Genomic DNA, 144179 nt, shown 5'->3' with positions numbered 1-144179 from the left:
AATACAAAGAGATGTCACAAGGCAGTATAAGTGCCAAGTGAATGATACAGACAATAAAGTCTATGACTTCAGAGAACAGAAAAGATCACTGCTGGGTTAATATCACCCTATGGCATTTGGGAGATCACTCTAGATCTTGATGAAGTACAAGACTCTAGTCAGCAGCTTGAGGATTCTTTAATATTTGATGCTGCTTCCCTGGCATTTCTGAAACAGCAATAAGACAATTTATATCCTTCCTGGGTTACCTTCTTGTGTTAAATTTTCCAATTACTGGCCAACTTCGTTCTTCAGTCATTTTAGTTCTGTCCAACTCTTTGTGATGCCATTTGGGGTTTTCTGACAAAGATACTGAAGTGGTTTGCCATTTCCTTCTTTATCTCATTTTACAGAGGAAGAAAGTGAGGGGCACGTACCCAGTAAAACAGTCTCAACAGATGGGCTAAACCAGGCGTCCAACTCTGTCAGTGAGTTGGGGTTGTGTACCCCAAGCATATGGGGTAGACATGTGCCAGCAAAATGGGCAGATGAGAATGATTTATCCCAGTAGTCAGGAGGCAGCTAAAGCAAGGGCTAAGGAGCCCTTAGAGCATCACCAATAGTCTTGATTTTTGTCCTTCCACTGGATTTCAGTGACTCAGAAAAAGAAGATGACTTTAATTCATGAGGAAATCATGACATCATCCTCTGATGTCACAGGTCCTCTTCAAAAAACAAAAACCCCAAGGGTGAACAACTGGCACCCTGAGCTGTCCACATTGTCAGTCAATAAAGTATTAACACTGTTCTAATTATTGTTGGAAGATCTGATGTGCATAGATGACTCAGCCAGAACTATTAGTAGAAAGGGAGAGTGACTTGCTCCAATTCTCTCCCCCTTTTTTATATTGATATGGAATGACTGTAGAAAGGCTCAAATTGGATGGTCAAAAAAATTGTCATGGATGAGATGGAACTTAAGGAAGAATAAGACAGGGAAAGACAAAGGGGACCAGGTATTCCTAGATTGAAGAGAAAAAGATTCAGAGACTGAGTCTACATATTGGGATATTGGAAACAGTACATCAGACTTCCTTTTAGAAAAGCATAAGTAAAGGTGAAAGAGTGGGTTGGGAATTGGGCTTTTCTAAGCCAGGTTTTTTGGATTTCATCCTTTTGATAATGGAATTGGGGGGGGGGAGAAAGAGATCTGATTAAGATTGTGTTTTAAGATTGATCCAGTATCAGGATATAGAACGGGTTGGAAGGGGAAGAGACTGAAAGACAGCCTAATCAAAAATGATTATTGTAAATGAGATATGAGGTGATAAGGAATATGTCGGTGGAAATGGTAAGGAAGAAAAAAATGTAATAAACTGTGGAGATTAAATAAATAGGGCCTAGTGATTAGTTGGATGATGGGTATAAAGGATGGGGGAAGAATACTCTTGGGAGTTTCTGTACCTGGGGAACTATAACAAATAGTTTTATATTGTGGTCCCTGAAAACAACCAGGTAGCAAAGTGAATTCATTTGATAAAGTAAAAGGATTGAGAAAAGATTCGATAAATTTCAAAGACAAGAGAAAATCTCCATAGCAGGAGATTAAGGAAAGTTAAAGATTTGAGGAAAATATAATCATTAATTCTAAGAATACCCTTGAAAAGAAAAACTACCACACCATCCCACACAATAATGCTGGGTGTTCTTGTCAGAAAGAAATGTTAGGTTGATCCTGTCTGGCTTTTCTTATGCTTTATTCCATTGGCCAATAATGGGGTTAATTAGCTGTGTGGCCCTGCCAATCATGCTAAGAAGGATAAGGCTTTTAGCCAAAGGCTGATGCCAATTCAAACCAGCTCCTGTTTTTTCTAGAAATCAAAAAGCGACTAGGAGATGGCAGCAATAGAAGTTATAGACCTTTCATTGACAGTTTCAAGGAGAGCCAGCCTCATAATGGAGATTAACTTAGGTAAACGCTGGCAAAGAAGGGGATAGAAAGACCTATACCATTACTCAAGAGGCATAAGTCATTTTGCCCTGTTATAGTAAAATCAGGAGGGGCCTCTACAGTATTTAATTCCCAGTCTGGGGAATGAGTGGTTCAGCACCCTTTGTGAGAACTAGTCTTACTTATGTCTTTAAGACAGGGGTACAGAATGTTCACCCCTTGAAATCATTTGTTAAGGTAATTGTGGGTAATAATGAGCTGAAAGGTAGGTACAACAACCTCCCACTACTTCAGTTCTATAAGTTGATAATTTTGTGTGGTCCATAAATGATGTAATAAATATACAAATGACACTTGGCAGAAAAGAGGTTCCTCATCCCTGCTTTAAGACAATCAAAACAATGTTTTGTAAATAAAAAGTTGTAATTAAAAAAAAAAAAACTTCCATGAGCTGATGTAAAGTGAAATGTACTATGTACAAATTTGACAGCAATATTGTAGCATAATCAACTATGAATGATTTACTTATTCTCAGCATTACAATGTTCCAAGACAATTCTAAAAGATTTATGATGAAAAATGCTATTCATTCCTAAAATTCCTAAATCCTAAATTCCTAAAATCCTAAAATTCATTCCTAAATTCCTAAATCCTAAATTCCTAAAATCCTAAAATTCATTCCTAAAAATAACTGATAGTCTTTAAATACAATTTGAAACCATTTTTTTCTTTAAAAAAAAAAAACAGACATACTCATCTCTCTAGTCCAAGAAAGATGATGAGTACCTAAAACTAATCACTATACAACATACACCATAAATGTCTTCCAAATGTGATGTGTCCTTAGGCGTGTCTTTTAAATTCGTGATTGCCAAACCCAGAAGGAAGGGAAAGGAAGGAAGGGAGGAAAAGAGGGAAGAAGGAAAGAAGAATTCTGCCTGACAGAATCTCTCTGGGAGATCATTGGATCATCTATAGATTTCTGGCAAGAAGGAACTTTGGAGATCATCTGAAACTCTACCGAGGTGAAACAAATGGCAAGTAGACAGTAGAGGCAGGATTTGAATTCAGCTCTTCTTAACTAGCACTCAGTTTACTATATGATGCAGCTTCCCCTATGAAACATAGAATCTATTGCAGAATCCTCCTCAGAAAGGAAACTCTATCAATCATAGCATCTTATCTGGAAGAGATCTTAAAAGATTATGTCATCTACACACAGACAACTCCATCTTCCCAAATTTTAGGGGATGAGGAAATAATTGCAGGGACATTGAAAACTCACTGTGGCAAGAGACACTATCCCTCACCCAGCCATCCAAATGTCTGACAAGACAGGTTACAAAGTCTATGTGTGAACAGTGCATTGACCAAACAAACGGCCACAAGCCAAGAAGGGGTTAACAGCAGGGCTTGGTTCACTGAAGAATAAGGGGCCTTGTGGGGAGGCAGGATGTAGGGACTCCCACACTAGCCCTGAACCTTTGCTGTGGCTCAGAACATGAAGTACTACAAAAGCCACCTTTACCTTCCCCATTTACCTCCTGCTCACATCCTGTTTCCACCACTCTGAAACCTCTCACCCGTAGACAGACCTATAATGGCTTAATATCACCTCATTTTGGTTAGTTTGGGGGCATTGTGCTATTTATTTTTATCTTGGGGGGAAGGGGAACAGAACTGTAGAAATGTATACTTCCATTCAGGAGAGTTTGGGCATTAGAAACTTTCAAAATGTAGCTCTAGAGGCTGTGAGGTTTTTCTGCTGGACTAAAGGTTCCCTGGTCACTTTAGACAGGAATGAAATTAAGACCCAAAGAACTAGGGTACAAAGGGGAATCAGGAAACAAGCAGTGAATTGTGACTTTCAGAAGGCATCCCATTTCCATGGTGCCCCTTTCTCCTTCAAAGCTACTGCCCCACCTCAGTTACAACAGCATTTACAGGATTTATAGGATTACATAGCCATATTGGCATTTCTTTCTGAGGTGTAAATTTTCTTCCTTTTTTGATTAGTAGCATCTTAAGAGATGTCAACTCATTGGGGACAGTGGTATTAATTTTTTTTTAAATTGTCCATCCCATTAATTCTATTTCCAAGGTAGGTCCCCTGAACCTGCCATGGGAAGTCCCTAATACTAGGTGACTTCCACTGTCTTTGATCCCAGCAAGCACACTATAAGAAGCAGAGTTGGGGTGATAATACAAATTCATGTTATCAATTTCATTTCTTTTATTTATTTTTTTCTCCACTACTAGATTAACTCCACATGGCTATTTTAGATCTCCTTAAATCAACCCTTTACTAGAAAGTGTCTTCTGGTTCATTTTTCTGCCTCATCTCCCTTCCTTCAAAGCAATCTACACACAAAGTTAATCCTACTGAAAGACTGGTTTCATCACAATGAAAACCTACAATACCTCATCATCAAGCTGGCCTCCTTTGCCTTACTTTCAAGGCCCTCAGTCATTTAGCTTCAGACTTATTTTCTACTAAATTTCACAGTAACAACAAAAATCTCTCTATATATAGACTATCTCAAGCCTGCCACCCTCTTGCTGGCCTCTACATCATATCATTCAGCCTGATTTCTCCTTCCCTATCTCAGTACTCAGTTTATTCAAATGCTTTGTAAGCTTCAATACCCAGCTCAGATTCCAAATCTTCCTATCAAGTGTCTTTGATACTGCTCTTTTCTCTATGAGAACAAGTTATAGAAATTAGAACTGGGACCACAGATAACTCACATAGTCTAAATCTCTTTATTTTATGGTTTCCCAGTGAGCTAAAAATAAAAACCCACAGTGCCTAGTGATTTGCCCAAGATCACCCAGGAGTGAGTCAGTAAGAGAGTTAGGTTTCAAACTCAACTCCTCTAAACCAAACTGATAGCTTGCTTCAATGAGGATATTATATATGACTACAAAATAAGAAGAGTTAACAAACCACACCTGTACTTACATTGTTCTTCATAACAGTTACCTGGGAGAGCTCAAAAAGAGGACTCTCAATTTGGAGTTTCTCTATACTGTCTCCAATATTCACTGGTTCTCCTATATAATACAGGGCAAAGAGGGATAGATTGAGAGAGGAATTAATCCTAATTCTATTATTTTATTGCCTGGATCAAACAATTATTATTCAGAGATGGAGATGGATCTGAAAGAGGAAAGGAAGAAAGAAAAAGATACAAGATTGATGGAAACACTTGCAACAATCTCTTAAGTTCTTGGGTTTTTCAAAGGAGACAAGGGTAGCCCTAACTAAGGGAATGGTAGTTAGGGATAAGTGGCAAAAATAAAGTGATTCCTGGTTTATATGTTTTTTTCTAATATGTCAAAAAGTTTAATTTCAAAATGCACAAAATTACTCAGTGGTAACTAGAAATTAAAGAGGGATTATCCTGTATCCTTAAATTATCCATCCTGAAAAAACTTAATATAGTATACCATCAGGAAAGAAGACACCATAAAATAGAGTTCATTCTTTCTGAGAAATTCATAGCAGGGCAAGGGTCTTGGCAAGATGCTTCAAAATTTAACAATCAACGAAACTTAATGCATGTAAGAAGAGAATAAGAGAATATTCTGTAAGCAATTTAAAGGCATGGATTATCTTTTTGCTCTGTTTGTATCCCTAGAACTTAGCAGTGTCCTGGCTCATATATATGAATCTTTACTTGATACCCTTCCCCTCTCCTTGAAAAAAATTCCTTCCCTTCAGCTCTAAATACTTGAAAGTATGCCTTAACATCTACTTTTCAATATTCTCCTAGTCTTATTAATCAATAAGTACAAAGAGGCACAAACACTACTCCTTTTCCCCACCAAAGCCACCTAATCTAGCACCCACTCATGCTGTGGTTGTCTGGTCCACTTCCTTTGCTTGTCGCCCTTATGCATTTGGCAAGTTTAACTTTTTAAGAGTGTGATAAGAGCTCAAATCTACCCCCTACAGGGAAAATTATGCAGAGTCAGGGCAATTAATTTTATACAAAATTCTTCCTCCAAAGGGGAATAAGGTAAAGGGCTATTAAGTGGGTAATACAACTCCGCCACCTGCTGTACTTAAACTGTAATTACACAGAGAATTTAGGAAGGAGTTTTGGCAGCCTAATGGATTCATTAAAGACCCAGGCAGGGGTCCTCAAACTTTTTAAATAGGAGGCCAGTTCATTGTCCCTCAGACTGTTGGAGGACCTGACTAGAGTAAAAACAAAACCTTTGTTTTGTGGGCCTTTAAATAAACTTCATAGCCCTGGGTGAGGGGGATACACGTCCATGGGCCGTAGTTTGAGGACCCTGATTGAAATAATTTTTTCCAAAGAGGGTGAGGAAGTGGGAAATGGGAAGAGGATGAAGGGATGAAAGCCTTTAGAAGAGCTCAGTGTAAGTTCTTAGTAGCTTCTAAACTACTCAAGTTAAATCCTGTTAATTCATTATAGCCCTATCTATAAAATCACAAATATCATGAGAGTACAAAAACAAGTCAGGCTACACAGAAAGTTCTCTGACTTGGAGTTTAAAAGAACAATCTTGAAAGCCTTCAAGAATTCTGGTCAATGCAACAATCCAACCATAAATCACAGATTTTTGGCCAATACAGAAATTTATGTTATGAGATTTTTTTTCTTTTCCAGTGGTAAAGGGGGAGGTAAGAGGGGGAAAAAAGAAATTTTTGATAAGCAAAATGTTTAAGAGGCCTAAGTACAGAATGTTTAAAGCAGCATGAATTTTTAGTCAGGGGGAAGTTTTTTCCTAAAAGAGTGAATGGGAAATATGGTATATTTCCTAGAAAAAGACATATTTAAAATGTTATTGTTCCATGTTAGGAAATAATTCAGGATGGGAAAGTTCTGTACTATAGTAGTTTTTTTCCCTAATAGAGAATGTGTGGGAACTGTGGTATGTTTCCTAGAAGAGGACATTTGAAAAATGTCAGTGTTCTCTACTAGGAGTTAGTTCAGAATGAGAAGATTTCTGGGCCACTGTATTCAGAATTATAAGTGGTTTTATTAAAAATCAAATCAATGAGATTCAAGGAAATGCAATATATTTTAATGTGAGAAAAAAGATCTATGATGGAAATGAAGGCTCAGAAGTAAAAAACAAGAACACATACAAAAGATTGATGGATATATAACCAACAACAAATCTTAAAAGAATGGAAAGAACTAAGAATCGCTTCAAAATGAAGTTCCAAAAAGCTCTAAGTAACCTGAGGCTTACAAAATACATGTAAATATTAAAAGACAATTACAAGTTTTTGAAAAAAGTTGTGCAATTATAATGACTATATTTAGCCCCAAGTAGAGTTGAGAAAATGTACCTCCTTTTCTTTGCAAGGATGATAGTTTATGGGTGTGATAGTTTATGTATACTAGTAGATATAGTTGAAGTTTTTGGATTGTTTTGGTTGGTTTTGTTGAACTCAGTTTCTTAGGCTATTAGCCAACATGGCTATTTCAGACTTTCTTCTCCAGGCCCTAATTCTACTTAGCATTTGTCTCTTAGGTATAATGAAGAGAAAATGGATGTAAGTAAATGGGATATAATGTAAAAATAAAAAGCATCAATAAAAAGTTTTAAAAGTTATGTTCACCATTAAGAACAAGCAGGGGGAAAGTTCCTATTTAGGGAAAGAGTATGTTAATCGAGAATACAGAATAACTATTGCTTTCATCTTTATCAAAGAGAACACTCAAATTGTAAAAAGCAGATTTTCAAAAAAAAAAATCACACTGTTAAGGAGTTGCACATACAAGACCAAAAACCATTTCCTGAAAAATAAGGTTATAAGCAAATAGTTCTTTAAAAAGACTGTACCCTATTAATAATCAGATGAATGTTACAAATCACTAATTAAGAGAAATAAATGCAAATCAAACAATTCTGGGATTTCACTTTCTACATAACAAATTGGTAAAGATAGCAAAAGCTGGGAATAGGAGATGTTAGGAAGAGTTGTAGAATCACTGACATAATAGTACTCTTGGTAGAGCTATGAATTGATATAACCATTCTGGAAAAAAATTATAGATTTATGCAGATTGAGTGACCATATCATTTGATCCAGAAATTCCATTGTTAGGCATATACCCCAAGAAAGGTCAATGACAAAAATGTTCCATATAAAATAAAAAATAGTTTTAGCTGTCCTTTTTACAGCAACAAAGAATTTGAAACAAAGTAGATGAGCATTGAATAGGGAATGGCTCTACAAGTTTGTGATAAATGAATGTTAAGAGAATGATTGTGTTGTCAGAAATGCTAAAAATTTATAAAGATTATGAAGACATATATAAGAACCAATACAAAGTAAACAGAACTTAGAAAATAGTAAAAATGACAATATAAAATTTAAAGTTCAACCACAAAATAAATGAAACAGAATAAATGAAACAGGATCAAAATATAATAATGCCCAATCTTGGTACCAAAGAGATAAAAAGGTACCTCTCCCTTCTCCTCTCCCCAATTTTTGCAGAGGTAAGGGACCAAGGGAATGGAACATTGCATCTGATATCACTTTCTCAATATTTTGGTTTTGCTGAACTTTTTTTTTTTAATTCTTTGTCATAAAGTGTTGCTGTCTGCCAAGACAAATTGGGAAATATGGGTGATATTAAAATGTGAAATAAATCAATAAAATGTAATACACACATACACAAAATGAAGGCCAAGAAATTAAAAAAGGGCACCTAAAATGTTAAATTATTTCAAATCCCTAAGACTAGAGAAATTATATCCAAGGAACTGAAAATATTTCAAAATCATCTCCAAATTTTTTCAATAGTCTTTGAGAAATCATGGTAAACAGGTGATGTGTCTGAAAACAAGACAGAGAAACAACCTAATTTTAAAATAAAAGAAAAACATGTATTTCATAAAGAACTGCAGATTGGTGAATGATGTTAATCTGTGGCAAAAATTGTAGAAAAGATTATTCAACAGAATGTTTGTAAGCACAAAAAAGAGAGATGCTAAGAAACCAACATGGATTCACTAAAACGAATTATGTCAAATTTCATTTTAAAAAATATAATTATTAATTTGGTGTAGAAAATATATTTTAACTTTAATAAAGCAAACAGAGAAATGCAGGCTAGAGACAACAGTGTGGTAGTTTAGTTAGGTGAATTAAGCTCTGGTTTGAATAATTTAGCATTCAAAAAATGTTGACTGATAGATTAAAAGAAACTTGGTGGGATGCCCTAGAACACTTTGTCCTTGCTCTGTTTTACATTTTTAATCATTGACTTCAAAAATTTAATCCTTCTTATTAACTTTATAGATGACACAAAGCTAATAACAGTAGGTTAACCAGTATCTCAAAAAAAAAAAAAAAAAAAAAACAGGTTAGAATGAAATATTGTGGGTACAGTAGAAAAAGCTTCAATAGTCAGAGAATCTGGATTCCAATCCCATCACTGATGATTACTGTTTTTCTGACCCTAGAATAATGGAGTCAAATTTTAAAAATTCAATTTGAGATAAATGTAAGGTTCTGAATTCAGAATTAAGAATCAACCACCACCACCAATTATATGAAATACAATTTATAGAAGAATCTTCTTAAATTCATGTGAAGAAACTGAAGTTTTAGCTGACCTAAGCATGGTACACTACTAAAAACCAAAGTAAAGCAATCTAACACCATCCTTATAGAAGCTCAGTTTCCACATCAAGGAAAATAAGAGTCACATGGTTCACATGGATTATTTGTGCCTGACCTGTGGTAGTCTTCTGAGCATGAGCTCTTATTAGTCTGATTAGCCAGACACTCCAATACCAAGATGTCATTTTGATCCTCTTTGAGAATGAAGACCAACCAACCAACCCTTCACTGGGCTAAGAACATAGATACATGGAATTCTGTGTTCAAGTAAAGAAACATATCCAGGAAATTGATTATACTTAAGATTAGAAAATAAAAGGGGCTTCCTGACAGCAACCTTAGAATATCTCATAGCTACCATAGAGGAAAGAATATTTTTTTCTGTGCTATTCCAGATAAGAATCAAAATAACTTACTGATCATTACAAAGAACAGATATCGACTCAATAAGAACCATAGAACAACCAGTTCTTCTCAAGGTCTTTAAGGAATAGCTTGTAATAAGGGTCCCAATTAAAAAACTAAGGGCAATGGATATGGGGAGAAAAGGGGTGAAGCAGCAGAAGGGATGCTTGGCTCTGAAGTCAGATCTGGTTTCAAATATTATCTTTGCTATTTATTACTTATGACCTCAGGATTGTCTCTTAAGCCTTATCTATAAAGAGATTAGACTATCCAATAATCATCGAGATCCCTTTTGACTCTATGAACACGAATAATTTCTGTGCCTACCTGAGTTCTTCCCTTTGCCATTTACATCTCTGATCTTCTAAGGCAATGTGGAGACTTTCATGAAGGCCCTTTCATATATTATGCTTACTTTATTAAAACCCAAAGATATTCTTAATGCTAAATTCATTAAAAAAAAAAAATAAACATTGAGACACAGAGAAAGTATTTAATGGTGGTTGATATTTTTTAAAAAAATAAACATCAAGATTAATGAGATGAAGAGAAGATCCAAAATCCCAACTAAAATATTAGGAACTAAAATTCCTACTAGAACTACCCCAATCTACAATGTCGTTGGGAGAAAAAAAGGACAAAATATCTGCAACTTAATTTGGTATTCTTTCAATTCTCACATCCTATGGCAAAATTCATTATTTCCCTTCGGCATGGGAAAAGATTTTCCAATCAAGCTTGCCCCAATCTATTTCTAAAATTCCTTAAAACTCTGTTTTTCAACAATCTTTAATCTCCCACTACTTTTGCTCTGAGAACAGTATCTTTGTCATTTATATAAATCCAGCATCACTTCTTCCACAATGACATTTTTAACAAAAAAGGTTCAGGTTCACAGCAATTATCAAAACAAGAAAATAGAAATGAATAATTTATTTTTGGTTGCCAAACTGGGTGACCAAAGTGGAGAGATTATTAATCATGAAAACTCTGCTCTGAATGTAAGCCAATAAATATTGAAAAAGAATGAGCTATTTTTGTCCCCACACCCAAACTCAGAAATTTTGGGGCTGTGGCCAAATATTCCTCTTTTCAGTAATATTACTAAGAAAGAAAAGATAGTTCCAACAATGAAAAGTTTCCCCACCACCGCTCTTCCAAAGACAAACACTCTTTCATACCAATCTGTATATTTATTCATACTTTTGATAAAAATGCCAGTCATTAGTAAAATTATTACAATCCCAAAAGACTACACTGACAACCAGTGCCACAAACCAGAACACAGAATCACAAAGAGCAGCCTAAGTACCCTAAGCACCTTTATAATTGCTCTTTATACACAATAACTCCTGTAGGTAATGAATATTAATGGAACTCATTGACTGTTCCCTGATTTCATCACATTTTGAAATAAGAAAAGAAGGGTCAATGAAAAGGAGCTTGAGCTCGTATATAGTGTACCTGTGTCGTATCATCTGAACAGACAACCAAAAAAAGTGTTGGTGGGATCACTACCTTGGCACAAAACTGAATAGACAGTAAGGATAATATAGGGTGATTGAAGTTACTTTAGGATTAGATCCCTTCTTCCATGATAGAAATAGAGAGTAGGGAATGGCAAACAGAAGTTTCCCACCTAAATTTTGGTGATAAGGGAGATTTCAAAGTTCCTACCACCTTTCAGATTGAAGTTTTATCATTGTAACTGAGCCCAGATGAGAATACCCATACTATCCTATACCATTTAAATCAGAATATATCTAAGTCTGGAGATAGCACACTTGCCTTCAGGTAGGATTCTTCCAAAGCCATTATAGCCAATGTATCCAATCCAGAGCAAGGTACTCTAGTCACAATCAAAACCTAATAAGCCCAGTTAGGATCATTCATCCCACTCTGCAAATACTATTAGCCTTCAACTTGGACCTTTCTCTGGCCAGATCGATTAATATACCTGGCCAGAGTTAAAACCTTCCAGCAAAATTCAAGTCAATCATATGTAAGAGGTAACAGTATTTCAATGCAATAAATAGAAAGAGAGGTAATGGAAGAGATTTTGCAGTGATTGAGGAAAAGTAAAGGAATGGGTTTTCTCTTTTGTTTTACACAGCTCAGCCAGCATTTCTTACGATGGCAATTATGGTTATGGCTAAGTTTTTCATTCTAAAAATCTTACCTTGGCTTATGGTTCTGAAACCTTTATGAGAAGAAAATTATCATCCCTTCCCTTTGTGTTCTCTTCCCAATTGGGAGCAGAGGACAGATCCCTGGGGAGTCTCCATGGTGACTTTATGCCGGAGCTTCATCATAAGGAACTAATACAAACCTTATGAACCTCCAGAAATAAGACTGACTTAAGTCAAACCAAGAGGGCTGACAAGTTTGGCATTTTCTTTGCAGTGAGGTTAAGGAAGAATCTTCTGTAGCTAGGCAAAGGAGGACTCCTCAAAGCTAGTAATAACTATGTGATTCCCTATTCTATTTTCTTGATCAAAAATTAACACAAAATAAAAATTAAAGTTTAATTCAATATTTTTAGTAAGTTGCCTTACCAACATCTTGACTGATCGTATCTGAATATTATTAATGTATTATTATCTTAAAGGGCTTTCTTTACTGATGACCCTATGTTGGGGAGGATGGGAAGGAGACGATGGGTAAGACAACATAATCCAAACCAGAAAGGGCAGTAAAGGTATTAAGCAGATTTAAAGTGGAATCTCACAGGAAAAAATGACACTTTCTGAATGAAGGAAGGGCATTTCTTGGCACAGCTTTCATGTTGTTCCTAAACAAAGATCAAGAGAAGGCACTTGGGCCACATAGGACTGTTTCATTTATAGTCAGCACATACAAAGACCTACTGCCAAGAGATTTCTCAATACCCATTTCCCCTACAAATTGATGAAAAACCCAAACAGTTTTATTAGTTGAAGTCTTCTGGAAGTGAATGAAAGCCAAGTCATTGAAAAATTGATGGCACAAAGTAAAATCCAGGTGTGAGGAAAATGCTCCAAGAGGACATATGGAAGTATTCTCATCCTTACAGAGGTATAAGAAATCTGTCCCATAGTACCTCAGTGAAACACTGAATTTAAAATTCTTGGGTCAGAAATACAACAGCTTCCCAAGAGAGATGCCATCTTCTCAAATGTTCTGAAAAAAGGACGGCAAAAGGACTGAAAGGAGCCAGGCCAAGTGAATTAGATTCAGTTGTCAAGTGATCTTGTCTTTGCGAGTAAAGCAGACCTCTTCCACTGTCCCTGGCTTTTCCCTGTCCTGCAGCAGGGGGTAAGGTCCACGGCAGTATGAACAACTTCTCCCCCCAAACTGAACCCCCTTAAGCGTACTCGATGCGAGCAGGACCACAGCTGCCCTCGCTCTTCCGGTCTGAGCTCTGAGTGGCTGCCTTGGCCTCACTGCCGACATCTAAGGGCTTGGCCGAGATGTAGTCCTTCACTTTGATCTCCATGTTCTTGGCTTTCAGCGTGGCCATGTGCAGCTTCTCCAGGAAATCGGGCATGCCTGCGGGAGGAAGCGGAGGGTCAGAGCCACACCGAGCTGGCAGCCGCTCACTCACCGAGAACCGCAAGTCCCCCCTCTCCCAAGGCCCCGGCTCTGACCGCTAACTCGAGGCACCCTGTGAGGGGGAAGCTGTGTCACAGCGTTGCCCACAGGAGGGATGGCAGGGAAGAGGGAAAGGGCAAGGATTTCTGCACAGAGCAATAACTGCCTTCCCTGAGCAGGCCCCAAAGCACAGGCCTAGCTTTTCTTCTGGTCCTGAAAGCTCTCCTTAAGGTGGGGATGTCCCTCTCAGCCCCCATCTGTCCTTAGAAACTCACAAACTGGGGAAGTTTCATCTCTACCTATGTTTCTTTCCATCTCTTTTCCTAACTGAGAAGTTAGAAAATCTACTAGTTCATATCAGAAAAGAAGAAAGATGCCATGAGAACAATCCTGAATAAAAGAAATTATGAAGACAAACCAGACGAAGGCTACGACATGAAACTTTGGCTTCTTTGTCTCTTTGACAAGCGTATATTCCCCACCATATCTTACTTCCTTCAATACTGTTTAAAAAATATAAATGGACACAGCTATGTGGTGCCACTGGTAGAGCACCAGTCTTGGAGTCGGGCCTTAGACATTCACTAGCTGTGATCTTGGCAAAAGTCACTTAATCCTACTGCTCCCCCTCCTCCAGATGCATGTGTGGATCCATATATACAGATCTGTGGGCTACCTCTGGGTGAGATGTGGATATGTAAGTGTATCTATAGTGAAATATATGTATGTATGTATATGTGAGTAAATACATATAATAGGGTCCACATTCAAAGACCCTTAGTAGATGGCAATGATTTTTCTTAAAACATTTCCCACAAAAAGTTAAGACTTTTAAGTTTTTTTTCAATCATAATCTCTTCATGATTCAACGAAGTATCACTGGTCTTTCAAGAGTCTCAATATTATTCAAGTTCATTTTTAAGTCATTAAAGTTTTAATTCTCAAAACATTGCTCTTGATGTACTAACAAATAACAAGTTCCTGGTGTTTAGGGACACAATCTACAACATGCCCAACACAGGTTACATTCCCAGCATTGAATACTCACCACTGGAGACCATCCAGCTGACGCAATAACGAGGAAACACAGTTTGGGGATTATCACTGTATGTTAGCAAATAGTCGAAGCCATTCTGGAAAAAGACAATGGGATAGGATGAAGGATTTTTTATCCACTCATTACAACTTCCCCAATCAACTCCAAAAAGTAACCAGGTCCTATTTCTGGAGAGTATCATCAGCTATAGATACTTATTTCCAGTAATCAATGCTGGCAGCTTAGACGAAGGTCTAAGTCTTATGATGGTAATCAATGAAGTGAGTATGTGCTGGGCAACTAAAAGAGGAACACTTCTGCTAGGCAAGGTGATAACAATGCATAAAGGAATAAAAATAAAGATTTATTATTTAGAATCATGATTCCCAGAGTGCCCAGATTTGCTGTTTTAAGAAAAAGCTTCTTTTAAAAAATTCCTTGACACATTGCTAGCAATATATCTCAAGGACGTCAAAGACAAAGATCACATGCACACTAAAATAAGAATTATGGTATTTTTTTAATGGTAGCAAAGAACAACAAACATAGTTAGGGAATGGAAAGTAACAGTACTTATATGTAATAGAATGTTACTGTACATAAGAAACAGCAAATATGAAGAATTTAGAGAAATATGGGGAAGCTTTTATTACCTTCAGTATGAAGGAAAAAGAACTAAGAAAAAAAATGATTGTTTTAGAAAAAGTATTAGAACAGGAAAATTGTTTGTGTGATGATTCTTCACCCTAATCCTTTGCAGAAGTGGAAAACCAGCTGAGTGGGATCCTGAATATAAAATCAGGCTTTTAAAAATTTAACTGTTTAGTTTTGTAGAATTTTCCTTTTTTTTCTTTCTTCATTCCTTATTACAAGGAATAGCTTTTTTAGGAGAGATGGAGAAGGGAAAACAATGGGAAATGTGATATAAAAACAGGAAATATCAATAAAAATTCCTTTTTAAAAAGGGAAACTTATGATCTCATGTTTAATGAAACAAATTAAAACCTTTGTTATTATTTGTGTGAAAGGGTAGAGATCTGACTTCAAAGTCAGGAAGATGAGGAAGAGTTCAAGTGTCACTTTTGGCCCAAGTGTGACCCTGAGCAAGACAGTTACCCTCTCTCAGTGTTCTAGACTATTCTAAGTTGCAGAGAAGGTACCAATGTACATTTGGTAAGGGACTATTTGGAAGTTAAGAAGATGTAAAAACTAAATATTAATTACAGTTTAAATCATCCCTAGCATTTTATTTTCTCCCCTTCCAGAGATGTTTTCACACATGTTCAAGCCTCTTAAAACAAAGCCACAAGAAATTCTACCTCTATTCCTCTTTCTAGGGACCATTCATTTTCATTTCCTTTTCCTACTGAAATTCTTGAAGGTGTCTATTGTTTGTACTTCTTTACCAAGCATTAGCTCCTTAATTCTCTTCAATCTTGCCTCTATAACCAACGTTCTACTAAAAAAAAAAACTTTTCTCCTAGTTATCAATGATTTCCTTCTCACTAAAGGCAATGGATTTCTCAGTTCTCTTTCACTTCAACTTCTAGGTCATTTGACAACTGATTATTATTTATTCATTTTTGAAATTCCTCCCACAAGTTTCTGTATATAATTATGCTTTTCAGGTTCTCTTTTTGCCTATTTTGCTAGCCCTTTTCCTTCTTTCCACAACCATTTGTGGATAGTCCTTAAGCTCACGCCTTAGCTATTTGCTTATTCTCAATACCTATTTCCTCAGAAAAGTGATCTACTCTCAAGATTTCAGCTATCCTTTTTATACTGTTCACTCTCATTTTCTGAATGACTACCTCTAATCCAAGATTATGCTGTCCACACTCTACTTGGTTATCTACTTGGAATGTCCTGTTACCTCAAGTTCAACATGTCCACAACTAAGAGTCAGTTAATACCACTATTCTAATCTTGCAGACTAGAAACTTTTAGTTATCTCTATCTTTTTTTCATTCCTAACATGTAACCCATCAACACAGCTTATCAAAATTATTTCTGTGAAATGTCTGTTATTTATTTCTTCAACTACTGCCTACCTAATTCCTGCTACCACAATCCAGTCCCTGATCACAATACTGCTACAACAATTACCTACTTTTTCTCTCTTCCCAACTAATTAATCCTGCTACCAAGCTTAGGCCATTCTTCTTATGTCACTCCCTTGCTTAAGAGCGTAAAATGGCTTCTTACTGCATCATATCCAAATTTCTCTGCTTGATTTTCAAGCAATCACAACTTGGCTGTACTAATTTAATTTTATTTCCTTTTATTATCCTCTACACCAAAAACATCATCTTTTTCTATCTTCCCCTTCCATAAATTCATTCTTACTTTTTTCTGTGTCATGCTGTATCCTTTACCCAAAATACTCTTTCTCTTCTCTATTTACCCAAAACAATACCCATCCTTTCAGGCTCAGTTTTTCCTCTATGAAACTTTTCCCTACTTTAATAGAGCATATTTGTGTATGCTCTGTTGCTCTTCAAATTAAAAAAAAAAATCAGGCACTTAATTGTTTTATATATACACACTAGTCTTATCTTTACAAACAGAATGTATTATCTTGAAAGCAAGGACTATGACTTCTAGTTCTTTTATATCCACACAATAATGCTGTGTGTGTGTGTGTGTGTGTGTGTGTGTGTGTGTGTGTTTTTAAATAGATTTTCAATACTTGGTTTAACTCAAGATTGTAACTCATCAATTCTGCAAATAGCACATTATACTAACTCCATTTGCTATATTTTACAGGAAAGAATCAAGTCTTAAGATTCTTAAAATGAATTTTTAAACTTTCCCATGAAATTTAAAACTTCATTCCAAGGTAAGAATTACTAAGAAGTATATTTCAAATATACAACTAAAGGTTCAACTTAATAGTTTCCATTCAAGGGATAGAATGATGACACCCAGATATACTCCCCTTGAAGATAAACATAATACAATGAAGTAATATACCCAAGTTCTTCATACAATTTTAAAACCAAGTAGCAAATGGGAGAAATTAGAATCAGACCAAAGATAAATAAAATTCAAGATGCTCAGCTAAGTAGATAAAGATGTCCAAAAGCAAGTAAAGATGGTTATATTATATTTGTAAAGAAGAATAGCAAAGCTGTATTTGAGAAAGTATTCCAAGGTGTGACCAAAGAAAGGATGCTACCTGGTCGTTAGTATGAGACCATCTATTTGGCCATAGTATGAGAATGCCTCACTATTACCTAACGAGTTGGCCCCAGTGAAATGTAGCTACTAATCACCACCTTATTCTGGGTCCTCTTCCACCAATGCTATCTGTTATGCAACAGCACTTCATCTACATCCCAAGGTCAAAACCACACAGACTTTCTTGGCTAAAAGAAAGCTCACCTCATCAAATGATTTGTGGGGGCGGATAACCATCTGGGATTCATATGACCGGACACGAACAAATTCAGGAGATTCTGGTACATTAGGATGTTCCACTGCTCTGTGAGAGAGAAGATAAGATGAATGAGAACTCTAAAGATAAAAGAATATGACTTGTCTTGGCAACATCTACATTAAAACAATATTAAGTTTTACAAGACTAATTATTAGAAGGGAGGGAGAGTAAAACTTTTCTTAGTTAAAAACAAACTAACAAAAATAGCAGATTAAAGAAAATTTTGTACTAGTCCTGTGATTTCATTGCTCTAGGGAGCTCCCAGCAAGGCAATCTCCCCATTAATGTAGATCTGTACCTACTCAGCAAATTCAGTCTTTAATGAGTTTGCCCAAAACACTGAAAGATTAAGTGACTTGATGTCTTCTTGACTTCAAAGTCAATCCTCTATCCAGAATATCATGCAGGCTTTTTGTGAAAAATAAATTAGTTAATTATACTAAAATGTCTGATGATTCCCCAACTGCACTTTGTCTTTTGGTGACCAATCAGAAGATGTCATTCTAAAGAAATTTACTTGTCTTTCTGGAATAATTATCATAGGGTACATTCTTTCCCTTTAAATCATTCTTGACAAAGACAGGGCATTTGCTGCATAAGACCCATTAAAGAAGTGTTAAGTAATCCAAGGATATTTAAATGGTTCTATCATCAAAAGTAAACATCTTGTCCCAAATCATTATTTTTCCCACTGCCAACTGTACGCACCGTGACACCAACACCATCACATTATTTTCCTGATCCACACTGTACCTTCGTACGTATACATAATCCCGTGAATACATTGGATACTAAAGAAAAAGGAAATTAATTAATTGTCTACATCATATATGTCTGATTTAAAAAAAAAATCAAAGAAAAGAGAAGTACTTACAGGAAAATGAGTTACCCAATGAAGAACTTCAGAACCACTTATCACATCCCTTTCAATCACTTCCAGTTTGATGACTAGAGCATCCCACTTCTTTCTATATTCTGTATCTAGCTGTAAAGAAAGAACACATGAAGATTAAGAAATCCCAAGTAAAGTTTTGGAAAATTCTATTAAAAATCCCCTAAATCTTAGCAATTATAAAATGGGACACTGAGCACTGATTCTATTTATATTTGCTAAGCGAATGGCAAGTTAAAAAAAAAAAAGTTAAGAGAATGTTACAAAGGGGAAGTTACAATGTACTCCAAAACTAATAAAACAAGGAAGAAAAATTGGAAGCAATTTATTTCTGTCATATATACAATATGAAATATTTTTGTGGAAAATTATCAGATCTGTTCAACCTAACCCAATTAAAACTCTCACAGACTACTACACTCTACAAACAGTTTTGCTCTGTTTAAGGTTACCTTCGTCATTGTTTTGGTCCAGGTTTATGAGTTCATTAGTAAGAACTCCCCATTTAGAAATTTCCTCTGCTAATGCAGACTGACGACTGGCATACAATGTCTCCAGATGCCTGAGGAGCACTGAGAAATTAGATGACTTGCCCAGGTCACTCAACTCAATGTCAAAATCAGATCTTACTACCAGACAGGTTCTTCATTATATCATACTGCCTCTCATAACTATAAAAAAGTAAAGTGGGACTTAGGGGGCAAGTCACAAGCTCTGAATGATATGGTTAACATTAATCAGATTCCACTAAAGAGTATGTATTTCATCATATATTTCACATGATACCCAGCCCATCTACCAATATTTAGTGAAAATAAATTGTGATGTTTTGAGAATGGCTTAAGCTAACTACCTGTTATACAAGAAAAAGTCTCAGTCCATCTAACTTGCCAGGCAGCAAAATAAAATAAATTAAAAATCTTTCTAGTACAAGTTAACTTTCAGTTTGGGGTAAAAAGAGTTGACCCACCTGAACATTGAAGAACTGTCTAGGTGTCACATCGGTATATGTTCCAAAAACTAAAAAGAAAATAAAAGCTGTGTTACAGGTTATTACTTGACTTGTATTTCGATTGTGATTAGGGTACAAATTTAACACTAAGTATTTATTTAAAGAAGCATGCAGAAACTAGTAATCACAGTGGATAAAGAAACATTTTTCTAATCTTAAGACTGATAATTAAGTTTGGAGAAAATGGGGTAGGCAGATCTAAATGGAAGTCAATAAGAATATAGCAGTGTGGGAGGAGCAAATAAAAGAAAAGCAAATGGCAATGTTTTCCTAGCCAACAATGGCATGTGAGCCATGTTAAATCAGAAAAAACTTTGGGACTCACCTCTGTATTGGTACAGGTGAGTACCACTGATCAGACGCCTCCAGAGTTTGAAGTGTTTCTTGTCCATTACCATTTCCCATGGCTGCTCTTTAGTGGCTTTATCACTTGTTTCTTCGGTTTGGGGTTTCAGTTCAGGGGCGTGGCACTCTACTCCACTCCTTCGGAACACACTAGACATTTCCTCCATTCTTTTCATCTCATCAATAGATCTGAGAAAAAAGAAAAGGTGAGAAAGACTGTGTGGAACCTATCTTATGATTACAGTTCTTTATCCAAAAGAAATTTCAGTAAAAACAAAAACCAAAACCCAAGGAGAACACAAGAGGGGAAAAAATCCTTTAAAATCTGAGAAATGTAAATTCAAATATCAGAAAAGGTCAGAGCTTAAACTGAGATTGATAGCTATTTAAATCTGTGAGGAGGAGAAATAGCACTTTCAATGAGCTTGAAAGTTGTCACTAAAAAATTGAATAACTAGAAAGAAACCAACAAAGAAGTGGGCATGAAACAAAAAATGATGTTAAATGAAGCAAATAATTTAATCAAATGATGAATCACTACAAATTATAACAAGTTACTAAAATCCCAAGTTCAAACTATTTTTTTTCCTCCTTTTTTTTTTCTGGCACATGAATGACACCAAAAGATGTCATTTAAAACAAAGTCACCCCCCCCCCAAAAAAAAAACAACTAGCAAATACTATTCAGAAATTAAAACTGTAATTTTAGAGTCACTGAAATAAAATAAAAATCAAAATATCAAAAAGCTCTGATATGAAATTAGGTAAATTTGAATCCTTAAATATAAAACATATCTAGTATCTTAAAAATTGAAGAAAACAAAAGCACTCTAAAATATTCACCCTGATAAAACAATGGAATTACCAAAAATGTATTCATAAACCCCAAAGACTGGAATGGAGTCAAGATGTCAGAGACTAGATAGGACTTTGCCTGAGCTCTTCCCAGTTTCCCTCAGAATTAACACTAGATCAAATCTCTGAACAGATTATGGAGTGACAGAACCCACAAACATTAAGAGTGTAATAATTTTTCAGCATAAGATATCTTGGAAGGACTTCAGGAAAATTTTGTCTCAATTGGGCAGAGAGGAACACAGAACAGCACAGGCCTGGTTCGGGGACAAGGAATCTAGTGGGATGCTCTAAGCCAAAATAAAGCAGCATTGGCTACTCTGTTCAGAAGGCAAGTGAATCAGCAGACCAGCTGTGAAATCTCCAATGCAACTACAGAAGACAAATAGTGAGTCCATGAATCACAGCACAACAGGTGGGAGTTGACCAGGCCTACCCAGTACAATGGGGAAGCCTGCAACAACGCCCCGCCACCCCGCCACCACCCTCCCAGCACAGTCAGTGAGAAATTCCTGTAAACTTGCAGAGAAGGAAGCTCAGGATAATTTCCTCTGTGCCCTAAGTTCAGACCTCAACCTTTAAAAAGTGAGCAAAAAAGCAAAAAGAGCTCTGACCATAGAAACTACTATGGAGAAAAAGAACAGAACACAAACCCAGAAGAGGGCAGTAAAGGCAAAACACCTCAGGGGCAGCCTCAAAGGCGGATATAAACTGTCTCCAGCTCAAAAGACTCTCTTGGAAGAATTAAAAAGGATCTTATAGACAGAAGAAAAATGGGGGGGAAATGAGGGCTTCGCAGGAGAATCTGGAACAGGAAACATAGAAATTGACTGAACAAACAACTCATTAAAAGATAAATTTAGTGAAATGGAAAAAAATGTATATATATACATACATACCCAAAAAAAAACCCAACCTCTTAAAAAATAGATTTGGTGAAATAGAAAAAAAAATTCAATGAATAAACATCAAGCATCTATTTAATTTATCTAATGATAATAATACCTAACATTTATTTAGTTTACTTTTATTTTTATACTTTTACCTCTTTTACTTTTTTTAATTAAAAATTTTACAAAGCACTTTGCATATGCTATCTCATTAGATCCTTTCATCAATCCTTTGAGATACAAACTACTATCATCTTCATTTTACAGTGACTTGGCCAGGAATACACATCTAATATGCACCTGAGATAGCATTTAAATTCAGATTTTCTTGACTCCAAGTCACAGGCATTCTAACCACTATGCCACTTAGCTGTTTAACTTAGCCAGTCTACACTGGTGTTCAAAAGATTAACACCTTACTAAGATTAAAAAAAAAAAAAAAAAAACTGAAAATTTTAGGAGTTATCTATAACACAAAGAAGTTCAGAAATACCATGTTAACACTAAAGCTAATTTCATACAAATACTTATTTCCAAAGCTAAAAGGAATAGGATCATAAACCATCAAATCTTGACAAAGCCTCATCTGTAGTGCTAAAGTATTCTTAAGTGGGCTGCTGACATAAGGACATAGCCGGATTTCCAATTAGTCTGGCTGTAATGGTAATAAATAGCTTCCCTTCTTTACTTACAAAAAGCTCCAAATGCTACAAGTTAATCTTTTCCTCCAATTTCTACAAAAGAATTTTGATGAAAAGTTTTTAGGTCAACCTTTCTTCTTCCACAAATTACATAAGGCTCTAGAAAGTGGCCTATGTAATCATGCTTCAAGTTATTTAATTGAACTAAAAAAAAGACATCCAACTTAGTATGTCAAAGATTCAGTGCTACTATCTCCCTTGCAAAATAAAAGGGAGGAGATACTTTTTTCCTATTCTGCCCACTCAATTCTTAGCCAGGGCTTTGAATTAGTCAACTGCAATACCATAAAAACAGGTTCCAAAACACAGTAATAAAAAACAATTTAATTTGTTATTCAATGCATCTCACTGCTCAGTCCAAGATGAAATCAAGTACAGATTGAGAGTTTACAATATGGACACTGAATCTGAATACCCATATCAGAACAAAGGATTATAATTCATATCCATACCCTTATCCTTATCCTTCAAGCAGAAAGGATAACAATGATTAAATGTAGTATGGAACCAGGATACTAGAGATAACACACCCCCTCCTCCAAGAGACTTGCTAACAGATATAATCAGATGGCTTTTAAGCAAAATATGTTCTCAGGGATATGGTTTCAACCATGATACAATATCCACAAGCTTCAATTCGACTGAATCAAACATTTTCTGGGAAACATTTAAAGGGCATGAGAGTGTTCTTTCATGGGATAAATTTAAAGTAATTCTATATTTGACTTAAACCATTAGAAAATTTCCATTTAAATCACTAGTTAAGAATATTTTAATAATATTTCTTATTAAAGGTACATTTTTTATTATTTTATATCAATCTACTATATAGATGTAGATTTCATTTTTTAGAAAGTATCATCCAAAAAATCCCCAACAATCAAAACCTACTTCATTGTTTAACATTTTTCAGTGTTTCATTTTTTGTCCTAAAAGATATTTTACTTGGTACAGAGTAAATCAACCAACAAGCATTTATTAAAGTTACTATGTAATAAGCAGAGTTACTAGTGGGAATATAAATATCAAAGCAAAATAGCTCCTTCCTCAAGGCAATTATATTTTAATGGAATAAGCATAAACAAAAAGTGTATGTGTGTATATAAAAATATAAAATGATATGAAAGAAGACTAACAACTGGAGGAATCAGGAAAAGCCTTATGAAGGAAACAGTACTCAAGCTCATTGGTGAACACTCATATCAAAATTAAGGATAAAGATTGGTAAAAAATATTGAAAAGTGCTGAAGGTCAATCACAAGAAGTCAGACACCACTCACAAAACTTTTCTAATAGGAAGGTATTATGAGTTGTCTTAAGAAAAAATAAATCTGAAAAAAGGGGCAGATCTAAAAGTTCTGGAGACTGAGAGTGGGGAGATGGGGAAAGGAACAGCTATCAAAACAGAATAAATAGTACAGGTTGTCAACATCCCTATCATGCTCCTAACCTTGTGCACTCCTTTTTGAGTCAACCTGAGATTGATATAAGTCACCAGTAACAACTGTGACAAGTGAGCTTGACTTTTAATTCCTTTCAAAATTCTAAAGCAAACTGGTCAAGAGATGGAACATCTTTAAGAAAAATTTGATATATTGGATTACTTGCCATCTAGGGAACGGAGTAGGGGGAAGGGGAAATTTTGGAATACAAGGTTTTCCTTGGGTCAGTGTTGAAAAATTATCCATGCATACGTTTTGAAAACAAAAAGTTTTAATAATAAAAAAAATGTGAACAAAGAAATGCAAGGTGGTGTAAAGGGTAAAATATTAAATTTACTTAAAAATTAAAAATGGATAGACACATGGTTGCATCCTGCCTTTTGGTTTTAGAAGCTATGAGACCATGGACAACTCATTTAGCATCTCTAGATTTTGGTTTCTTCATCTGGAAAATGGGGTTAGAATCTAGATCATCCCTAACTCAGAGGTTGCTTTAAGATTCAAATCAGATTGTGCTATACACGCTCTGAAAATCTTAAAATGCTAAGCATTATAATGTGCTACCATGGCTTCATCAAGAACAAGTTAACATCAGATTATCTTCATTTCCTCTGTTGGCAGTGCCAGTCAGTCAACAAGCACATGCTAAGTCCTGGAATTAGACTCAAAGAGAGACAATACAGCCTGTGCCAAGGAGGAGCAAACAATATGAGGGGGGACACAAGAAACATCTACCAAGTTCTCTGACATGCTCAATGGGCGAAATTTCCCCTAAAAGGCAAGGAAACTGTCCCTAAGACTCAAGTGGTCCAAGGAACTATGCATAGCTCAAGGCATTGAAGAGATTTTCTGGTAACTTAGGGCAGTGATGTCAAACAAAGAATTTGGGAATCTCTATAGGCCTTATAGAAACTTAGAAAGCCACCAATTAACTTGTCTATGTTGCACTGTATTTTACTTTGTTAAAAATCTCCCAATTACCTTTTAATATGGATTGTACTCAGGGAGTTTTGCCAGCCTGTTTGTGCCATCTTGCCAACCTCCACTAAAAAAAGTCAGCCCCTCAAATCTGACAGATATCCCATTGCCAAGCAAGTTAACACTGGCACCTCTGAACAGATTTGTTTCCTTATAGAGGAAAGGAGATTTCATCTGGCTGAAGTAATGCTATATCCTTACTGAATATAGTTTCTATGGTCCTGTTAAGTAAATGTCTTTTTAAAATGGACAGTCTACCAATGTCTCATTTCATTTCAATCCTGAGTCTGAACTTATGGAATTGTCCAAAATAGGGTTAATACACTAGTAAATCAAAGGAATATTATCATGGACCAGAACTTGAAACAAGGTGTTAACTCACTGGAATTGATAGAAACAATGCTTATGTACTTAAGTTCACACTTTTTACACTTTTAAGAGTTCACACATTAGTTCACACATTAGTGTTCGAGATTCACAAGTTCGGGAGATTCACAAGTCAGGAACCCACAATCCCACTCTCTTAGAGGAGAAGTCAACCTTTGAGTTCACACCTTTAAGAAATCATATATAAGAAGCTCTTGGACTTACATGAACTGATGCTAAGTGAACTGAGCAGAACCAGGAGATCATTATACACTTCGACAACGATACTGTATGAGGATGTATTCTGATGGAAGTGGATTTCTTTGGACAAGGGACCTAACTCCATTTCAATTGATAAATGATGGACAGAAGCAGCTACAGCCAAAGAAAGAACACTGGGAAATGAATGTAAACTATTTGCATTTTTGTTTTTCTTCCCAGGTTATTTTTACCTTCTGAATCCAATTCTTCCTGTGCAACAAGAGAACTGTTCGGTTCTGCACACATATATTGTATCTAGGATATACTGTAACCTATTTAACATGTAAAGAACTGCTTGCCATCTAGGGAAGGGAGTAGAGGGAAGGAGGGGAAAAATCGGAACAAAAGCAAGTGCAAGGGATAATGTCGTAAAAAAAAAAATTACCCTGGCATGGATTCTGTCAATAAAAAGTTATTATAATAAATAAATAAATAAAATAGAAGAAGGAAGAAGAAGAAGAAGAAGGAAGAAGAAGGAAGAAGAAGAAGAAGGAAGAAGGAAAAAGAAGAAGAAGAAGAAGAAGAAAAAGAAGAAGAAGAAGAAGAAGAAGAAGAAGAAAAAGAAGAAGAAGAAGAAGAAGAAGAAGAAGAAGAAAAAGAAGAAGAAGAAAAAGAAGAAGAAGAAAAAGAAGAAGAAGAAGAAAAAGAAGAAGAAGAAGAAGAAGAAGAAGAAGAAGAAGAAGAAAGAAGAAGAAGAAAGAAGAAGAAAGAAGAAGAAGCAGCAGCTGCTGCTGCTCTTGGAACTTCAGCCAGGAAATAGTTGGGGAGATTGAGAAGCCAGGATTTGGAAGAAGAGAGGCTGAAGCTGGAAGAGGCAAAGGACTAGCAACAGGAGCTCTTGGAAGCAAGGAGCCTCTAAGAAAACTAACCGGCTATTTTGGAAGAGACAATAAAGGACTGGACTTTAATCCCTGGCTGCATTTGAGGTGATTATTACTTGGAACTGAAACTAAGCCTGCCTCCAGAAGCCCCCCAAGAAACCTGCTCTCAGAGAACGATTATATATTTTAAAGAAGAAAACACTACAGAATGTCATGGAAACAGTTTGCCTAGATGCTAATGAAGCATCTGACCAAAATGTTCATGCTATTCTTATGGAAAAGGTAGAAATACTGGCAGAGACCATAATTTATCTCAGTGGATTAGGAGTTAAATATTTAGCAAATCTTTAAGAGTAGTAGTAATGCTTCAAAATCAACTTGAAAGAAGGTCTTTATTATAGTGCCCCAAAAATCTGTGCTTGGCCTTATGCTTAATTAACATTTTTATTAGTGACACAGATGGTATAATTATCACTTAGGTTCAAAACAGCAATTTTATAAATATAACACAAGGTTTGGAAACACAGGTAGACAATAGTGCATTTTGAAAATCATCTGGGGTGTATCTGTTAGCCTTCATTGGAGTGGAAGGCTAAGTGAGATGTAGAATACTGTTAATACTCAGCTGATATGTTTATTAGTTACTAAACTTTTCCCTTTAGTTGTTATGTTGTTGTTATTTTTGTTGCAAAGGATGGCTCCCTGAATAGGAGAGAGGTAATGAATATATTTAGAATGAAAGCAATATGTAACCAAAGATACACATTTTAAAATGACCTAGGGTTTTTGAAAGCTCAATTATCATCTAAAGTATAGAACTATAGCTAAGAAAGTTAATATGATTTTAGGTTTCAATCAAATGTCATAGTATTCAGAACTAGGAAGATAACAATCCTGATGCATTTCCTGCCAATCAGACCACAATCTGGAGTACTGAGTTTAATTTGGGGTACCATATTAAAAAACAAACATACTAATAAGATATAACACAGCAGTTCTCCAAATATAATCTAGTTCTCAAAGTATGAGGGTCGCAAGACCTTTTTAGAGGATCTATGGGATCAAAAATATGTTCATAACAATACTATTATTTGCTTATTAAACTGTCCCTCCTTTTTTGAACTACACATCCAAAGGTAGATTTTCTTTATATACTTAAGACAAAACAACACAACCGATTAAATGAAAAAAGCACATAAGAGAATCTAAAGTCTTCCATTAAGGAGCTAGCCAGTGCAGTGCAGTGCAGAATGCTGGAGCTGAGGCCAGGAAGACCTGAGTTCAAATCCAGCTTCAGACACGTAAGTAAATTGTATGACTGTTGGCAAGTCACTTAAATGTCTTGATTTCTTCATTTGTAAAATGGCAAATTTAAATGTAAAAACTACCTTTCTATATTACTGTAAGAATCAAATGAGATAACATATATGCTATGTTATTTTATTAAGCCAGATATTAAAGAAATTTTCAACAATATGTGAAATAATGAAAAAATTCTTGTTAAATTTGTTTTTAGCAAAGTTATTACTCATAGAAATATTATCTCAACATGAAATGGATTTGTTATTTTAAATGAAGCTAATTTTAACTTCTAGATGATAAATATTGATATAACCTATAATACAAACGATCTTTGAAGGTCCTCAAGAATTTTTAAGAGTGCACAAACTAAAGCCAAAAAGTTTGAGAATCACTGTACTGTATCAAGGAGATGGTGACCAGGCAAGAAGTATGACAATTAATTCTTTAACATGTGAAGATTACAGGTGGCCCTAGAGCATATTAATACTACTAGGAGAAATAGATGGAGGTTATGGAGAGACAAATTTAAGTAGATGTAAGTAAAAATTTCCTAACAGTCAGAACTACCTAAGAATAAAATGGACTGCCTTGTGGAATATAATTGCTATAAAAAATGTAACCTGACAAGAGCTTCTGTGGGTCTTGGAACTCCTGCCTTCTGAGCAACCAGATACTGAAGACTTGAAAAATTAAATTCTAGCCACCAAAGTCCTTAGCACTTCAAATAGTTCAACATCACAAATGGATGGGGTTATCAATAAAAATAGCATTAAAGAAAATTCCCTGACATTTGTTTGGCCAGTGACCCATAAGGATGAGGTCTTTCCATCTGAATTGTAGCTGAAACTTCTCTATTGTCATCCCCCAGTAGAATGTGAGATCCTTGAGAGCAGAAACCATTTTCCTTTTTTAGCTGTATCCCCAGCATTTTGCTTACAGGAAACACTAAATACTTTTTCATTCCTTTACAATAATTCCTCCTCTTAAGAGCCTTTAACTGAAGACTGGAAGCATATTTCTAAAATGCTGCTTTTATAAGCAGTTTAGACAAGATGATCTTTTAAATTCTCTACAACTCTGAGATTGTGACTTTGTATGGTTTTACCATAATTTCCATCTCAGCTTATCAAACAAGCTGGTAATTTTTCAGGTAGTAACCCAAAACTACCAAAAACGTATACTATTAAGGGTCAATTAATTTAGTTGCTCTATAGCAGAATGGAGAAAAAAGCTCAAAAATTTCAGGTCAACTTTTACCTAGTTTTGATAATATGGAACAAAGCCATCAAGAAAGATAATCTGAATTGATAGTCACAACGATTACAGAAGCCTCTTATACAAAAGAAGCTTTAATCTCAATGACAGAAGAAAGTCACTTTCTTCCTTACCAGTAAGCCAAGAGGATTTTAATTAATGGCACTCTAATAAATATCATACTGAAAAATGCAAGTACTCAATTTTCTAGGTTGGGTTTGGAAATGGATTAAAAAACCATATACTCTACTATACTGCCAATTTGGTAAATACATTTGTTTCTGATATGAATTAAAGCAAGAGCCTAATGAAGCACAGTTTCTTCCTATGTCAGAGTTCAGTACATTGTGTATATTTCTTAATTTCCTTCCTCTCCTACTGCTGGGTTTTTGTTTCTTTTTTCAAAGTTACAAGGAGATAAAGAAAAATGTTTTGTTTTTTCTTAAGAAAGGGCTCTAGATTCACAGATTACTATTCTGAAAACCTAGACAAAAACAAAAATAATCAAAATTTGTAAAAAATATAGACAAAGAGGCTTAGTGGTTAAAAACTCCAGGCTAGGAGTTAAGAAACATGAGCTATAAACTTTTGGCCCCAGCAATGTGACCAAAGTGACCTTCTACAAGTTCCTTCCTCTCTCAGGTTCTCTTGATGCTGCTAAAATTAATGAGATAGTGTTAGTACAGGCCTTTAAACTCTCTGGAGGTAAGTACTTAGAATAGAAAGTGTCAATGTTGTTCTATTACAGGGATAAGGGGCCTTCATTCTAAGTATTAAAACAAAGAACAGTGATGCAACATAGGACAGTTAAGCATGTAAATTCAATTTAAAATGTCTGCTGGGTCATTACTGTGATTTAGGAACCCGTAAAAATAATTTTTTTTATTCCATTAACATCAAGTATATTTCCCTCTAAGAATAAAAATTCTATAGTTAATATAGTTGCATGTGCAGCAGCAGTTTGCTACTGAATGAGTACTTCCTTATTTAAGTTAACCCCAAAACATTCTGCTAAATAAAAATCCCTAATAAGATGGTTATGATAATCCCTGTATTTACTTCAAAGCAGATGGAATCAATCAAGAACTATTTATTAAGTGGGAATAATATTCAAAACCTCAAAAGCAAAGAGATAACCTGTCTCCAGAGTATTTTACTTAATATCAAAACTAAGTTATCAATTAGAGATACACTATACCATTGTACTACTAAATTTTTCATGAAAAAAATCTCATTGACATTTATTATCTTATAACAATTAACTTTTTTTCTCTTTTGTTCTTAAATCTAAAGGGCTGTAGCATGAAGACCAAATTTTAACTGTGTGAAATCTAACATGATTTTATAAGAACATTCATTAAAAAAAAAAAACCCTCAGAGCAATTCTTTCAGATTTTAATTTAGGCATTTTTTAAAAGTCCTCCAAATAGGCCTTTGTTATGAGAAATAAATCCCAAAGCTGATAAAATGGATTGAAGCCCAAAGTGTATCCAAAACATGGTTTCACATAGTCCAGGAGTTGATAAATTGCCCTATCTCCTCCAAAATGAACAATGGTTGTCACTTCATATACATATATGTATAATTAATTACTTCCAGAAGAAGTATTTGCATTTTAAACTTTATCTCTAATTGTAGAATTTCAAATTACAGGAATTTCAAGAATCAGCAAACAAATGAAGGAAACTCTGGGGAGACTGGAACATTTTTTGTATCTCTAGAATCATAAACACATCTCAGAACAAAGTGAAAAGACCCTAACAAGGACACCTTCAAAACTCTTAGGATGCAGTACCAGGAGTCTAACACTGATGGTCTTCAACAAACTTAAAACCCTGGTTTATTTAGCACAAGTGTGAGCTGATTTCAGGGCTTAAAAGTCAAAGGAAATTCGCATTCTGATTCAATTTTTCCCCATAAAAATAGAAAGTTACAATCCAGCTTTCTGACAAACTCCTGAAATTTAATTTAGTTTTGTTTTTCCTTCACAGCAGGATATCCCTCAGACTGGAGGATTTAATTGTGCCTGTTTTGAAGTACAGAATGTATTTAAGACTTAACAGCACGAATGTTTCCAGGACCAAAACTTTATTTAGTGAAAAAAAATTATTTCACTAATCTTTGCATCCCAGTTTCCCACAAAAATTCTCCCTAGAAGATAAACATGCCTCCTATTCCTACAAAAATGAACTTAAACATATGGGGGTGGGGAGAGAGAACTTTTTGCCAGATGTCTTTTTTGCTACAGAGCAAAGATTAGCACATTGATGAAGTACCCACTTTAAAACGACACAATTCATGAACCCCCATCCCTTGTTGGTATTTCACTAAATCCCACCACCAATGTTTCACTCAACCAGAACCGACAAGTAAAATTTCAAATGCGAAACCAGGGCCCTCACCTCTGTAATTCCTCTTCTTTGATCCTCTCCTCTTCCCACACAAAGATTCCGGTGAGAGCAGCCATCAGTTTACAAGCATTCCCGTGGTGGCTGTGAAACTTGCGCCAAAGTCTGCTGAAGAGGCTCCAGCGCGTCCTCTCCGAGTAGATGTTGCTGTAGAGCTGACCGATCTGCTGGGCACGGCGGACCCTCAGACTGGTGACATAGCTACACTGGTTAGCTAAAAGCGAGAGGAGGCTCTTATTCTGCCTAGTGCCTCTCTCGGTCTCCTTCTGGAACCAACGGAGAACCTGCTGCACCCTGCCCTTCAGGGAGCTCACCTGATGCCCCCAGCCCAGACTCCCATCCGCAAGGCTGGCAAACCGTGCAGAGCTCACACAGTAGGAATAAACACTGGAGGGCGACCTCCTCTGCAGTGAGTGGAACATTCCTGCTAAGTCGGTCCGACCAGTCTGGCCCACTCGACTCCCTCCCACGCACGCAAAGGATTAGTCAAAGCGAGTCACTTACAAAACGGGGACTCACCAGGAGCCGGTTCCCCTTCAGTTTCAGCATTGGATTTACAAATATAGTGATTGGAATTTTAGCTTCTGGGGAGGAAAACCCTATTTTTTTTTTCTACACAATCGGGCCCAAAACAACCCACCCAAATCTCTAGGATGAGCTCCCAGGAACAACCAAGTAACTTGGCGGGCTGTTTCAGCGATTAGGGAGATCAAAATGGCAGGGCAACTCTCTATTAGAGAAGTGGTGAACGAACTTCTCAGCAGGGCTGAAAGATCCCCTGGGTGAGTGGAAGCGTCCTGGGAACGGAGGAAATCAACCTAAGAGTAGCCGAGAAGACCCTAGGATCGCTGCGGAGAAGACCCGCGAGGGAGCAGGACAGGAAGAGATGGAAGAAGGAAAGGAGGAAGGCGGGCCCCGAGGGAGGCAGTGAGCAAGAGCGAGAGGGCGCGCACAGGTGGGGGTCTGGGAAGCTTCATGCGGCCCAGGCCTGAGGGACAAACGTGACTTCCCGCCCCTGGAGGCCGCCTTGGCAGACTGGCCCAGCGACCTCGGATTGGGACTGGTCAGGCCGGTGTTGGAGGGGGTGTCCCAAAGAGGAGAGGGCTGCTCGGGTGGACGCTGGACCCGCGAAACGGGTCAGACTGGGCCCTGAGTAACCAGTCCGTTAGGGCCCGTAGGCCTGGGCTCCCCTCGCTGGGCCCCCGCGGTCTCGGCGTCTCGGTCCCCGGCGCCACAGGCCCGATTCGGCCCCGCCCCCGCGCACACAGGCCTCCGGCCTCCCTCTCTGCCACAGCCGCAGGAGCCAGGACCAACAGCTGCGGGCCGCCGTGCACAGCGGGCCAGAAGGGGCCTAGATGGAGTCGGGCACTGGCAGGTTCTGCTGGGGGGTCTGGCCCAGCCGCTGAAGAGATCCTGACCCCTCCTCAGCAGCCACCACACGCTCTTGTCCCTACAACCTACCACCCCACCCCCCTCCCCCCGACTGCAGCTACCTCTCTTCTGATTGGCCGTAACCTTTGCCCTCCCTCCACTCAGTGGCGCCGAGGAGTGCTTGTCACGCAGCCCGGAGCCAATTCGTCTAGCCTCGGCATCCGCTAGCAAGGTAGGTGGAGCCCGCGCGCTGCCGGAACCAGTCAAGGGCGTCTTAGAGACGACCCAGGACCCCGGGGGCTGCCATGTTCTCACTCCTCTCACGCCCCGCCCCCCTCACGCAGTTGTCTTTGGAGGTGCCTGCAAGAATGACTGTTTTGTTTTCCAGAGCTCGTAAAAGATTATTCCCGAGCCATGGTAGGTTAGGAAAGAGACCTTTACTCCTAGATAAATTCCTGTTTCCCCTGTTCTCTACAATTATTCTGGTACAATTACTCCAGAACTGGGGTGCAGTGATGTTATCACTTGAAGGCGCACAGGCAGAAGGAAGATCTGAAGGGTCCTAAAACTCCAGTTCCTGGGTGCAAATCCTGACTTTTGATGATCTCATCAACTTAGGGATTCCGCCATCTTCTCTATGCAAATGATCTTCACATTCACTAATGCAGCCCCCATCTCACTACTGAGCTCCAGTCTCACCACCTCTAACGAGAGGCCCATAGACATCTCTAACTTAATGTGCAACATTTGATCTCATTATCTTTACCCCTAAACTCATTCCTCTTCCATTCATCCAACAGGCGTGTATTAAACACCAAAAGCGCAGCGCGTGGGAGATTGGCAGAACAGAGAGCCAGTAGCCCGCCCACCCAGCACTGAACTGGGAAAAGGATTCTCTGTTCACTGCTGCTGGTTTTGCTCATCTGCTCTCAGCTATCTGATTCCAGCTTCTCCAAAGCAAGATGTACAGGGTTAGGATACTCAAATGGAAGTCAGAATGATGGGTGAATAGACCCCAGAAAAACATCACGTCCCTAACTTCAACCCGGTATCTAAGTAGGTCTCAGGGAGAACGGCATCTCCTAACTCCTTTTGATACAGGAACAAGCTGATCCTGCAGAATTTCTTGTTTTGACAAAATTATCTTGTACAGACCCAGCTACCCTGTAGCGATAACATAGTTACTGTACGCATTCGGGAGGTCAAGCTATACGCGTCCGTTTCAAAGGCTCTCTCCCATAAACCTGAAGTGAACTGTGATAATCGGTAACTTTGCCCACGCACACCGTAGCTGGCTAGCGTACCTTATTGGGATAAAAAGGTCCCCCCTTCCCCTTTGTTAATTTCGAGTTCAATAGGAAACTTGCCTTCTTGCTAAGGGTGACTCCTAAACTCTGCCTCTTGACTTGATAGTGTGAGTCTATATATTCATTCCATAGGACTCTGCAATATTCTGAGTTGTACATCATCAATTTTGGTGTCCCTTGGGAGGAGGAATCTGTTGATTTAAGCCCTTTCTTAATGAAGGTTAGCCTCTAGTCACCCTCCCTTCCTTCCCCCTGTACTTGGATGGTTCCTTAAAGCCCCTAGGAAGGCTTGTTGGGTTTTTGAGTGGAGCCCATCATGGGCTCTCACAGAATTCCTTCTCTAAAGGGAGCACCTTGCCACTCTGGAACACGGGGAGAGGTGAGTGACAACGGGAGCTTTTGGTTTCCTCCTCGCTAGTGGGATGAATATTGGCTTTACCATTTAAGAAGAAAAATAGCAAACATTTATAAGGTGCTTGGATTTGCTAAGCTAAGCATTTTGCAAATATCTATTTTGACTGGGGAGGGGGGGGAGGTACTATTATTTGTTATTTTATTGAGTTATTTTCAGTCATATCTGATTCTATGGGACTCCATTTGGTGTTTTCTTCATCATTTCCTTCTCCAGCTCATTTTACAAATGAGGAAACTAGGCAAACAGAGCTAGGTGACTTGCCCAGGATCCTACAGCTACTGTGTTTGAGGCTAGATTTAAACTCTTAAAGATGAGTCTCCCTGACTCTATCTATTGAGCCATTTAGCAGCCTGGGGATTATTATTATCTCCATTTTATAGATGAGAAAACTGTGGCAGTGCCCGGGGTCACATGGCTAGCAAGTTTCTGAGACCACTCTGTCTACTGTACCACCTAGCCTTTATAGATTTGTGAGAGTGTGGTTCAGTGGGTTACTGCCTATGTGACATTGTATAACTGAGACCTATTGACCCCAGCCTCAGTTTCTTTCTCTGCAAAATTAAAGTGAGTAGGGAGTCAAATTAGATGACTTTCACAGTTACTTTCCAGGTTTAACTCTATGATCCTATTCTTAAGGACTGTGCCAGATCACTCTGGCTGTCCTTAAAGGTCCTAGACCAAGTTCCCTCTGGCTCATTGTGTGGGCCCTGATTGGCTCAGAGTAAATATAAATAGCAGTTGTTTCTGTTTGGCCACAACTCAAGAAGATCTTCCCTTCCCAGATTGCTTTTTTTTTTTTTTTTTTTTGGGGGGGGGGGGGTGACTAAGTAAATGATGTCATTTTTTGCTTCAGTTCTTACCTGGCCTCAATCAATGAATGGGCATTACCTCCGTCAAACTGAAACCTGCTAAACTCCTTAGTTCACAAAAACCAAGGTCTCTACTACATCCAGGGCCATCTCCATTCCTATTCTATATCATGCTACTGGACCTAGATAGCCCTGGGGAAGAGAGAAAGGCTGGAGACTTCCCTCCCTCACTTAAATTCATTTGCACATCATGGTCACCTCCTTGAAGCCACATCATCTTTGAGGATGAAGGACAAACAATAATTTATGTGCCAGATAGCCATCTAGGTGGTGCAGGAGAGTGCCGGCCTGGCACTCAGGAAGACTAATCTTTAATTCAAATCTGGCCTAGTTGTGTGACCCTGTGTCCTCCTCTGTCAAATGAACTGGAGAAGGAAATGCCAAACTATTCCAGTATCTTTGCCAAAGAACCTCCATGTAGGGTCACAAGAGCTGGAAATGACTAAACAACAAATGTATCAGACACTTCCCTTCTGTGGACAGCACAATTATTGTTTTAGATTCCTGGAAGAAGCTTCTTCCACTCTTATTTCTCAAATCCAAGTCAGTTGCCAAGTCTTTTAAGCTCTACCTCCTCAACATACCTCACATCTCTCCCCTTCTCTCCATTCACACCCAAACTGCAACCAGGAAGCAGGTGTCATCATCGCTCCAATGGACTATCTAAACTGGGCTCTAATACCCTGTTGTAACATTCACTGTCTCCTCTGATGGGCGTGGCTCTTTTCAATACTGAGGTGATTCAGGCCAATTTCAATAGATTTGTGATGGAGAGAGCCATCTGTACCCAGAGAGAGGACTATATCACAACATAGCATTTTCACCCTTTTTGTTGTTGTTTGCTTGCTTTTTTTTCTTTCTTTCTTTCTTTTTCTTATTTTTCTTGTGCAGCATGAGATTTGTGGAAATATGTATAGAAGAATTGCACATGTTTAACATATATTGGATTACTTGCTGTCTAGAGGGGAGGATGGAGGAAAGAGAGAAAGAAAAATTTGAAACACAAGGGTGTTGTTGCAAGGGTGAATGTTGAAAACTATCTTTGCATGTATTTTGAAAATAAAAAGCTATTATTAATAAAAAAAATAAAAACATTCACTCTTGGAATTCCCAATTGGAATAACCGGAATCAGAGGAGGCTACTGCCACCCAGGGAATGCAAGCCCCATGTTAGGCAAACTGGACATGCAGAAAAAGACCCTTCAAGGATGTCCCCAGTCTCCATGTTACTTGACATGGACATTCACAGACTAACCCAGGTTACATAAGCAAGGTGGAAACATGATATCCTTTTTCAGGATTTACTCCTTTTTCAGCTTTAGGAAGTTTGTTTTAAATTAAATAAGTACATTGTTTTTTAGTTGTAACAATCACTGCAAGCCCCCATTAAGAAAATTCCTGACATGTAGTGTTTCTCCCTAACCTAATATTTATAGAATGACTCCAAAATATCTAATGTTAATATTACATTTACATGTATCCCCTGACTTTTGTGTTTGAAACGAAAATTCAATTTATTAAAAACATCTCTGTTAATAAAACAGCAGATTATATCAAAATGTCTTTGAAGAGATAGGTAGAAGGAAGAAGAAAAGGGACAAGACTGACTTTTTCTAGGAATATCTCTTATCCTGGGAAATACATTCTAAAATGCCCGTAAAGCAAATGATTTGATTAGCAGGAAAAGGACATTGAGCTTCCTTCCCCTTCCATAAAACTGAGATGGTCCTGAATGGTGTAAAGAGGACCAAGAGAAACTAAAGAATTGATCCCTGAGGCAAACAGGTAGAAGGCACTGATTGAGATCAATTTAGTTCCACGGTCCCACCCTCTGTAGAAATCTCAAGCAGTCTCAGCTTGCCTTGCCCTGTCAAAAATTCCAGTCATGTCCCAGATATTTTTCTATAATGACTGCTGCCCTCCTTTGGGTCAGTCCACTATGTACTCTGCCTCATGGTATCTTTCTCCTTTCCTCTCCTCCCTCATGCCTTGTGGTATCTCCCCTAACTCGACTATGGTTTCCAACCCCTTCTTTTCCTCATAGCTAACTCTTTTAGGGTGCTAAGTCCCTGTCAGGATTTAGCCTGCCAGCTAAGGGCGTGCCCCAACCTCATGGGGTGTTCCTTTTCTATGGGTAATTGTGAGTTCCACTGAGGAACTTGTCTTTCTTATGCTCTTCCATTTTATTTCATATTTACCATTCCGGGTGTCTATTGTATCCCTTCATTTTGTCTGTAACCTATTTCCCTAAATAAATCTACCTTTTGCCAAAGCAGATAGCCATTATAAATTCTTCACGTGACTGAATCCCATCAAAACTATTCCAGAAAGATCTAAAAACAAAAACAAAAAAAAGTCCACTAGGTCAATTCCTGTTTGAAAAATTCAAGAAAAAATTACAATAAATCATTTTTCTGGCTCAGGTGAGAGACAAAAGTCTGCGAACAGTGGGAATAGAAAGCTCTCTGTGGAACATAGAACACAGGGAAAGTCTGTGTACCAAAAAAATAAAATAAAATAAAATAAGGGCTAAAATCCAGCATGGAGAGACCTTAACTTGTATAGGATTCACAAACAGGTGCCAACAGGCAACTCTGTTGATCATTGCAGTCTGAGATCATAGATCCAGAGTAGACTAAAGCCAGAAACCACCTGGGGTTGAACCCATAGAGGCTGGAGCATTTGCTGATTCTGGCCTATGTACATAGGCAAGAACAAGCAGCCACGGGGTGATTTGGACCTTAGCTACACAGTGGAGGCTCTGCTCCGGCTCAGTCTGAAGCCTACAGAGGAATAACCCAGGCAGGAATCGCCAGAATCACCGGAATCTCAGACCGTAAGAAACCTGCAGATCTCTTACTCTCAACCATCACAGCTTTCCAGCTGACTGATAGGGGCAGAGCCCAACAGGAGTCTGCTAAAACTCCAAAGGAGGTAAGTTCATAGGCCTGTTGGTCACATCAGGAACTTGCAGAGCTGAATGGGGATGGGGGTGGGTGGAAGAGCACTGCAGAGTAGTGCTCAAATTTTGTCCTAATCAGACTGCTTTGGCACTAAAAGTTTGTTAGTCCCCAGGCTGGGGGGGGAGAAGGGGGGGGAGACAAAAAACAAGAAAGCAAATAGTAAGACCAGTCTAAAAATTCATTCTGGAAATGCCCAGAGTCTGACTTTGTCATAAAATGTAAAATCAGGAAGTAGGCTGGAAGGACAAGAAACATTTAAAAAAAAAAAAAAAGTTGTTAAGATTAACAAGATACTCAAGGCACAAACAGAAAAAAATTTATAAGTAAACCCTCAAAGAAAACACTATTCGAAGACAAATTTTGTTATTATGTTTTTTGCTCTGTAAAATAATTCTTTGATAGCTTGATTGGTGTGATACTGAATGAGTAAGTTAATTTAGGTAGAGTTGTCACTTTTTATATTTATCTAGTTATTTAGATCTGTTTTATTTGTCTGAAAAAATAATCCAATTCCTAAGTTTGTCTTGATAGGCAGACTCAAATATTTTGTGTTGTCTGCAATTAGCTTAAATGGAATTTCTTTTTCTATCTCTTCCTGCTAGATTTTTTTGGGTACTATATGATGTGAGTGGTGTAGACACCAGTTTGATGGCAGGCACCAATTGTTGGGGTTCAGTCATGTGAAGAATTCACATTCTCTCTGACAAAAGGTAGATTCATTTAGGGAAATAGATTACAGACAAAATGAAGAGATACAATAGACACCCAGAATGGTATATATGAAATAGAGTGGGAGAGCATGTGAAAGACAAATTCCTCAGTAGAACTCATAATTAATCAATAGAAAGAGCGCACCCCATGAGGCAGGCTAAATCCTGACAGTGTCTTAGCACCCTAAAAGAGTTAATAGTTATAACAAGAAGTGGGGTTAGGAAGCCTAATGGAATTAGGGTAAATAGCCAGCTGGCATGGAAGAAGGGGAAGGGGAAAGACACCATTAGGCCCTGGTGGACTGACCCAAAGGAAAAACAACAGCCATGGGGTGGCCCATAAGTAGATTTTATAGGGAACATTTTATTTTAGAGACATAACTGGGATTTCTGATAGGGCATTACAAAGTGAGACTTCTAAAGACTCTGCAGAAGGTAGGCCCCAGAGGTTCGAAATAACTTGGATTTCTGACTGAATGACCTCCTCAAAGGGCAAGACCTTCAGCTAATCTGATCTCTATCAGTGTCTTTCCCTGCGTACTCCAGGAATCACTTATTTAGTTTCTCTCTGTCCAGTACACCATTCAGGATCTCATCACTACAAAGAAATGGCAATAATTTATGTGAGTTTATTTTATATCCTGCTATCTTATGAAAATTGTTAATTGTTTCAACTAATTTTTATTTGATTCTCTGAGGTTTTCTAAGTATACCATCATATCATCTGCAAAGGGTGATAGTTTTACTTTCTCATTATTCTTATTCTTTAATTTCTTTTTCTTATCTTATTGCTATAACTAACATTTCTAATACAATATTGAATAATAGTGCAGATAGCAGACATTTTTGCCTTGCTTCTGATCTTATTGGGAAGGCTTCTAGTTTATTCCCATTATATATCATATTTCCCATTGATTTTAAAGAAATACTTCTTATCATTTTAAGAAAGTTGTCATTTATTCCTTTGCTTTTTAGTGTATTTAATAGGAATGGGTTTTCTTTTTTGTCAAAATTTTTTTCTGCTTTTTTCTCCCTGCTATAATCATATATTTCAAAAAATCTTAAAAGAAAATTGTCCCAACTTCTTAGAACCAAAAGACAAAGTGGAAATAGAAATAGCTTCTTCTTGAAAGAAACATCAAAACAAAAACTCCCAGAAACATTAGCTTGCAGGTCAAAGAATGGCTAGCTATGGGAAAAAATAGACATTTAATGAAAGTCTTTCAAGATTTCCTGATGAAAATATCAGAATTTTGTGAAAAGTTTGAAATGTTAACACTGTACTAAAAAGAAACAAAAAAGTAAGATGAATGAATAACCATAAAGAAATAAACAAGGAAAATTACTTTTTTTTTTTTTTTTTTTTTGCTGAGGCAATTGGGGTCTTGCCCAGGGTCACACAGGTAGGAATTGTTAAGTGTCCGAAACTAGATTTGAGCTCAGGTCCTCCTGACTTCAGGGCTGGTGCTCTATCCACTGCACCATCCAGTTGCTTTGAAAATTATGTTTTAATATGAGAATGATGAGGGTGGAGGAAAAGATACTTAGATCCTTGATCTGGGCAAGTCCTTGTTAGAAGGGAATAGCATTACTGAGAGAAAGTCATCATAATCCCATAGTTACTATATCCAATCAGAAAATCAAGTTATGATATCAACCCCAAAGTTATATTTCCCCATAAAAGAAACTACCATACCTCACTAACTTGCTAGGGTTAGTCTGCTTGCTAAGTGTCACAATAGCTAACTCTTTTTAGGGTGCTAAACTTCTTTAAGAATTTAGCCTGCCAAGGCAACTAGGTGGAGCAGTGGATAGAGCACCAGCCCTGAAGTCCCAGGCTAGGAGTACCTTAGTTCAAATCGGGGCTCAGACACTAAACACTTCCTGGCTGTGTGACCCTGGGCAAGTCACTTAACCCCAACTGCCTCAAAAAAAAAAAAAAATTTAGCCTGTCCATCAATGGCATAATCTCTTGCTAACCTCCTTTTCTAGGAATGTAGCTCCCCTAGGGTTCATTAGGACCTTGCCAAGCCTTAATGGTATCTTCCTCCTTAATGGCATCTTCCCCCTGTTTTACTGAGAGTCCCTCTAGGGAACTAAGCTTTTGTCTTTCCCCTTGTTAACTTCTAAAAACTTCTTTTTCTTTACTAAAAACTCCATACAGATTTAGGTCAGTGTATAATAATACTAAAGAATAATAAAACCTTTGCTTCTTTGATTTGGAGAAGGTCTAAGGTCTTTTGAGATACTTTGTGATACCTGTCCATAATCCCAGTATATGGGGTTAAACTTCCTCTCCCCAACATTTTGTAGGAAACCCCAACAGGAGATCATATATGTATGTATACCTATTATCATTGGGATTAATAAGGGTTAGACAGAAGGCCTGGGAGTGATTGTGTTTTAACTTATTATCTTTAAAAGACTGGAAAGGGAGGAGAAGAGGAATACATTAGGAGGTGAAAAGAGAGGAAGAGTGGGGAAAAGTATCTCAGAATCAGAATGCAAAAATCTATTAAAATAAGAAGGAAGAGATTGGAAAGCAGGAGACATTTGGACATCATTCTAATCTGAAGTGGTCAAAGGAAGGAAGAATATACACACAGAGAACTAGGTACAGATATGTTTTTTACTAAAGTGAAAAATAAAAGGAAAAGTGTAAAAGGGAGAAAGGGGACTTAGAAGAAAGGTAGATTACGAGAAGAATTAGTACAAAGCAAAACAAATCAGCTGTGTCCAACTCTTCATGATCCCCTTTGGAGTTTTATTGGCAAAGACCCTACAGTGGTTTGCCATCTCCTTCTCTAGCTCATTTTACAGATAAGGAAACTCAAGCAGAGTTAAATGACTTGCCCAGTAGCTATGTACTAAGTGTCTAAGGCCAGATTTGAACTCAGGTATTCTTGACTCTAAACCCAGGACACCATCCAGGACACCACCTAATCATCTAATAAGCACAGCTTAAACTTAGAAATGGAAGTGGTGTCCATTCATTGGGGAATGACTGAACAAGTTATGGCTTGAAAATGTGATGGAATACTATTATATTTTAAGAAATGACAAAGGGGGAGTTTTCAGAGAGATCTGGGAAGTCTTGTATGAACTAATGAGCAATGAGAACCATTTATGCCAAGACAACAATATTTTTGAAAGACTGAGGAACATTGATCACTGTAATAACCACCCCTGATTTCAGAGGGTAAATGATACAACATCCTACTCACCTCTTGATAGAAAAGAGAAAGACTAAAAATACAAAATGAGACTTTTTTTTTAAAAAAATGTGACCTGTAATGGGCTAAGGCTCGAGTTAATGCACTGAGGTCACAAGCACTGGAGGCTAAATAGTCATTGGCCCATACTCTATTAATATATATGTTTGGAGAAAGAATGGCCCCGCCCACTCTTTGTGCAAGTCCTGATGTATTGTAAGGAAATGACGATTTTGGTGAGTGGAGGCAGGGGAGTGAAAAGGGAAGCAAAAAGAGAGACTGCTGGCTAGTTTCTTGACACAACTGCTCACATTGCTATCGCAGCCCCCCTTCACCTCCAATGCTCCTTTCACCTGCAATGCCCCTTCACCTCTGCTGGCTGGCTTCCTGTCGCAACTGCCCATATTGCTATCGCAATCCCCCTTCACTTCAAAAAGAATAAAGATTGAAGATTTTTCCCGTAACCTGAATTCCTGACTCCGGCTGATTTTAAATACATGGTCATCACAGTGACCAAAGTAGAAATTTGTTTTGCTTAACTAAATTTATAATGGATTTTGTATTTCTTTTTTTTTCAATTAGGAATGAGGACCTAATGGGAAGGAAACTTCTACTAGGTCTTGTTGGTCCTAGAAAGACTAATGATTTATATGGATTTATTTTATATCCTGCAACTTTGCTAAATTTATTCATTGTTAACCATGGTGCTTTTAAACAATGTAATTTCTCTCATTGTGTTTTTATGATGGCTATATTTACTATTGCTTCATCTGATAATCTGATTGTTACCTCCACTTTTTTGAATTTAGCCAAAAAATAATAGATTTATTTCCAGTTCTCAGTTTAACTCTGTGCACATTTTTGTTGCATGTGTGTTTTTTAAAAGAAATAAATTGTTTGATACTATTTTCTAATGCATTCTTCTATCTTCTTTCATTCTGTGAAACACAATTTTTCCCATTCAAATTCATCATTACTTTACCCAACTGTTAATTGGGTATTTCCCTGGATTTTCTCTTCTTATAGTTTTTTCTCACATTATTCTTACTTCTTCCATCTTCCCTTCTTAAAATTTTTCTCTATCCTTCCATTCCTCCCTTTATAAATAAGGTGACAAAAAATGGAGATTTTGCTTGACTCTTGTGATTTAAAAGTAAGTCTGTTTCCATTCTATTGCAGCTCTTCTCTTTTCCTTGCCTTAATCCCAAACATAGGTTTTCTTTTTTCTTTCTTCCCTTCTTTTTGATCTCTCCTTGTTTTTTTCCTGACATTTGAATCTATTTTATGTGTTTTTTTTCTTTTCTTATTTTGTCCTATTTTAAAATTCCTTTATTTCCCTTTCATTATGCCTGACTGTCCTTTTTTTTTTTTTTTTTAAATCTTCTGGTTTAATTTATTTCTATTCTGAAATCTCTAAGTGTATGGGTATATGTAGTTGTTTGGATTTTTGTTCAAATGAAAGAAGTTCATAATATGCCATCTCCCCATTTCATACTTTTCTCCATGATTCATCTTCTGTATCTGTTTTATGTGATAGTGATTTCTGTATTTTTTCTCCTCCTTTCTTCCAGTATATAGTGCCCTGTATCTGCATTTTTGTCTTTTCCTGAGACCATTAAAATAGAATAAAACCACTCACCTTTCTCTATTACTCTTAAAGATATTAGGTTTCTGAAAAAAACATTTTTTCTTATTCCCTATTAGCATATAAACAATCCATTCCCTCACATTTCCTTCAAATTAAACAAATTACATAATTTTCTATTTCTTTTATTTCCTTCATTTCCATTTCAAAATATTTACAATGCTTGGAAATTCTATATTTCATTAAAAGTACATATTTCCCACTGTAGGATGATATTTGCCTTTTCTGGATAGATTATTCTTGATTGTAAACCTTTATCTTTTGTCATTTGGAATATTAGATTCCAAGCTCTTCTCTACTTTATATAATTGTAGCTGCCAAATCTTTTGGAAAGGAAGTGTGACTGTCAAGAAACATAATTTGTGGATAATTATTCTACTTTTACTATGTAGATATTTAATATGTGATCTTTTTTTGACTATTTTTAGTTGTTTTTTTTTTTCTTCTTTGATCTGGAAGGTCTGGATTTTTGCTATGATGTTCCTGGAAATTTTCATTTATGGATTTCTTTTAAGAAATTAAGAAGTGACCAGTTTGTGTTAATATCCTCCACAATCCACATGTAACATGTGATCATCAGATTTACTAGTTATGCAGTGTGGGTGTATTAACATCGCTATGGGAATATTAGTTTTATTTTGTAATCTTATATTAAAGACCATAAGACCATAACCCTGTGGATTCAGTGTCATTCAGGGCACATCTCACATTCTTTAGAAAGAAAAAAGAAGGCAGAAACAATATTGAGAAAACAATAAAGAGGGAGGAAGAAGATCTTCCTTGGTTTACGATGGTTGATTTTTTTTAAAAAAGGAAACAGTTATTTCTGTTTTCTAGGTCAGTTTTTAAAATATGTTTTTATATTTTTATGATTTTTTTATTTGCTTTTATGTTACCTGAGTCATTGTTTTATGTTTAGCTAGTTCTGATTTTCAGGATATTTGATTGTTGGGTGAGGTTTTGCATCATCTTTTCTAAGGTATCAGTTTTCCTCCTTAGCTCTTTTGCATTTTGGATCTATTTCAGTTTTTCTACGTACTCTTTAAATCTTTGTGGCCAGGTCAGTTTTGTTTTCTGAAATTTTAATTGTACTTGTAAGGTTGTTCTCTTCCTGAGGATTTATCCCCTGAGTGTTTCTCCTTGAGTATAAACTCTCATTTATCCTGCACCTATCTTAGACTTATATGATTGTTCTATATATTGTTTCCCTCATTAAAATGTGAGCTCCCTGAAAATAGGGACCATGTTTTTGCTTCTCTTTATAGTCTCAGTATTTAGTGTAGTGCTTGGCATATATCATGTTCCGTTCAATTAAATAAATATTTATTAAGCATCTACTATGTGCCAGGTACTGTGGCACATAGTAGGTGCTTAATACATATTTATTTAATTGTGCTAAATGCAAGGGATACAAAAAGAGGCAAGAGAAAGTCCCTGCTCTCAAGGGGCTTACAATTTTAATAAATCTTTGTTGACAGAATGTTAGATAAGGAAGAAAGTATTGTTAGCCCCACTGTTCTTGACTGAAAAAGAATGGCATACTGAGGGATTTGTTCAGAGTAATAAGCCTAAAGCACAATGACAATTCAGAATCCCTGATTTCCAGCCTGATGCTCAAGTCACTCTACCTATTCATTTGGTGATCCCAAGACATAAGGTTCTAATTAAAGTCATATATTCATCTTTCAAGGCCCAGGTCAAAACACCTCCTACATGGAGTCTGATTTTATTAAGCTCGATAACCTCTGAGTACTGAATAATATTTATAATATATACCACAACTTGCCATTTTCATAAATTTATCTTTCATTGTTTTCCATTGGTACGTGGGCTTTTCCTTACTCCAAGCTCTTAAAGATAAAGGTTATATCTTCATACTTTTATGGATTTAGATCTCAGAAGTCACCTAAGAGGGGAAAAGCATTTATATTGCACTTACCATGTGCCAAACACTATGCTAAGTGCTTTACAAATATATTTTAATTTATTCCTTACAACAACCCTGTGAGGTAGGTGTTACATCCCATTTCACAGATGAAGAAATTGAGGTGGAAGAAGGTTATGTAATCTGCCCATGGTTACACAATCTTCCATCAGAGAAGCTTATAGCTAACAAATATATGTGGATTTGAACTCAGATCTTCCTGATTCTAGGCCCAATACTCAATCCATTGCACCACTTAGCTGTCACTCAGAGACAGAGAAAGGAGCATTGGATTTGGAAGTGGTTCAAATTCTGTTTCCATTACTTTCTATCTTTGCAGATTATCTCACCTTCCTTGGCCTCAGGTTCCATATCTTAATATTAAGGGGTCTGCACTAGATAAATTTTAAGGCCCCTCCAGGCATTGGATAATGCAGTCATCTTGGTCTCACTTCTTCCAATCCATTTTAATATAATCCAACAAGCATTTATTAAATGCCTACTTTGTTGCATCTCAGCTTCAAAGACTGCATTGAGTGCAAACAAAAAATCACGCACCAACACTCCTTCTACTTTAGTTTTGCCTTGTAACTTTTTCAAATTGAAGAATTTACCATCAATGCAGTAGTTGACTTTGATGCCATGTTCATTCTCATCAAAGGCATTTGACAACATGACTAAAAACATCATGCTAAATAGCATGGGAGCAAGCACCCAGCCTTGTTGCACTCCACTGGGGACTGGGAAAGCTCAAGAGCATTGTCCATTGCCTAGAACCTGGGCAAGCATGCCATCTCGAAAGGACCACTATACTGATGAACTTCTCTAGGCAAAAAATTTTGACATAATTTCCCATAAGCCCTTGCAATTGACAGTGTCAGAGGCCTTGGTCCTATAATGTATACAAACCCCTGTCCTGCTTCTGGTATTTCTCCTGGAGTTGTCAGGCAGTAAACACCATATCAGCTGTTCCTCAGCCCCTTCGTAGTTATACCAGCTGTCAGGTAGATACTGTTTTCCTTTAGCTTGTGCTAATTTTGGCCTAACAATTAACACCAACAAAACACAGGTCTTCCATCAGCCAGTACCCCATCATCCATATGTGGAACCACTGGCTATGCCAAATGGTGAAGTTTTGGATTCTGTGGATAAGTTTGCTTTCCTTGGTAGTGTATTTTTCAGGGATGTACATAATAATAATGAGGTTGACACACACATTGCTAGAGCTAGCTCAGTGTTTGGGGGACTCCTAAGGAAAGTGTGGGAGAGAAAAGGCATTAGACTGACCACCAGACTGAAGGTCTACAGAGCCACTGTGCTGACCTCATTGTTGTATGCTTGTGGAACCTGGACAGCCTACCACATCCTGCCAGGAAATGGAATGGCTTCCATTTGAATTGTCTTAGGAAGATTCTGCAGATCACCTGGCAGAATAAAGTGCCTACTATTTGTAAGGCACTCTCCTTGGTGCTAGAAACCCAAAGACAATAATGTTAAACAGTCTATATGCTTTATCAAGGAGCTTATCTCCTTGTAGAGAATACAAATATAAAAATAGGCAAATACAAGATAATTTGAGGAAGAAGAAACACATACCATTAGAGGGAGTGAAGGCAGGCTTGCCCTGTGAATTGACTCCCAAGTTACATCAATATGTAGAGATGAGGAAGGGGTGCGTTCTTAGGTAGTGGAAGCAATTTGTGGGAGACATGGCAGCAGGAGATGTAATATAAAATTCATAGCAAAGTAAATTGGTTGATTTGGCTAGAATACTGAATGTAAATAGTAACAACAAAAGATAAATCTTAAAAAGTAAACTAGAGACAGATTAAGAAGGGGCTTTAAATGTGAGGCAATAGGGAGCCCATGAAAAATCTTGAACAGCAAAGCATAACTAACATTTTCAGCACATGGGGCCAACAGCATAAATTAGGAGAAGCAGAATTAAAGGAATGCTCAAATCAACTTTGTATTTTTTGAATACAAGTTATTAAGACAAAATCAGTTGAATGGGCTGAAGAATTACTCTAGTAACTTAAGATGACTCTACAAGTTGAAAGGGATCTCGGAAGGCATCTAATCAAGTCCTTGGCTTTTAGATCCCATGGGCTTTCATTATGTTCCTTTAAAAATCAATTTTACTCACATCTTTTGGTTTTTACATCACAGTCACTTTAGAATATATCATGTAAAGGCCTCATTTCCAAAATATATAGAGAATTGACTCTAATTTATAAGAAATTAAACCATTCTCCAATTGATAAATGGTCAAAGGATATGAACAGACAAATCTCAGATGAAGAAATTGAAACTATTTATAGACATATGAAAATATGCTCCAAATCATTATTAATCAGAGAAATGCAAATTAAGACAACTCTGAGATACCACTACACACCTGTCAGATTGGCTAGAGTGACAGGGAAAGATAATGTGGAATGTTGGAGGGGATGTGGGAAAACAGGGACACTGATACATTGTTGGTGGAATTGTGAACACATCCAGACATTCTGGAGAGCAATTTGGAACTATGCTCAAAAAGTTATCAAACTGTGCATACCCTTTGATCCAGCAGTGTTTCTACTGGGCTTATACCCCAAAGAGATACTAAAGAAGGAAAAGGGACCTGTATGTGCCAAAATGTTTGTGGCAGCCCTGTTTGTAGTGGCTAGAAGCTGGAAAATGAATGGATGCCCATCAATTGGAGAATGGTTGAGTAAATTGTGGTATGTGAACATTATGGAATATTATTGTTCTGTAAGGAATGACCAGCAGGATGAATACAGAGAGGACTGGCGAGACTTACATGAACTGATGCTAAGTGAAATGAGCAGAACCAGGAGATCATTATATACCTCAACAATGATACTGTTTGAGGATTTATTCTGATGGAAGTGTATCTCTTCGATAAAGAGAGCTAATTCAGTTTCAATTGATCAAAGATGGGCAGAAGCAGCTACACCCAAAGAAAGAACACAAATATATTTCTCATATATTGGAACTTTCTATTGTTGCTGTTGTTTTCTTGTTGTTTTTTAAATTTAAACTTTTTTGTATCATATAAGCAGTAGTCCTCTGGACTCACTTCATTTAGGGGACATGAACATTTCATTATAAAAAATAGAACAAAATGAGGTTTGCATATGAAGTTGTGAATCTCTATTAATAACTTATTTTAAAAACTTATATTACATTTAAGATGATAATAACAAAACTGCACTGTTTGTGTGCCCTTCTGAATTTCTTTCTACTTTGTTCTAGGTGGTTTTTAAGTGAATGTTTCATGGATGTTTCTTTCTTTGCTGTTTTACTTCACTAGAGAGAGCATGGCTAGAGTTTCTAAAATATAGCACTTAGGAGGGAAGATAACACTGACACCCAGAACTCTAAATTTGTCTAGCCTGTTCCTCAGTTATCATATGAACTTACACTCCCCTTATCGTCTACTCTGCTGGAGGAGTGCATATGATAAATTTCTGGACTCTCAAGTTTTATGTCATTAAATTTTCTAGGGCAAAACCCCAGTTATCTGCACTAGTTAAATCTCTGTTGACTAGGAGAGTGATGTGTGCTTTCAGAAGATCATTTTGGCAGCTGTATGGAGGATGGACAAGAGAAGGGAGAAACTGGAAGACAATTTAGGAGGCTATTATTGCAGCAATTCAAGCAAGAGGTGTTGAAACCTTAGGATGGAATGATTGTAATGTTGTTAAAGAGGATATAGCTGTGAGATGTTATGAAAGAAGAAATGAAAAGACATTACAACTGACTGGATTGGCAGAAGTGAAAGAGAATGCAGAATCTAGGATCAACAAGTCAGTCAACAAGCATTTATGCATTATAAAGCTAGTCATTCCCAGGTTGTAAACTTGGGTGAATGGAAGAATGGTGGTACTCTTAACAGAAATGTGAAAGGGCAGAAGAGAAGTAGGTTAGGGGAGGGGAAGATAATGAATTCACTTTTGGATATGTTGAATATAAAATGTCTATAAGCTAGTCATTGGCATTCCAGTAGAAAGCAGGGTGTCAGTAGAAAGCTGGTGACTGGAACTGATCATTGAATTGAGGGAACTGAGATTATTTTATCAAGAGGGATTGTGTAGAGAGAATAGAGGAGCCTAAATAGGTCCTGGGGTACACCCACAGTTAGAGAGTAAGATGTGAGTGAAGATCAGTCAAAAGAAGCTAAGGAGTGCTCAGATCAGGAGAGCAGCAGCATGAAAACTCAGTAATGAAAGGCTTTGCAGAGGAAAGGATAGTCATAGTCAGAAGCTTCAAAAGTACAGCAAAGTAAAGTTCTATCTTTTTAATAATTTAATAATTAAAATATTATGGAGAGAGCAATTTCCATTGAATAGTGAAATGAGAAACCAGATTATAAGGGCTAGAGAAGTAAATAAGAGGTGACAAAATGGAGACAACAAATATAAATGACTTTTTCTATGACTTTGATGAGGAAAGGGAAGTAGAAGAAGATATCAGAGTCAAGCTTGTTTTTAAATCTAGAATGATCCTAGACTTGCTTATAGGCGGCAAGGAAGCAACCAGATAGGAAGAAAATTTTGTCATTTTGGTTCCTTATGATACACATATAATGAAAAGTGTCTGTCTTTCCTGAGTAACAGCACATCCCTCTACTCAATTGGGTTATCATGTAAACACAAGTGTGTCTGAAAGTTGGCAACAGTAGAGTCCATAAGCTCCTACTTAAAGCACATCCAATAAAAGAAAAACAAAGAAGAAAAGCTAGATGTTAATCTGTCAAATATATAGAAAACTCAAAGGAAAAAGGCTATACATAATAGTTTGAATGCTATTCTTAAAATGAGTTGATGCTCTTTTTAAGATTATATCATAATCTTAAAGTTCTATATAATAAGAATAACAATTATCATTAATCCTTGGTAGTGGAATTGCAAACTTAAAGAATCTCAGAGATCAATTGATAGTACATAATAAAACATTGTGTTAGAAAAAGTGAACACACCATTTGACCCAATAATTTTATTGTTGGAAATGTTAGTGTTATGTGTTAATGAGGGAAAGATAGCGGAAGGGAGAAAGAAGAGAGATTTGCACAAAGATTTTTTTTAACAGTATTATGGATAATTGCAATAAACTAGAAACAAATTCCCAAAGTAGGAAATAGTTAAATAGATTTTGGTACTTTAATGTAATGGAATACTACAATGTAATCAATTCTGACAGGTAGAAGGACCAGAAAGAAATTATCAAAGTGCCATGTGAAATAAAGGAAAGTGAAAAGGCAGAACTAGACAAATGGTGTATGCATTAATTAAGACACTAACCTAAGAAAAGGGAATGAAAATAAATAGACAAAAAAATTTTATGAGGACTTAGAGACAATGACTTGAAACATAGTTATAATACTTTATTATGTTGAAATTAATTTAAACATAATTGTTTAGCAAGTTTAGTTGGTGGTACTAATGTTCAAAGTAAATATGTTAAGAAAGAATTTTTAAAAGGTCAAGGGTTTTGTGAATATTTTCAGCAATAGGTGCTTGACAGATATGCTTACCAAATATAAAAATAACTATTGTTTGTGTAATGTTTTGCAACACACACCCATTTCATTTGAGCCTGACAATAATTGAGGTATTATTTCCAATGAGAAAACTTCTGAAAGGGTTACACAAGCTCACATACCCTGTTAAATGTTTGAGACATTTAGTATATCCAGATCATAAATCCGCACTCTATCCACAGAGCAGAAACAACCCCAATGCTATTCTTATGAATAGAGCTATGGTGGGAGGCTTGGAGTATATCATAGATATCATAAAGTATCATTGCATATCATGGATAGGAATAATTATAGATAACATTTTATAGTTTTAGAAGCATTTAAAAATATCTCATTTTCTGTTTGCACCAATCCTAGGAGGTAGGTGCTATTATTATCATATTTATTTTATGAATGAAGAAACTGAGGCATAAATTTGAACTTGGATCTTTCTGACTCCAAATCTACTATTCTACTCTAGCTGGGAAAAAAAAAAGTTCAGAACATTAAATAATTGCCCCTTTGTTACAACATAATGTTATCAATAAATTGTCATCTTTAAGTATATGAAAGACTGTCATTTTCTATAGGGACAGATAGGTGGTGCAGTGGATGTCTGCAGTCAAGAAGGCCTGAGTTCAAATGAAGCCTCAGACACTAGCTGTGTGACCCTGGCTAAGTAACTAATGCACTATAGGGTGCTTCAGTTTTTTCATCTGTAAAGTGAGCAAGAGTAAGAAATGGCAAATCTTTTTAGTATCTTTGCCAGGAAAACCCCAAGAGGGATCATAAAGAGTCGAACACAACTGAAAACAACTAACCAACAAAAACATATTCTAAGGGATATAAAGGTGAGAAGTTATTAAATTATTAGATTTATTTTAAAATCTAACTTCTAGGCTTAACTGTAGAAGTATTGGGTGAAACTGTAGGAGTAGATTTCAATTCAATATAAAGAAAAATATTTTAATTAGAGTTGTCAAAAAAAAAAAAAAAAACCCAGAAGAGGCTGCTTCAGAAAATACTAAGTTTTGTATCACTAGAGATCTTTAAGTGGAAGGTGAAAGACTATTAGGCGTGTTGGAGTGAGAATTCTTATTGAGGTAAAAATTAGTGTGGACTTGATTTTGAAATATTTAAGTATCTACTTTATGCAAGATACAGTGTTGGAACTATGTAGTCAGGCTTCATGCTCTTGAAGAATTTACAATTCATTTGGGGATTCAAGTTGCCTGTATTTGAAAAGATTTTCAACAATATAAGGAGGCATATGACTGACCAAATAAAGGATATAGGAATTCAGATGAAGGCGAAACTTGCTTTGACCTGGGAAGTTTTGGGGAAGGTGAAGCTTGAGCTTGGCTTTAAAGAATGGGTGGGATTTGGACAGGGCAAGAGGAGAGGGCAGCTGGTGAGAGATGAGAGATGGGAGGAAGCGAGGTACATAAGAACTTTAGTCCAGTTTGGCTGGAGTGGGAGAAAAAAGGATGGGAAAATAGGAAAAGGTCAGGTAGTGCAGGAATCTGAATGTCAGGCTAAAGGGTTTGGACCACATGATGCAGTGGAAAGAACCCTGGAGATGCATCAGATGGCCTGGGTTTCACATCAGCTCTCTGTGTGATCATAGGTGAGTCACTTTCCACTTGTCTAAATTCCTCATTTACAGAACAAGAGGTTTAGACTAGATGCATGCAGAGAGCCATTCCAACTCTAAATTTGTGATCCTATGAGATTTGAGAAAAATTAAGTATCTTATTCAACATCACTTACTTCCCAGTTTCAAATCCAGCCTGATCTTCTCAACCATAGTCCAGAGAAGCAAACCTTGTAGAAAAGCTGCTCATTACCCCTTCCACTACCCTTCACCAACTACCATTACCAAGGCAGGCATAGCAGAAGCACCAGGGTACCCTGAAGGAAAAATAGGAGGCAATATGTTCCAAGTGAGTCAAACTGCCTTGACCACCATATCTTCTCAGATCTTGCTGGGGATGGCTTGAGTCCAAGAATCCCAGGAAAAGAAATGACTCCATCTTCCACTTGTTCTGCTTCCAACCTGACCCTTGCAGCTATCCTCATGGGGAATAGACCTTGCAGAAAAGGGTCCAATACCAACCACTGACCAACTTCCACTAATGGACAAATAAATCCAAGAGCTAGATTCCTGAGACCAGCAGACCTGTTTCCAGGGTGGACCTTTCCTACACCCAACATACATAGACCCATAGGCCATTGAAGAGTACCTTGCAGAGTCACCACCTGGTGAATGTTTCTACAGGTATTGTGGGCCCCATCTCAGCAGCCATGTCTGCTTAAGTCTGAGAAACAAAACTTTTCATCACTCAAATCCTTAACACTGTCAAATTGTTCAATATCAGAAATCATATGATTTTATTAATGGAAATGATGTTAAAGATGGATTATCATTCATTTTGCTGCTGTATTCTCAGAACCATAGGGTCATTCCATGTGATTTTTCAGAGGTGAATGAACAAAATTCCTCTATGTGTTCTGCTACTAAAATGTGATTTCCATGAGATCCAAGTCTGTCTTGCTTCTCTATTTGTATTCCCAGTGCTTTGCACTTTATAATTTTTTTTTTATTCACACACATATTCATTCTGTTGCCAAATTCAGTGTAGTGGAAAGTGGAAAGAACATTGTCTCTCATGACAAAGTTGACTAACCTGAGTAAGAACCAGAACCATAATTCGTCAGAGTCAACAGAGGACTATAATAAGCACTTGAAAATATTCATACCTAATTTAATTACATGCTATATCTATATATCTTACCTATACCCAGGCTAATCATGTAGCAAGAACTATTAACTGATACCTGATGGATAGCACACATAGGCTACCAGTATGTACATAAACATTAAGAGAACTATAAGAAGGCCCTGAGCTCACTGTATAGTGACTTTCATGGTGGTTTCATGAGTGGATATGAATAAATGTCATATAGGATGGGCATCTTGGGAGGCAGTACCTGCATTAAAGAGATAACAGGTTCAATGACATCTTAGTAATAAATACCTAAATATCATGTCAAACAGAACCGACACATTTTTCATTTCAGGGATTTAGAAGTGAGACATTAGAAGTCAGTCTAACTTCCTCATTTTACATGTGAGAAAACTGAGGCCCACAGACTTATGGGATGGCTAGATCAGAATTGGAAGCCAGGTCCTTCAGCAACAAATCTAGTATTTGTTCCATTGCAGTTTGGGTGTGAGACAAAGATCTTTTCAAAAAAGCCAACTTCAGTTTTTCCTATGACATCAACTGTTTGTAATGACTAAGGCTTTTTTGTGTTGCTTTTTTTCTCTGTATACATTTGCTTAAAGCACAATATATGTAAAAAGCTATATGCAGTTCTAGGATCCAGGTTGCTGACCTTTGGTATATGATGTGAAATAAATACCCCTTAAATTATAACTACTACTACTATTACTTAATGAGTTTCCTATTCTTACTCAAACTCATAATTCATTCAACAAAAATTTGTTGAATACTCAATCCATGTTTACCTCTTATGTTAAAAAGTCTTCCTAAATTCCTATTTTTTTCTCTTGTAATGAAAGTCTAAAAGCTCATTGACTCTTCTTATTGCTCCGCACCAGCATGAGGGGTAAGGCAGTTTAGAGTAGGTGAGAATGGGAGAGAGCAGCCCTTCAGTCTCTTTCCTCCAGCACTTCTGGTTTCCTTGGGGAGAGAAATACCCAATCCCAATTGTGGTTGCTCAAGGATAAGACTCTGGAAGAAATTTTCCTTCAGCAATTTGAAGTGGGGTTTGGCATCAAGTATCTGCTTTTGTACCAAGAAAACCTTTCAACCCATGATTCACTCTAGTCCCATCCCCTGGTCTCATCCATCTTTTAGAGATAAACCAATTTATGCTCCTGCCTCCAGCCAAGACTATGTTCTAATCTTGCCTCCAAAAGATATTTATTTTATAATCACCAGATATAATAGCAAATCTTCCTTGTAATTTGTCTCGAATTGTCTAGTGCTCTGAACACCAACATGAATAAATGATTGTTGAATTGTTTCAAACATTTCCCTGTCCTGTCCTTAGTGGAAATTGAGATGAGAATTATGATCATAGGATCATAGTCTGTTTGAGCAGGATGGAACCATAAGAGATCTTCTAGTTCAACTTCTTTTACAGTTGAAGACACAGCGTTCCAGAGAAGTTGTGATTTTCTCAGGGGCACATGGCTAAATAATGCTAATTCTGTTCATTCTCCCTTTGTACACTGAAGGACTTCCATTCCATTTTCATACCAATCTTCTCTAAGCAAGTACTTCAAGTAGTTCTGACCTGCCCAATCTTTTCATCTTTTTCTGATGCTCTTTTCTATGCCTTAAATTCTCTCCATATATCTAAAGTTGTGGACTACTACAGTGATCTATTTTTAGGTAAGTTAAATAAAGTTTCTGAAGCAGAAAAATTACAAATTTCATGGGTGACATTAAATGGTGTTGAATTTCAATAGATCCAACTATCTCAGATTATATGTACGATGGAGTAGTTGGAGTTTTTAAATAAATGAAAGCCATTTATTTCCCTGTCTTTGGCCTCTAGAAGCTCAGTGGCTTTGGTTGACCAAAGATATGGATTGGAATTCCTGTTCTACTAATTACTAACTTTATGACTGAGCTAGTCATTTAACACCTCTGGGCTACCTTTCCTCCCTGAAATGGGGTAAACTTCACTTGCCCACCTCAAAGAACTGTTTTAAGGATCAGGTGAGATAAATTATTATTATTGGCCTTATCAATTTCCATTAAAATGCAAAGATGTAGGCTGGGAACAATCTCCAAATCTCTATTTTCAGGACCTTCTCCTCTAGATCTACAGGTGCCTTTGGATCATCTCTACCTGGATGTTCCACTAGTATCTCAAACGTCCCCAACAGCTTATTTCCCACTAAAATTGCTTTTTTTTTCTAACTATAATTATCTCTTACTACGGCACCACCAGTCACCCAAACTCTCCCATTTCCAAAATTTTTGATTATTCCTTCTTACCACTGATATCTAAATGACTATCAAGGCCAACTTGCAGGTTCTTCCACATTCATCTACATATCTATTCCCACTGCCAACTCCTTAGGGCAGGCCTTCATTGTACTACTAACCTAGACTTTAATTAAAAGCCCTAGTTTCCTTCACTCTCTCTATAATCTATATATATATGATTATGCCATTTCCTTTGTTAAAAAATGATTTGTTTCTTCACAAATTACTATTTAACATCACAAATTACTATTTAACTGAGGAGTTTGCATTCATGTGGCAGACAGTAGGTTAAAGAGGAAGTGAATGTGTGTCTGGATTTACTGTGGTTGCATATACTAGCAGCTGATAGCTAAAGTGTGAAGTCTATCCCAGGGGAGGAAGAAGCAGACATGATGAATGACTTTTAAGTTTTAAAAAAACTAGAAGTATTATTTGCTCCTATCAAGTTCCAAATGTTCAGTTCATTTGTTTATTTTTGGTGATAAGACTCCTATCTAACAGCAATGGGCCAATTGTAAACATTGTTCCATTGTTTAAAGAATTTAATTTTTCAGAGGCCTCATCATATATAATTACCATATTATGCCAAAATGAGACTAGGACAGTAAACTTGCCTTCACCAAGTTATTAGTGAAGAGACCAAATCAAGGAGCTGCAAAATGGCTTGGGAAGGCTGCATTTGGAGTCAGAAACCTGACTTTTACCTCTGTCTCAGCAAGTCACCTAACTTCTTAGCTTACTGTCTTCTGCAAATTGCATATAGTAACAGCACATGCCTCATAGGGATGTGTCAAGATCAAATGAGACAAAATGTAGCGATTAGTAAATCTTAAAATAAATGCAATTGCTAGCTATTGCTATATATGTAGGAAAACAAAATGCATCATTTAGAATTCAAAATGTTGGTATGAGAAAACTGATTTGAGTGCTAAGATTCTGGTGTCCATTTCCAAATTTATTCTTGCCAAGTTTTTCTTCCTAATTGTAGGTATGTATGCAGTAAGTAGTCATCCCTATGCTCTTGTTCCTTTCTTACTGCCAGTTCCCACACCCCAAACCCTAATCTAAAGCATACAAAGAATGGGAGGTTGGGGCCATGCAGTGTGCTAAACATCAAATTCTTAATACTGCATTTCAAAAACTTCTAAAATTCTCTATACCCACTTCAAGAGTTCATAAATATGCACGCATATAGGCATGATCCTAGAGACAATCTGTGGGGGGTACTAACTGAAAACATTATTACCCCGCAGTTAATTACCTTAAGAAAACTGGCCTACATAGGACTGCATATCACAGATTTTGAATCTCTGGGCTGTGGCGACACAGTAGTGCCACTTGGGGTCAGAGGACCTGGGTTTGAATACTAACTCTGTTTACTACTAGTCTAATTTTGGCCATGTCACAAGCTCTCTAGAACCAAGTTTTCTCATCTATAAACCATGGAGCTTTTATGTCCGGGGTTCTCAGAAGAAAAATTGCGTTGAATGGGGTGCTTCAACAACTCCAGAATGGGTTTTCTGGCCTAATGACAAGCATCAAATCTTAGCACTCTCTCCCAGCTAAGGACTGCCAGGTTAGGCCTGACCACTGAGATTAGTTAGCTGACATACATTCAATACCTCTGCCTCTCCTAGTGGGCATTTCACTTTGTGGTTTCAAAAGAAAATCAGACTTCTCTAAAAAAGTTCAAGGAACATGTGTCTCTATCCCGTAAACATAAATCTCCTTCATATCGAGTTTCATATGGGACTCTCTTGACTCCTATCAGTAACTTAAAGATTCTTCAGAAATGGGAAACAAATAGACCAAATTTGGGAAACAAATCATGAAAATATGGGGGTTCCTTTTAACATTCCTGTTTGATTTTTTTTATTTTTCTTTAGAAAAAAAAACACAGGGGGAATTTACATGGCAAACCATCAGTATTAGGTATCAGAGTAAGAAGAATGAGAATGCATGGAATATTAATAAAAAGTGGACCACAGAGAAGAGTCTATGAGGTTCATGCCCAAGATCCTTAGGCATACTGATGCTACCTACACCAGATTTCCCAGGCTTCCTTCTCTAAAATGGTCATAGAAAGTTGGCCACACTCCAGAAATGTGCCAACAACAATGAAAGTATTTGACAAAAATACAACACTTAATACAGTTCCTCTGTTTTATGCACAGGCTATTTATATTTAACTTTTTCTTTCATAAGAAAAAAAGTCCAATGGAGTGTGAGTCACCACTGCAATTACAATTGAACACCAGAGTAAGAAACTCTAGGCAGCTGGAAAGCCTGGATGTAGGACATGATCTTCATCATCAAAACAAGTTCTGATTAGCCTGCCCTCAGTTCATTCCAGGCTGAGGGGACGCCCAATGCTGGAACAGGCTGGCATTCCTTTTGCAACCAAACACCCAGTAGAGCTGGACGTTCCCAAAATCCTTTGCTCTGAACTACCCCAAGCCTTAGGCAAGGAAGAGGCAGGCAGGCAGACAATCTGAATGTTTTCCTTTTAGGACAATATCTAGACACTGATTCCAGAGGTGCCAATATATTAAAGAAAATAGCTTGGTAATCCACTCTGAAAGCTGCTTTCATTATCCTCCTGACAAGCTGGGCTGTAAGGAAGAAACACTTGGGTTTTCCCCATTTCATGCTTTGACTTTCTGGATATTAAATTCAGCCAGAGCCAAAGACATGTGTGTGTGACCAGTAGTGGCCAAAAGTAAGGGGCAGGGCAAGAAAACCAGTTGTACAATGCAAAACTAGTGGTACATTCAAGAAGGGGTGAAGAGTGGGCATGCAGCAAGCTGTAGTGCCTCCACCCCAAGTTGTAGTTCTGGTAGCCATGTCTGACCCTGAAGGATTTTAGCTATCAGCTCCTTCATTGGCCTGGTCTTCCATAAGGTGGTTCTGCAATTTTATGCTCTCCCACTGGTTTCAGTTCCTATGTGTAACGTGGTGATGGTGGGGGAGGGGGGGGTCTGGTGGCCTTCTGATGTCATTGTTCCTGATGTGAGGCTGAGTTAAACCTCACGGAGTCACGAGGAGCACCATGATGGCCAGGTCCCTGCAGCTGCTTAGTCCTTGGCAACCCGCAAGGAAGGCAGAGTATCTTATGTCACCTAGAAATAACCCAACCTCCTCAAAATAGGTGAAACAATAAACAGAGAGGGTGGAAGGGTAGGTGTTGATGTGAAAGATTACAGGAAAAAAGGAAGGTGGACTTACAAGGGGAATCAGGCCTGAAACACTGTTGAGGCCAAAGGGACCTAGCTAAAAATCTGAAAAATTTCAACTTTCTTGTCCCTACTTAAAAAGATAATTTCCCCACTCCCAGCTTAAAAATCACCACATTTTAAAAGGTAGGAGAGACTTGGTCCAACTGGCTCTTATTCTCATAAGAGGCAGACTCCCATCAGTCTCATCACTGATTCTGCTCTCATCTGCTCAGCTCCTGCACCTCTGTACCAAAAGATACTCTTATATTTCCTGCTACTGTCTCACCTTCCTCACCAAATGCAGTCAAAAAGGAGGAGGGAATCCAAAGCCTAAAGTGCAAAGATCTCCATCATAGTGTGCATCATAGATTGGGGTAGGTCAAAGGAAGGAAGAGGTTTGGGTGGGTTGACAGAGTTGATCCCAAAGCTACAGCTGTGGGATGGGGAAAAATATTTGTAGAGAGCAATTCTATTGAATGCATTCATCTTTGCTCAGGGGTTACTGAGCACGTTCTCTCTTTTCATAGAGAATCGCAGGGGCAAATGCTGTGAGCCACATGAGGAATATGTCAGTCCTGCAAATGTGACCCAAAAGGGGAGAAAACTGGCACAATCACACCAGTGTAGTGGCTGTAGTCAGTAGAGGCGACCTGGATTTGGAAGGGGAAGGGAGAGAAAGAGGACAAGATTTCAAATGAATGAGTTTCTGTTTTCAAGAGAAGAGACTGATGAAAAGTCTTAGATGTGGTATCTCTCATTAAGAGGAGATGGTGAAGACTCTCAGGACATCAGAACTAAGTGCTATAAGAAGGGAGTTCCTCTGTTTATAGGGGGAGTAAAGATATGGGATCAGAGAAATAGGGTGCTGGAGAGAAAACTCCAGCCAACTGCATTATGGCGTGTAGGCAGGGGGTGGTTGGAACTGATTGATGACTTCATACTCGGCCGGATATGGCTCATTCTCTTCCATCTCTGAGAGTAGCTCCAGCGCCTGCTCCTCTTCTTCAGTGGGATAATGGCGCAGAAGGTTGGCAGCAGTGGCCAGGATGGAGGCCCCTCCAGCTCCTGCCACCAGATAGAAGCTGACAGCAAAGGTAACATAGACCTGGGAGCCATGGTACTTCTTGTGCTGCTGCTGCTGAGCCAGGATGAGCTCTGAAGCCCAATAGCAGAAGCCAATCACTGTGGCACACTGAAGGACTAGACAGGAAGAGAAAAGAAAATGTGAACGTTAATGCCCATCCTGGAGTTGGTAACACCTGAGATCTGAGCTGCTGACTAACAATAATACCCTGTGAGAAGACAGTATAGTATGTGACTTGGTGACCAGCACTGGCATTCACTCATTAAGAGATGCAGTAGGCATGGAAAGCTCTTGATCTCTGCCATTCAGGCACTCCAGGCCTCATTCAGTGTTCAGAAACATTTATTTGTTTATCTTCTGATTCTTCCCCTTCCCTCCCCCGCCCCGGCCAAGGGGATTGGGGTTAAGTGACTTGCCCAGAATCACACAGCCAGGAAATGTTAAGTGTCAGAGTCTAAATTTGAACTCAGGTCCTCCTGACTTCAGGGCTGATGTTCTATCCATTGCGCCACCTGGCTGCTTTACTTTGTTCATCTTTTGTTAGCTATTTGGTCCCTTCTCCTGTCAAGCAATAGGGTTACCTGTGAGGATGTGGGCAAAGGCATAGCGGCGAGTGATTTTCAGAGCAGGGTGCTTGGGTCCAAAGACATCAAGAAGAAAGGCAGAGAGGCTGCACAGGATCCCCAAGAAGCAAAAGGCAGCAATGACACGGAGTAGTAGCACCGTTTGGGGATTCATGCAGAAATCTGTTTGGGGAAAAAAGCAATTTGAGAATCAGACCCTTACCTCTAGGTTCCCTCTTCAACCTCCCTATAAAGATTTTCATAGTTGTTTTTCTTTATGATCTGATTATTGTATTTTCTCTGGCTGGCATGCTCCCCATCCTTTTCTTCACCTCTCCATCTTACCTTCTACAGGAATTCTTTTCTGATCTTTCTTAATTTTAGCACCTTCCCTGTGTTGATAATTCCCAATTTATCTGGTCCATAGCTTGTCTGTACAGGACTGTTTGCATGCTGTCTCTCCCATTAGACTGTAAGTTCCTTGAGGGCAGGTATGTCCTTTGCCTTTCTTTGTATTCCCAATACTTAATGTGCTTGGCACACAGTGTATGCTTAATACATGGTTACTGACTCACTGAATCTAAATCATTTTCCTGGTTCTGCTTACATCATCTGTGGTCAATTCATGCATGTCTTCCCAGGTTTCTCTAGAACTATCCCTTCCATTATTTCTTACATCATGATAATCTGATAGATGTGCAGTAGCTCAGATTTCTTCCTCAGAAGACTTCCTGTTCATTCTTTGCCCATCAACTCCATCTTTTACCCATTTAAAACACTGAGGCCCAGATGCACATAGGTAGCAAGCGGGAGAGCTAATAAACAAGTACAAGTATATAATTGTAATGTATACAAAGTTAACTTCAAGAGAAAGAGAACGAAAAGATGGGAAGCTCCCTTCACCCTGTCTCTGAGCCTATGCTCTCCTCTGAGAACCTCCGCCTGGCCCAGGCTGTCCTTTCTACTAATAATTTGTATTCTCACTGCTTAGTCCTGTGCCTGGCACATAGTAAGCACTTAATAAATTCTTGTTGACTTAACCTGAGCTGGGCTTTGAGCCATGTATTCTATCAGGAAGAGGTACCAAGTATATAACTTGTTATATACTTGTAAACAAGGTATAATGGTATAACAGATATAACAAGAGGGACTCCCTATGCAAAGATAAAGGTTGGAGATGGAACATCATTAACAATGTACATCTAGGTGATGGTTTGGATGAAATGGAGAATACAGTAAGGAAAATAAAACAAAGACAGGACTGAAAAGGTAGATAAAAGCCTGACTGTAGAAATCTTGAAATGTCATACTGAAGGCTTTAATTTTATGCTTCACAAAACAATCAGATTAGTTTAGGAATATCAATTTGAATTGTCCTAATGGTCTCTAATCTCTCATCTTTCATCCATGTGATAACCCTGCAGAAGCTTGGAGTTAGCATTGTATTCCTTCAAAATCTTCTTTTCTCTAGGCTAAACAGAGAGAACTCCGCTCAAGAGATAGGGAGGACAAAGGTCAGTTTCTAATAACCACTGGCCTTGCTAATAATCCTGATCTAAATCTTCCAGCAAAGAATCTTTAAAATAATAAGCAGTCCAGGTCTCTACAATCTGAAATATATGTGGTCTTTTCAAATAAGGGGACTCTACTACAAGTGAATACTACCCAGCAAACACAGCAATTCAATATGTAAACAAACCAGCAAATCCTTTAACGCAACTGATACATTTTTGAAAAGTGGTGTGAAATTATACAATTACTATTTGTTAATTTAATCCATTTTTCCATCAAACTTACTTTACAACTACAGAAATGGATTTTTAAAAGTGGCTATACTCTTTACTTATCAGTGCTTTATCATGCTTTGGTCAAGTTTTATTGTCCTTTCTCTTTCAAATAATTAATAATTAGATTCAAATTTGGATTAATTTTCCTTGAAGCAGAATACTCCCACAGACCAAATGTGAGTTGGCCAGCTTCCTCTGAGCTAAGAATAGTTTTTGCATTTTAAATAAAGTTTTATTGTAATTAAAAACTAAAAAACAAACCCAAACCCAACATTTTGTTTTAGCTGTGCAAAAATAGGCAGCAGGCCAAACTTGATCGTCCAGGTGAAATTTGCTGACCCCAATTTTATATATTTTTCCATATTGTAGGCCAGTTCTAAGAGGCTGAATTAACCTGGAGTGGCTATACTTTAACTCAATTGGAAGTCTCAAGGTGGTGTAATAGCTCAAAATGCTAAGTCTAGAGACAGCGAGACTTGAGTTTAAATCCAGCCTCAGATATTTACTACCTGTATGACTCTGGCACAAGTTACTTAACCCTGTTTGCCTATCTTCCGCAGTTGCTGTGAAGATCAAATAATATAGTATCTCTCACATAGGAAGGGGTATATAAATATTAGCTATTATTAATATCATCATCATTAGTATTATCATCCAAGATGGTTGCATGCAATTTATTCTGTTCAGGTTAACATGACCTGTCATAGTGACATTTCAAATTCAAAAAAAAAAGAATGAACTTATGTATATAAGGTGATAGGAATATATCATGTAGAGCAGACTTCCTTCCTTTAATGAAGTGTCCTCAACTGAGTAAGTTTGCCAATTGGGTAGCTGAAGGGAAAATTTTTAAGAATATAGAATGACAAAGATTTGTTTCTAAGAGGGTTAGGGTTAGGAGGGCAAATAGATGTAACTTCTGTTGCTGCTGAAGAGGAAAAATTAATTTCCTAGACCAAATATTTTTAACAAGACTTCAGAAGATTTTGGTTATGTCAGTCAGCAATCTAGCTAGCATTAAATGCTTACTATGGGCTTAGTGCTGGGGATATAAAGAATGTCAAAAAAAAAAAAAATACCATCTTCCCTCCCCCCCCTACAAAACAAAACAGTCTCTGTTCTCAAGGAGCAAACAATCTAATGGAGGAAACAAAAGCAAACAACTCTGTACCAACCAGCTCTAAACAGTGATCTAGAATGTTCTCAAAAGGAAGACACTAAAATTAAGGAAGCCTGAAAAAGGCTTCTTGCAAAAGGGGGGACTTTAGCTCTGATATGAAGAAAAGCAAGGAAGCTAAAGAGGTAGAAAGGAGAAAGAATATCCCAAAAAGCTCTGGCTCAGAAGATAATAGAGACCAGTGTCACTGGAGAGGAGTACATAGAATGACAAAATGTAAGACTATATAAAGGCAGGAAGGGACCAGATTAGAATGAATTTTAAAAGCCAAACAGAAAATTTTATTTTTGATCCTGAAGGTGATAGAGGGCCATTAAAGTTTATTGAAGTGGGGGAGGGGAGATGAGGGATGTTTTTGTGACAGGTCAGACCTTCAGACCTATTCTTTGGGAAAATTGCTTTGGCAGCTGAGTTGGGATTGGAATGAGGGATCAAGAGATCTGAGGCACAGAAGATGAACCAGAAGGTTATAGTATTAGTGCAGATGTAAGGTGATAAAGGACCACACACCAGCATAGTGGCAGGGTCAGAAAGGGGCATATATGAGAGATGTGAAGGAGGCAGAAATGACAGGAGCTGACAACTGGTTGGATTGGGGTAAGGTGCGACAGTGAGGGACTGAGGGTAATTCCTTGGTTTCAAATGTGAATAACTACAAAGACTGTGGTTCCTTTGGCAGTAATAGGGAAGCTCAGAAGAAGGGAAGAAATTTGATGGGAAAGTTCCTGAGTTGTATTTTGAATATGTTGGGTTTAAGTTGTCTTTGGGACATCTATTTTGAAATAACTAATAGACAACTGAAGAAGAAAAAGTCTGGAATAGTTGTTGTGGTGATTTCTTGTAATTTGGAGATTAGCTAGCCTAAATTTATAGTGGACTCAGTTACCATTTGTTTTTTAAATTTCTTTTAGCTTCACTCTGTAGCAAATGAATGGACACAGAAGAGATAGTCAGTGGGAGTAAGCAATCCAAAGTTCAGATCTAGAAGGGAGCGATTGGCAAAAGGACAAGGAAGCGAAGAACACAAGAGCAGAAGATAAAGTTAAACTGGTTCACTAAGGGCTAGAGATTGGGAAGGGAGGACCATGTGGTTAGAACAGGGGAGATGGCCTGGGATGGAGTGACTGGATGTCATGATAGGAGGAATGAGGCAGAGGAAGAGCTGGAAAAATAAAAGAGGATCAGATTAAGGAAATTCAGAGTTCCCTGACATGGAGGATGAATTGTGGATGTTCACACTCTAGGAGATGCTGCTGTATATAGCTACAGTGAAATAGAACAGGTAATGGGTGCTGAGGAGTCTGACAAACTGAGAAATGAAGGTATCGAAGGAAACATTAATGAGCATTATGAAGTTCCCTAGAACTGGGAAAGGAGTTGGGGTAGAGAGGAAGACAGCGAGCCTACAATTGAACTAAGAAGAGAGGGAAAATGTCCTTGGCACTGATAGTGCTTCAATCTGGATTGAATAAACATCAAAAGAAGAAAAGTTCTGTTTCTTAAAAATTGTGTGATCTTGGACAAAGAACTTAACCTTTCTGAAGTTCTATTGCTTCATGGAATTAATCTTTGACCTATTAGTGATATAACAAAATCAATTTAATTAAAATTTGAAAGGAAAGAATTAACTGGGGAAAAAAAAATCTTTGTAGCAAGTTTCTCTGATAAAGGTCTGATAAAGATCCATAAGGCACTAATTCAAATGTGTAAGGATGATAGTCATTCCCCAACAAATAAATGATCAAAGGATATATAATCAGTTCTTAAAAGAAAAAAATCCAAGCTATCAACATCTATATGAAAAAATACTACAATTCCCTAATAATTAAAGAAATGCAAATTATAACAACTTTGTGGTTCCCTCTCATTCTTATCAGATTGGCTTTGAAGTCTACAAGGGAAAATGACAAGGATCTTTAAGGATCTTTGGGGGAATAGATACACTAATGTGCTGTTCATATAACCGGGAACTGGTCCAACCATTTTCTAAAGTTATTTAGAACTATGTGCTAAATATATTTTATACCGTATACATTATTTGATTTAGCTTATTATAACTCTCAAGTCTGTATCCCAAGGATATCAAAGAGGAAAAAGACCCATATGTATGAAAATATTTACAGCGGTTCTTTTTGTTGCAGCAAAGAACTAGAAACAAGGTAGGTGCCAATCAATCAGAAAATAGTTTACCAAAATATAATATATGAACATAATACAATATTATGGTTTTAGAGAATGTAGGAAGACTTATATAAATTGATACAAAGTGAGCAGAACCCAGAGAATAATTTATACAGTAATAACATAATAAAGGAAAACAACTTTGAAAAACTTAAAAACTCTGATCCATTCAATGAATGAAATGACCAACCAAAATTCCAAAGACTGGCAAGGAAGCATGCTACCTAGCTCCTGACAAGAGTAATGGATTTAAGGGGTAGAATTAAACATATATATTTTTTGATGCAGCAAACTGTATATTTATGTTATTTTATTATGTTTATTTTATACAAGATTTGTTTTCTTTTTATGGATGGGATACTTAGAATGGAAAGAACCTAATTCTAAGAGTGCCCCCCCAAAATTAAAGATCATTGAAATATTTTTTAAATGTACAGGAAAGGAATAAAGGAAGTTCAAAAGGAAACAAATAAACAGGATGGCTTTGAAAATAACACGATGACTTCATTATGTACTGAAATTTTTTGAAAATTCAGTTTTATTTTCAGTTCCAAATTTTCTTCTTCATTCTTCCTCACTCAATGAGAAGGCAGTATGTTAGTGTAACTATTTTCCCACAAACTCTCTGGCATGTCATTTTTTTGATCATCTTAGCCAACCTAGCTAAGCCAATCCACAGCTAGGGACACAGTGAATAGAGCATCCATTCTGCAGTGAGGAAGACCTGGGTTCACATCCAGCTTTAGACACTTACTGGTTGTGTGACCCTGGGCAAGTCACTTCACCCTGTTTCTCTCAGTTTCCTCATCTGTAAAATGAGATGGAGAAGAAAATGGCAAACTACTCCAATATCTTTGCAACAACAAAAACTCCCAAACAGGGTCATAAATAGTTGGAGAGAATTGAACAACAAATAGCCTGATAGGTGTAAAGTGGTATCTCTAAGTTGGTTTAATTTTCATTTCTCTAATTAATAGTGATGTAGAGCATTTTTCCCATGGCTATTGATGGTTTTATTTTTTCCTCTGAAAAGTGCCTATTTACATCCTTTGATCATTTTATATATTTTTAGAGAATAAGCTGTATATAATACATATTGGCATCTTTATATATACCCCTCTCTCTGTTTTGTGTATGGAAATATTATTTTTTTGGCTTTTGTTATATTCAGAACAAAAGTATTGCAAAGAGCTGTTTGGGATTAAAATGAACTCATAAATGTGAAAATATTATGAAAACATAAGACAGCATATTACTGTAAAGTCTATTCCTCTCAGAAAAGGACAAAATTAGGGCAAAAGATTACTTTAGAACGAGAGAGAAAAGGAGAAATAAAAATTTGATTCTAAAAAGGAGAGAAGTGGGGATTTAAGAAGGCCTCGTTATTTTAATTTAAACTAATTGTTTTTATTCTACTTCACTCTGACATAGAGACAAATCCCTAGTGAATGTCATCAGATTTTATTCTTAAATTCTTTAAGTTGGTGGGTATAACTAGACTGCCACCTCTGGCCACACAAAAAGGTCTGCTGTCATCTGTAACAGGATCCTGGGGAATTGACTTTGCCCAAGGTCACTGGTGAGTCACCAATCTGGCCTTGTTTTGAAAGCTCTGGCTCTTCCTGTCTGCCTGCTCATCACTCCAACTACTGCCCTACTCAGACAGGCTGCGGGCTAAATGTCTAACTTTGCTTCAGAGTGGTTCCCTTTTCTTCTTCCCTCTCTGTCTTACTGAAGCTCCTGTCAATTCCAGGTTACTTTCTGACAGATGGAAAAAGCCTCTGGCAGACCCAATCCCTCTTAGCACTAGCAAGACCCACCTGCTTAGTGTTTTTCCTCCACCTTGATTTGTCTGATTCCATGACAGGCAACTGATACCTGATCCTAATAGTTCTCTGGGAGAGGCTGTCACCATAGTAACCAAAAAGTCAAAGGGAAAAGTATATACTGGATCCTGAATGAACTAAAGACACCTGGAAGGATCGAGCTACACATATGCCAACTAAACCTCAGATGCACTATCAAATCCCTGGAAGATACTTGAAATTCCCATGATTATTCAACAATGATTCATCAAGTACCAAATCTTAACCTTCCGCATTCCTAAAAGATGATGTTCCTGGAGCTGCTATGCTATATCCATACAGACATGGAAATTTTAAAAAGCTTTTTACACTTGAGAGTTATCATCACTTTAGTCTTTCTTTGAAGGAAACCATAATCCTTTCAGAATATAGAAAGCTGAAAATATCTTTTGAGCTGTCCTAACCTTGATTTCTCTAAACAAGACAAGTCTTGTGACCTGAATGAGATCAAGCTAGCTTGTATTTGCTAGTCTCCAAAGCTGCCTGCACCATTGCTAGAAGCTGAATACTTCTCCCCCTAAAATACTAAGTCTCAACATCAAAGTATTAAAGAATGATAAGGAATACAATCATGGCTGACTCTGGAAAGTACTAAACTTGAAAAAGAAAAACCTTGGACAGCTCTAATTTAATGAAGAATTCCCTTTTGACTTAATTCTCAGGCTAATTGTCCATCTTTTCCCCAATCATCTATAAAAATTTCCTGAGGTATCTTCCTCCTTCAATTAAATGAAAATAAACTTTCAGCCAGAGGCTTTAATAATCATGCCTTTTGTTGGTATATTCTGGATCTCTAGGACATATTAGGATAATTTTTCAGAATCCACAAAATAGATGGAAGCAAGGCTAGATTATATGGTCATTAATCCAATTCTCCTATTGGTTATACAATTCCAGAGTAAAAAGGAAAAGGAAAACAAAAGTATGGGTACACACATTGTCAGATATTCATCCCTTCTAGCTCCCTTTCTTTTTTTTTCCCCTTAGTGTCTATGAGAGGATATACGGATATTGTTCCCAGTGTCAAATTTATTAACCGACATAGGCCTTGAATGATTATACCATAAAGAAGATAAAGAGGTGGCCATATTTATCATGTTAATATATAGAGAAACTATAATAAAAGAGAAGTTCACAGCATTGGTCTTTAATATTGCTGTTCAATATTGAACCAATTTTAAACTGATAGTCAATACTGAATTTGTCTTCACTATTTCAATAGATTTGCAACATCAACACTGCAGGAATCAATACAACCATACTTCTTATTCTGTGGGATTGGCATTTGTGACCTCACATATATCTTTCATAGAAGATCTACCTAATGTACTGAAGGCCTTTTTATGTCTACATCTCTTAACATACTGCTGGGATTGCTGAAGCCTGGAGGCTCTCCATTCATGATTTTTCATTATCCAGATGTAAGTGAACCACTCCTTTTTATGAAATTATACTTGTATTATATATTTCTTTTTTGAGGAGATAAACATGTAAACCAGGGAAAACATATATCCAATAGAACTTCAGAATATATGTGACAAGGATCCACAACCAAATTGAATTAACATGGAACTGTTGGCAATGGGAAAATTTTGTTTTTGGCAGGGGTCACTCTTAAAAAATAATGAGAAATGGATTAAGAAATGTAAAAAAAAGAGGGCATAAGATACCATAGTATAAGAAATACTGGAGTCAAAAGACCTAGAGGTTCTATTCATCTCCTAATTAGGTGTGTGACCTGAGAAAAGCTAACAATTTCTCTTGGTCCAAGTTTCCTCATTTGTAAAATAAGAAACCAGTATTAAAGTATTCACATCATTTTTACCTAATACCTTATGTCATTTCTGGTACTAAAATTTTATTCCATAGTTCTCTCATGAATCATGGTATACATGGTATAGACACTAAACTTTCCCAATTAATGAAATATAAAACAATAAACTACAGGAAAATCTAGAAAAAATGGCAAATTATTTTTAATGTGGAACAATTACAAAAAACATGCTTATATTACATGCTTACACCTTTAGTTTCTGATCTGAACTATTAGATAGGATCCAGGAAAGAAATCTAGGTGCTATCATAAAACTGCTTCCCTGAACATATCAATCCAATGAGCCAATGCAGAGAAGGCTATGACCAGGAAGAAAAACTAATCCTATTATGCAGCATATGTAGAAAATCATAATATGTCTACACTTGGACAATCATGAAGTTTGGGCTTCCTAAATATATTCCTAAAAGTCCTAAAAATATTCCCCAAGTTGGGGGAAAGCACCAAACTAAAATAATCAAGAGAATTGAAAGATAGTGGGAAAAGGAAAGATTCTTCAGCTTGATAAGGAAAAACAAAGGCAAACGGCAGGGCAACATACAAAAAGATGCAAAGGCTAGCAGAAAAACTCATTTATATGTTTCTCAAAATAGAGGAAATAGCTCCTTGCATTTGAAAGAACCAGATTTCTAATGTGTTGTGGGAATAATATAAAAAGAAGAAAGTTTAAGATAGTTTTAAAAATTTATGGACATTATGTCTATGAAGTGTTAAAAGCTGGGGACATAAGGATCATAAATAATTTTTTAAGATTAAAGCCAAAGAGAAGATATCCATGATTCCAAACCAAACAATGCTTAATGCCACTGGTAGAGAAAATGATGGTCAAAACAGTCTGTTAGCATATTCCAATAAAACATGTTATGTTCTTAGAGTTTGTGTGTATGGATACTTTGTAAGCATCAGGGGGACAACTGTCTATCCTGAAAGTTGCAGATTGTTATTGTCAAGGAATCATTATTACAGATCTGGCTTCTAGCATTTATTTGAGTGAAAAGCAGAATAACCAAATCCCATTCATGACTGTCACAGGAGCAAATTGCACGTGCACACACACACACACACACACACACACACAGCCTCCTGTGGGGCCTTGGTTTTCTTCTATTAACAAAAGGAGAACAATCTCTTTTCTTCTATCTTACAAGAAGGCTAAAGGGTGAAATGAATCAATCAACTGAGCTTGTTAGGCACAATGTAATATTTCCAAGAACGGCAACATTCTGATTGAATTTATGAGGGTTAGAGTGGAAACTGATCCCTAGAGAAGAAGAAAATGACATTTCATTCAGGGGGGCAAATAACTGAGGTACAAGACACCTTAAGCACTACTATCTCACTATCAGATTACCATCAAGAAGCTTTCCTGTACTTGGCAAGTTCCTAATTATACTTAAGAAGGAACCCACTTATTATCTTTCTTTTGTTGAACATAAACACCCTTAGGAAGGATCGCAATTAATCAGAATCTTGAGAGCTGGAAGAGTCCTCAGAGGTCACCTAGTCTGAGCTATATTTTTACAGAAGCCTAAAGAAGTGGTCACTTAGGAATATCTCTAGGGATAGGGAGCCCACTAAGCAGCCCAATTCACTTTCTGACAGTTATAATGTTAATTCTGAATTGGTATGGATTTCCTTGGATGGAGCCAAAATCTGCATCACCCAATCTAGCATGGATTACGCCATAGGGGTTAACTAAATGGAATTAAAATTAATGAATTGGGACATCTTAAATAGAGCCACCTGGTGGGCATGAGCACAGAAAAAGGATGGATGAATAGGCTGCCCATCCTCAAACCCCAGAAGCTCCGGCTCTGTTCATCCCCCGCCCCGCCCCTCACCCCAATGCAAAGGTGCAAAGAGGCAGCATCTGGGACATCTTGGAGCATCCTTACCTTTCAGCAGGTCAGGGTCTACATAGCCCAGCACGTCGGCCACTCCCAGCTCCTGGCGAGAGCAGGTGCCCCCATGGATGTGCAGCCAGGCCGGTTCGGCCAGCGCGGTGCACAGGGCAGTGATGGAGAGGGCCCCCGGCAGCGCCGAGGCCAGGCTACGCTCCGGCTGCTTGGGCAGGGCGCTGCCCCCTGGGCCTCTCCGCCGGCGCCCACCGGGCAGTCCTGCGCCTCCCGGGGCGTACATGCCGGGGAGCCCGCCGGGCTGGGCCCGATCCTCTGGGACTGCTTGCTCACTGCTAGCCCGCTGCCTACCTTCGGCTGACCGAAAGCCTGGGAGAAAAGAGAGAAGGAAGGCGCTGCTGGAGGGGGCTACCAGTCTCGTACCCCGGCACAGCGGGGGGCGGAGACCCGGCGCTCGGGGAGAAGAGGGCTGAGGACCGTCACTCCGAGGGGGAGGGATACAACCGGCAATCTCAGGACAGCCCCCACCTCCCAGCCTATCCAGCCACTTAACCATCTATCCCTCCGCTCACCTTCGATCGGAGGTAGCGCTACGCAGCTCCGGGCCCGTCACCTCCGCTCCCCGCCCCGGGCCCGCCCGCCAGGTTTCCTGGCCGAGCGATCCCGGAGCCCGAACCCGCAACGCCCGGACTCGGCCAGAGCCCGGTCCACTTCCGGCTTCCTCTCTCCGCTCCCCCCTCCCGCCTCCACCCCGCCTTCTCCCAGTTTACTCGTCATGACGCCGCGTGCGTGCTTCGTAAGCATCCTCCCTTCTTCTCCTTCCCCCACCCCGCCTCTGCTGGTACTGTATTCCCCCTAAAGACTAATGGGGGTCGGCCAGATCCCGTCCTGGTCAGAGTCAGCCTCGCCGCGGACTGGGTGCGAAACGGGAGCGGCTCGCGAGGCAGTAGAAGAGTCGACGGTGCTTCCGAGACCCAGCAATAACTACAATTCCCAGAAGGCAGCGCGGCAGCCGGATTCTGCGGGTACTACAATTCCCAAGAGATCTAGAGGCTCGAGAGCGGAAGTGGCGGGGACCCGGAGGCAGCCGCGGGAGTCTGCAGCTGAGTTTCTGCTTGTGTCGGGACCGGACTTTGACTCGGCCTCCCAGGGGCTGGGGACCTGGGGTCCCGTAGAGCCTAAGCGCCGCCATGAAGGACTCTCTGGTACTCCTGGCTCGCGTGCCGGCCCACCCAGACTCCCGCTGCTGGTTCTTGGCTTGGAACCCTAGCGGGACCCTGCTGGCCTCGTGCGGCGGCGACCGCAGCATTCGTATCTGGGGCAAGGAGGGTAAGGGTCCGGCCGCCCCGCACCCCTCCCGTTGGGGACCTTGGTTTTGAACGCGCTCCCTGATCCCTCCCCCCATTCGATGCTATCCCAGATCGGTGCTTTGGGTAGTTACGGTAACCTACAGCGTTTCAGAGTTTGTGAATCGCTTTGTATTCCTTACCCAGTTGGAGGAGAGAGGAATGCAGGTGTGAAGCCCGTCATTTCTGTGTGTAGAACGGCGACTTGCCCTAGATGCCTGGTATCAGAATTCGAACCCAGATCCCCCCCTTCCCCCCAGTTTTTGCCGTTTCATGCTACCGTTCTCCATTCACCACCCTAGTATTGTTCTCAGATTCCTCACTCCCTTCCCCCCTCCCCGAGACGTGTTACCCCCTTACCCCAAAGGAAGCTATGATGATAAGCCGGGTACTTTCGCCAAGACTGGAAGTCTGGCCGGGCTTGCGTCTCCCTGCCCCCTCCCCACGTTGGGTGCCGGGCTGGGCTGCGAACAGCACCCTCTTTGTCTCTAGGTGACGGCTGGGTGTGTAAGTCGGTTCTGGCCGAGGGTCACCAGCGCACCGTGAGGAAGGTGGCCTGGTCCCCTTGCGGGAACTACCTGGCATCTGCAAGTTTTGATGCCACCACCTGTATCTGGAAGAAGAACCAGGATGACTTCGAGGTAACTGGCCTGCACAGGTGTGCAGGATTTCTGCCAGCTCTCTGGCCCTGAGCCCACCTGGGCTTGGCACTTTTAGTTCATTTTTATTAAGCAGTTACTAGTATCCAACAAGTATTTATTATTATTATTATTAATTGGGTGCTAGGCGGTCTGCTGCAGGCTGGGCCGGAAGACCAAAATGGGGCTCTCCATGAGTTTGGAATGTAAATTCAGGTTAAATGCAAAATAAATACAAATAATTATCTAGGCAGTGATGGAGAGGGTCAGGAAAGGGCACCCTGGCCCCTCTCCTTTCACTGACCCTTATCTTCACATACTTTCCAGTGTGTAACCACCCTTGAAGGTCATGAAAATGAAGTCAAGTCAGTAGCTTGGGCCCCATCTGGCAGCCTTTTGGCTACTTGCAGCCGTGACAAGAGTGTCTGGGTATGGGAAGGTGAGTAGAAAGGCTTGGGGGAAGGAGGCAAGAAAGCAGGTGGATTGTATCCTTATCAATGTAGCCATTATGGGTTTGGCTGTTGGGCTGATGGTTCCTTTTCTTCCTGTAGTTGATGAAGAGGATGAATATGAATGTGTCAGTGTTTTGAATTCACATACACAGGATGTTAAACACGTGATATGGCACCCTAACCAAGAGGTAAGAGTCTGGAGTAGGGACAACTCATGGGACTGGGAATGGGAGAATCTCTGATGTTAGTCTTAATTCTGTCTCTTCTGAGTTGAACCTAAAACTGTTGTGTATTGCAAATTGAAATATTGGCTTTTCTTTTAGAAACAGACCTAATAAAGTTCTTCTAGAGCTACAAGAACATGAGGGGATATTGGGAAGAGAGTGGGATTCCTCCATAACGCCATAACACAGGCTGCTAGGTGATAGTGAATAGACTTGGGCATCAGAAAGACCGGAGTTCAAAGCTGTCTCTGACATTAGCTGTGTAATCTGTTTTAGTTTTCTATCTGTAAAATAGGGCAGTGATACCCATTGAGATCGAAAGTTACGCATGTGGTATTTGCAAACTTGCAAGCACTATAGAAATGCTAGCCGTCAACTTCTTTAGTAGTGTTGATGTGTCCTGTGGATTCTCCTAGCTATTGGCATCAGCCAGCTATGATGACACAGTAAAGCTATACAGGGAGGAAGAGGATGACTGGGTATGCTATGCCACCCTGGAGGGCCACGAGTCCACAGTGTGGAGCTTGTCCTTTGACCCCAGCGGCCAACGCCTGGCATCTTGCAGTGATGACCGCACTGTGCGCATTTGGCGCCAGTACCTACCAGGCAATGAGCAAGGTGAGTTGCTAGTAACTAAAGCAGAAAATGGCTTCTCTTAAGACTTGTGTCAGTCTTCTGGAGAACACCTGTTACAAGAAGCAACTTGGATGTTTTTCAAACTAATTGGAGACTTTTTGTAACAGGAGTGGTCTGCAACGGCTCTGATCCTACCTGGAAGTGTATTTGTACCTTATCTGGCTTCCACTCTAGAACTGTCTATGATGTTTCTTGGTAAGTCACATTCATTCATAAAGCTGGTACACAAATATCCTGCACCAACTTCTGCTCGGTGGGATTGAGCTGGATTGTTGATATTGCCAGATCTGACTAGTACCAGGCTTCTGATGTAACAAGAACACAGAATCTTCTGGTTTGGGAGTATTTACAGAGAAAATGAGTAGGCATGGAGATCAGTTTGATTTGGGCTATGCTATAAACTTATTTCTCAGTGCTTATTTAGTATTGTTATCAGGAAATATTTGGGTGTCTGTCTGGTGAATATATTTTCTCCTTATGAAGTATGCATTAAAGAAGACCAGGAAATAGTTTCAATACCAATTCTGGCTGAGTATTAAGCTGCTGTATTGAAAATGGCTTAGAACGGGTTTCTTAATTTTTTTCCATTTGTGACCCCCATTTGCCAAATAAATTTTTACATGACCCTGTATAGGTACATAAATCAACCATTTACTTAATTAAAATTAATCATAATTTTACAATTCCCATGTTGAGTTATGAAATCCCATGATTTAAGAAGCTGGGGCTTACAGGACTTCTTCATCAATCTCTTCTCTGCCAAGCCAAAGCTACTTCTGAAATTGAATACCAGTGTGCTCAGAGATGTGGAAATGTTAGGATTGTGTGAGTTGGTCCCTAGTTCTGCTTAAGGAACTTGAGTAAAACTTGTGGCTGAATTCTGAAAGGAGACTGGACTTTTGAGTGCATCATGATTCCAGTCTTAGATATGACCTCTATATTGAAAAGCTTTACTTTTCTTCCTAGGTGTCACCTGACAGGAGCTCTGGCCACAGCTTGTGGTGATGATGCTATCCGAGTATTTGAAGAAGACCCCAACTCAGACCCTCAACAGCCATCTTTCTCCCTAACAGCTCACCTACCCCAGGCTCACTCCCAGGATGTGAACTGTGTAGCTTGGAATCCCAAGGAGCCAGGATTACTGGCCTCATGCAGTGATGATGGTGAGATGGCCTTCTGGAAATACCAGCAACCAGAAGTTCTCTAAGGTCCTTTTACCCATATGCAGCCCCTGGAGTGGACCTTCTAGCAGAGGGATAATATTTATTTTCCCCGAAGAGGGAAAAATCATGAGAATCAGTTTTTGCAGTCTACATAAAAAGCCTGGAAGTACAATGCTAGCTTTACTTTCTTCTTGTCTGAACTTAGTGATTCTGTAACTGAAATCTTGTGATCAGCTTCAGACAAACTGAGTAGGGATTAAGTTCAGACAAAAGTTCTTCCACCCTGTGACTTGGGCCTCCTAATTCAGTAATGTAAAATAAACATTTTAAAAATCTTATTTTCAGCTTTTGTTTGCATCAAGGTAGGTATGGAGTGTTAATTATTTAAATATCTATACTGTGTATACATTTCATTTCATGGATTTTATTTTGAAAAACTCCCATCAAGATGTGTGAATTAGTACTATTTTAGAAATAGGGATAATACTGGATACTAGAAATACCCTTCAGTACCCTCTTAATCACTTCCTATTTTTGACTCTATATTTCAGTCTCCGAAGCTATTTTTGCCAGTCTTACGACCTCTCTAACAATCACAATCCAAGAAAAATTCCTAGGGATTTGCAAGGGAGTCCCGAATGGACCACTCAGTTGAGCTGGTCCTGGTCATATTTAGGAATATTCTTATTAGTACTTTCATATCCAGAATAAATTTATGAGATACCCTCAGAGGGAAGATATTAAATACTGAGGACTAGGAAAGGTAGATAGTCAAAACTAAAGTTTGCTTTACATTCCACAATCTATTTTAATTGGAACCCAATTATGACTTCCTATTAAAAAATGTTCAAGTCCCCTTCGGATCAAATTCAGCATATTTTCTAGCTCTAACATGCTTTCGAAGAAGCAACAGAAGACAGCAATTCAAGGAATTCCAGATTTAGCACATGTAATTCTGGCTTGTCTAGCCTAACTGGATCACCTACTTAAAATGATACTGTACATCTGATCTGAGAAAAAATGAAGGAAGCAGTGTGTAAAGCTCTCTGGAATAACAGCTGACCACTTTACAGCTCATTTGGCAGTTTATGCTGCCCTCTGGTGCCTAGAAACTGTAGGACAAGCAGGCCAAGGAAGTTTGGTACTACTGGTCAATGTTAGCCTGATTTGAATTAGCCACCCCTGTTATGCCCTAAACCATGAATCTAGTTTCTGATATTACTTCTTTTCAGTTAATAACGAAGATAAGTGAACTTAAACCTGACCAAAAATATCTGGAGGGATTGCCTAGGAATAGCAAGTGGCCTCATAAAGCACTTACTTTGCTATACTAAGGAGTTTCATCTGGCCAACAGAGCAAGATGGAAGACCTACCTTAGCCAAAGGGCTGTCCATGAACCTTTACTATTAAACAGAATCATTTCAAATAAGAAAGGTAGTCGAGCCAGGGAGTCTTCAAATGATTTTACTAGAATATTCAAAACTCAAAAAAGGCCTACACATTAAAAAATACTGTACAAGTTCTATCTTCAGCATCACCAACAAAAACCAGCAGACAAATCTCTAAGGGGACTTGAACAGAATAAAGGGTGAAAGTGTTGACAGCTAGGCCAACACTGGCATGATTCCCTCCCATATTGGATATCTGAAAATACAGGGTCTCGTGCAACTGTACATTTCAAACTCTGGTTTAACCTTTAAATGAACACCCCGGGATTCAGTCAGAATCACTATCACTTTCTGCTTCCTTCACATCCACGCTGAATTTATATTCCTGGTCACAACCCATGTAGGCATCACTCATAAAGTAGAGAGTGTAATTGTGGGCACCAGTGGCTGGAGCCACAAAATCAAGCTTCACCTAGAGAAGAAAAGGAGGCAAGAATAAAAATGAGCAGATTTATGATTCAGGGAACCTAGTCTTGTCCTACTCCACCACACCATTCTTCTGCCCCTTTCCCCTAATTACTGCCCCTTCCCCACCAGGTAAAGCGTAAATAATCCACTTACTTTGGCCTTCTGCTGCAGTGTCAATCTTTTGATGGAGATGAGGCTATTGGATTTGGAGTCTCCAATCACTACCCACCAGCCCTCTTCACGTTTCTATAAGAATGAACAAGGTCCTTAAAAAAAAATTCTGTATCCAATACTTGTTATAATGAAAAGAAATCATCACTTTATACCTACTAACCATAATTAGACAAGTTACTTCATGTCTCTTAAATTTGAGTATGTCTACAAAAGATAGAAAGTACTTGTACTACTCACCTCACAAGATTGTAAAGGAAAGCTCTTCCACAGCTCTTTAAACTGTTATACAAATGTGGGCTATTGACTATGTTGGAGAGAAGGCAGGAATTTGCCTGAGCTCTCACCAAATTCCCTAGAAACAACTTTCAATCAAGCTTCACAACGAATTCTGAAGTGACAGACCTCCCCACCCCCTAAAAAGGACAGAGTGAAAATAATTTTCAGCTCAAGATAACTTAGACTGCAGGAAAGATATGTCTCATTTGGATAGAAGAGCACAACCCAGCCCAGGTGACACCTTGGCAAGGAACTGAAGCCCTGGCAGCTCTAGCACCAGTGCAGCAGGTGAGTTGATAGCTCCTGAACAACCTCTGAGAAAAACCACACACACACAGATCATACACCAACACAACTCAACTTTAACAAATAAGTTGGAATATGAGCAATCCCACTGCCATTCCAAAAAGCCTTGACCACAGAAAGCTGTTTTGGTGACAGAAGATCAAAACACAAACACACAATACCTCAAAGAGAAACATAAATTGATCGCAGGCCCAAAAAGTCCTCCTGAAAAACGCAAAACAGATCTTAAAAATTAAACAAGTAGAAGAAAAATTGGGAAAAATGAGAATTTTACAAGAGAATCAAGAAAAGTCAACAGCTTGGCAAAGAAAGCACAAAAAAAATGGAAAAAGATATACAAAAATTCATCGAAGAAAATGACTCCCCCGAAACTACAGAATTGACCAAATAGAAAAAAACAAAAGAAACTTGGGGAAAATAATTTCTTAAAAATCAGAATTAGTCAAATGGAAGCTAATCAAAAGACATTAAGAATCAATCAAACAAAAGCAGAAGAATGAAAAAAAAGAAAAAAGAAAATGTGAAATATCTCAATGGAAAAACAGCTGATATGGAAAATAGATCCAGGAGAGAAAATTTAAGAATTATTGGACCACCTGAAGGAAAACTGCCCTGATATCCTAGAACCAGAGGGTAAAATAATACTCGAAAGAACCCACCAATCACTTGCTGAAAGAGATCCTCAAATAGGGAATATTATAACCTAATTTGAAAACTCTCAGGTCAAGGACACAATATTGCAAGCAGCCAGAAAGAAACAATTCAAATATTGAAAAGTCACAATTAGGATTACACAGGATTTAGCAGTTTCTACATTAAAGGATTAGAGAGCTTGGAATACGAAATTTCAGAAGGCAAAAGAGCTTGGATTACAACCAAAAAATCAACTATCCAGAAAAACTGAACATAATCTTTCAGGGAGAAAAAAATGGAAATTCAATGAAATAGAGTTCTTTCAAATAGTTCTGATAGAAAGATCAGAGCTGAACAGAAAATGGGATTTTAAAATACAAGATTCAAGAAAAACATAAAAAGGTAAACAGAAAAGTAAAAACACAAGTTTTCAATACGTTTAAACTGTTTGTATCCCTGAATGGGAAGAGGATGCTGATTAACACTTAACTATATCTCTTATTAGGACAGTTAGAAAAATTATACATTAAAAAGAAATTTAGGTGCATCCTTTTCAGACCACGATGCAATGAAAATTACATTCAACAAAAAGCCAGGGGAAAGTAGACCAAAAAATAATTGGAAACTAAATAATCTCATACTAAAGAATGATTGGGTGAAACAGCAAATCATAGACATAATTAATAACTTCACCCAAGAAAACAATAATAATGAGACATCATACCAAAATGTATGGGATGCAGCCAAAGCGGTAATAAGGGGAAATTTCATATCTCTAGAGGCCTATTTGTATAAAATAGAGAAAGAGAAGGTCAATGAATTGGGCTTGCAACTAAAAATGCTAGAAAAGGAACAAATTAAAAACCCCCAGTCAAACACTAAACTTGAAATTCTAAAAATAAAAGGAGAGATTAATAAAATTGAAAGTAAAAAAACTATTGAATTAATTAATAAAACTAAGAGTTGATTCTATGAAAAAACCAACAAAATAGACAAACCCTTAGTAAATCTGATTAAAAAAAGGAAAGAGGAAAATCAAATTGTTAGTCTTAAAAATGAAAAGGGAGAACTCGCCACTAACGAAGAGGAAATTAGAGCAATAATTAGGAGTTACTTTGCCCAACTTTACGCCAATAAATTCGACAACTTAAAGGAAATGGAAGAATACTTCCAAAAATATAGCTTGCCTAAACTAACAGAGGAAGAAGTAAATATCCTAAACAATCCCATCTCAGAAGAAGAAATAGAACAAACTATCAATCAACTCCCTAAGAAAAAATCCCCAGGACCAGATGGATTTACATGTGAATTCTATCAAACATTTAAAGAACAACTCCAATGCTAAATAAACTATTTGAAAAAATAGGGATTGAAGGAGTCCTACCAAACTCCTTTTATGACACAGACATGGTAGTGATACCTAAACCAGGTAGGCTGAAAACAGAGAAAGAAAATTATAGACCAATCTCCCTAATGAATATTGATGCTAAAATCTTAAATAAAATATTAGCAAAAAGATTACAGAAAATCATCCCCAGGATAATACACTATGACCAAGTAGGATTTATACCAGGAATGCAGGGCTGGTTCAATATTAGGAAAACTATTAGCATAATTGACTATATCAATAACCAAACAAACAAAAACCATATGATCATCTCAATAGATGCAGAAAAAGCATTTGATAAAATCCAACATCCATTCCTAATAAAAACACCTGAGAGCACAGGAATAAAAGGACTTTTATATTTAAAACCTTCAGTAAGCATCATATGCAATGGGGAAAAACTGGAACCTTTCCCAGTAAGATCTGGAGTGAAACAAGGTTGCCCACTATCACCATTATTATTCAATATTGTATTAGAAACACTAGCCTCTGCAATAAGAGTCGAGAAAGAGATGAAAGGAATTAGAGTAGGCAATGAGGAAACCAAACTATCACTCTTTGCAGATGATATGATAGTATACCTAGAGAACCCCAGAGATTCTACTAAAAAGCTATTAGAAATAATTCATAATTTTAGCAAAGTAGCAGGATACAAAATAAATCCCCATAAATCCTCAGCATTTTTATACACCACCAACAAAATCCAAGAGCAAGAGATACAAAGAGAAATTCCATTCAAAATAACTGTTGATAGCATAAAATATTTGGGAATCTACCTACCAAAGGAAAGTCAGGAATTATATGAGCAAAATTACAAAAAAGTTTCCACACAAATAAAGTCAGACTTAAATAATTGGAAAAATATTAAGTGCTCTTGGATAGGCCGAGCGAATATAATAAAGATGACAATACTCCCTAAACTAATCTATTTATTTAGTGCTATACCAATCAGACTTCCAAGAAAATATTTTAATGATCTAGAAAAAATAACAACAAAATTCATATGGAACAATAAAAAGTCAAGAATCTCAAGGGAATTAATGAAAAAAAAAATCAAATGAAGGTGGTCTAACTGTACCTGATCTAAAATTATGTTATAAAGCAGCAGTCACCAAAACCATTTGGCTAAGAAATAGATTAGTGGATCAGTGGAAAAGGTTAGGTTCACAAGACAGAATAGTCAACTATAGCAATCTAGTGTTTGACAAACCCAAAGATCCTAACTTTTGGGATAAGAATTCATTATTTGATAAAAACTGCTGGGATAACTGGAAATTAGTATGGCAGAAATTAGGCAAGGACCCACATTTAACACCATATACCAAGATAAGATCAAAATGGGTCCATAACCTAGGCATAAAGAACGAGATTATAAATAAATTAGAGGAACATAGGATAGTTTATCTCTCAGATTTGTGGAGGAGAAAGAAATTTGTGACCAAAGATGAACTAGAGACCATTATTGGTCACAAAATAGAAAATTTTGATTATATCAAATTAAAAAGCCTTTGTACAAACAGAACTAATGCAAACAAGATTAGAAGGGAAGCAACAAACTGGGAAAACATCTTTACAGTTAAAGGTTCTGATAAAGGCCTCATTTCCAAAATATATAGAGAACTGACCCTAATTTATAAGAAATCAAGCCATTCTCCAATTGATAAATGGTCAAAGGATATGAACAGACAATTTTCAGATGATGAAATTGAAACTATTACCACTCATATGAAAGAGTGTTCCAAATCACTATTGATCAGAGAAATGCAAATTAAGACAACTCTGAGATACCACTACACACCTGTCAGATTGGCTAAGATGACAGGAAAAAATAATGATGAATGTTGGAAGGGATGCGGGAAAACTGGGACACTGATGCATTGTTGGTGGAGTTGTGAACGAATCCAACCATTGTGGAGAGCAATCTGGAATTATGCCCAAAAAGTTATCAAAATGTGCATACCCTTTGATCCAGCAGTGCTACTACTGGGCTTATACCCCCAAAGAGATACTAAAGAAGGGAAAGGGACCTCTATGTGCCAAAATGTTTGTGGCAGCCCTGTTTGTAGTGGTTAGAAACTGGAAAATGAATGGATGCCCATCAATTGGAGAATGGCTGGGTAAATTGTGGTATATGAATGTTATGGAATATTATTGTTCTGTAAGGAATGACCAGCAGGATGAATACAGAGAGGCTTGGAGAGACCTACATGAACTGATGCTAAGTGAAATGAGCAGAACCAGGAGATCATTATACACTTCGACAACAATATTGTATGAGGATGTATTCTGATGGAAGTGGATTTCTTTGACAAAGAGACCTAACTGAGTTTCAATGGATAAATGATGGACAGAAGCAGCTATACCCAAAGAAAGAACACTGGGAAACGAATATGAACTATTTGCATTTTTGATTTTCTTCCCGAGTTATTTTTACCTTCTGAATCCAATTCTCCCTGTGCAACAAGAGAACTGTTCGATTCTGCAAACATATATTGTATCTAGGATATACTGCAACATATCTAACATATATAGGACCGCTTGCCATCTAGGGGAGGGGGTGGAGGGAGGGAGGGGAAAAATCGAAACAGAAACGAGTGCAAGGGATAATGTTGTAAAAAATTACCCTGGCATGGATTCTGTCAATATCAAGTTATTATTAAATAAAATTAAATTAAAAAGGAAAAAAAAAAGAAATTTAGGGGTAAGAAATAGGATTGTACTAGAAGAGTAAAGAGAAATAAAATGGGGTAAATTATATCAAATAAAGAAGTATGAAAGATCTATTACAGAAGAAGAAAATGAAAGTGGAATGGACAATGAACTTTATTCTCATTGAATTTGTCTCAAAAAGGGAATAAAATACACACTCATTTGGATACTGAAATCTAAATGAGGACTATTATGGTCTTCCACTCAAGCTCTACTCTAGTGACTCAAAGGATAAAGATAATTGGATTCTTAAAGGCTAAAAAAATTGGCACTGAAGCTGGAAATGACTTCAGACATGGGTCTAACAATGGACTGGGTGTACCAAGTGCTAGTTTAAATAAATTCAAAGATCATTAAGAGTAATGTGGTCATCAAGGAAAGAATTATTTTGGCCACAAAAAAGAGTCTAACAAAGTGTGAAGTGGTTGATATTCAACATATCTTAATAGCTCCTAAGAATCTATGTATATTACAGCAAGTATAACATTTATAATGAACCACAAGTCATCAAGGCAGGAAAGTGTGCAAATCTTTTTTTTTAAATCACTTCCAAACTTTGATCAAAAACAATCAAAATAATTTTTGATGCCTAAAAGAGAACTCCAATTTCTAGCACAATCCCTTTCAAAATTTCATGTCTGAATTACACATCCCAATTACATTTTAATTGGGTTCCACTGGTATTCTAGTTATACAGAAAGGTCACTCCCAGGAGGTTGAAAGAGAAAAGGGAGGCATCAGTCCTCCCCACAACATTCCCTAAGCAGGGGATGGCTTCAAGTCTCTCAGCGCCCTTATTGTAATACCAGTTCTATCATACTTTCCATAATTTCCCCCACTCAGAATTTGGTCCTAAAACCAGCTCTAGAAATGTGGGTGAAGGAAGAATAGAAGAAAAATGAAACTGCTTCCTCATTTCTCCTCAGACAAGTCCCAGCTGTAAAAGACAGAATAATACTGTGGGGTGAAGTTTGCAAAGGCTCCACAGGACTTCTAGCAATATAAATCCATATTTTAAAAATTTGTCTGGCGCTTCTAGTAAGAAAAATCCTCTGCCAACACAGATTAGTACCTATTTTCTGACTTGCAGTTTTATAGGTCACATAACATGTTAAAAGACCTGAACCCAAACTAACATCCTAGATTCAAGGAGCAGTCTGTAATTACTATGCAATTTTGCTTTTTACAGGAATATTACTAAGTCTAAATGTCCTCTTCCTCAGTGATATGTTTGGAAGCTAGTTAGTTAAAAAGGTATTTAAATCTGTATGTTAGCAAAATCAGAAAAGCTTACCTGTGGAAAAAGGGGAGCAATGACAGGGCCTGTAACTTCCTCTTCTCTCTCCAGCTGCACCAGTACAACAACTGGCCCACCACTGCAAGTAAGAAAACAAAGCATCACCACTCATGCAATGGGCTCAGAGCAAACACATAACTGCCTCCCATCCACCTGGAATTGTGTACTCCTTCTTGGTATTTCTGGGGCCTCCCAACTCACCTGCGGATGCTCTCTTTTTCCACTACTTCATAAGACAACTCAATATTGGGATAGCGATTACAAAAGCGGGCTACATCAGCAATCTGATTGTCTGACAACTGAAGCAATGTGTTGCGCTCTTCATCTTCCATCTCCATAATGTCAAAGACACTCTCCACTCCCTGGAAGGAAACAATGAAGGTTCAGAGAGATCCAGGCAAAAGGAAGAAAAATGCCAACGACAAGGAAAAACTTGCTTTAGGAACTCATTAATTTCACTAACAGGTCTAAATAGAGGAAACACCCTCCACTGCCCCACTAAAAGATGATATGTTACCCTCTTTAAGACCTTAATGTGTGGCACCTTCATTGTCAAACGAGCACCCAGGATTTTCTCAGATTACAGCTGGGTTCCCTCTGCCCCTGGATAAAGCTTAAGCCCCCAAAAGTCGCCTACGAAGTCAGGTCTTTCCTCCTCAGATATCTCCCCAATGCTCCCAGTCTTAGAATCAGATTACCTTGTCTGTGCACCGTTTGATGTGGTCAGAGGTGAAGTGTGGTAGCTGCTTCAGGTAGGAGTCTTTGGACCACATGGCTTGGGTAACCATCTGAGCCAGTTCCATGGCTGCCAGAGCAGGGCTCAGCCAACCATTGCTAGAGAGGACATCAACACAAGCTTGGATGAGTCTGATTGCCTAAAGATGGAGAAACAAAAGCACATTAGGCACAGACACTACTGCTTTACTTCCCTCTATTCCCGAACACCCACATCACACAGTACCTTACTCAGGATCTCCTCAGTGTCAGACTGCAATTCAGCACTTAGCTGCATGCGGGATAGATGGGCCTGAAGCAACAGGTTGGTCTTGACATGGGGGTCATTGAACTTAGGGTTGTTCAGCTTATGAGGCACCTTCTGAGCCAACTGGTTGGAGAGAGAAAGAAATATTGTGAGGTTTAAGAGTCACTGCTCCAAGCTGCCACATGGAAACATTCAGGGCTACCGGGAACTTGAGGTGCTCAGTACGAATACCCTCAGAACCATGACTAGTGTCCTCTATTTCCTTACCTGCCGTAGCAGGTTGTCCTCATGATGTCGGATGGGAATGTTCTCATACTCTGCTGCATTGGAAATGATCTCAATGAGCCCACGCACCTTGGTTTTAGCATTTAGAGACATACTGAAGAGCTCTGGGGAGAGAAAGGATTAGCAGAATGTCAAGGACGGCTGGAGAAAGGAAGAGAAACGTCCAACACCATAAAAGAACAATTGACATTTCATAGACTTCATTCTATCTTGGATAGGCCACCTGTGGCCACCTCTTTTTTCCTTAGGTAAGGTTCTTCCTGCACAACTTTTACTCAGATGATTAAGATCCCTTACCAATAGTGGTATAGTTGATATAGTAGTAGGCAGCAATCATGCCCAGGTTCAAGGGTGCCACATCCATCTCATCCTCGATACTGATGCACTTGGACTGTTCCAAATCACTTAGTGTCTGCTCTACCAGTTCTGACAAGTGATCTGACAAGTGACGATGAGAGATGCCTAAAGATTCAAGACACCAGTTGAAATCAATTCTGGAGAGATTATGTTTGTCAAAGTTATACTAACATATTCCTAGAAGACCTGTGAATAGGTAAAGCCATTGAAGCAAGTGGAATTACCCCAAAAAGTGGCAAAAGTGTTTGAATCCTTTGAGAAGAAAGTGCATTGCTAGGTATTTATGCCTCAAGGTTACTGATTTAAAAAAAAAAAAAGAAAAAGGCAGATAAAAGAAACTATAAACATAAAATTCACAAATAATATGTTTTACCTGTAACTTAGCCTACTATGGGAATATCTTATTTTTTGAGAGAAGAGGAAGAGGATACAGACAAAGATTGGGAGAACTTTTTGTGGATGTTGGGAGATGAACAAGTTCTTTTTATAAAGCTTCTGTCTTTTGAGTCAAATAGAGGAGGTTTAGTTACTTGCTTTGTGAGTGAGAGATGAGAGATTTCAGGGGACAGGATGTAAGATAGATACTAGAAGGAATGAGATAGGGAGTTAGATTGCTAAACCCACACTTTACTCTCATTGGATTTGTCTCAAAAAGGGAATAAAATACACACTCATTTGGATACTGAAATCTAAATGAGGGCTATTATGGTCTTCCACTCAAGTTCTACTCTAGTAACTCAAAGGATAAAGATAATTGGATTCTTAAAGGCTAAAAAAATTGGCCTTTAATTTTTTAATTAAAAACTAATTTTTAAAATTAGTACTTATACTAATTAAAATACTTATAGCAGTGGTTTTTTTTCACGGTAGCAAAGAAGTGAAGACAAATCAGAGATTCATCAATTGGAGAATGGCAAAATAAATTGTGAAGCATGAATATAATATAAAATATTACTCTACTAATTAAGAAATGACGACTACAGAGAAGTACAGAATGACTTAAAATGAATGGATGCCAAATGAAGTAGGCAGAGACAGAAAAGCAATAAATACCATAATCACAACAATGTAAACAGAAAAGAATCATTAGCAAACAGTGGAAACTAAATACTATAGGTTAGTTAAATATTCAGAAATATGAATAAACAGTTCTCATAAGAACTGAAAATTACTACCAACCACATGAAAGAATGCTCCAAATCACTAATAAGAGAAGTGCAAATCAAGACAATCTTGAGATTACACTTCCAAACTGTCAAAGGTGATAAAAGGTGGAAATAATAAATGTTAAAGAAATTGTGTGAAGACAGGCATACTGATGCATTGTTGGCAGAACTGTGAATCACTAAAACCATTCTGGAAAACAATTTGAGATTACGCACATAAAGTGAGGAAAATATCCATATTCTTTGACCCAGAGATTCCATTACTAGGTTTATACAAAAAAGAAGCCATTCTTAAGAAAATCCTCCTATAAATCAAAATATTTACAACAGCACTTTTTATGAAAGCAAAGAAGTAGAAACAAAGTATATGCCCATTGATCAGGGAATGGAAAAACAAATTATGGTCCAAGTATTACTGTGCTATAAAAGATATGATGAATACAGAAAAATATGGAAAAGAATGAACTAATAGAGACTGAAATAAGCAAGGCCAAGAATACAATAAACATGCCTACAATGTAAACAGAAAGAACAAAAACATACCAAAAAAATCAAAAGTAAGGGTAGCACAATTTTAAAGAACAAATGTGGCTCAAAGAAATACAGAAAGATACTGCAACATCCTTGCAGAGATGGGAGGACAAATGTTGATCATTCTACATATTTTCAGATTTTTTTTAAATGTATTCATCAGGTAAACTGATTTTCCTCTTTTTTGTTTTGTCTTTTAAAAACATTTGTTATATAAGAACAAAAGATAAATGAATTTTAAAGGATGTATAGATGTGCTAAGGAGCTAGATGCCCAGAACCAACAATAGAAATGTCAAGGTGAACAAGGCTTCAAAACAATGAGCTCACCCTGTAGGTTGTAGTAGTTGGGGTTCTGGGTCATGCGTCGGTATAAGAAGGTCCAGGTGAGGTAATCTACTGCATCCTGCTTGTTCTCAATAGTTTTGGTGACAATCTCAGCATTGAAGTGGTCATGCATGCAGTGATCCAGATGAGACTCTACTGGCAATGGCTCATATAGAAATTTCTTAAAGAAGTCCTAAGAGAAAAGGCAAAAGTTGAATGAAAAATAAGAACCCTACTTTAATTATGAGGCACTGATTAAGAGAGACTAGAAGAAGCTCAAGTTTTAAGGAGCAATCACTGACCCCCCCAACCATTTCCTTCTTATTGAAGAAGGCAGAATCACTCAAAAACACTGAGAAAGATGGGGACATGGGACAGAACCAGCCAGAACCAACTAGAGTTAAAAGTAAAAAATTAGAAATGCTAAATAGCACAAGGAAACACACAAGATGCAAGAATTCAATTTCTGGCTCTGATTTCATGGAAATGAATTCAAAGGAGTTTAGGAAGTAAGACAACAGCAGAGATATTTAGGATGTGACTGAAGCCATCATCTAGAAAAGAACTAACAAGTGACTGGATGCTTTGAAGCCTAAACTCTTCTGAGCTCTTCATATCCCCAGGACTTACTTTTTTGGATCCCTGACACATGATAACACATCGTCCTTCATCATCCTGCAGAGGTCGATTGGCATGACCTACCATTTGTAGCACATCATAGATGGGATAATCCACATAACTAACAGGAGAGATGGCAAGAAGGGAAATAAGACAGTGTGTAAACATAGGGATAATGTGAAAATGAATACATCCTGATAATTTAAAACATTCCCATAGTAGGCTAAGTTACAGGTAAAACATATTATTTGTGAATTTTATGTTTATAGTTTCTTTTATCTGCATATAATTTATTTTTGTAATTTTCAATTTAAGGATAAAACGTTTAGTAAAAACTTCACATTGTCATGGATTAGGGTCCCCAGGGAGTTCCACAAAAACTGCAAAAAGTAGCCAAGCCAAATCCCAAACTGGCAAAACGCCCTTTAAAGATCTCCACAGTCTAGACATTTTGGACAGCCATTTCTAAGGACTCATTAGACACACCATTCTAACATCTTTTATCCAATGATTTTTTTTCCATTCTCAACAACCTCAAAATTCTGGAGTAATAAAATCATCCATTTTCTCTACTGTTCTTAGGCCCCTGTAGATCTTTTGAATAAATTTTTAAAACTGTACTATCTAGCCCAATTTATATGCAAATGAAAAGGCTGTGTTAAGTGTGGGTTTAGCAATCTAACTCCCTATCTCATTCCTTCTAGTATCTATCTTACATCCTGTCCCTTGAAATCTCTCACCTCTCACTCACAAAGTAATCAAACCTCCTCTATTTGACTCAAAAGACAGAAGCTTTATAAAAAGAACTTGTTCATCTCCCAACATCCACAAAAAGTTCTCCCAATCTTTGTCTGTGTTCTCTTCCTCTTGTCTCAAAAAATAAGATATTCTTACAACCTGCTGAAGCTAATCCTTTTTCTACCCATGTTCTTAAATCCTATCCCCTTCTTGAGTCCTCTTAAGATCTTTCTTCAGCCTTCACTCTTTTTTCTGTCTTGCACCATTTTGTTAGTTGAACTAAAGAAATCCATTTTCAGTATCTCTTTTCCCTAGGTCCATATTAGCCTACAAATGTGTTCTGGTTGTCCCAATACTAAAGAAAAAACAATTACTCTCTCATATTTTCTGTCCTATTTTTTTCTCTTAAAAAAAAATCTGTATTATCTCTATAATCCTCTCTATATCCTCAGCATTTCTTTATGTCTTAATCTTGTCCATATGCAATAATTCTGCAGTTCCCTGAAGACCAAACCCACAGGTTTGGAACCACTGAATAAGATAATCCATTTTCTAAATCGAACATTTTATGATTCTATATTCTCCAATTTCCCAAAAGGTAAAGAGAAATGATATCACTCAAACTTGACTAAAAGAGCTACATTTTCACTTCACTAAATTACTAATTTTGATCTTTATTTATCCAGTTACTGATTCTGTATTCTCTTTGCTTTGCTGGAAGTAAAGCCCTATGTGGAGAAGTGCTGTACTCACGCATGGATCTTGCCATTATAATACTGTGTGTCCATGATGATTACCAGATGGGCAGCCACATTCATGCCCCAGCACAGGCTTCGGGAGGCCACAACCACCTGTATGGCACCTGAGCAGTATAGAAAGTAGAGAGATGAGTCCAAGCATTTGCTTGAGGTAGGATCTGTGGGCTTCCATGTTAGGTTATGACATGTAGGATCTAGAGATACCAAGGCAGACTTGCCACATCTTACTCTTTGATAAACTGACCACTGCTTCAGTGTGCCTAGTACAACAGAAATTTACTTCAAAGGCAGCCACGCCCTGGTTTGGTGAAGAGAAAAGAAGAAAAAGGAAGAAATTTCCTAACTTAATAGGGAGACCTGCAATAGATTCCAAAGACAAGGAAAAGGGAAGAGGCTGCTTCCTAAAATTCTGCAATGCTGTTATGAAGAACAAATAATAAGCACAATAGATGGAGAATCAAGTAAGAAAAACAAATGATAAACCAAAATCAGCAATAAAATGAAAAGTGAAAAAAGACAAGGTTAAGGAGAGGCTGACAAAGTTCCAAGATAGTTGCTGTGGCAATTTCTGTCTGTTATGTACCTGAACTGAAAAGCTGCTCCACCAAGCGTCGCTCTGCAGGACTAAGCCCCTCATGCAGGTAGCCTACACCATTCAGCAGTGTCTCTTTGAGTGTGCTGTCACTCAGCTTCTCCAGGTATGGGATTAGATCTTTCTCTGTGCAATGCAAAAACCTGCCCAGAGGAACATTGAGAAAAGAAGTCAAGGATTTCTCAGGCATGAAGCATCATGTTCTTTGCCGCTGGTGGTGGATCATTGTACTATTTTTGCCCAGCACCATGAAAGGAATGCAAAGTAGGCCTACAGCTTTACAAGACCTACCTAGGAACACAAAACTTCCCTGGGAATATGGGAATTTTGTAGAACTTGACATCATTGCACCAAGATGGGAATATAAAGCTGGCTTCCCAGCAAGGTGGTGGAAACAACCTCTGCCTGCCAGAGCTCTGCTACTCAAGCAACATACCTCTGCCGCTGAATATCTGCTGCACAGGTGGTGAGAATGTCAATGGCAGTCAGGCGAGTCTGTTTACGAGACGGGACAAAAACAATGACAGGCTTCTTGGGAGAATGCTTTGTAATAGCATGGTATACTGGTTTGGCCATAGATAGTAGGCGAGTCTGTGTATGGCTAATGTTGAAGCCCTAAGAACCAAAAAGAAAAAGGGAAAAGATGAATGTCATGAAGTCAGCTGCTCCCTAGATATGGAAAGGCAGGTATAGGATGAAAGGAAGTCCTTACCTGAATATGTAGTTCCAAGGGGACAGGACGTACATTAGGGTGAAAATTAAAAGTGGAAGTGGCACTACAGCCTAACCAATGGGCAACATCCTTAGCATTAGAAAGGGAGGAACTAAGTGCGACAATGCGGATGGGTCGCTCTATCTGGGAAGAGATGTAGCGCATACGAGAGCAGATTACTTCAAGTACAGGCTGTAAGAGAAATAAGGAAATGAATTTAGAAAAAAGGCAATATGTTACCTTAGTTAATCCTCTAAAAATACAATATTTCACTTCTAAAAGCTTCAAGTCCATCTATAATGGGAAAAAAAAGCAATGGACCCAAAAGTTGCAAAATCTTAGATTTGAGTCTTGACTCCATCATTACTAGCTTATGTAACCTAAAGCAAATTATAACCCAAGACCCAATTTTTCATTTGTAAAAGAAATCTACCAATACCTAAATGCTAATCACAGGTTTGAATGAATATATAATTCAAAAAGCTTTTAAGTAAATAAATGTACAATTACTATTGATCAAAACTAAGGGTCTCAGTTTTTTCTATCACCCAAAGCAGCCATTCTTCACAAGGAAAATGTTCCAGGTCATTTTCCATAACCTCTACAAAAAGCATTTAGAACTTCTTCCACTGAATTTTTAAGAAAGTAAAAGATAACATTTTCCTAAGTGAGAGTTATCAGATGAGGAAAGCTGTCCCCATCCCTGTGTTGGCATCCCCAAACCACAATGTCCTATTGAGATGTACCAGGCTCTCATTTTTTATTAACAGACCATATACATACCCCATTCTCACCCCCAATGAGGTGGACCTCATCCACCACAAAGAGGTTGACATTCTGGACATTTTTGCGCTGCTTCCAACGGCGGGAGAGGATGTCCCACTTTTCAGGAGTGCTGATAATGATATTGCCTTTACCCAAAAGCTTTAGGTCTGTGCTTGTCTCTCCTGTCAGCAGTACTACCTTCTTGTTGAGTCGCTCCTGGAATTTCTCATACCAATCCATATACACCTGGAAAGGGAAGAACAAAAGAAATAGAGAAAGGTCAGAAGACAGGGCACAAGACTACCTTTTTAGATACAGGTGTCTAAGTGTTTATAAACATTCCTTGATTCACTAAAGAATCCCTTTCTCCCCGTGTATAAAGAAAATGAAACATAAAAGGGGAAAACTATCAGCTGACATTTTAGAAGCAAGGGAATCTTTTTGTGGATTAACAAGGGAAAAACCTCAGAGTAATAGAATGATTGGACTTGGGAGTCTGAGGATCTGGTTTCAAACCCAACACTGATACTTATTAATCTTACTACCATGATTCAATCACATCTGAGCATCTATCTAAAATGAAGCTCAGAGGCTGATCTTCAAGGTCCTTTTCTGATCCTATGAATAGTTTCTGGGGAGGGCACGACCAGAGAAAGGCCGGCAGTGTTTTTACCTGTTCTGCTAGAGCCTCCATGGGGGTGATATAGACACAGCGACCTTCAGAGTTCTGCAACAGCATCCTTAAAATGGCAAATTCAGCACAGATGGTCTTCCCGCTGCCCGTGGGGGCCCCCACAAATACGTTGTCATCGCTATTGTACACAGTATTAAATACTACAAGCCAAAAGAATGATAGTGTCAAGGCCAAAGGGTAGAAGAGAGGACTGGGCAGACTACTGGCCACAAAAGTTGTACAAAAACATGCTCTTGTAAGACAAGTAATAGCTTTATCATCACTGGTATTATAGCAGTTATTTCATGAATTCAACAACAAGTTACTAAGTTCCCATTTCACACACAAAAGCAGTAAGTTTAACTTGTCAATAGAAATTTCAGTGTCGGGTGGTAATGGTATACTAAACTGAAAATCATCTACCTATTTTGTTCTCAACTCTGTCCCTTTCTAGGAAAAAAGGGAATAGAATGCATACAGTGCTAGACTCAGGAAGACATGGATTTCAATTATGACTTAGGAACTTGAGCTATGTTACAGTGGGCAAGTCACAGACTTTTCGGTGCCTCAGTTTCCTCATCTTGTAAACAATAATAACAATTACTTCATAGGGTTGATTATCAACTGAGAAAACATGTAAAATGCTTTGCAAATATTAAAGAGCTATTATTTTTGTTGATATTAACAAAAAAGAGAAGACAATTCAAGTAAGTAGGAACATAGCAAATGGGAATGAGAAATAGCTCATGATCAAAGGAGAGTTTCTGCCATTTTAACAATAAATGACAAAGCAAATTTAAAAAAATAAACAAACCCATTTTCTATACTAATTTTCTGACCCCGTCTTTGGCCCAAGAATCACTGACTAAAAGATAATTTCTTAAAGTCACATACCTTGCTCTGTTCAACAGAAATATTTCTAAGTTTCCGGGTCATTTATAATGGTTGTGGGGACCAGTGGAAAGGGACGTAAGAAAACTTCAGTGACCCTACAGGATAAACTACTTAGGTATCCTGGGCTTGTGGTCAAGCACAAACTTTAATGAATATTATATATGTCTTTAGCATTAGCTAGGAGAACCTAAGAAATAACAAAGTATGTGAAAAAAAAAATTGAATCCACTGTAATAAATCCAAGAAAGCAGCAAAAGTTTGAGGGCTCTGCCAGTTACTGAGATGGCAAAACTTTTGAAACTCTAAATTTTGATGATGGGCCATGAAAGAAAATTTACTAGGTCTTTCCAAGTTAGCTTTCTTGAATAGCAAGTCTCGACTTATTTTTGCCATGGATAGGTTCATTTCAGAATTAAGCTCAAGACAGAAATCAAATGGGGAGGCAGACTGGTGATTTGATACCTTGAGTTTGGATGGGATTGAAGAATGGGAATTTGTCCTGGTAGAGACTTTCAAAGGCACTGTTCCTCAGAGCAGACACAGGCAATGGCTGTAAGTCTAGAAGTTCTGTGGGAGGTGGGTACTTCTCAGGTAAGATTAAGTGACGGAAGGAGACAGGCAACTGGGTTTCACAAGCTGCCACGTAAGAAATCAAGAGTTAGAATTTGTATCAATCTCTAATACATACAGTCTTTCAAAGCCAGCAGTTAGCAGAAGGAACTCCAGCTCTGTAGTTCTATTTCTGTAGTATCACAATATATAATACCATACCCTCCCCAGTTTGAGTAAGAAAGAGTAAGAGAGAGAGAGAGAGAGAGAAAGAGAGAGAGAGAGAGAGAGAGAAGGAGGATACTGTGAAATCAGCGTCAGAAGGGAAGATATCTTTATTGAAGGAGCTGGTTTTCAGTACTTACATAACCAGCGATCTGATACCACACGAATAAAGTACTGTGGAGGAAGTGGCTCAAACACAGGAACAAAGAATGTAATGAGATGCTCATCCTGTGCATACTTGGCCTTGAGCAGGAAATACTCATGGTGTAGAATCACTTCACTGTCGACATCTTCTACTAAAATCCAGAATGCTTCAGATGAACCATGAACCTTCCAATAAAGGGGCACAGGGTCAGCAGAAAGGAATGCTTTCCAGTCACTACTCTAGTAAATGGCAATCTACCTTTAAATTGTGCTCCTTGAGAGCAAACATGGCTTAGATCCTTTGTATCTCCATTGCTTAGTACGATATCTAGCATATAGTCAGCACTTAATAAATCCTTGGTGACAAGACCTATAACTTCATCATATACCCTGCCACTGTTTGTATACACACTCACAAACCTTTTTCTGGCTTCTTGCACCAAGTACACTAATCAAATTAATAGTAACACTATTACTAGAAAGAGTATGGCAACTGACAGCCTATGGCTCTATTCATAAACTTTGTGATTCTCCAGCTCAAATTCTGGTCCATACCTCTCTCCTCCAATAGAACATAAACTCTAACTATAAGGGCAGGAACTGACTCACTCTTGTATCTATAGAAGGCATCTCAAAAATCCTAGTGCAGTTCTAAGCTTTTTATAACTGCACAAGGACTTTTGGGACATTCTATTTCTAGAGCCTAGAAAAGTAACTGGCACATAAGTACTTAACCTAACTTATTCATTCCATCTGAGAATATTTATTCAAAGTAAAACCTTACCTTTTCATCCCACTGGAAATCAGGAGTTATGGTCAGCTCTACTTTCAGGGTAGAACGAGTGATGGGCTGCAAATGAACTGAGAGTTCCAATTTGGGGAAGAGGTGGACATACTTGTGGATGGTTTTCCCCATCTTGGGCATGCGGATAAGCTCACCTATGTAAATAAGAGGAAGTTCAATGGCTGAAGGCCTACCTAATCTAATATAGTATATAAGTAAGTAATACTCTAGATTATCTGTAGTTTATGTGTTGATTGGCAGTTTTTTTGATCACAATACAAATTTGCACTTCAATCACTTAAAAGATCAAAGACAAAGTGAGAGGTAATGTTAATACATGTAGGTGAGAGTATAGGATGGGCTTAAATTTAAAAAATAAAAAAAATTTAGTTTCCATTTCAACTCATACTTCTTGCCAATGTGGCAAAAAAGACCAGAGTTCTACAAACCTATCTCATTGTGATTCAGGTCATACAGTCGCTCAAAAGGGAAGTTTTTCTTCTCAATCTTCTTCACCACCTCCTCAGGGAGCTTCCGGAATTGGCGCAGGGGGCACATAGACTGCCACCTATCCAGGAAGGAGATGAAAGTCACTGGGTCACATTCCCAAAAGAGAAGGAGAGATTACAGAAGACACACAGAAACAACAACAACAAAAATCTAAGCAGTGCCAAATACACTTATTACCCAACAGTCAATCCTAACTCCACAAACTCCAATGAGCCCAGGGAAGCCAAACATGGTGTAAACTGTGTCACTTCACATCCATTCCAACCAACAGATATCATATTCATAGATTAAAATCATAGCTGGTATCCTCAGACTCTTTACTGTAACTCATGATGATTAATTTTCCAGCCCCCAACTCCTTACATGCGTTTGTCAATCATCTTGCACAGATTCAGAGTCTTGTCTGTCAGCTGGGCCCAGCCTCGATTTAAGACGATTTCAAAGATGGCACGCATTAACCTACCAGCCGACTAGGAAAAGAAAATCAGTTAATTCTCATTAGTGCCAGATCTAATTGGTTAGCTGACAGAGTTGATGAGGTCATCCTCTGGTCAAACCACCCTTATATGGCTCACCAAAAACCTCACTTCACTTCTCTTCCTGTGTTAAAACACAGCTCTCATTCCTTTCCCTTTTCCATGCTTACTGATACTGAAAAGGACAGCTTTCAGTAACAGTTGATCCAAAATACCTTAAGTAGAATAATTTAAGATTCACTGCTCAATATAACAAAAGCTGTCTCTTACCAGTAGCCTGAAGCTAATGAATGACTTTAATAGACAGGAAGAATGAAACTGGAGAGGCTTTCAATCATCCTTTGATTATAAACAAATGCTACAACATTAGCAAGAAGGAACTGCTCTTGACTCATGAGGCAGAGCTATATGACTACCTTCCCAACTTTCCCCACCACTACCAGCCCCTCCAGTAACCTTACCCTTTCATGAATCTTAGGGTTAATAAAGCATCATGGCAACAATGAACTATACCAGGAAGTTCTGACAACCCCCACAACACAAGAAATCAGGAAATTAGAAATTGTTTAAGTCTACTTGTAATTGCCAAACTGCAACTTTGAACCTACCTGTGTAACATATACCATGTCTGCCATCAGTGCAAACCCCTCCAATTTAAGTTGTGAAATAAAAGCCTGGAGAAGCACATTGATCTGTAAAAGGGAAAAGTAGGGGAAAGCAATATAATTCAAACATTCTCATGAACAATATCAAGTGAATTACATTCCTACTCTGGAAATCCCTCCTAAAATTAAACAGTATTTACTTTGTACAACAGGGACAGGTATTTTAGGTTATTAGTCAGATTAACCAAAATAGTTAACTTAGAGTTTAACATTTCTTTGGGGAATTATAAAAACCATGTGATCCTCATCCCTTGGGCATATGTCCTAGCTTAAGTGGCTTACCTTTGCACTGGGTTCCTCAATGCTCTCCTTCACAGGAATAGGAACCCTCTCTAGTAATTTCTGAAGCTCTAGCTTCTCTTCCTGTCACAGGCCAGAAAATGAATTAGAAAGAATGTTGAAAGAAAATAATCTTTCAGGTTTCAGGTGCCCCAATGCACAGACTATCAAATCCTAATCCAAATCCTTCTGAAGACTCACCTCTCTCACTGTGATGTTTTTGAATTCTGAAGAGAGTGAAAACACTCTAAAGAGCTCAATTTCACTCAAAGTTGGTTTCAACAGCTGATTATAGGTCTGCACTGTGTCATTGGTGATATAATAGTGACTGGCAATTCGGCCAAGCTCTGTCACCTTTAGGAAAGAAAGTTCAATTTAATGTTGGCAAAAAGTTCAAACCCCTTTTTGTGACAGGTTCATTTCAGAAAGGGCCACAGGCACAGTAAATTCAGCAGTGTGCCTGAGCTAGCTCAATGAAGTTGGCACATTTTTAGTGCTTACAGTGAAAAGATAGAAAAGCTCTCCCTATCAACTCAACTATATAAAAAGAAAGATTTTCATGAGTCATTACAATGAGATCAGGACATTCTGAGTTCAATGAATCAACTACTTTACTGAAATACTCTTTTGTACTTTACCATACTTTCTATATTTTTCTGTGGGAATTGAATATAACCAAAGTTAAATAAAGTAAAATTTCCCTAGGTCTGGGATCTCTCCCCAAAGACATGAGGCCTAAGAACCATCCTACTCACTTGAAAGTTGCCAGTCTTCTTATCATATTTGACCAAATTGTTTTTGTCCAGCATGAGAGCTGCCGTGTGTACCAAATCCAGCCGGCGCTGATCCAGCAGGGGATCCCCCTTAAGGTCATCATGAGAAATGCCATAGAGGGTTGGGGAACGGAGCATTCGGATATATAAATAGGCATAACCCAACCAATTTACTGCATCCTGCAAAGAGAAGAGCACTGATTTTAGGAAGAGGAGGAGCTACTGATTAACAAGGTAACCTGCAAGATCTTGGTAATAAAGAGAACTAGTAGCCTCAAAACCTTCTAAGTGAGCCCTTATTAAAAAAAAGAAAAGGAAAAAAGAAACAGGTGTTAAGAAGAAAGTATTACTGGATGCTGAGTGATCAGTAGCATTAAGACTAAAAGACTAGCTTACTTATTCTTCTCAACACTTTGGCTTCAGGGTAGAGATGAAAAAGTGGAATCTAGTGGGCAGAATAATTCCTACCTACCTTTGCATTCTGGACATTCCCCAGGACAATCTCAGCATTGAGCATGTCAGGCAGTTTTGATACCATCTGGCTCTCAATAGGTAGCTGCTGATTGAGTAGGGACAAATAGTACTGCAGCTCCCCATGAGATGTAATGAGGATGCCTTCCCCTTTTGTGTCATACTGTGGTCTTCCAGCACGACCCAGCATCTAGACCAATTAGAAAAAAAAAAAAAAAATCACGTTGAGGATAGCAAGAAAGCCTCTTTCTTTGGCTTAAGAGTTTCAAACTTTGGGCTTTTTTCTTTCCTGTCATCTTCTTAATACCCTTGCATAAAGTATTTGTTTCCAACATAATTACCAAGTTAAAGGTCCAGTACCTGCAGAATGTCCAATGCTCCCAATTCTGTCCAGCGCCCCTTTTCTGGGCTATACACCTGTGTGCCTTTAATGATGACTGTATGTGCAGGGAGATTTACACCCCAAGCCAGAGTTGCTGTAGAGACGAGAACCTACAGGGGCAAAACAAGATTTTAAAGATAATCAAAGGCTGTTCTGTTAGAGACAAGCAGCAACATTAAATGGCAAGTAGCTCATGAGTTCTCTAGATATCTGGGAACTGGCTCTAGGAAAGGGATGATCACATCAAGTTTCATATTGGGGTCACATTTACATGATGCTTTTAAGGTTTACAAAGCTCTATCTTCACAATATCCCTATGAAATAATTATCATTTTAGTGAGGAAATAGAAGTCCAAAAAAGTTAAGCAACTTGCCTATAATTCCACAACTATTAGTGGTAGAATAGAGCTTTACATTGCATAGAGCAGGCCAAGTTTCAGCAGCTGCCTGGACAATGCTAGGGAAGCTAACTATAAAAGAAATACCTTTCTGGCATCTCACATATCCTGCAATGTCCAGGTAATAAATGGCTTCTGGAACTAGAGCAATCAGGTCTTAAGTTAAAATGAAATTGTGAGATACTTAAAAAAAAATGACTCTACCCTTTCCCCTGCAAATAGGAGAGGGTCTTACAAAGTAACTGCCTTGGTTACCAATGAGATATGTATGTCAGCCATACTTTCACTCACCTGAATGTGTTTGTCAGCAAAAAGATCTTCCACAAGTGTTCGGTCAACTCTGGTCATACCAGCATGATGAATGGCAAAACCGTAAGGTAAGAGATCCTTCAATTCTAAATTCTGTGGCACAAAAAAGACATTTAATAGGTTTGTTCCACCTTCCTGACTTGGTGATTTGAACTAATAACCCTTCCATGTCACTAAAATGTCTTTGCAACCTCCAAATACACATACTACACATAGATGGAGGCAAAGTTTTCTACTGAGTCTTCATAATCCAATCAACACAGTAACTCCACAATTGAAAAAAGCAATACTTGGAGCAAGATTCCCAGCAGAAGTGAGGCAGGATCACCACTTCAACAAGTTTTTAGGGTACAATATGGAATAGCTACTGACTTTGCTGTCTACAGTCAGGTTCTGAGTTAGCAGCTTACAAGCCCTAAGTAGAGCCTGGTCTTTCCCTTCTCACCTTGCACTGCTCGGCTTCTGTCCGAAGGACCTCAGTGGAAGCAGAGCCCTCTCGAAGGAATAGGCCCAGTGTATCCTTCTCTAGACACATATCCCGGATGGCTCTGGCTGTTTTTCCTGTCTCCTTTCGAGAATGGACAAATACTAGCACCTGCAAGAAAATTACCTAATATCATCACCAAAAGATTCAGCACCAAGAGCCACCTTTATCACTTCTAGAAAACTGAGAAGCACAGTAAGCACAGAATATCCAAAACTAACAGATCAAGAAGTTAAGGTTTTCTGAGAAGGATTAGTTAAGGAAAGGCAATGTTATATTGTTTTCTGAGAATAACTGGTAAGTATCTGATGCCTGATTTTGAATTCAGGTCTTTTTGACCTGCAGGCTTAGCATTTTATCTACTGAATCTTAGCTGCCTTTCACTATCCTAATAGCTTCCCAGATGATTGAATGAATGAGTTGCCCCCAGAACGTTGCAAGGTCAGAAATCTAGGACTTAAAGAAGATTAAAAGCACCTCAATCCTCTCCAACTATTAACAGATCTGCAGTAAACCCAAAGAACTTAAAATGCCCAAGACACTGGAAATCAAATGAGGAACATAAAACTGACCTGGTTTTTCCCAGCATGTTCCATAATCTTCTCATAAACTATCTCATTCATAATCTGGAAACGTTTAATTGCCTTTTTCTCTGTGATGCCCACATATGTCTGTTCAAGAGGTACTGGCCGGAAGCTTAAAAAACAATAGTGCAGACAGTTTCTCAGAAAAAGAACTCATCTCAAATATATAAACTTGACAAAGTTGTCTATAAGACCGAGTCATTCCCTAATTGATAAATGATCAAAGAATACAAATTTATAAATGAAGAAATCAAAACTACAGTCATATAAAAACATACTCTCAATCAATGATTAGAAAAAGACAAATTAAAACAACTTTGAGTTATTTTCTCACACCTATCACATTGGCTAAAGGATAGGAGAAAATGACAAATGTTGAAGGGGATTTTGAAATTTTTGATCACCGACACACTGTTGGTGGAACTGTGAAGTGATCCAACCATTTTGGAAAGTAATCTGCAATCATGGTCCAAGAGTTATAAAACTCTAGAACTCTTTAATTCACCAATACTACTAATTAGGTCTGTTTTACAAGATCAGGGAGAAAGGAAAAGAACTTGTATCTTTTAAATTATTTATAGCGACTCTCTGTAGTGGCAAAGACCTGGAAATTGAGAAGATGACTGGCAATTGGGGAATAGCTAGAGAAGTTGTGGTATACAATCATGATAGGATATTATTATTCTATAAGAAATGATGAATTGGTTGATTTTAGAAAAATATGGAAAGACTTGCATAAAATAATGAGTAAAATGAACAGAACCAAGACAATGTTTTATACAGTAAAAGCAATATTGTTCAGAGAACAACCCGTGAGCATTATACTCAAATCAACTACAAAGTATTCATGAAGAAAGATGTTAGCCACCTCCAGAGAAAGAAAGAACTCATAAGCAGAAGTATGCACAGTATGGTTTTACACATTCACATCCACATATACACAAACACATATCTATTGACAGAAAAAGATAATGATGAATGTTGGAGGGCATGTAGGAAAATGGACACTAATGCATTGGTTAGAATTGTGAAATGATAAAATCATTTTGGAGAAAAATTTGGAACTGCCCAAAGAGCTATAAAACTGTGTATACTATGTTTAACCTGTATTGGATTGCTTGCTATCTTGGAGAGAAGGGAGTGAGGAGAGAGAGATAAATCTGGAAATCTGCATACCCTTCAACCCAGCAGTGTCTTTATTGGGTCTGTGTCCTAGAGATCATAAAAGAGGGAAAAGGACCCAATTTGCAAAAATGTTTGTAGCAGCCCTTTTAGTAGGGACAAGGAACTGGAAATTGAGTGGATGCCCATCAGTTGGAGAATGGCTGAATAAGTTATGGTATATTACTGTTCTATAAGAAATGATCAGGATGATTTCAGAGCAACCTGGAGAGATTTACAGAAACTGATGCTGAGCAAAGTGAGCAGAACCAAGAGAAAATTATACACAGCAACACAATTATGTGTAATTAACTGTGATGGACTTGGTGCTTTTCAAAAATGAGTTGGTTCAAGGCAATTCCAATAGACTTGTGATGGAAAGTACCATCCACATCCAGAGGGAGAACTAGGAGACTGAATGTGAATCAAAGCATAGTATTTTCACCTTTTTTGTTATTATTTTGTTCCCCTTCCACACCACCCCCCCAGATGATTTTTTTTTGGGGGAGGGGTACAGCATGACATGAAATATATCTACAAGAATTGCACATGTTAATTTATATTAGATTGCTTACTGTCTTGGAAAGGAATAAGGGGGAAAGAGAAGGAAAAAAATTTGGAATACAAGGTTTTACAAAGGTGAATGTTGAAAATTATCTTTGCATGTTTTTGAAAAAATAAAATAACTATCTTAAAAAACCCCCAACACATTTGTGTCAGATTTTGGCCTTCTCTAATGTGGAGTGGAAATGGAAGGAGGGGAAACAGGAACCTAAAATGTAACAAACAAAAAAAGCAATACTGATACAAGTGGTTTGTTTTTTGTGCTGTTTGGGGGAGTGGAAAAAAGGAAAAGTAAATTTGTTTTCCCTCATTTTTAGAAAAAAATTTAAACTCTACTTCCCAAAATGGCTTCAGGGTTTACTTCACAACTCCCCCCAAAATTTCTTCTTCTAGATATAATTCAAGAGATCTACAATCCAAACACTGATTATAGAGAATATGGTAGTGGGGAAAATCTCTAATAGCTTCAAGGTCTTCTCCCATCCGATACCTGTTGTCAAAGTAAAAAAGGCCCTTGGCAGGATCTACACGAAGGAAAGTAGCAACATCCTCATAATTTGGGAGGGTGGCACTGAGCCCAATGAGCCGAACACGTTCTTGGGTCATCTCGATGTTTCGGATAGCCCTAGCTACCAAAGCTTCCAGGACAGGACCTCTGTCATCATGAAGAAGATGGATTTCATCCTGGAGATGAAATGTAAATTAAAGTTAACCTCATTACAAGAGAAATAATCCCTTGGACTCAATTTTTCCCCCTTTAACAATCATGTTATATCTACCAATTAATTGTTTGTAATGCCTACATTATGGAGAAAGGGGGTATCTTAAGTCAATTTCCCATTAAAGGGCAGAAGGAATCAATCATTATGTAATATCACAGGGAATGCTGCACTTTGATCTTGAGGAAAAATGTATATAGTACATAACACAATGTCTTGCACAAAATCTGTACTTCACATACGTTTGTTGAATCAAAGAGAACAAAAGCTAGAAGGGGCATGGATGAAGCTACCACTTGAAAACTTCCCAACAGGAGAAATAATATCTTGGCAACAGATTTCTTAATTTAATTAAAAAATAAATTTCTTAACTGGAGATATGGTGTCTTTGTTTCTTCAAATGTTTCCCCTTCTAGAGTTAGCATTTCCAAATATAAACATGCTGACTAATCAAAAGCAAAAGGTTTGTCCAGAACAATTCCCTTAGTTTTCTAAGAATAAGACACTTCTGAAGGGAACAACTTTCTCTATTCTGGAGCTCTCCAAGCAAAGGCTGGATGGTCCCTTGTCAAGAGAAGCTGAAGAGATTCTGGTTCAAGAAGGACTACCCAGAGTGGTGCCTTCCAAATCAGAATTTATTTTGAATTATTTTCCTGATTCTCTGTCATTTCCTGAACTTGAATATCTATAAAGCTACTTTTAAGCTCAAGATTTTCCCTCAGCCTCAGTAGCACTAAATACAAGCATAAACCGTATCAGCTAAATATTAGTCTCAATTTATTTTCTCTGAATACAGATTGCTTGCTGTTTCTTTAAAATTAATAAAAGTAGGAAGATCCAGAAGGGGTACTCCACTCACCAGGATGATGAGGCGTACTAGCTGGGTATAAGTACGCTCCCCACCCTTCCGGGTAATGATGTCCCACTTCTCAGGGGTGCAGACAATGATCTGGGTGGCATTAATTTCTTCCTTGCACAGTTGGTGATCACCTGTCAGCTCAGCCACATTAATACCGTATGTTGCAAGGCGCTAAAAAAATAAGAATCAAGAGGAATTTCAGACAGCAAACTTAAGAGGCTATTTATCTTATATGCTTTACTACCCAGAACAAATCTTATTTCAGGACATAGGCAGCACACTTACTCTATCCATTGTCTAAGCTGTCAGTTAAAGCAGATTCCCTTAACTTTAAGGCCCAGGCCTGTATAAGGTTCTCCTGACATGGAAATTGCCTCCACCAATGATGAATAATTCAAGATTAAGTGAGCTGTCCATCGTCATAAAGCTTAGCAAAACTACCTGATCCTATCCATACTCTCACACTGTTAAATCTATGTCTATATATGGCAAATTAAAAGTTAAGATAAGACACCTCTGGAAACACTATATATTTCAATCAAAAAGAGAAAAAAATTGAAGACATAAATAGCTTAGATGACAGATATGAGCTTTTAATAAATAGTTTTGACAATATGAATTAACTAATAAAGGAAAAAAGGACTAAGGATGAGAAGGTGGAAAAAACCTTGGCAAAAGACAATCACAAAGCAATTTTCATTGTTGATATACAAAAATTTCCAAGCAAAGATCCATATCACAGGATACCAAACTTCTGATGCCTAAGAGCCACAAACAAGAATCTAAGTGTTCAAAACTAATTTCTAACGGATTTACTTCATGACCTATCCCATCTACTCCAATGACTCTGAAATAGAGTTAATAATACTAAGTTACATCTCACTATTATTAGTGAATAAAAAAATTAGGTCACTGAAGGTTTAAAATTGATAGCTATCTAAACAATAATCATCTTGGGAGAGCCCAGAGCAGTGTTAATTTTTTATAAGGCTCTATACAATTACCTTTCCAAAGCTGCCCACCATTTCCTGTACCAGAGAACGCATGGGAGCAATGTAGATGATCTTGAAGTTATCCACATTGATAGTACCATCCACGTTAATGTGCTTCCCAATTTCCCGGAGCATACACATCAATGCCACATTAGTTTTGCCAGCACCCTAGGACAAATAGCAATAGATGTGAGGTGAGCTAAGAAAGCAAAGTAAAATAAAATCATTTCTTGTCCTAGTCTCACAACTACTTTGTGAGTCTTCTACTTTGTCTTTTGTTGTTCTTCAATGACTCATTCAGTGTCTGACTCTTTGTGACCTCATTTAGTTTTCTTGACAAAGATACTGCAGTGGTTTGTCATTTCCTTCTCCAACTAATTTTATAGATGAAGAATAAGTGACTTGTCCAGGATCACACAGCTATTAAGTATCTAAGACTGAATTTGAATTCAAGTCTTCCTGATTCCAGGCCTGGATTATCTACAACACCACCGAGCTACTCGTTCTTTTTTGGGTTCAAAATCCCCCCACTGACAAAATGCAGATAATACTTTGATTGAACTGTAGAGCTCAAAAGAAAGGGGAATAATCTGTGGGGTTCATACCGTGGGAGCACACAGCAACAGATTCTCATCAGTATCCAAGGCAGCACGATAGAGTTTGCTCTGTATCCGATTAAGTGTTTTAAATCCCTCAAACCCAGCCTGGGCATATTTCTGTAACTTCTCTACTGGCAGCAGTTGCTAAAAAGACAAAATAGGTCATACATCATGTTGGTAGTCTTGCTTGCTAAAGAGAAGCTGATTAGAGAATATCAGAATTTCCTGGAACCACAGGTTTCCAGAAAGACAGTATTCATTTATTGAAATGGAACAAATACAGCAAAGAGATAAAGCATTTTAATGTTTCAATTTCAAATGACTTCACAACTATCAAAGCACAAACATTAATAAGCCAAAGCAAGTAAAATGTAGTGTCACTATGGATAAGTCCTAACAATGTCCTCAACTCAGTATCTACTGATCTGAACCCTGAGCAGACAAGGAATCAGTTTCTTCAACTATGGTACAAAATTAAGAGGAAACCCTGCCCAGATTCCCAGAAAGGGCCTAAAGACTCAAACCGAAAAATTCAAGAAAGGCTGGACCAAGATAATAGCTTATCAATAAAGAAACTCACCTCTTCAGGGCCAAAGGGTTTGGGCTTCAGAGCAGGTACATGTACCTCTTCATAGCCCTTGCGCTGGCGGCGGAAAGATCCATCAGGAAGTTGACAGCGTTTATTGGCCATGAAATGGCTTCCCTGGGTGAAGACCAAATCCTCCAAGTCCAGAACCTGCCTAGGGGCCAGTGCCTGAGAGGATCAAAGAAAAACACAACTCACCAAGGTACCTTCTTCACTCTTTAACATTTTAATACTTGCATTGTATCAGCTACTTGAAAAAGCCTTGCTCACCGCTCACCTACCTCTCCACTCTGATCTAGATCCATGGTTTCCAGATCTGTGTCCATTCGGGACTGACGGACACGCTCCCTCCGGGACCGTTCCTCCTAAAGTAGATAAAAGACAAATATCACCTTCAAACTTAAGTTCTTTATGATGCACCCATTTAAACTTAACTTGAAAAGGGTCAACCCTAACAATTCGAAATAAGTCTGATTTCAGACACTTGTCAGTGTGCCCACAAAAGCATCAGAGTAAAGTGGATAGCCTCTATCCCACAAAAGCATCAGAGGATATAGACAGTCTCTAGCCAGTATGGCAGTCTGGAGTAAAAGAAGCCATATGATATCAGTAAAGCACTTGTGGTCTTTCCATTATGCTTATTTAAACTTACCAGTTCTAATGTGAATCCATTAACATGTACTCAAGTGGCCCACAATAATATTTTATTCCACATTTCAACTCTTTAAGAACATTTCACGATCTAATTCTTTCAAAGACAATCACCAAAGACAGAAAGCAAATGAAAAATTACAGGCCAAACCTTACCCGGATCAGATCCTCCTTTTCAGTTTCATGGAGCTGGTAAAGGAATTTGGAGAGTTCTGGATCAGACTCCATCTTTCCCATGATCCTCTCCTTTTCAGCTTCACTTTGTGCACTTGCCAGCAAAGTACAATATAATACTGCCAAACAGAAAAAAAGATGAAATATAATGGGACAGAGAAATGAATAACAGGGTAACAGAGAATCCAAGTTAACATATTATAGGAACCACAGAGATGAAAACATTATTCTCAAACCCACATACAAAATAAAAACAAGACTTCATGCATACTCACTCATCATCCTATGTTGTCTTAACACTTTAATAAAATCAAATGTGTTGAAACCCAGGAGCAGAACCAGCTGGTTTTCACATTCTCGATCATCGCTGGCCGTCTATATGAACACCAGGTATAATTAGAATCAACAGAGTTTGCTTCACACATTACTTTCTCTATGCTGTTGTTATTTTGTCCTTTTACTGACATCATAGGCTTATGTCCTGAGATGCACATGAACTGGATTTAAGTGAGGCACAGATGCACAAAGTCATCAACCTCACTCTTTTCCAGAGTCATCCCAGACCAATGATGTCTGGCCAAGCTCTACGCAATCCCAGGGCCTGCTTCATCTGCCTTCATGGCTATTGGAATAAACTGTTCTCCTTCACCTACTCCACCAGGTGGAGACTTCGCATGTTTGGGACAGATATATGCCCCTAACTGAAGTTACCCTCAACCTGGTTTAGCCCACTGCTAAGACCTTCACCAGGGTGGGGACACTGAGCACATGACAGTTTCTCGGAACTACAGGCCAGAGTTGGGTGAATCAGGTAGATAACAAAGGTAGATAAATAGCCCTGGAAAGGGCTAGCAAAACCTCACAAAAGAGAAGCTAATCTTCCCAAAACATCTTCTACATTTTCCCTGTGTAAGTAATGCCAGGGAATATAGACATGACTGACTGGGCAGCCACTTAACTAAAGGAACAGCACTATCCCTAAACTACCCCCAACACACCTTCAAGATCTCAAGCACTTCATCCGCCTTCTTCTGAGATACGATGGCATCATCGTAGAAACGGCTAAGTTGTCGCTGTAGCCAAAAGGCATCGATGTCCCGAGGATGCAAATCCTTTTTCTTGGAGCTCATCAGCTCACCTGAGGCTACAAGCTATAAAAATAAATTCGATCATTAACTCAACATTTTTTCAATATATCTCAATTACCTTCTCCTATGTTTGAAATCAAGCCATATTCCCAACCATAAAGCCAACTTTGCCCACTGATATCATTTTAAAACCAGTTATGTAATTTTCCCCATTAACCAACTGAAATAGGAGTTCATCAATGCCAGGCTCCAGACAATCATATATGATTTTTTTCCCTTCCTGAAATATTAGAATAAACACCTATCTTTGGGCTCACTATGAAAGTGCTCTATCATTACAAGTTTACCTTTATAACCTAGGGGATTAGGGTTTGGGTTGGTATGCTACACCAAGAAATAAACTGGTCATCAGCTCTACTTTCCATTGATTGTGGAAAGTATAGGGAGGCTGTACTCACATTGGCTGAGAGGGTGCAACGCACAACAGCTTCATCCCCTTCCATATCATCATCAGAAGCTTCTTCTCTCACCTCCCCATACACATCCTCATCACCTTCCTAAGGATATATTTAATAGGTCAGAACAGATCTTTGTGGTTCTATAAAAATATGTCAGTTCTAAATGACTCAAAATTAGCTTCTTACAGCAGAATAATTAGAATGAAAAACCTCCCGAAAGGCAGATTTCAACATATCCTCCAAAACTTTACTGAATGGACCAAGAAAATTATATTGAGTACAAAAGATAAGAGTCATATGAATTCACTAATCTTATTTTTCATCTCTTTCCTACTATCTACCAAGAACTTAATCCATAGGTTATCATTTATCAGAGATAATAACTTCAAAGAGATGTAAGACACAAAAGCCAAAGTCCCTAATATCCTGGCTTCTATTATTAAAATTTTGAATTAATGAAGCTTTTTAGAATAAGCAGGTAATATGAGATGAAAGTTATACAGTAATATATTTGGAAAAGCAAAACAACCAGTGACTACTAGGTATATATCCCAAAGACATCCTCCTCTCTTCCCCCCCCCCCAAAAAAAAAGGAACAGGATCTATTTATGTAAAAATATTTATAGCAGCTCTTTTTGTGGTTAAGAACTAGAAATCAAAAGGATAGCCATCAACTGGAGAGTGGTTGATCAAGCTGTGGTATATGAATGTAATAGAATATTACTGTGCTATGAGAAATAACAAGCAGGATGATTTCAGAAAACCTGAATTTAAATGAATCTAATACACAGGAAAGTGAACAGAACCAGAACAGTGTATATAGTCAAAGCAATCTTGTATGATGTGAATGACTGAGATATTCTCAACAATACAATGATCCAAGATAATCCCAAAGGACTAATAAAGCATACTATCCACCTCCAGAGAAAAAAATAATATTGTTTGAAAACAGACTGAAACATACTATTTCTCAATTTCTTTCATTTTTTCTTTTGTCTTCTTTACAAAATGACTAATATGGAAATGTTTTACATAACTGCAGAGAAAGAACTCTGAAGAGCTGGAGTATCACATCAACTAAAGCATTAAAGAGGTAGATATGCTTCTCAAAGGTATGTGAGTGTCATGGAATATTTCAAGTGCAAAATACAAAATAGAAGATATCTTATAAATGGTGAGTTACCCAATATTCTTTTTTGCAGATAATAATATGCTAATTGCACTGAATTCTAGAACACCATCAATACTCCTTTAATGAGATTCATGGTTACTCAAAAGACATTGGTTGAACAATCCACAAAAAAATGTATTGTCCAGATGATAATGTGGTTGAATAAGAAACACACTGAATTATCCTGTAAGAACATCTATCTTGGATAAGTACTCCTAAAGAACAACAAACTAGATAGAGAGAAGATAGAAAGGAGATGGGAAAGTCAGCCAATCAACAGCACAATGCTCTAGTGATGATTTTGCAAGCTGCTCCATACCATAAAATCCCATCTTTTTAACAACAATTTTCTCCTGGCATTATTTTAAGACTTTTCTATTTAAGACTGTAAATCATGGAATTCCATGATCTCAGGACTCAGAATTTCAGGTGAATCAAGGGACAATGTTAAGATACACAAGGTCTGACAGGTAGGAGAACTAAGACAGTAACACAAAAACCTAGAAAATAAAATATCAAGAAGATGAGGGACCTGAAGATAGGTGATAAGTTCTTACCAAAGGAACATTTATTAAACAACTAAGTGCTTACATTGAGTCAAGTACTGGATACATACAAAGAAAGACAAAGACAATCCCTACTCTACTCAAAGTCTAATAGGAGAGACAACATGCAAACTACTATGCACAAACAAGATATATGCAGGATAAATTAAGAGATAATTAGCAAAGGGAAGACATTAGCATTAAGAGAGATCAGGAAAGTGATATTTTAGCTGAGACTTAAATAAAGCCAGAAAAGCCAGGAGGCAGAGATAAAGAATGACAGCATTCTAGGAGCAAATAAGTCAGTGAAAATATATAGAGTTGGGAGATGGACGGTCTTGAGCAAGGAACAAAGAAAGCAAGTATTCCATATACAGCCTTGCAGAGTACACTAGAGAAGTAAGGTCTAAGAAAACTGGAAATATGAGAGGGAGTTAATTTATGAAAAACTTTCAATGTCAAACAGATTATTTTTTGTTAGATTCTGGAGGAAATAAGGAGTCAATGAAATTTTTTGAAAGCGGCAGCATGACATAGTTAGATTACCACCTTGGGAGATCAATTTAAAAGATAAATGGAAGATAGGAGTAGGGAAGACCTGAGACTGAAAAATCAACCAGAAGGTTATTACAATAATGCAGACGTGAAGTGATAGTGGTCTGAAGGGTCAGTGTCAGAGGAAAGAAGAGGGTACATATGAAAAATATAAAAGTAAAATTGACAGGGATTGGCAAAAATTGGTATAAAAAAGGAGAAAGTGAGGATGACTAGGGTAACTAGGAGGATAATGGTATCCTCCAAAATAATAGTAAAGAAAAGAAAGGAAAGGCTAAGGGATAAGAATAGAAAGGCAAAGAAGATAATGAGTTTTAGACATGTTGAGTTTAAATTGTCTATGAGATTCTAGTTCATGACATCTAAGAGGTAGATGGAAATATGAGTCTAGAAATCAAGAAAAAGATTAGGGTTGCATATTAAGTGGATCTGAGAATCATTAGTTTAGAGATGATAGAATCCAAGAAAACACATAAGATCACCAAGAAAAAGAGGGGAAAAAAAAAAGGGGGGGCCCAGGACCAAACCTTGGGGGACAACCAGGGTAGACAAGCATGATCTGGGTGAAGATCTATCAAAGGAGACTTGAAGAATGGTCTGACAGGTAGGAGAACTAAGACAGTAACACAAAAACCTAGAAAATAACATATCAAGGAGATGAGGGATTAACAGGCTGCAGAAAAGACAAGAAATATGAGAACTGAGAAAAGACCACAGGATATGTCAGTGAAGAAATCACGGTAACTTTAGAGAGAGAAATTTCAATTGAATCATGATGTTGGAAGTAAGAGGATGATTTAAGAAGAGGGTGAGAGGAAAAAAAAGTAAAGACACCAAAGATAGATGGCCTTCTTAAGAAGTTTAAACACAAAAAGCAAGAGAGAGAGAAGGATGATACCTAGAAGTGATAGAGAGAACAAGTGAGGGTTTTTTGAGGCAAATTTGTTGGCAGTAAAAAGGGAGCTTGAAATTTTAAAAACCCCAAAGTACTGTATAAATTCTAGCAGCAATAATAGCAGCTAGAATTTATACAGCACTTTAAGCATTGTAAAGTGATTTACAAATATGGTCTCACTTTATTCTCACAACTCTAAGTAGGTCCTAATATCTCATTTTGCAGATGAGAAAACTGGTCCTTATATCTCATTTTGCAGATGAGAAAACTAAGGCAGATAAAAGTCTTCATGCCTCTAGGTTCAATGCCACTGCATTTCCCAGCCACCCCATTAAACTAATACCATCAAAGACCAGAATTATTGTTACAGTTTCAAAGCTTATCACTTACCTCTTCATCTGACTCAAACTGCACATTCACACCATATGTCTCATCAATATTATCATCTAAAAAAAAAAAATGAAACAATTAAGAATGAATGATTAAGGAAGGACAGGAAGTGAAGGAAGGAATTATCTGCCTTCCCCAGAACTCCTAATTATCTTCAGGAATGCTAAAACAGTTGGGTATCAATTCATGTTAAAACACTTCAATGCTATAGATACCAGAAAGAAAAGTCACCAAGCTTCATCAAAGAACAGAATCACAAAATGCCATAAATGTTAATAAAAATTTACATTTACATACCAGGTTAAAGTTTCTAAAATACCTTATATTCCTTATCTCAATTAACCTTTACAAGTACTCTTGAGGCAAAGATTACAGGTTTAACTCAATTTTGCAGATAAGAAAAACTTCAAGAGGTTAGGTGACTTACTTTTACTAAATGGTAAATGTGAGACTGATCTCATATCTCACCTAGCTCCTTCCTGAGCTCCTACCACTACCCCATGCTGCCTCTTTAAAGGTTTAAAGCAGGGATTCTTAACCTGCAATTAGTAACTTGCTTTTAAAAATATTTTAATAACTGCATTTTAATATAATTAGTTTCTTTTCTAATGTTATGTACTTTATTTTGTATTTAAAATATTATTTTGAGAAAGTTTTTATCTGTCTGCCAAAGAGGTCCAAGACAAAAGAAGAGTTAAGAATTACTGACTTAAAGAGACCTAAAAGGTTAGATAGTCTCACTCAAATCTGAGTAAGAATACTCTCTACAACAGACTTAATAAGAGATTATGCTACCTTTGTCTGAAGATGTCTAATGAAGAGGAACTCATGAATTTCCAATAAACACTAATTCCTAAGCAAGAAATGCTTTTTATTACCACCAGGTGAAATTTGTCTTTCTGCAGTTTCTACTCAGAGTTCCTAGTTCTAGGACCAGCAAGAATAAGTCTTTCACATAACAGGGCTCCAAATAGTTGAAAACAGCAATGACATTCCACTTAAGCAAGCCTTCTTTTATGCCCAATATTTCTGTTCCAACTAGACAAGAGTCATCCAGTGGATTTTTTTTTAAGCTTTTAAGCTCTGTTTTCTTAACTACATGAACTATATTGCAAGTTTTAATTACATTAAAACTTCAGGACAATAAACAAGTCAATGACTTGTAATACAGATAAATCACAAAAACAACCAGACTAAAGAATTATTACTAGGTTCTAGGAAGATATGTGACCTCAGGAATGTATATGTTAACATATATATACATAACATATACAAATGTTAACAGGGTTAGCAAGCAAATCAACCAATAAGATTGGAACAAAGAATTTAAAAAGTTTTATTACCCATATTCTGGATTTCCTTGTCTCCACCATAATCTGTTATCTTTTTGCCCAAATTCACCAACACATGGTATCGGGTATCATCTGTCTGGCCCAGCAACAGGTCAATCTCCTTTCTTCTTTCCTTGTCACGAAGTTTCTCATTTTTCAAGACTGCTAAGACTTCATCTGCTGCACCACAAAGGATATCTCGTGGCTGACAGAAGAAAAAGAAACATGTTTTGGAGACATGATATTTAAGATAGCCATCAAATCACAAAAAATTAACAACTATAGCCATCAAAACCTTTTCATTTCTCTCTTAGATTAAATTAGATTTCATAGGATTATAAAGCAATCATGTTTCTTTGATTAAAGATATAAATACACAGATCCAAAATCACACAAACATGACTACCAGTCTTTTAAAAGGAAGCACAAACTGATTTTAGAAGAGAAAAGATAAGTGCTTGGCAAGTTGGATAGAAGCTTCCTTTAATCAATTCATTCAATGTCTTCAGAGTTAGGTTAAGTGTACTTAGTCCCCAGAAAACTCCAAAGCATTTATTACCAATTATTTTACAATCTGCTTCAAAGCATCATTTTAAAGACATGAGGGCTCCTAATCTAAACAATTAATATGGAAAAATCTGAAGTCAACAACAATCATATCAGAAAATAGGGAATTTCAGATGCCTTGACTCTAATCAAAAACATGGTATCTTTCCTTAGTGTTTTGTCTAGTTCTTACCTGATCCCCCAGTGCTGCTTGGATAAAGCTGAGTAGCACCTCATAGGTTTCACGGGTCTCCTTGGTTTTGGGTTTATAGATGATGCCCACCATCTCATCAATGCCTTCTGACAGCAGCGTATAGCCTTTCATTTTATTGATGTCATGCCTGTCCTCATCACGCTTTCTTCGTCTGAGTGAACCAAGAAAGGCAATTGATTAAGACCTATCCCTACCACTTCTCACCCACATGATAAGACTAATTTAAAACACACCCTTTTCCTTTTCAGTTTCTTTTTGTGGAAACAACAAAATTTGTCTTTCCAAAGTGAATCCATCCTCATTTAACTTCAGGAATCATTCTCCTGTTATAATGAACACAAAGAAATTTCCCATGCCAGCTTTTCACCAAATTCCTTAAAATTTTTAAGGATTCAACACTTGATCATGACTCCTTATTGTTTTTATTCCTTTCTCCAAGGACATGAAGAATTTTATTTTGACCAGTCTTTCCTATATAAATAAAGAATTTGCTTTTTATAATCAGAGACCTTGAGGGCAATAAAATAAAATAAACGATCTAGTATGTCTTTTTGGGAAGAGAAAAAGCCTGAAGACACTGTGCTAAGAAAAAGGAATCAGTTCTACAAAAGAAACAGATATTGTTTAAAAAAAACAAAACAATGAAATATTACTGTTTTCTGTTGGAACATTTGCTATAGTAAGGAACTATTCTATTTTCACTTAGAAAAAATCATTTTACCACCAAAATTGAAGCAGCAAAAAGCAGGGATAAGCAATCTAATATCAACTTTGTTATCAAGTACTTTCCTTTCTATAAGTCTCTACATCATTCACATCTTTAAAATGAAAAGAAGCATGGGTAAGTCACAGAGACAAGTTATTCACAAATTCACGTTTATTACTACAAGAAAGGCTATGCTTCTATTCTTGCCTAATTAGTTCACTATTTCACTACCATAGAAACTATTTCAAATATTCTTCACATAAACTTCTTCTCTTCCCTCCTCCCCTGACCCATTGTTTTACTAAGCAAACTAGTTATTTGATGTAAGCTCCCATTTCTCTTCTTTTCAAAGCCTTCTGACATTATACCCAACTCTCTACTCCTTTCCCCCAGTTTGACAATAAGATAGTCCTTTTCCCTGGCAAAGCCAACCCCTTTGTATTTGTTCTTGATTGGATTCCTTCCCATCTTCTCCAAAAAACTGCAATCTCAATTATATCTCCACCCTCTCAAATCTTCAATCTTTTTTATCTACTGATTTCTTCACCACTGCTTTCAAGCAGTGCTGTCTCTATAATCCTTAAAAATAACCTTTGCTGGACCCTACAAAATTCTCAAGCTATCATCTTTATCATCATCTTTCTTAGACAAGTTTTCAATCTCCCCTTTCCCCCCAGTAAATAAAAAAAGCTCTCTATACTCCCTATACTTCTATTTCCTTTCTCAATCACTCTTTAATCTTTTGTAATTTAAGAAAGCTGAGAAACAATTTTTACAGTGTTTCTGATAGAGGCTTTATTTCTAAAATATATAGAGAAATGACTCAAATTTATAAGAATATAAGTAATTCCCCAATTGATAAATGGTCAAAGGTTATGAACAATTTTTAAATGAAGAAATTAAAGCCACCTAAGGTTATTTTAAAAGATGGTCTAAATCACTATTGATTAGAAAAATGCATATCAGGATATCTCAGAGGTACCACTCACCTCATGTGAGATTGTTTGACTCTACATTGTTTAAAAAAAAAAATCCTTTGCAATTTGGATCCTGATCTAATCACTCAACTGAAATTGTTCCCTGCAAATTGCCAAGTCTCAATTTTTTTTTTCCTGTCTTGTGTGTGACGACCGCGCTAGTACCCCAGATACCCCAGAATCAGCCAGGAGTCAGTAATCAAAAGTCCTTAGTCTTTATTCTTGGTCTTTAGACGCAGTATTGAACAGAAGAATGGAAGCAGAATCTCCGTGACTGCCTTCTTCCTTGTCTACCGCAAAGAGTGACTCTGGCTAGTCTTACTCCACCCCCTAGTCCCTTCTGCAATCCTCTGTATACACCAATCATTGAGCCAGCACAGGATAATGGGAAGGACCATTTTCCAAGCATATGCCCATAGAGTACTGTCCACTCAGTAATTAGCTCCAAGTGCTTGAACTGACCTCAGTGCCACTGACTCAAGAGTTTCAGCCCTCTACAGCCTTGATCCTTATCAATCTCTCAAATGCTTGACATTATTACCCACTCTCTATCCCCAAATACTCTCCCCCCTGGGTTTTTGTGACACTACTTTCTTCTAGTTTCCTTACTGTTTAACCACTTGTTCTAAGTCTTCTTCACTGGCTCCTAGCACTGCCCCTAAATGTGGATGTTCCTCAAGCCTCTGTCCTGGGCTTTCTTTTCTTTTCTCCTTGAATGTTCAGATACAATCTCTGCTCTGACCTTCAAGTCTTGCAGTATAGTTTTTAGTGCATGTTACAAAGCTGGAGATACGTCATACTCAACATATTCAAAACTATACTCTTCACAATTCTTCCCTCTTTCTGTAGAAGATACCACCATTCTTCTGGTCTCTCAGGTTTTTAATAGGTATCACACTGGACAACATTCTCTATTACTCTGTATATCTAACTAGTTGTCAAATCTGGATATTTCTAGCTCCATAACATCTTCTGATGTCCTTCTCTTTAATCACTATATGGCACTTTAATTCACCCTCATCACCTCAGGGAGATTATTCCAAGAGCCTTCTCAAATCTCTTTTAATTGCAGTCCATCCTCTATACTGCTGGGAGTTCAGCACAAACCTGACCACATAACTCATCTACTCAACCATCTCTTGTAGTTCCTTACTACCTCTAGATTCAAATATAAAAAATTCTGTTTAGTTTTTAAAGCCCTTCACAAAGTAACCTTAACTTATCTTTCTGGACTAACTGTACTTTACTCCCTTTTCTGAATTTTAAGATCCAACCAAAACTGTCTTCTCTGTTTTTCACAAGACAACACTGCATTACCCTTCCCTTGGTAACCACTATTCTCTTTCCTGGAACTCACCCACTCCTGATCTCACAAACGTTCTTCCAGATATAGCTCAACTCCCACTTTCCACATTAAACTACTAATGTACTTTCCCAAGCTACCTTGTATTTTACCACTTCCTATTTATTATCTTTATTTATTCTGTATATACTTGTATAAATATTTGTATCATCTATCGGATTATAAAATTAGTAGGGATTCTTTCTTTTTTGTATTTATATCCCCAGTGAATAAATAAGTGAATTTTAAGAAGCATTTATAAAAGGATTACTATATTCCAAATACAATAAAAAGTCCTGGAGATACAAATTGAAAAGGCAGTCCCTGCTCCTAAAGAACCCAATGTGATAAAGGAAACAAGACACACAAAAGTTTCAGCTTCAAATCAAATGGAAAGGTCCCATGGTGTTTTGGGTACAATAGAAAAGCACTTAACTAATGTCTCCTCTTTAATGCCATTTCTACCAATAAAATTACATCAGTTTCAACTGTTAAATCATTTGATAATGTCAAGGACTTTGGAAGCAAGAACTTTCTTTTTTGGGTCTTCAGTAGTTGCACATATATTACTTGTAGAAAAGACATATTATAGAATAGATAATAAAAGTTTATTGATTCTGTATGATGAAGAGGATAGATCTAATCTCTAATACATCTTCCAGTGCCTGAGTCTATATTTCATTCATTTGTAAAACAACATTTATGAAATACTTCTATGTGACAAAGTTTGGAAGGATCCTAAATCTTTGAAGAATTTCCAGTCAAGTAGTTTTAAACTCAACCTTGTTTAAGCTTTTCTTTCTTTCTTTTTTATTACAGCTTTTTATATATAAAATATGTGTATGGGTAATTTTTCAATACTGACCCTTGCAAAAAATTGTTTCAACTTTTCCCCTCTTTCCCTCCATCCCCTCCTCTAGATAGCAGGTAGACCCACACATATTAAATATGTTAAAGTATTTGTTAAATACAATATATGTATACATATTTATACAGTTATCTTGTTGCACAAGAAAGATCGGATTTAGAAAGAAGGTAAAAATAACCTGAGAAGAACAAACAAAAATGCAAGCAAACAATTATGTTGTGGTCCTAGTGTTCTTTCTCTGGGTGTAGCTGGTGCTGTTCATTACAGATCAATTGAAACTGATTTGGATCCTCTCATTGTTGAAGAAAGCCATGCCCATCAGAATTGATCACCATATAGTATTGTTGTTCTGCTAATTTTCCTTAGCATCAGTTCATGTATGTCTCTTCAAGCCTCTCTGTATTCACCCTGCTGGTTATTTTTTATAAAACAATAATATTCCATAACATTCATATACCACAATTTATTCATCCATTCTCCAATTGGTGGGCATTCATTCAATTTCCAATTTCTAGTCACTATGAAAAGGGTTACCACAAATATTTCTGCACATACAGGTCCCTTTCCCTTTTTAAGATCTCTTTGGGATATAAGCCCAGAAGTAACACTGCTGGATCAAAGGGTGTGAACAGTTTGATAACTTTTTGAGCATAGTTCCAAATTGCTCTCCAGAATGGCTGGATCCCTTCACAACTCCACCAATGCATCAGTGTCCCAGTTTTCCCACATCCCCTCCAACATTCGTCATTATCTTTTGCTGTCATCTTAGCCAATGTGACAAGTGAGTTGTGGTATCTCAGAGTTGTCTTAATTTGCATTTCTCTATTCAATAATGATTTGGAGCATCTTTTCATGACTAGAAAGAGTTTCAATTTCTTCATCTGAAAATTGTTTGTTCATATTCTTTGACCATTTATCAACTGGAGAATGGCTTGATTTCTTATAGAGTACATACTCTATATACTTGCTTAAGCTTTTCAACAAAAGATAAGTAAAAACTAGAAAGTGGTTGAACTTCAGTACTTTCAATTTCAAGGAAGAGGACAAAATTGTCTATATACTCACTTGGCTCTTCTCTCCTCCTGCATCTGAGGTTTGGTCCTTTGTGCCTTATCACCCATTCGCGTGCCCTCAAGTTTTCCCACCAGTGAAAGTACTTCTCCTGTTGGTTCATCTCGTCTCGTTCGGTCAATAAGAGACCGGTCAGCTTGAAGGACAAGGTTGGAGTTCTGAAATAATCATAATATTAACAAAGCTAGAAAAAGAGTGGGATGTAGCACAAGCAGATTCAATTCCTGCAAACATTTCCCTTTACCTAGATGTTAATCCTCAAGAATAAACATGTACTGACTTCACATGCATAAAGGATATGATACTGCTTGTTTTATCAACAGGTGGGGCAGGGTCGAGGAAAAAAATGTGGAACTCAAAAACAATTTTTTTAAATGCGTGTTAAAAAGATTAGTAAAAACGTTTTTTAAAAGAGTGAATAATTTATACACTTATACTTGAGCATTTCATAAAATACATACAGATGTGGCACTCACGGGCTAAAACCACCTGTTTTACTATAATAAGCCAAATAAGAGGATTTTCCATACTTGGGAATGCCTCTTGAAAACAGCATCTTATGTAAGTACACAACATCTAAGTACGTAGGTGTGTCTGGCGGCTGGAGACGATTATTAATTAACGGGGTTTTCTCTCTTCGTCCCATCCTTCCGTCTCTACCTTCCCTTCTTTTTCCCACCCCTTCAAGATGTACAGGCATCCCTAACAGTCTCCATGCTCGGTCTCTCGTTTCAGGGAATCCCTTTCCCAACTCTTTGGTATGCGGTCCACTCCAAAGCCGTCTCCCCTCCTTGCCCTCCTCCCTTCTCCGGTTTTCCAAGTCCCGGAGAGATTTCTCCCCGCCCCCCCCTCCCCTCAGGCCGAGCTGGGCCAGACACTCACAGCCTTGTACTCATACTGCAGGCTCCGGGCAGTCACATCCGCCATGGCGGCGCCTGCTCAAGTGCCCCGACCGAGGCCCCGAGGTTCGAATCTATCTTCTCAAAGTCTTGTTTTCCTTCTGCTACGCTCCTCCAGTACAACGCACACACCACAGAAACGCTTGATAGAAGGAGGGAAGGAAGGAAGGAATGAACCGAAGTTGCTCCCTTCCGGTTCCAGGTTATTCGACCTCCTCAGCGGAGAGGAGGGAGAAAATGCGCATGTGTACAAAATCTCAAGCCTTACGAGCCGGAGAAGAGAAAAAACAGGGTTTCTTTTATTTCGCGCGAGAGTCACGTGTCCGGATTGTCGTCACCATCAGTCGTTAAATCCTGCGCGGTCGCTGCTCGGGAACCTCGTTTATGCTGTGATGAATAGCATGCCAGTACGCATGTGCAATATAGCCTCGACGAGGTCCTGGTAGGTCAAAATGTATTGAATGCTGCTCTGTTATTTCTCCACGGAGGTAAATCTAAAATAAACGTATAAATAAAAACATCTTGCCATAAAAAAGACCGACACCATACATTTTTCCACAAATGGAACGACTAAGGGATAAATAGTGGTTAGAGGAATCCTGGAATTAGGAAGATCTCAGCCCGAATTCTAAATATTCTTAAAATTCGAATTCTTAATAATCCTAAAATTAAAATTCGAATTCTTAAAAGACACAAGAACTGCGGGATCCAGGGCAAGTGGTAACTTCTCTGTTCTACAGCTTCCTCTCTGAAGTGGGTGGTTGTTTAAATAGTGGCTGGGTGATGGTTGTTTTTTTAATTATTGCACAGAGCTCATAAGCTCTGTTTGCCCCCAATTAGCCCACTAACGTCTGAGTGCGTGCTATGTATTATTACAGAGGGACTCCCATTGTAGCGATTTTGCTGGAGACTTACCTTTTTCCCTCTACTATCCTGCTAACGCGTTATAAAGATGCTAGAGCTTACTGGGAAGTTCAGGTATTTTTCCCGAGGCCCTCTCGAGTGGAATCTTAGGTATTGTTTGGTCCCATTTAGTGAATGTTTTCTATGTGCTAGGGACGCACTAAGCCCTAAGAATACAAGTATAAGGAAAAAGAAAACTCCTACCCCAAGGAGCTTATATTCAACTCCAGAAAGACAATGCGAACCAGGAGGGGACGGAGGAATGGAGATAGGAACGGGTGTTGCTTTAGTAGAGAAAGTTGTGCAAATAAATCAGTAATAGGACATCCTGCAGAGGAATAAAGATTGATGAACCTAGGCTTCCACCTTAAAATGGAAATACTAGGAGGAAACAGTCAAATAGAGAGGGAGATTTGCAAAGTCAGGAGGATACTTCCAGGGTGCTGTGAGCTGCCAGGGGACCTCCAATGAGTCACATGCAAATCAAGAGGTCATCCACAATGTCATTAGTCATCTTTCAAAAAATGCCGTACAAACAATAACTCTGCCAGGAATGATTCTGCTGCTGCAGAGGCTGTGAAACTCCGCAATGTGATTGTTGAAAAATGAGATCTTCTCATATATGACTACAATTTTGTGAAATGGTTTGTGATTATGAAATTTAAGAAGTTATGCCTCAAATGGTAATCATTGAAATTATGTCTTGAATCATCCTAGTCTTAACAGACTGCAATCTTAGGAACTTAATTAAGAGGTCGGTCTAACAATACTTATTCTCAACAACATGAGCGTAATAAAAGAATCCAGCCCTGAACAATGATTAATAAAACTTGCTGATTAATGTTAAATCTTATGGGATTGTAATTGGCATTCTGAGTTTGTTTCCAGTTATAATCATCAAGAAATGCCATTAATCCAAGGATCCATAATTACAGCTGCCCTATGGGAGTAATATATGGAAACTACTAATGGTTAAGTTTTGCTTCAGGGAAAAGTCAGGAGAATGATTTTCCCAGAGTAACATTTCCTATTGAATAAAAAAATTTCCCACCTGCTTAATTTTGAGCCTAGCTGTGATATTCTGTTAATACAATTGTCTACCCATATGACTTCTGCCTAAAATTTACACAAAGGTAGGGGCAAATTTTCCCCTTGTTATAGCTATATTCCTCTTTTTTCCTTTTATGACAAATATCTATAAATATGCTAGTGATCAGCAGAAGATATAAACATAATATTAAATTTTTATCTGAGACTAATGCTGGAATATATCGTCATTATATTAAGATACAAATATATAAAATCTAAGTTATTCAACCTGAAGTGACAGACCTTTTCATATCCTAAAAAACAAAGTGGATGAGTACTTGGACTTGTCTGCCAGATAGATAGTAGTTATTTATTTGTGTATAATAATAATAATATATGTATATTAATGTGTAATTATTATAATAATAAACTTGGATATGGAAGATACTCTAAAATGCAAACAAATTCGCAAGAATTTACCTTAAATATGCCTCACCTTTAGAGAGGATTTAAGAGTAAAAGTCTATATGGGTGTAATATCTAGTCCATTTGAACATGATTATGGTCAAAGACCATAACCCTCTCCTTTCCCCTCTCCTTCTTTCCTTTCCTTTCCCTCTCCCTCTCCCTTTCCCTTGCCCTCTCTTTCTCTTTTATGTTATCCTCTCCCTCTCCTTCTTCCTCTTCCCCCTCTCTCCCTTTTCCCCTCCTTCTTCCCCTTTCTCTTCCTCTTTCTCTCCCCCTCCTTCTCCATCTTCCCCTCTCCTCCCTCTCTCCTTCCCTTTCTTTCTCCCTCCCCTCCCTCTCCCTATCTCTCCCTCTTTCCCTGCCTTTCTCTTTCATAATAAAACACAAGCCTCACAATTAAGTCCTTGATAAAAAAAAATTTTTTTTTTTAGTACCTTCAGATCTTCTCGTATCTTGGTGGTTTTGCAAGAATGAGTGTTGTAAACTATCAATGCATGTATTTTGAAAATAAAAAGCTACTATTAAAAAAGTAAAGTTGAATATTATCTTTACATGTTGCTTTTTACATGTAATTGAGGGGAAAAGCTCATGACATGGAAGATGGATCAGCAGAGAATTGGGAGTGCTTAGAGAAGAAGCAGGAGAGAACAGTGCCATGAAAACCCAGAGAAAAGAGTATCCAGGAAGGGAGTATCAAATGAAGCAACAGCTTGAGTAAAAGACTGAACAATGATCATCAAATTTGACTTTTAAGAAGGCATGGGGAAGTAGCTAGGTGCCTCAGTGGATAGAGGAGTGGAGGACCTGAGTTCAAATCTACTCTTAGATACTTACCACTTCCTGGCTGTGTGACCCTGGACAAGTCATTTAAGAGAGAGAGTGCATGGGTCACTTTGAGGGAATAATTTAGTCCAATGATAGTCAAAAGACAGAGAGCAAAGGATTGAGGGGTGACAGAAGTAGAAGCAACAAATATAGGTAGATTGTTCAAAGACCTGGACCAAAAAAAGGGAGGAGAGAGAGAAGGTAATAGCTTGAGGAAATAGTAAGTAAAACTCTAGTAGGTAGGGAGAGGTTAAAGATTTGAGAGAATATATCTAGCCATATGAAAAGATGCTCCAAGTCATTATTAATCAGAGAAATGCAAATTAAGACACCTCTGAGATACCACTACACACCTGTCAGACTGGCTAGAATGATAGGGAAAGATAATGCGGAATGTTGGAGGGGATGTGGGAAAATAGGGACACTGATACATTGTTGGTGGAATTGTGAATACATCCAGCCATTCTGGAGAGCAATTTGGAACTATGCTCAAAAAGTTATCAAACTGTGCATGCCCTTTGATCCAACAGTGTTACTACTGGGTTTATACCCGAAAGAGATCTTAAAGAAGAGAAAAGGACCTGTATGTGCAAGGATGTTCTTGGCAGGCCTCTTTGTACTGGCCAGAAACTGGAAAATGAGTGGATGCCCATCAATTGGAGAATGGCTGAATAAATTGTGGTATATGAATATTATGGAATATTATTGTTCTGTAAGAAATGACCAGTAGAATGAATACAGAGAGACTGGAGAGACTTACATGAACTGATGCTGAGTGAAATGAGCAGGACAGGAGATCATTATATACTTCAACAACAATTCTATATGATGATCAATTCTGATGGACATGACCCTCTTCAACAATGAGATGAACCATATCAGTTCCAATAGAGCAGTAATGAACTGAACCAGCTACACCCAGCGAAAGAACTCTGGGAGATGACTATGAACCATTACGTAGAATTCCCAATCCCTCTATTTTTGTTTGCCTGCATTTTTTATTTCCTTCACATGCTAATTGTACAATATTTCAAAGTCCAATTCCTTTTGTACAGTAAAAAAACTGTTTGGACATGTATACTTATATTGTATTTAATTTATATTTTAACATATTTAACATGTATTGGTCAACCTGCCATCTGGGGGAAGGGGTGGGGGGAAGGCGGGGAAAAGTTGGAACAAAAGGTTTTGCAATTGTCAATGCTGAAAAATTACCTATGCATATATCTTGTAAATAAAAAGCTATAATTTAAAAGAGAGAAAGAATATATCTAACCACAAGGTGGAGCTTGTGAGTAGAGATAGTTATCCCCAGGAGCTAACACCCAGGTAAAGTTGACATATACAATTCCAACTAGTTCCCTGGAACTAGAAATTTTGGCTTTTAACTGAGAGTGAAAATGGGCTATTGGAGATTAGGAGGGGAACTAGGCGCTTAAAACTTCTCAGGCTAAAAACAGTTATTCTGTTCTGATCCATAGACTTTCTGAATTTGTGGTATTTGTTATCTTTATTGGCACTAGGGTGGTACTCTCTCTTGCTCTCTTTCCCTTCCTTGCCCTTCCCTCCCCTGCATTTCACTTAACAAAAAAAAGTATTTCCCATCTCTAAAAAGTGGAATATTTTCTTTTTTTCTTTTGTAATTTATCCAATAACTATAGGAAATAGTTTGAGTTTGCTGGCCAAACAAATTTATCATAGTTTTATCAAAATAAACATTTAGGGAGAAAACATATACACAAACATATACGCTACTGACTGAAGCTCAAAAAGCCTAGAAGAGAACAATGGAAACAGGAAATGAATGGGCAGGAAATAAATGGGAAATAGGTTCTCTTCCTCTCCACCCCCACCTCCCACCACTATATATATCTTTTGTGGATGAGAAGGGGAAGGAGAATATAGTAGATCAGATTTTTCGAATCTCACCAGCTTGGTCCCACCATTTTTACATGCTTGTTCTCATGCTGTCCTTATGACTTCCATTAGGCCATCTTGATTTCTCAATTCTAATCTTCCACAAAGCATTTGAGATTACTTCTATATTTTGTGGGTTGAAAAGGTGGCTTCATTGACTTTCCCTTATGTTGTCAACCACTATGGTTTCTCTAAATTATTAACATTCAAAGTCAAGGGTTTGGACTCCAGGAACTTAAGGAAGCTGGGTAAATATCATTGTCCACAGGCACTGTCCCTCTTCTGTGCCAGAAATTCTGTAGTCCCTTGCAAAATTGCCTGAAGCATATTGAAATTTATACACATATGAATATACACATATAGACCTCACAAGTATCAGAATTTGTTGTTCAGTTGTGTCAGATTCTGTTTCCCCATGATCATAGTATTTTTCTATCCTCCACCATTTCCAGAAGTTTGTCCAAGTGCATATTCATTGCTTTTCATGATACTATCTATCCATTTCATCTCTGCCATCCCCTTTCTCCTTCTGCCTTTAATACTTCTCAACATCAGGTCTTTTCCAATGAATCCATTCTTCTCATTATGTAGCCAACATATTTTAGTTTTGCCTTCGATATTTTTCCTTCCAATGAGTAGTCTGATTTAATTTGTTTAAGTTTTGATTGGTTTGAGCTACAAGTGACTCTCAAAAGTTGTCTTCAGTACCTCATTCCAAAAATGATGATTCTACAGCATTCAGCTTTCTAACTCTTATAGCTATATGTTACTCCTGAAAAAACCATAGCTTTGATTATATGAATCTTTGTTATCAAGTTGATGTCCCTGCTTTTTAGTAAGCTGTCCAGATGTGTCATAACTTTCCTTCCAAAGAAAATGTTTAAGCTTCATAACTGCAATTATGATGTCCAAAGAGCTTTGAACCTAGGAATATAAAAACTAACACTGCTTCCTTTTCTTCTTGTATTTGCCAGGAATTGATGGGACCTGTTGCCAAGATCTTAGGTTTTTTGATGTTAAGCTTCAAGCTAGATTCTTTCACTATCACCAAGAGGCTTCTTAACCTTTCTTCATTTTCTGTCATCAGAATGACATTATCTGCACAATTGAGATTGTTGATATTTTCCCCAACAACCTTAATTCTGGCTTTTGATTCATCCAGCCAGGCATTTCACAAGGTTGTACTTTACATATAAGTTAAATAAATAAGATAACAATATATAATCCTGTTGTACTTACTGTTTTCCCAATCTTAAACCAATTGATTGTTCCATGTCCAGTTCTTACTGTTGCTTTTTGACCCATAAAAAGGTTCCTCAAGAGATAAATAAGATGATCTGGTATTCTCATCTATTTGAGGACTTGTTACATTTTCTTGTGATCAAAAGAAATAATCAACACTTAGAATAACAACAATTATTATCTCACAGATAAGTCTACTGCAAGAAAATCCTTGGAATGAACACAGTGAATTTGGTCTCTCATTTCATTCGTTCTGTACTTTTAGTTCCTTCTCAACCCCTATATTCCTGACTTTGTTCATCAATATTTAAATTTTTAAGGTTCTGATCAAACCTGATTTGTCTCCAACCAACTTTTTATCCTCAATAAGTGACTTGATTTTGTCTTGTCTTCCTTATTCTGATTTATCCTCTTCATCTGACCTTAGATAGTTAAATATGTCCCTGTTAAGATGGCTTACTTGGTTCTAACTGCCTTTACCAAGATATTCTAGGTCCAGTTTCAGGATCAGTTCATTTCTGAAACTGTACCATCTTTTGTTTTCAATTACACTACTAGTTTCTAATTCTCAATCTCTGTAAATATGTATTCTGATGTTTCTTATTATCCTTATGATTGCTCACAGAGAGGTGAGCAAAAAAAAAAAAAAAAAAAAAAAAAGGCAAGGAAAAAGGGAGAATAAGATTGAGAGAGAGACCAAAATCTAAAGAAACATAGATAGGGAGATGGAAGAGAGAAGAGATAGCACAGGAGGACTGGGAAATTCAATAAAGTTCTGAAATAAATGTGAAATGTCAGAATCTAAATTAAACTGGGAAATGAATGTAAACTATTTGCATTTTTGTTTTTCTTCCCGGGTTATTTTTACCTTCTGAATCCAATTCTCCCTGTGCAACAAGAGAACTGTTTGGTTCTGCAACATATATTGTATCTAGGATATATTGCAATATATTTAACATATATAGGACTGCTTGCCATCTAGGGGAGGGATGAAAGGAGGGAGAGGAAAAATCAGAACAGAAGCGAGTGTAAGGGATAATGTTGTAAAAAAATTACCCTGGCATGGATTCTGTTATATATAAAAATAAATAAATAAATAAAAAAGAAAATAACAATAATAAAAAAACAAACAAACAAACAAACAAAATGGATTGACAAACGCTTATAGCAAGTCAGTCTTGGCCTGGAACTGGGGAGCAGTTTGACCAACTCAATAGAGGACTATGCCCCAGGCCGAGATTTCCATTTGAATGAGATTATTTAGCTGGGAGTTGTCTGGGAAGGGTGTGCCTCTCCCAGAGGTGGGGAAGGTTTGAGAAGAAGACGCACCCTTCCCTCCAAAGGGGATACAGTTTACATCAGGGCTCCCCTCAAAAATTAAAAGGGACATAATTTACATCTGTCACATTATAGCTCAATTGAAACATGCAATGATTTTTTTTAAAAAAAATATGTTGTATCTGTCATTAAAATGATATAACAATAAAGGAAAAGAAATTCATTTTTCTGATTTGTTTATAACAGACTAATAGGAAGCAAAATTTTAAAAATTTTAAAATAAACCTATATTAATAATATGATGAAAATGTAGTTATTGTCATTTAAACAGTTTAACAGCATAGATTGAACTGTCTTCTCTTTCTTTAAATCCTCATCCATATTCTGGTAAATGCAGAGAGCTTTTTCTGCAGCTCTACAAATTTGCATGATCACTTTCTTACACAGTTAACCAAGTTGGATGACCTGATACATTATTTAAAATCAGTAATGCCTTAGATGTGATATTATTGTCCTTCCAAGATGTATCAATAGCTTGGCTAAAATAACTTGAAAACCAGTCTTTGCAAAAAGCTTTTGTTGTTCATGCACTTTTATTTGATTGCCAAAGAAATGGAAGTGATCAATGATTGTAGTCTCCTAGAGAATGAGAATTTCTAGACCAATAAATAAGCATTGGTTTTCATTTAAAATCCCCTTCTACATCACCTTCCCGTAAAAGTATTTGGTGATCTTTAGATACTTCAAATAAAGGTTGAGTTCTTTCTTCCTTAAAAGCATAAGGCTTCCTTCCCTCTTTATAAATAATCTGTTATATCCACATTAAAAATCTGTTGATGAGTGTATCCACTTGCTTTGATTTTTTTTTTCAGGACATCAGAATCTATAGCAAATTAGATAGTACATCTTCATGTTCACTAGCTGCTTTCTCTGGTAATTTTAACATTACACATTTGAACTCATTTTTTAAAGTGTTTAAGCCAATCAATGCTTACAGTAAAAAATTTTCACTCTCCACTTCATTTCCATTTTCTTTCACTGCCTTAAATAAACTGAAAGATTTTTCTGTCTGAATGGTATTATGGTAAAAGGAATGTGTTTTTAATTGTAATCTGCCATCCATATAGTTAACAGATTCTCCATTTCTATCATTCTAATAATCTATTCCTCATATTTGTTTGCAAACTACAAAAAAGCTAATATAAGTTTGTCTTTTGCTTTTATTTCACCTGCATCATTTATAATAGTCCATATTATAGATTTAGGTATTCCATTGTCCTCTCCTATTTTAAAGTTTACTATGATCACTGTCATGCTATTCAATTTTATTAAATTTTTGTTCTAATGTTAAAAAAAAAAAAGCATCTAAATTAAACAATTCTCCTACATTTAAGTGGATACTTTGGATGTGAGCACAGAATAAGTTATTGCTACTCTTGGCTATGTTAATCAGTTCTCCAGATGTTTATAAACAATGCTTGTTCACTCCAAAATAGCTTGCTCCTTTCCCCTTCAAAATTTAAAGTTGTTTTTCCTCTGGAATTGTGTGTGGAATAGTTTTCCTTTGCAACTTCAGAGATACTATTCAATTCAAAAGGAATTTTACTAAGTCTTTACTTTGAGCCAGGCATTGTGTTGGATACCAGGTACATAAAAACAAAATGAAATGGTTCCTGGTCTCAGGAGCTTATATTTGACTGAGGGAAACAACATGTACACATCATATAAAAGTCCATTGTCTGGTTAGTGCCCTTCTCTTACAAGGGGCTCCTTCAATTGTAGGAAGGTCTGATTCCAAAGAGAATTGGCCATTGGGACCCATTTAATAGTCTTTAAAGGGAGAGAACAAAATACTTACCCCTCTATCTATAATCCTCTAACCTCCTGTTCTCTTTCCTTATCCCCATATATCAACCTTATCCCTCTGATGTTCCTATTCAATTCCTCCCTATTTTTTCACTGTGCCTTTCAGAGCACCTGTTCTGTTGTTAACAAAGTGCCTCCATATTAAACCTGTTTCCTGAAATTACTTTGCTAATTACTTACTCGGGATTTACTTATTTAATAGGAGATTGGATTGAATTGCTTTTTATGAAACATGTAGAGGAATGGGTCCTATAGCTTGATCCCTCCCTTATATGCTGTGGCTCCTTGCTGAAAGATTCATGCTTTGAATGGAAGGATGCCCAGTTCCTCATTGGCTGTTGTGACTGGAAATTATGTCAAAGAGGATGCTGTGTTCATAAGCATTGCCTTTCCTAGATTTTACCAATCTTTCCCACTTTAGTGCCAATATAAAATAGTTGTTCCCATAGAGAGGAAAACTTTTATTACTCCACTTGGCTTTACTACAACAACAAGAATTAACAATAATAATAATAATTAATTTTGTAGTTCTTCATTCAGAGTTTGCAAAGCACTTTACATAAATTATGGCATTTGATCCTCACAACAACCTCATAGGGTAAGTGTTATTATTATCCTTATTTTACAGACAGGAATGCTTGGCTAATCTTAAAATTATTATTATTTTTTTTTTATTGCAGAGGTTACCTAGTTCAGGTTTCTTATTTTACAGATGAGGAAACTGAGAATTTGAAGAAGTTAAACAAGTTACAGGGCAGCAGAACCATGATTTACATTTTAGTTATTATATATACTCTTTTCTTTATTTTGTATCAGTTCATGTAAGTCTTTCTATACTCTTTATTTACCATATTATTTTTTTCTTATAGCATAGTAATATTCCATTGAATTAATGTACCACAGTTTGTTTAGACATTTTCCAATTGATGGGTATCTACTTTGTTTCTAGTTCTTTGCTACCAAAAAGAGTACTACTATAAATATTTTGGTGAATCTGGTCACTTTCTTCTTATCTACAGTATAAAGTCACTAGTCTCGAATCTGAGTCAAAGGCTATAGACATTATAATCACTCTATTTGTTTGCATACTTTCAAGTTACATTCCAAAATAGTTGAACTGCTTTATAGCTTCTAGGACAATCTGTTATATATGGGTATGTTGGCCCTCTGATTGTAAACCCAAGGATTATGACTTTCATCTTCCTCTTTCTATTCCCAGTGCCTAGCACAGTCTCTGATATCTATTAAGTGCTTAAATGTTTATTTACTGATTACTAAATGTATGATCTTGGCCAAACAATAACTTCCTTTGAGCTTCAGTGTCTTTGTCAGTATAATGGGAATAAGAATACTTGCTTTACCTATCCCACAGGATTATTTTGAGGAAAACACTCTGCAAACTATAAAAGTGAATGTTTTTAAAGGGACATACATATGAGAGATGACAACAAAGGCAGATAGTGGTAGAGAAATATAAAAGAGTGGCAAGGTCAAAAAGACTAGGATAAAGGTCTGTATAATGAGGCTTATAATAAGTGCTAGGATATCAAATAGTTTTGGGGGGTTATGGAGAAGACAAGAGGAATTAGTTACAAGATATTTACCTTGTAGTAGACGACAAGAAAAACGATGAGCTGTTTAAATATTATTTCATTTCTTCATTTTTCTTCAATGAGTCTTTACTAACAGAACGGAAAAGACAAAAGAATAAGTAAAGAGATATTCTAACCTAATTAAGTTCTTTATTTGGTCTACATTAATTACATTTCTGAGTTCTGAAATAACCTGCAGATATGATTGTTGAATTGAAGTCTGATCTCTGATGAGTCCTCCCAAGTAGTAGTGGTGTCTTAGGACTGGGGAGAAGCAAATAATATTCTGATCTTCAGAAATAGGAAGGGAAACATTTGAAAGTACAGGCCAGTAAATTTAATTTCAATTCCTGGTAGTGCTTTGTAACTAATTTAAAAAATAATTTTAAGCCCAGTGGCTAAGCTTTTCAATTCATAAGCTAGGAAATGGAGCTGTGATTTAATTGATATAGGAAACTTAAAGATCTCTACCTATGGATGTACCTTTTCTTTTTTCTTTGTTTTGGGCACATAGCAATACAACAAATGTGAATGTTGATCAAACAATATAATAATTGTAGTAGAATAACTAGTTTGGCTTGTAAAAGTTATTATTCTAGTCTTGTTGTCCAAACACAGCTTATGAAATAAATAAATATGTATATATATAAAAAGAGAGAAAAGTTTTGAATTAATTAATGAAAGGGCATTTATTAAGTGCTTACTATGTGCCAAATGGGTGGCTAAATGGTGCAATAGGTAAAGCATCAGATTTGGAATCAGGAAAATCTAAGTTCAAATTCAAACTCAAACACTTACTAGCTGTGTGACTCTGGGCAATTTACTTAACCTGTATTTGTCTCAGTTCCTCATCAGTAAAATAAGGGCACACTGGAGAAGGAAATGGCAAACTAGCTCAATATCTTTGCCAAGAAAACCCCATAGACAAAAGCCCATGAGGTCACATAGAGTTAGACACAAATGAACAATAACAACAACAACAATGTGCCAGGCATTGTGCTAAGCACTGAGGATAAAAAGACAAGCAAACAAGACAGTTCTTTCTCTTAAAAACTTGCATTCTAATAAACGATGAAAACACATACACACATACACACACACACACAGAAGTGATGACAAGGGCAATTGTTTAAAAAGGGAAGTCACAGGGATGTTGATTTATGTTGTAGGGGAAATAATTGATTGATCTTTTCTAGGAATGGTACTATTGATCTGCTTATAGTTCTCAGAGCCAAGCTTGGAAAGATAGGGAAGTTATGGGGGCAGAAGAGGCAGGCAAGAGAGAAGGTTATGTAGTATGGCATGATGACAGCAAGGTTATCTTCAATGGATCCCTATAAGGCAAAAGAATCTAAAGATAGAGATTTTGATTGAGCCCTCAATAAGCAGCATGTAGAATCCCCTCACAGAATTTTATCCTAAGTTTAATACACTCTAAGGGTCATCATTGTCTCTACTGACATGTTTAGTTTTGCAAGCCAGCCAGTGGACACATTTGTTCACTGCTAGACATTTAATCAGATGACATAATAAATAAAGTAATAAGAAAGAATCTTTCTCACACATGCCCTGCACATACAAGGGATAGTTTTCATAGATTTCTATACTACCAATGGGTGGACATGAGTACACATGACCAATGTGGAAAAAAAACAACCTACTTTTAGGTTTGGGTCAATCAATTAGAGATATTTTTATAATGTTTCTTCAATTAGCTGATAGTCACTGATAAACTAAGAAATATATTCTCTTTCAGCTTTGTTAATAAAAAAATATTCTTTCCTAGTAGGGTGATATACATCTGTGATCTTAGCTACTGGGGAGGCTAATACTGCTGGATCTCTGGAGGTTGGGAGTTCTGATCTGCAGTGGGCTAAGTGGATCAGGTGTCCACATTGAATTCAACATTATTATGGAGATCTTCAGGGAACAGGTGGTAGGTAGGTTGTCTAAGGAAGGGAGACCCAGAGCAAGTTGGAAAATGGAAAAAGATTTAAAAAGGAATTTCTTTTTATTGATCTAATCAATAATGGTTATGACTTTGGGGAATTTTATAAGCACTTAATCTTAAAATAATCTTGATTCAAGAGAGTATAGGAAAGTATGGCTAAGGACATGTATGGTCAGGACAATTCATATTTCTTATTCCTTTCCACCTCTTGGCCAAAAGTTATTGATGTACTCTGTTGATATCATCATTATAGTAACCCAAAGTTAACAGAATGCCTCAGGCTAAGATGATATCTCTTCATTGGCTAATATCTTTCTGATGTTTATTAGATATAATTCATATATTAAATACTATCGTTCAAGAAACAAAAACAGAAACAAAATATTCCCTCCCCTCAAGGAGCTTACATTTTACTGGGGGAGGTGAGACATAATACATGTGTATCAGTATATAAGTAAAAAGTAATTTTAAGAGCGATTGCACTGCAGTATAATATTCTTCTCTAAAATGTAATGTTCTCGAGGAGCAGGTTTCTTGGGGGGCTTCTGAAGGCAGCCTTAGTTTCAGTTCAGTGTAATCACCCCAAATGTAACCAGGAGTTAAAAGTCCAAATCTTGTATTGTTTCCTTCAAAATCTTGTCTTTTTTCCTGAGGCCTGGGTTAGCTTTAATAGAGGCCTATCTCTCTCATTGGTTCCTCTGAGAGCCCTGCCACTACTCCTTTGCCTCTGCCAGCTTCAGCCTCCAGCCAGCAAAAAGGTGGAAGATGGAATGAATCTGTCTCCTCTGAGAGCTTCTAGTGGGCTTCTGTGTCTGGCCCTGAGAGCTTCTTGCTTATATGCTGTACACTGAGTACACATCAATCATTATATTACTAGGAAACCATTATTTGTTGTAGGATTAAATCAATGCTAAACTAGATTTAATCACTGTGTCAATTCTACTTACTTAGCACCTTGTAAGAATCCTAACACTGCAGAATCAGAAAAGGCCTCAGATAAGAAGTGGTATCTGAGATGTGTTTTGAATGAAGCTAGAGAAGGATTTATAAGACAGAATTAAGGAGAAGGATGGGCCATCTAAACATGGGGAGCCACTTGTGAAATGATCTAGAGGCAGGAAGAGGAATGTTATATATGGGGAATACTTAGCAGGCTGCTTAGAGAAAAGGTAAATAAGAAAAAAGACTGGAAGATGGGAACCAGATTATGGAAAACTTGAATTCCAAATTGAGAGGTTTTTTTCTTTTTAATTTTAAGGAATCATTGAACATTTTTGAGTGAAAAATTTTGCTTTAAAAATTTCAGAAACAATCAACAAGATGATTTCAGAAAGGCCTGGAGAAACTTACATGAACTGATGCTAAGTAAAGTAAGTAGAACCAAGAGATCATTTTACATAGCGACAATAAGATTATGTGATAATCAACATGAGGTGATTCAGGTCAATTCCAATACACTTATGATGGAGAGAGCATCTGCATCCAGAAGGAGGACAATGAGGGCTGAATGTGGATCACAACATAGTGTTTTCACCTTTTTAATTGTTGTTTGCTTGCTTTTTTTTCTTTCTCATTTTTCCCTCTTTTCATCTGATTTTTCTTTGTGCAACCTGATAAATGTGGAAATATGTATAGGAGAATTGTTTAGCCTATATTGGATTACTTTCTGTCTAGAAGTTGAGAATGGGGAGAAGGGAGGGAGAAAAATTTGGAATACAAGGTTTTATAACGGTGAATGTTGAAAACTACCTTTGCATGTATTTTGAAAATAAAAAAGCTATTATTGAAAAATAAATTAGAATTTCAGTTTGTCAGATATGTAAAGAATGCATTGGAGAAGAGGTAGACTATGAAGGAAGACCAGTTCGGAGGCTATAACAGAAACACAGGCTAGAGAGAAATTAGGGCCTTAACTAGAGTGGTGGCTGTGTGAGTGGAAGTAAGAGAATAGAAATTAGAGATGAAGAGTTAGAATCAACAAACTTGGCAGATGATTGAATATGGAGATTGAGAGAAAGGAAAGAATCAAAGTTAACTTCTAGGCTGAAAATCTGGATGACTCATACATGATCAATATTAAATTACCATTTTAGGAAGGGGGAAGGAAGGCAGGAGAAAATCTGAAACAATTTTTAAAACATGATTGTTAAAAATTGTCTTTACATGTAATTAGAAAAAATACTACTAAAAAATCTGGAGAGTGGTGTCATTAGTAGAAATTAATAGAATTAACAGAAAAAATAAAGGAGGAATGGATTGAGGGAAGGGTAAAGAATATAACAAGTTCCATTTTGGACACGTTAACTTTGAAATGCATGTCTCATGTCCAGCAGGCAATTGGTAACACAGTACTAGAATTCAGGAGATGATTATGGTCTAGATATGGATTTTTAGAGTCATCTATATAAAGATAATTAAATCCTTAGGATTTAAGGAAAAAGGCTTCCCAGCCTTTGTTCTAGAATAACCTCACTCCAGATTATCATGGCACAATATTAAATAGTCATCATGGATTTAGCGCTATATTAGGCACCTCTGAGAGGGCTACCAAAGAAACAGAAGGAAAAAACCTTGCTGTTATAGATGTTACGGTCTAATTTGAATGCACAAAGTACAAATATCCAGAAAGTCCAATGAATTTGGATTCAGGATTCACAATTTCAAACACCAGGTCAGGTGTGGTTAAGTGAATGTTAAATGTTTAGCCTAGGGTGGAATTACTGCTTCCTTCCAGTAAATGTCCCACCTTCCTCCCACATTCTCCCTTGGCATTCTGTTGCTAGAAGTTTACTCTTTGAGGTGTCAGAAGGTGGGTTGTTGAAGTGAGTAAGTATTACTCAGCATCAGTAAGGGGGTGGATACAATTTTGCTTGTCTTGTATAACACAAGTATAACATTTGTGACTTATTTGAATTGTCTGCCTTGTAGAAGGGGTGGGAAAATAAGCAAAAGATGTAAACCATTTGCTTTACTCTTATTATATACAATGGAAAAAATTAAGGACTATATTCAAATTACTGGTATTTTTTAATGTCTAAACACTTTAAAGTGAAAAATACCAGGAGATTTGAGATGCAGGACAGAAAGGGGAAGAATTTCTCCAAATTTTCTTTTTTCTTCTTTACCATTCACTCTCATGATTTTTTTCTTTTTCGGTAACAATAAACATTGACCAGTTAATTTATTTGTCTGAAATTGCCTGATTAGATTATTCTATTATAACCTTAAAAGGATTTTGAGACAGTATTCTTGTGAAACCTCTAAATCACTTCTTCCTCTACCCCCACCAGTCAGACCAATCTCTTTGTTACTAAAAGTGATGTCAAAATGTACTCATTCCTCTTTCTAACTTTTCTATTTCTTTTGAAAGTACCACCATCTTTCTGCTTCTCTGTCTGTCTGTCTGTCTTCAGTTCTAACATCTCTGGCACTTGTCTTCTCTCTACTCATACAGCCACTATTTTTGTTTGAATTCTTCTTACCTTTCACTTTGATTATTACAATAGCTTCCTAATTGATTTACCTGCTTCAAGTCTCTCCCATTTTTCTCATAGCTGCCAGATTGATATTCTTAATGCACAGATCTGGCCATATACCATGTTATTTTTCTACTCAAGAAGCTCTAGAAGTTCCTTACAGTTTCTAGATAGAATACAAATTCACCTGTAACTTAAAGTCCCTCACAAATGTGTACACATTATCTCACGGCATTGTCCCCTACTTGTGCTTCTCCCTTACCCTGCAAAAATAAATACTCTTTTCCACATTTGTGCTTTTGTTAGTAATGCCTATTATGTCAGTGGTTCTCAGACTTTTTGATCTCAGGACTCATATTCCTAAAATTTATTGAGAACCCCAAAGAGCTTTTATTTATGAGGATATCTGTTAATATTTACTGTATTATTATTTAAAATTGATAAAAAATTTAAAATATATATTAATTTAAAACAACAATAATAAACCCATTGAATATTAACATAAATAGCATTTTTGAGAAAACAACAATATTTTCTAAAACAAAATTAAGATAGGAGTCATTTTATTTTTACATATTTTTCAAATGTCTTTAATGTCTGACTTAATATAAAAGAATTTGATTCTCATATCTACTTCTATATTTAATCTATCTTAATCATTTGCTTTGGTTAAATATGTCAATCTATAAACAGTTAATAAACAATTATAAAATTCCTACTATGTGGTGGGTACTTTTTTAACCCTAGGATTACAAAAAGAAGCAAAAGAAAGTCTCTGTCCTCACAATCTAATCAGGGAGATAACAAGCAAATTTACACAATTTCTATAAATAACAAGAGAGGAATGCCACAAGGAGAGGTAGGGAAAAAAGCTTACTATAAAACATGGAATTTTAGTTGGTATTCAAAGACAGGAGGTGAAGATGGAAAGGGAGAACTTTTTCATTAGGAGATACAGTCAGAGAAAATGCCTAGAACTTCAAGATGCTGTGTCTTGTTCTAGCCAGGAAGCCACTGGCAGGTAAGGACTAAGAAGACTGAGAAGGTAGGAGGGGCTAGCTTATGATGAGCTTTGGATATTAGAGGATTTTGTACTGGATTCCAAATGTTATAGGGAGCCACTGGAGTTTATTGAGTATTAGCGTAACATGGTCAGACCTGCACTTTAAGAGTAGAGAGAGAGAGATTAAGGAAGGCACATCCACCAGCACACTCTTGCAATGGTCCAGAAATGAAGTGAGGGTGTGCACTAAAATGATGGCAGTGTCAGAGGTGAGAAGGAGTAGGAGGAAATATATTCAAAAGATTGCTCAAAGGGTATAGTTGGGAGAGTAATAAGTATTTTAATAGGCATATTCTTCTAATGAGCAAATAACTTTTAGTATTATAAAAATAGTTTTGACTTTGCAAAGTTAAAGTGATTTTCCTGAAAGAGAATCAGGGATCTCCAACACAATCCCTAGACCATACTTTGAGAACTCTTTAGTAGGTAATCTATATAAAACACATTTGTCTAAGCAAGCCTAGTTTGCCTAAAATGGAGACAACCTGAGGGACCTTTGGAGAATGTCCATCCAAATTGTCTAACATGGAAGCTGTTATGTCCCACTTAAATGGGCAAGTATAGCTGCCTTTGATTGGCTGTCTTAGTCTTTAAAACTGGCAAGGTTAAAAAGGTTGCTTGAAAAAAAAAAAAGCCATTCTTTCTGCTATTCTCTTTATGGCTCAAAGGGTGAAGATCATAGTTCATCCACAGAAGGGGTACCATGAATTGAACTGGTGAGAAGTAAAATACTTCCTTCTCCTCCTCTCTTTTGCCCAGGCTTAAGAAATGTACCTGTTTTGGTTCTGTTTTGTTTATCCTCCTCACTTTTAGGTTCCTGTAGTAATCTGTACTGGACAGGAAAGTGAAGCTATGGTGATCTTTGAGCCAAAAAGATGATATAGCCAGCTAGCCTGGCTGCCTGGGATTTGAACTAGAGAGAAATTTTGGACTTTGAACTGGGAATGTGCTCTTTGCAGGGCTTCTTAAACTTTTCCCACTCATAACCTTTTTTCGCCTAAGAAATTTTTTTGTGACCTTAGGTATATTAGTACATAAAATAGATAAATGTTTACTGATAATAAATTATAACTTCATAATCCCCACATTCAGTTATGAGATCCCCTATGGGGTCACAAACCACAATTTAAGAAGCTGGATTCTATAGAAACTGAACTAAGCTACAAATCAAATCCTTTTTCCCTCCGCAGAGACTGAGGAGATACAAGGGAATGGGGATTTTCCCTCCAAATGTTGAGAGAATAAGTTTGTATATTTGTATTTACATACCTTTGAGTAAACATTTCCTCATAAAAACTAACTCAGACTGTGAGTGGTTAAATAGAATGGGGTATAGCCATCCTCACAATTAAGGAAACAATATTGATGGGGGCTGGAGTCATTTGCAGAGAGTTTAGGTAACTCCCAAATCCCTTCAGGGTACTGGAGAACACTAGGGGAGGAGGGAAATATTAGGCGCTGGTTTCAGCATACTCCTGTAACTTCTCCTTTGAGGTTCATTTAATCAAAATTTACCACCCAGTCAAGATTCTAGTAATTGTTATCTACTGACTCCTAGGACACTCTCTTTCCTTCTTCTATGAGTTTGCTGCCCTGTTAATAATCTTTCTACCTCCAAGAAATGGGAAATTGAAGCGATTCTCATTGTTGAATAAGTTGTGATATTTGAATGTAATGAGAGACTTGTTCTGTAAGAAATAATGAGGAGGCTGATTTCAAAAAAAATCCGAAAAGATTTACATGAATTGATGATGAGTGAATTGAGAAGAACCAGGAGAACCCCATATACAGTAACAGCAACGTTATGTGATGATCAACTATGATAAACTTGGCTCTTTTCAGCAATACAGTGATCTAAGACAATTCCAACAGACTTGTGATGGCAAATGCCATTCAGAAAACTATGGAGACTCAATGCAAATCAGAGCATACTGTTTTCACTTTTGTTGTTTTTCTTTATCATGATTTTCCCTTTCTGTTCTGAATTTTCTTTCACAACATAACTAATATGGAAATATGTTTAAAATGATTGTACATGTATAACATATTAGATTGTTTGCTGTCTTAGGGAGGGGGGAGGGAAAGAAAAGGGGAGGGAAGGAAAGGAAGAAGAAAAATTTGGAACTTCAAACCTTACAAAAAAACCTATCTTTATGTGTAACTGGGAAAAATGAAATACTATTAGGTTAAAAAAAAAAAAAAAAACCCTAAAACCTATGATCCTACTCTTTAAAAAACAAAGAATCAAAAAAAAAAAAAAAAGTCTTTCCATCCAATTCTTGCTCTCATGCTAGGGAATTCAAACATACATAAATTTGTAAAAACCTTAACTTCCTAGTTTCTCAATCTACTTAGTTCTCATGACCTAATCTTCTACCTTCATCTCAGTTTCAATGATATGCTCCTACTCTTGATTTTACCAATACCCACAAATGTTCTACATCCATGGTCACAAACCAGAATCAATTTTTCTGATCATAACCTTTTAAAATTCCCTCATTCTCTCTACCTTATATCCCCTCACTCTGTTCTTTTTTGGTCACTGTAACCTACAATCTGTCCGCCTCACATTTCTTTCCCAAACTATCATTCCTGCATTGTCTATACTCTCATTCCTTCCCTTCGTTGACCTCGTGGTGAATCAGTTCAATTTGACGTTTCCTTTATAAAGAAGTCTTCTATCCTATTAAGGATCATTCCTTGTCAAGCTCCAATCTTAAATTACTCCCATCATTTGCTATCTTCATTCCATTTCATGTGCTGTTAAAGAAGGCTGGAGAAAATCAGAAAACTGCCTGATTTGGTCTACTATAACCTTACATGAATATGATCTCAAATCACTCTTTCATCTGCCCCATTCACCACAGGAACTATTTCCAAACCTTGCCATCCCTCTTAAAGCTTCCTATTATTAAGCCCTGGACAGCAGGTCACATACCACCACCACCCCCTTTTCATTTGTGCAATTAGATTTGCAGAAAAAAAAAATGAGTTTAAAAAAAAAAAAACTTTAAACCTTGAGGCTCCAACTCCCCTTTACATACCATTGTGACAGTATCTAGTTGCTTGCCTCTCTGACTTCATTCTTGTACAAAAGCTACTCTGGGAATAGAATTATTGTCAAGGATGATCTTGTATCCTGCAGTTATGCCCTTGTTATACCCCCTATCTATCCAAGAATGGATACTCCCCTGTCTAACAGGGCTTGAGCCACAATCTCCAAGCTATAAATATTAAGTTAACTCCTCTCTCCCTGTCCTCTCTTTGAAGTAAAGATAACAAGAGTTGCAAGACTAATTGCACTCACACTTCTGTATTTTGCCTGCTAAAAAAATCTTATATAAATAGCATGTCTCAGTTGCTCTGAACCAAAGATTTGGCAGTGTATTCCCATTTTGGTCAGCTAGCTTAAATTCTCCACATTAAAGATTAAAAACAATCTCTTCTCACCTCAGTTTCTCTGGTATTACACTATGACTCCATCTTTTCCCACTTTCTGATCTGAAGACCTTTCTTAGAGACAGTTAATTGGTGCAGAACCTAGAGTACGGAATCTAGAGTGAGGAAACCTGAGTGTAATCTGCCTTAACTGTAAAATGAGAAAAGTAATAGCATCCTGTTTTGTTATGAGAATTAAAATGAATATTATGAAGCAGTTAGGAGCAGCTAGGTTCCTGAAATCAGGAGACTCATCTTCCTAAGTTCAAATCTGGCCTCAGATGCTTCCTACCTGTGTAATTCTGGGTAAGTCACTTAATCCTGTTTGCCTCAGTTTCCTCATCTATAAAATGAGTAGGAAAAGGAAATGGCAAACCACTCCAGTATCTTTGCCAAGAAAACCCCAAATGGAGTCACAAAAAGTCAGACAAGACTGAAAAATGACTGAACGTGAGACATTTATCAGAATGCCAGGTACATAGTCTGTGCTTAGTTTCTACCTTCTTATTATTTTCATTCCTCTCCAGGCTACATTCTAGACTCTCCTGATCTTTCTCTACAATCTCCAGAACGTTACTATCTCATCCTGAAAGTTACTGCCTCCCTTGGACTTAAAACATTGGAAGCACTTTCTATTCCTATGGTCTCTCCCTCTAATTGGCTGGTTCCTCCCAGAGCCACTTTTTAAGAAGGAGGTCCAGGTCAACCAGGTAGTCATTCCTTTCCAGATTGTGCTCCCATCCCTCCTGGACTTTCTTTACAATGTCCTTGTTTGCCAGGGAATTTCATCTCTCCCTTCTCCCCTTTTAAGCTACCTCAGAATGTAAGGTCCTTGAGGTCAGGAATTGTCTTTCTTTTCGTTTGCCTTGTGCCTAACACACATTTATTATTTAGTCTTTTCAGTAATGTCTGATTCTTTGTGACCCCATTTGGGGTTTTCTTGAGAAAGATACTGGAATGGTTTGCCATTTCCTTCTCCAGTTCATTTTCTAGATGAGGAAATTGAGGCAAGCAGAGTTAAGTGACTTGCCCAGGAGTCACATAGTTCGTAAGTATCTAAAAGTAGGATTTGAACTCAGAACTTTCTGACCAGGCCTGACACTCTATCCACTGTGCCACCTAATTACTTTAGTAGGGGGCACACAGCACATAGTAGGTACTTATTAAATGCTTGTTGACTTGATATCACTAAGAAAAATGAATTAATTCTAGAAAGCCCCCCCTCCCCCTTTCTATTTGGTCTCCTTGCCTTGAGTAGCTCTATTATCTTCAAAGCATAGGTCTGACTCTGTTATCATCTTACTCAATAAATTCCAGTTTATTGACTTCATTAAATTTCCTATCATCCTGAGGACAAAATATAAAATCCCATTTGATTTTTAACATCCTTGATAAACTGGCCCTTTCCTGCTTTTCTAATCTTCTGACACTCTTCTCCCTGTATTCTACAACCAGAGATACTGCCTTTCTAAATGATCCTTGTACATAATCCTCCATCCATTCCTGGCTGTCCCCATTCCCAGAATACTTTTCCTCCTCATCTCTATTTATTAGTTTCCTCCAAAACTCAACTGAAAGCTTGCTTTTTGCAAGAGATTTTTCATGGTTCCTTCCACTGTTAGCCCCTTCCCTTTGAGATTGCCTTCTGTTTACACTGTATGGACATAGCTACTGATATACTATCTCCTTTGTTAGACTATAAGCTCCATAAGGGCACGGAATGGGTTTTTGCTCTTTGAATTCGTATTGCACAGTGTCTGGCATATATGCTTAATAAGTGCTTGCTCACTAAAGTCAACTTTGTACAGTTCTGCCTTACTTGTATCCAAATCTTGAGCAAGTCAAGACATCATCCTAGTGATGTCATTGGTCCTTTTCAATAGAGAAACATGAACAACAATGACCCTTTCCAAGAGCAATGACAAAATTGATCTCCAGAACTAGAAAGGGCCAGGGTAGAAAGGGTAGGTGTGTAGTGGCTTTGTAGCTTGTGAAGAAAACTGAGGGTAAAGGAGGAGTTGAGAGGGAAAGAAGTGAATGGATCTGGAGTCAGGAGGCAGCCATCAATCAAGACGGGGTGGGGAAAGATAAGACCAGCCCAGAGTGTAGAACAATTAGGTCTTCCAAGGTTTGGTCTCTCAACAATCCCGGCAATTGATGAGATACCTTTAGGTTGAAAAATAAA

At 37.5% G+C, this 144179-nt stretch overlaps 4 protein-coding genes across 4 annotated transcripts; 1 reads left to right on the top strand and 3 right to left on the bottom strand.

Moving 5' to 3' along the window:
* Positions 1-10473: 10473 nt before the first annotated feature.
* Positions 10474-33004, bottom strand: STARD7 (StAR related lipid transfer domain containing 7). Its single transcript, XM_051975764.1, has 8 exons — positions 31520-33004; positions 20228-20436; positions 19861-19910; positions 18873-18983; positions 18707-18789; positions 17944-18043; positions 14572-14656; positions 10474-13481 (listed from the first exon to the last, which is right to left on the bottom strand). Exons 1-8 carry the CDS (start codon positions 31945-31947, stop codon positions 13297-13299), a joined length of 1251 nt encoding a protein of 416 aa, XP_051831724.1. The 5' UTR covers positions 31948-33004; the 3' UTR covers positions 10474-13296.
* A 25334-nt stretch (positions 33005-58338) lies between these two features.
* Positions 58339-72730, bottom strand: TMEM127 (transmembrane protein 127). Its single transcript, XM_051975762.1, has 4 exons — positions 72630-72730; positions 72097-72426; positions 61376-61540; positions 58339-60910 (listed from the first exon to the last, which is right to left on the bottom strand). The coding sequence occupies exons 2-4, from the start codon at positions 72338-72340 to the stop codon at positions 60603-60605; spliced, it is 717 nt and encodes a 238-aa protein (XP_051831722.1). The 5' UTR covers positions 72341-72426; positions 72630-72730; the 3' UTR covers positions 58339-60602.
* Positions 72731-73159: 429 nt separating this feature from the next.
* On the top strand, positions 73160-76854 carry CIAO1 (cytosolic iron-sulfur assembly component 1). The gene is made up of 7 exons (XM_051975761.1): positions 73160-73386; positions 73896-74044; positions 74369-74480; positions 74593-74681; positions 75134-75335; positions 75461-75548; positions 76320-76854. Exons 1-7 carry the CDS (start codon positions 73248-73250, stop codon positions 76558-76560), a joined length of 1020 nt encoding a protein of 339 aa, XP_051831721.1. The 5' UTR covers positions 73160-73247; the 3' UTR covers positions 76561-76854.
* A 1111-nt stretch (positions 76855-77965) lies between these two features.
* On the bottom strand, positions 77966-121118 carry SNRNP200 (small nuclear ribonucleoprotein U5 subunit 200). The gene is made up of 45 exons (XM_051975760.1): positions 120930-121118; positions 120042-120205; positions 115063-115234; positions 114336-114528; positions 112993-113048; positions 109437-109535; positions 108889-109041; positions 108166-108265; positions 107873-108009; positions 107347-107430; positions 107060-107233; positions 106486-106623; positions 105893-106048; positions 104889-105059; positions 103801-103994; positions 101574-101697; positions 100963-101112; positions 100500-100610; positions 99789-99920; positions 99430-99618; positions 98940-99137; positions 98386-98538; positions 98188-98268; positions 97849-97932; positions 97128-97234; positions 96704-96822; positions 96255-96409; positions 95467-95656; positions 95015-95188; positions 93659-93819; positions 93004-93231; positions 92221-92412; positions 91945-92123; positions 91500-91651; positions 90912-91020; positions 89433-89541; positions 88806-88995; positions 86720-86884; positions 86405-86526; positions 86117-86260; positions 85854-86030; positions 85357-85517; positions 85153-85234; positions 78527-78619; positions 77966-78377 (listed from the first exon to the last, which is right to left on the bottom strand). The coding sequence occupies exons 1-45, from the start codon at positions 120972-120974 to the stop codon at positions 78234-78236; spliced, it is 6411 nt and encodes a 2136-aa protein (XP_051831720.1). The 5' UTR covers positions 120975-121118; the 3' UTR covers positions 77966-78233.
* Positions 121119-144179: the final 23061 nt, after the last annotated feature.

The sequence above is a fragment of the Antechinus flavipes genome, chromosome 2 (genome assembly GCF_016432865.1).
Source record: "Antechinus flavipes isolate AdamAnt ecotype Samford, QLD, Australia chromosome 2, AdamAnt_v2, whole genome shotgun sequence".
In the NCBI taxonomy this organism is placed as follows: domain Eukaryota; kingdom Metazoa; phylum Chordata; class Mammalia; order Dasyuromorphia; family Dasyuridae; genus Antechinus; species Antechinus flavipes.
The sequence above is the reverse complement of the archived record's forward strand: the minus strand, read 5'-3'. Positions and strand labels throughout refer to the sequence as shown.

Coding starts and splice junctions, on each gene's coding strand:
- TMEM127 (XM_051975762.1), bottom strand. CDS start 72,340: ATGTACGCCCCGGGAGGCGCAGGACTGCCCGGTGGGCGCCGGCGGAGA. Junction 61,541..72,096: donor AGACCCTGACCTGCTGAAAG/GTAAGGATGCTC, acceptor TTCCCCAAACAG/ATTTCTGCATGAATCCCCAA. Junction 60,911..61,375: donor CTTTGCCCACATCCTCACAG/GTAACCCTATTG, acceptor CTTCCTGTCTAG/TCCTTCAGTGTGCCACAGTG.
- SNRNP200 (XM_051975760.1), bottom strand. CDS start 120,974: ATGGCGGATGTGACTGCCCGGAGCCTGCAGTATGAGTACAAGGCT. Junction 95,189..95,466: donor GGTATCAGATCGCTGGTTAT/GTAAGTACTGAA, acceptor CTTACGTGGCAG/CTTGTGAAACCCAGTTGCCT. Junction 86,885..88,805: donor CAACTACTACAACCTACAGG/GTGAGCTCATTG, acceptor TTGAATCTTTAG/GCATCTCTCATCGTCACTTG.
- CIAO1 (XM_051975761.1), top strand. CDS start 73,248: ATGAAGGACTCTCTGGTACTCCTGGCTCGCGTGCCGGCCCACCCAGAC. Junction 74,682..75,133: donor TATGGCACCCTAACCAAGAG/GTAAGAGTCTGG, acceptor GGATTCTCCTAG/CTATTGGCATCAGCCAGCTA. Junction 75,336..75,460: donor CCTACCAGGCAATGAGCAAG/GTGAGTTGCTAG, acceptor TTTTTGTAACAG/GAGTGGTCTGCAACGGCTCT.
- STARD7 (XM_051975764.1), bottom strand. CDS start 31,947: ATGTTCCACTCACTGCAGAGGAGGTCGCCCTCCAGTGTTTATTCCTAC. Junction 20,437..31,519: donor AAAGAAGAGGAATTACAGAG/GTGAGGGCCCTG, acceptor CTTTTTTCTCAG/ATCTATTGATGAGATGAAAA. Junction 18,790..18,872: donor ATTGGGTAACTCATTTTCCT/GTAAGTACTTCT, acceptor CTTTTTCTTTAG/TATCCAATGTATTCACGGGA.